The following is a 144,179-nucleotide window of genomic DNA, read 5'->3' as shown; positions in this document are numbered from 1 at the left end:
CAGACCACCAAACAGTAGTAGTGAGGTTGGGGACAGCATCAAACAAGAAATAAGGGATGTGTGCAATAAAGGTACAGCAGTTATCATGGGCAACTTTAATCGACATATTGATTGGGCTAACCAAACTGGTAGCAATGTGGTGGAAGAGGATTTCCTGGAGTGTATTAGGGATGGTTTTCTAGACCCATATGTCGAGGAACCAACTAGCGAGCTGGCCATCCTAGACTGGGTGATGTGTAATGAGAAAGGACTAATTAGCAATCTTGTTGTGCGAGGCTCCTTGGGGAAGAGTGACTATAATATGGTAGAATTCTTTATTAAGATGGAGAGTGACACAGTTAATTCGGAAACTAGAATCCTGAACTTAAGGAAAGGTAACTTCGACGGTATGAGGCGTGAATTGGCTAGAATAGACTAGCAAAGGATACTTAAAGGGTTGACAGTGGATAAGCAATGGCAAACATTTAAAGATCACATGGATGAACTTCAGCAATTGTACATCCCTGTCTGGAGTAAAAATAAAACGTGTATGTACAATTGCTGATTATATATTAATGCTTTGGATGATGGAATTGAGTATAATATCTCCAAGTTTGCAGATGACACTAAACTGTGTGTCAGTGTGAGCTGTGAGGAGGACGCTAAGAGGCTGCAGGGTGATTTGGACAGGTTAGGTGAGTGGGCAAATGCATGGTAGATGCAGTATAATGTGGATAAATGTGAGCTTATCCATTTTGGGGGCAAAAACACGAAGGCAGAATATTATCTGATTGGCTGCAGATTAGGAAAAGGGGAGGTGCAACGAGTCCTGGGTGTCATGGTTCATCAGTCACTGAAAGTTGGCATACAGGTACAGCAGGCGGTGAAGAAGGCAAATGGTTTGTTGGCCTGCATAGCTAGTAGATTTGAATATAGAAGCAGGGATGTCTTACTTCAGTTGTACAGGGCCTTAGTGAGGCCACACCTGGAATATTGTGTTCAGTTTTGGTCTCCTAACCTGAGGAAGGACATTCTTGGTATTGAGGGAGTGCAGCGAAGGTTCACCAGATTGATTCCAGGGATGGCTGGACTGTCATATGAGGAGAGACTGGATCAACTGGGCCTTTATTCACTGGAGTTTAGAAGGATAAGAGGGGATCTCATAGAAACGTATAAGATTCTGATGGGACTGGACAGGTTAGATGCGGGAAAAATGTTCCCGATGTTGGGGAAGTCCAGAATCAGGGGACATAGTCTTAGGATAAGGGGTAGGCCATTTAGGACTGAGATGAGGAGAAACTTCTTCACTCAGAGAGTTGTTAACCTCCTTAACTTCGATGAGGGTGAAGTGGCCTCCCCGCAGCAGAGTGCCCAGGCCAGAGGACCGGCTGTCGCTGCCGCCTGACCAGATGGATGGTCCATCGTGACCTCTGCCGGTAACTGCTGAAGTGCTGAACAGCAGGTCTGCCTTGACCTTGTAGAGGTACCCCAAGGTGGAAACACATCGCGTAGTCGATTTTATGCTGCGCACGTTAATGGATGCAATTTTTAGACCCATTTTTAACTTGGTGATTACAGTCCAAACATTACATTACAAAAAACAGTCCTTGATGTCTGAAACCTGCCCAATGGCCCGTTCCTGCATGCATAGATCAACGTTAAAAAGGTCTACTACACTTGGGCTGGAATACGAGTCGTCCTCTTCATGGGGGTGCTTCGACCAGGGGACGCCAGGAGTATTGACATAAAGTCCGATATGTCATCTGCGCTGTCCTTGCTTGGTGTTGGTGGTTCCCTCTTTTCATTACTCACAACGTTCTGGAGCTGTGGTGCATCGGTCGCTTCTTCGCTCCCGGTATTCCGGAGCTGGTGTGCGCTGGGCACTTCGCTGCTCCCGGTTTCCCAGAGCTGGGCTGCGCTGGTCGCTTCACTGCTGCCGGTCACCTGGGGCTGTGGATTGGCCTTTTGCCTCTTCTTCTGGTGGCGGGAGTGAGGGATTTTGTCTCGCCCTTTGTCATCAGACAAGCTGCTGCCGCTGCTGTCCGTCATGGACGTTAGCCGTCTCCTCCCTTTCGTTTCAGCAGGAGCCCTTGCTTGCCTCTTTTCCTTAGGCTTGCGAGACTTTTTTTTGACGATCTGCCATCCCTCTTCATCTTCTGCTGCCTCCTCTTTCATGGACTCGGTGTGCTGGGGGAGCGCTTCACTGCTGGCCCCTGGTCCTTGGACTCGGTGTGCTGGGGGAGAGCTTCACTGCTGGGTGCTGGTGTCTCACAGCTCACCGTAACAGGGCTCCCTTTTTCCCTGACTTGTTCTGTGTCCACAAGGGTGGTTGCTTCTTTGCACTGCGCCTTGGTGGGGGGGAGGGTCTCCTCTGGGGTGTTGTGTTCCTCAGCTTCCTCCTCATCTCGCGCAATGTTCTTTGCCGCCTCTGCATAGCTGAAGTTGTGTTTGGGGCAGGTCTTGCAAAGATGTCCAGCCTGACCATAAAGGTTGCAGCACTTGCTCTCTTTGCAGTCCTTTGTCTGATGGCCTTCCTTCTTGCAGTTGCGGCAGATGACTGCTTAGCAGCTTGCCGCCATGTGGCCTGCTTTCCCGCAGGTCCGACACACATTGGGCTGTCCGGCATATATCATGTAGCCCTGACTTCCTCCGATGACGAAGCTGGAGGGGGGGGGGTGTAGGATGGTTCCGCTGGCGTCCACTTTCAAGGTGACCTGGATCTGGCGCTTGCTGGTCTAAATCCCGTACAAGTCTTTCAGGTCGATGCTGTTTCCTGCCCCATCGATATACCTGGCGAGGAATGTCAGCACATCAATGACTGGGATGTGGGGGTTGTACATGTGATAGTGTGCTTCCTCTGTGACGGGAGGGTGAACAGTGGTTCTGAAGTCAGCATTGACCGTAGTGGTTCACTCGCCATCTCCTTCAATGCCTTCAGGAATTGCAGGCATTGGCTGATGCTTCTGAAGGTTACATCAAAGTAACCTCTCTTCGGAATGTCCTACAAGGCGAATACATCTGCGATTTTCATGTCACAGATTTCAAGTTGGATTTCCTTCACGAAGAAGACCCGGTCGATCGTCGTCTGTCCTTCCACTTTCTTTGCAGTCACTCGGATGGTGTTTCGGACACCCTGCTCGCCGCTCGGTTGGCTGCCATACGGTTTGCAGATTCGTCCTTTCGGCTTGTGTTTTGGCCGAAGCCTTCAATCTTTTCTGCCGCCAGTCTGGCAGCTTGGTGGACCTCCTGGTTCACCCATTGGTCGGTCGACATGCAGATTTCTTCTTCTCTCCGATTGGTGCTTGGCCCGAGCCAATAGGCCAGACCCAGCCAAACTGGAAAGACGAGTTTCTGCAATTAGGCAATTAGCATATGAATGCCTACTTAACACCTGATGTTAGCCAAAAGGCCGACACAGTCCTGCACAGTTTCTTTTAATTTCAAAATATACATTATTCATAAAAAAATTTGTACAGTACATTCAAAGGCATTTCAGTACATTTAGCTGCGGTCAGTAATCCCATACACTACATTTGGGTGCTGAGGGCAATTCCGTTCGATACATTTCCTTGCTTTCCAGTTCAAGTACAATTCGGTACAATACGGGATACATTGTAGAACATTCAAACAAATTACATTTATGTGTCACTATACAGTACACGGAATGGGTGACGGTACATTTACATTTTTCTTTTCAACATGCATTTCGAAACAGACCTTGCATTGTACATGGCACGACATTGGTGTTTACAGATCATGGTGCTCCATGTACACAAAAAGTAAATTACAAATACAGCCCGAGGGGGGTTTTGTACTGATTCCTGCCCCTGGGTTTTCCGTGGCAGAAGGGCTTTAAACTGTGGCCCTTCCCCACCGTGCCTTTGCGGCGACTGCACCAATTTTAAGTGCGTCCCTCAGCACGTAATCCTGGATCTTGGATTGCGCCAGTCTGCAACACGCAGACGTGGACATCTCCTTGCTCTGGAAGACCAGCAAGTTTCGGCAAGACCAAAGAGCGTCTTTGACCGAGTTGATGGCCCTCCAGCAGCAGATGATGTCTGTCTCGGTGTGTGTCCCTGGGAACAGCCCTTAGAGCAGAGTCCTGTGTTACGGAGCTGCTTGGGATGAACCTCGACAGCAACCACTGCATCTCTTTCCAGACCTGCCTTGCGAAGGCGCAATCCTGAAGGAGATGGGTGACAGTCTCGTCCGCCCCGCAGCCGGCTCGGGGGCACCGTGCCGTGCTGCTGAGACGTCGGCTGTGCATGAACACTCTGACGGGTAGGGCCCTCCTCACCGCCAACCAAGCTACGTCTTGGTGCTTGTGTGAAAGCTCTGGCGATGAGACGTTCTGCCAAACAAGTTCGACAGTCCGCTCAGGGGACCACCCGACAGGGTCCACCCTCTCCTTCTTTCGTAGAGCGTCCAGGACCTTACGTGCTGACCACTGTTTTATGGCCTTGTGGTCAAAGGGGTTTCTTGTGAAAAACTTTTCCACGAAGGACAGGTGGACAGGCATGGTCTAACTGGTGGGGGCGTTTCGCGGCAGCGTGGCCAGACCCATCCTTCTCAACAATGGGGACAAGTAGAACCTCAGCATGTAGTGACACTTGGTGTTTGCGTACCGGGGGTCTGTGCACAGCTTGATACAGCTGCACACAAAGGTGGCCGTCAGGATGAGGGCCACGTTTGGAATGTCCTTTCCTCCACTGTCCAGAGATTTGTACATTGTGTCTCTGCGGACATGGTCCATTTTGGACCTCCAGACAAAGTGGAAGACGGCTCGGGTGACTGCCGCGGCGCAGGAGCGAGAGATGGGCCAGACCTGCACCACGTACAACAACACTGAGAGCACCTCACTCCTGATGACCAGGTTCTTGCCTGTAATGGAAAGGGAGCACAGCTCCCACAATGCCAGTTTTTGTTTGACCTTGGCGATACGCTCATCCCAGTTTTTGGCGCACGCCCCGTCCGCTCCGAACCATATTCCCAACACCTTCAGGAAGTCTGGCTTGACGGTGAAGGGAATGGATGCTCGGTTGGTCCAGTTGCCAAAGAGCATGGCCTCGCTCTTGCTGCGATTGACCTTTGCTCCCGAGGCCAGTTCAAACTGGTCACAGATTGTGAGCAATCTGCGGACCGACTGCGGATCCAAGCAAAAGACGGCGATGGCGTCCATGTACAGGGAGGTCTTGACCTGAGTGCCTCCGCTGCCTGGGATCGTCACCCCTCTAATGCCCGCATCCTTCCTGATGGCCTCGGCAAAGGGCTCGATACAACACACAAACAAGACAGACGAGAGAGGACAGCCTTGCCTGACTCCAGATCTGATTGGAAAGCTTTGAGTTTCCCACCCGTTGATTAAAACTGCACTACTGATGTCTGTGTGGAGCAGTTTGACCCAATTGCAGATGCCCTCCCCAAACCCCATTTTGGAGAGCACGTCCATCAGGTACGTGTGCAATATCCTGTCAAAGGCTTTCTCCTGGTCCAAGCTGATTAAGCAGGTGACCACCCTCCTGTCCCGCACGTAGGCGATCGTGTCCCTGAGTAGCGCGAGGCTATCAGAGATCTTCCTGCCGGGGACAGTGCAGGTCTGGTCCGGGTGAATCACCAGCTCAAGGGCAGACTTGACCCTGTTTGCGATGACCTTTGACGGGATCTTGTAGTCCACATTGAGCAGCGAGATGGGCCGCCAGTTTTTGATTTCCTCCCTCTCCCCCTTCTGCTTGTAGCTGAGGGTGATGGTGCCTTTCCTCATCGATTCTGACATACTGCCGGCCAGAAGCATACCCCCGTACACTTCCAGCAGGTCTGGGCCCATCCAGTCCCACAGAGCCGAGTACAACTCGACCGGTAAGCCGTCGTTGCCGGGAGTTTTATTCGTCTTGATGGACCGGACGGCCTTTGTCAGCTCGTCCAGAGTTAGCGGGTGGTCCAGACTCTCCCGCTTGCTGTCGTCTAAGACCTCCGAAATAGACGACAGGAAAGACTGGGAGGCCGCGCGGTCTGTGTGCTTGACGTCATACAGCCTGGCATAGAAGGATTTGCTGATCCTCTGCATGTCAGGCTGCGAAGACTTCACAGAACCGTCTTCTTCCTTTAGGCTGGTGATCACAGAGCTCCCCCTGTGTACCTTTTGGAAGAAGAAACGCGAACACATCTCATCCTGCTCGACGGAGCGGACTCTGGAGTGGAAGATGATCTTGGAGGACTCTGAGGCAAAGAGCGAGGCTTGCTGGCCCTTCACCTCTTCGAGTTCCTCTGCGACATCGACCCCCATCGACTGCAGCAGGAGCAGGTTTTGCATATTTGTCTGGAGTTGGGACAATTCCCTCTGTCTCCCTCTCGCCTCCTGATGATGATGAAGAACCTCTTGATGTTCATCTTGATTGTTTTCCACCAGTGCATCGGGGAATCGTAGAGTGGTTTTACGGTTCTCCAACCTTTGTAATCTCTCTTGAGTTCCTCAACGTTTTCCAGAGTCAACAGTTTCACGTTCAGCTTCCATATCCCTCTGCCAACTTTCTGGTTTTCCTGTGGGCGACAGTCGGCCAGTAGGAGGCAGTGGTCAGAGAAGAACACCGGCGTGACGTCGGTGGATCTGACCTTGAGCGTGTGGGACACAAACAGAAAGTCTATTCTGAAACAGACGGACCCGTCTGGTCTCGATCAGGTGTATCTGAGCGGTGCTCCGTCTGCAGGGTTGCTGAAGACGTCGCACAGCTTGGCATCTTTTACCGCATCCATCAGGAGTTTGGACGTGGCGTCCAGTTTGCTGTCGGCTCTGCTGGATCGTCCAGCCGCATCGATGATGCAGTTGAAGTTACCGCCCAGAATGACCAGCCTGGACGTCGCCAGCAGCAGTGGGAGCTGCTGGAAGAGGGCCAGTCTCTCGTTCTTGAGAGCTGGGGTGTAAACATTAGTTAACCTGAGAGGGGAAATTTTGTACATTACGTCTGCTATGAGGAGGCGGCCGTACACCACCTCCTTAACTTCGGTGATGGTGAAGTGGCCTCCCTGCAGCAGAATGCCCAGGCCGGAAGACCGGCAGTTATTGCCTCCTGACCATCTGGATGGTCCATGGGCCCACCATCGTGACCACTGCCGGTAACTGCTGAAGTGTGGCAGACCGCACTCCTGCAAGAACAGCAGGCCCGCTTTGACCTTGGCGAGGTACCCCAAGGTGGAAACATATCGCGTAGTAGATTTTACGCTACGCACGTTAATAGTAGCAATTTTTAAATCCATTTTAAAGCTATTTTTTTATAGTTACAAACATTATACTTCAGATAAATCGTCCTTTAAGGCCGAGATCTGCTCAATGGCCAGTTCCAGCATGTGTAAGTTATTACTATGAAAGTCTACTGCACCTGGGCTGGCGTGGTCGTCGTCCTCTGCCGTGGGGGTGTTCCGACCAGGGGACTGCTGCAGTTCTGTCATTAAGTCCGATATGTCCTCTGCACTGTCCTCGCCTGGTGCTGGTGGTTCCCTCTTTTTCTCAGTCGCGGCGGTCTCGAGCTGGTGTGCTCCGATCGCTGCGTCGCTCCCGGTATTCCGGAGGTGGGGTGTGCTGGGCACTTCGCTGCTCCCGTTATCCCGGAGCTGGTCTGCGTTGGTCGCTTCTTCGCTCTCGGTGTTCCGGAGCTCGTGTGCGTTGGGCGCTTCGCTGCTCGCGGGTTCCTGGAGCAGGGCTGCGTTGGTCGCTTCTCTGCTCCCGGTCGCCTGTAGCTGTGGGTTGGCGTATTGCCTCTTGTTTTGGTGTCGGTGGTGAGAGGCTTTTTCTTGCCTTTCCTCATCAGATGAGCTGCCGTCGCTGCTGCCTGTCGAGGTTGTTAGCCGCCTCTTCCCTGTCGTTCCCGCAGGGGCCCTTGCTCGCCTGTTCTCCTTACGCTTGCGGGCCTTTTTCTTGACGGTCTCCCATCCCGCTTCATCTGCTGTCTCCTCGTTGCTGGACTCGGTGCGCTGGGGGAGAGCTTCTCTGCTGGCTGCTGGTGTCTCGCAGCTCGCCGTGGCAGGCTTCTCGTCCTCGCCGACTTGTTCCGAGTCCACGAGGGCGTTGTTCGGGGGGAGGGTGTGGCTCTCCTCTGGAGCGTTGTGTTCCTCAGCTTCCTCCTCCTCTCGTGCAATGTTCTTTGCTGCCTGCGCATAGCTGAAGTTGCGCTTGGGGCAGTTTTTGTAAAGGTGCCCAGCCAGACCACTGAGGTTGCAGCACTTGGTCTCCTTACAGTCCTTTGTCTGGTGGCCTTCGTTCTTACAGTTTCGGCAGATGAGAGTTTTGCAGCTTGCTGCCACATGGCCTGTCTTCCCGCAGGTTCTGGCACATGTTGGGTTGGCCAGCGTACACCATGTAGCCCCGACTTCCTCCGATGGCAAAGCTGGAGGGGGGGTGCAGGATGGTTCCGCTGGCGTCCACCTTCATGATGACCTGAATCTAGCGCTTGCTGGTCCATATCCCATGCAAGTCTTTCAAGTCGCTGCTGTTTCCCGTCCCATCGACGTACCTGGCGAGGAAAGTCAGCACATCAATGACCGGGATATGGGGGTTGTACATCTGCACTGTGATAGTGCGTCTTCTCTGCGACGGGAGGGTGAACAGTGGCTCCCAAGTCAGCACTGAGCGCAGCGGTTCACTGGCCTCCTTCAAACCCTTCAGGAACTTCAGGCAGAGGGTGACGGTTCTGAAGGTCACATCGAACTAACCTCTCTTCGGGAGGTCCTGCAAGGCGAAGATGTTGGCGACTTTCATGCCGCATGTTCCCAGCAGGATTTTCTTCACAAACAGGTCCCGGTTGATCGTTGCCTGGCCTTCCACTTTCTTCACCTTCACTCGGATGGTGTTTCGGACGCCCTGGTTCGCCGCTCGGTTGGCCGCCGTCCGGGTTGCAGATTCCTCCTTTCGATTTGTATTTTGGCTGAAGCCCTCAATCTCTCGTTGTGCCAGGCCCGCCGAATGGTCGGTTGACATGCAGATTTTCCTCTTCTCTCCAATTGGCGCTTGGCCCAAGCCAAAGGCCAGAGCCAGCAAAACTGGAAAAACGAGTTTCTGCAATCAGTCAATTTGCATATGAATGCCCAATCAACAGATACTACACTTGATCTTAGCCAAAAGTCCTGCACAGTTTTTTAAAATTTTTTAAAATTTTTTTATGTTTTATTCGTTGCCAATCGTTCCAATTCTTTGTCAGATCAACTTGTCAGATCATAAACGCCAAAGGTCACCTTGGGCCCATTCAAGGATCACTCTGCGCCAATGTTTTTGCTCTTAGCCAAAAGGCCTAGAGCCAAAGCACCATTCCTGGAAGTACTGCAATACCAGGTTCGTGCCATGGAGGTGGATGGGTCAAGCCCCCCACCCTAAGTCCTGCACAGTTGATTCACATACACTTTACAGCAAGGTAGCAACGAGAAGCAGGAGCAAACCATGACTCTGTTTTTTCCCGTACTCCCCACCTCAAAGGCAATGTGGCCAGTTGTAACTTTCCCTACCACCACCTCAGCTAAGATCAACTAACGCAAGGCAGGAATCAGACCTCGGAACACCTTTTTTTTTTTGTTTAACTTAGTTCCATACCAGCTGATGTATTTACCCATTTAGTTCAAATTCCGGGACACTGTTGTCTATGAATCTCCTCTCCCCACATCTGAACTGCTAAATCCCAGTTCCTTTAGCTTGCTGCAAAAATAATAAACTCACAGAAACTGGGGTTATGCCTCCAGAACACGGGAGTTGGGTTGTGTAATGTATACATCTGTGAGTAGGCTCACTGGTTTGAGAGCTGTTGAGTTGGGAGTACCTTAGCCAGTCACGTGATGTTCACAAGGCTCAATAAAACCCCAGCCAATTGGGTTCGGGGGATCCACGATGAGGCAGGCGGTTGTGAGCCTGATGGATGAACTGGTAATGTGTAGTGTGATTGTTAAACCTTTTGCTAATAAACCAACTAGTTCTTAATATCAATGTGTTGCTATGAATTCTTAAACAAAGAACCCACGAAGCAAATACATTGCAGGTTGAAGTAATGTAATTGCCGAGTGCTGGTTTGCAGATGCCGGTCTCTCAGAATCTGACCGAAACAAGTGTCATTATACTTGCATGGAGTCCGGCTAGAAATGAGCCCAGCAAACAGACTCAAAACTATGGTGTTGATTTAATTCATTCTTGGGATAGTCGTTGGTAAGCCCGGCATTTATTGTCCATTCTTAGTTGCTCTTGAGAAGGTGGCGGTACACCTTCTTCTTGAACCGCTGCAGTCCTGGTGGTGAAGGAATGCCCACAGTGCTGTTAGGGAGGGAGTTCCAGAATTTTGACTCAGTGACGATGAAGGAACAGTGATATATGTCCAAGTCAGGATGCTGTGCGACTTGAAGGGGAACTGGGAGGTGGTGGTGTTCCCATGCGCCAGCTGCCCTTGTCCTTCTAGGTGGTGCTCGCCGACCTTCATTGGTTCCCGGTTGTAAGTGGTCAGTGTTTCCCCGTTCTTGGCCAGGAGTGGGGTGGGGCCTTAGGAGTTTGGACCGTAGGTGGCCTTGACTGCAATAAAGAATCCTCGCATATCGTGGCTGTCGGCCAGTTGTTATATCTCCTGTGCTTTCTCCATCCACCACCTGTTCTTTAGGTCCCAGGTTTTTTGTTGGACCTCAGCTTGAGCCGTCTGTAACATTACTTTGCTGCTCCCAAGTTGGGTTGTTGCTTGAGGCTCAGAAATGCTCTGCGCTTGCGATCTATTAGTTCTCGGATCTCCTGATCATTTTCATCAAACCAGTCCTGGTGTTTTCTGGTTGAGTGACCAAGTGTCTCTTCACAGGCACTGGTTATAGAGGCCTAGAGGGCAAACCAAGCGCTGTGGACATTCAGCATCTCAGGGTTATTAAGGCACACCAGATTAGCTGTGAGGCACTGGCTGTTTAGGGCTCACTTAGCTGGGTCTTTAAGTGCCCCGGCATTGACTTTTTTCATGGCACGGCCCTCAACAATGTGGACCATTTCCCATACCTCGGGAGCCTCTTGTCAACAAAAGCAGACATTGATGCGGAGATTCAACACTGCCTCCAGTGCATCAGTGCAGCCTTTGGCTGCCTGAGGAAAAGAGTGTTCGAAGACCAGGCTCGCAAATCCACCACCAAGCTCATGGTCTACAGGGCTGTAGTAATACCCGCCCTCCTGTATGGATCCGAGGCATGGACGATGTACAGAAAACACCTGGAGATATATCACCAACGATGTCTCCGCAAGATACTGCAAATCCCATAGGAGGACAGGTGCACCAACATTAGTGTCCTCGTCCAGGCTAGCATCCGCAGCATTGAAGCACTGACCACACTCGATCAACTTCGCTGGGCAGGCCACATGCTTCGCATGCCAGACACGAGACTCCCCAAGCAAATACTTTATGCGGAGCTCCTTAACGGCAAACAAGCCAAAGGTGGGCAGCAGAAACGTTACAAGGACACCCTCAAAACCTCCCTGGTAAAGTGCAACATCACCACTGACACCTGGGAGTCCCTGGCCGAAGATCGCCCTCGGTAGAGAAAGTGCATCCGGGAGGGCGTTGAGCTCTTTGAATCTCAACGTCGAGAGCGTGAAGAGGTCAGGCACAGGCAGTGGAAGGAGCGTGCGGCAAATCAGTGCCACCCCGGCTTCCCTCGACAAATATCTGTCCCACCTGTGACAGGGTCTGTTGCTCTTGTGTTGGACTGTTCAGCCACCAAAGAACTCACTTCAGAAGTGGAAGCAAGTCTTCCTCGATTCCGAGGGAATGCCTATGATGATGATGAAGTGGTCAGTCTACAGTTATTTCCCGAGGTTTTCGAGGCCTCGCCGTAGGGTCCAAATACTTAAGGGTTTTTACTTGGCAGTGACCGGTGCCAAATCGGCCCTGCCTTACTTACTGTGCTATGGGGTGGTTTTCAGCAGAGACCTGTGCCAATAGGTCGCTCACAGTTATCCAATCTGCTGTTTATGATTTAACACCCACTTATAGCAAGCACACTAACCCTGTCCTTATGTTCGGGTGAAAAGAGTCTTCCAATGGATTATCTTATAGTGAGACACAGACCAATTCAAAATCACACAAGGTTTATTACAACAGATCAACATTTCCACTCCACTCACCTGATGCTTGTGAAGTAGAACCACACAGTGCAGTAATACCCCTTGGCCTCCCTAAGAGCACCCAGCTCTGACATCACTGGCCGCTGGCAGGCCAGTGTTCAAATTCACATCTGAACAGACCCAGCTTCTCTCACCAGGTTCTGTGGTAGAGATGTGCCCCCCATGTGTTTTGCCCAGCAATAGGTTTCTTAGATAACATAGAACATAAGAACATAAGAATTTGGAACAGGAGTAGGCCATCTAGCCCCTCGAGCCTGCTCCGTCATTCAAAAAGATCATGGCTGATCTGGCCATGGACTCAGCTCCACTTACCCGCCCACTCCCCATAACCCTTAATTCCCTTAATGGTTAAAAATCTATCTATCTGTGACTTGAATACATTCAATGAGCTAGCCTCAACTGCTTCCTTGGGCAGAGAATTCCACAGATTCACAACCCTCTGGGAGAAGAAATTCCTTCTCAACTCGGTTTTAAATTGGCTCCCCTGTATTTTGAGGCTGTGCCCCCTAGTGCTAGTCTCCCCGACCAGTGGAAACAACCTCTCTGCCTCTATCTTGTCTATCCCTTTCATTATTTTAAATGTTTCTATAAGATCACCTCTCATTCTTCTGAACTCCAACGAGTAAAGACCCAGTCTACTCAATCTATCATCATAAGGTAACCCCTCATCTCCGGAATCAGCCTAGTGAATCGTCTCTGTACCCCCTCCAAAGCTAGTATATCCTTCCTTAAGTAAGGTGACCAAAACTGTACGCAGTACTCCAGGTGCGGCCTCACCAATACCTTATACAGTTGCAGAAGGACCTCCCTGCTTTTGTACTCCATCCCTCTCGCAATGAAGGCCAACATTCCATTCTCCTTCCTGATTACCTGCTGCACCTGCAAACTAACTTTTTGGGATTCATGCACAAGGACCCCCAGGTCCCTCTGCACCTCAGCATGTTGTAATTTCTCCCCATTCAAATAATATTCCCTGTTTCCTGTTTTTTTTCCCAAGGTGGATGACCTCACACTTTCCGTCATTGTATTCCATCTGCCAAACATTAGCCCATTCGCTTAACCTATCTAAATCTCTTTGCAGCCTCTCTGTGTCCTCTACACAACCCGCTTTCCCACTAATCTTTGTGTCATCTACAAATTTTGTTACACTACACTCTGTCCCCTCTTCCAGGTCATCTATGTATATTGTAAACAGTTGTGGTCCCAGCACCGATCCCTAATCCAGATCAGCCATCTTGTGTCACAGTATTTCAAAAGTCCTTTTCAGGGTGTACAGCCAACAGGGATATAAACACAACAGTCCAGAGTTGACTTTGTCGACTTACACGGTTAAGCAACGCCTTGAAGGTGGGGGGGTGGGGGTGCCGGGGGTGGGGTGGGTTGGGGGGTTGGGGGATGGGGGGGGTGACGAGAACAAATCAAAGAAGAAAACAAAACTCCAATGATCGCAAAGGTTAATGAGAAAACTGTGCAGTTATTTGCCTCAAGTTATTTCCATGCTATTTAATGATTTACTTGGAGGTTCGCTGCGATAAGGTAATTTACACATCTAGAGGGTGTCAGAATAAATCAAACGACCTACGCTCACAGTAATGTATGACTAAATAATAAGTCATTATAGAATCAGAAAAATATCAACGATTACAAAACAACACAAAGCCCCAGGGAAAATGCACCTGACTTTTCCCCGTGCTGCTGGAACTAGGCTTTTGGGATTCATAGAGGTCCCTAGAGGAAAAAGTAACAAAGTACCGTATGATACGGTTGCCATATAATATTTCTCCCCCGATCTTCTCCTGAAGTTGCAGGTAATTGTTGGGGTACGGCTCCACAGGCACCGACTGTCCTCTGGTATTCTTTACATTTAAGCTCAGAGAGTGAATGGTGACGAGCTATTTAACCATGGGGTCTATCACAACTTAGGCTGGATCCTTTCCTCAATTGTCATCTGTATACACACACACACACACACACACACACACACACACATACACACACTCACACACACACACTCACATGCACACATATTGACACACATTCATTCACACACACACACACACACACACACACACATATTCTCACACACTTATTCTCACACACTCATACTCACACTCACATACTCATATTCACACAATGATACATTCTCACCCACTCATACTCACATATACTCATACTCACACGCGCATACTTTCACACACTCATATGCTCACACACTCATACTCACACACACTCATACTCACACAATGACTCATGCTCACACACCCCGTCCCGTCCCCCCCCCCCGCCACCTGGAGTGACTAAATAGCAATCAAGAGTGGGATTTCTGGTTGATTTTCCCCCCATCCTATTCCAGGGAGATGGAAGCAAACTGTAAATGCAATATTTGCCGTGCAGTTGGGTGCTTAGGGTGTCTATTTGAAATGTCTTTATATGCTATCCAACAGAGACACTAAGCTGTTTAAAATAACAGGTTAACACCTCGTCTAACACAGCAGGCGAAGGAATGCCATCTGAACACTTAAGCACTCTAATACTGAAGAACCCAATTTCAAGTAAACTAGGTCAGATTGTTAATTTCCCTGCTCCGTATGGCTCAATCGCACACCTAGAAGTCCATTAGTGAGCCCGGCACCAGAGCAAGAAACCACAGTCTGACAATGATATAAAATGATTAAAATCAGACTTACCCTGTTCATATGATACTGCATTATCTGTTATTTTAACGTAGGCCTTTGAATGGGTCAATGCCTCCATTAAAATCATCATGATAGGCAGTCCCTCGGAATCAAGGAAGACTTGCTTCCTCTCTTAACATGAGTTATGAGGTGGCTGTACAGTCCAATACGAGAAACACAGTCTCTGTCACAGGTGGAACAGATAGTCATTGAGGGAAAGGGTGGGTGGGACTGGTTTGCCGCACGCTCATTCCGCTGCCTGCGCTTGATTTCTGCTTGCTCCCAACAAGAGCAGGCGTTGATGACGAGATCCAACACCGCCTCCAGTGTGCCTTCGGCCGCCTGAGGAAAAGAGTGTTTGAAGACCAGGCCCTCAAAGCTGTCACCAAGCACATGGTCTACAGGGCTGTAGTAATAGCTGCCCTTCTGTATGGCTCAGAAACATGTTGGTGCGTCTGTCCTCCCAGGGGATTTGTAGGATCTTGCGGAGACATCGTTAGTGGTATTTCTCCAGCGATTTGAGGCGTCTACTGTACATGTTCCATGTTTCTGAGCCATACAGGAGGGCGGCTATTACTACAGCCATGTAGACCATGAGCTTGGTGACAGTTTTGAGGGGCTGGTGTTCAAACACTCTTTTCCTCAGGCGGCCGAAGGCTGCACTGGCACACTGGAGGCGGTGTTGGATCTCGTTGTCAATGCCTGCTCTTGTTGACAGGAGGCTCCCGAGATAAGGGTAAATAGTCCATGTTGTCCAGGTCCGCGCCATGGATCTTGATGACTGGGGGGCAGTGCTGTGCGACGAGGACAGGCTGGTGGAGGACCCTTGTCTTACTGATGTTTAATGTAAGGCCAATGCTTTCGTACGTCTCAGTAAATACGTCGACTATTTCCTGGAGTTCAGCCTCTGTATGTGCGCAGACGCAGGCGTCGTCCGCATACTGTAGCTCAACGACAGAGATTGGGGTGGTCTTGGACCTAGCCTGGAGACGGCAAAGGTTGAACAGGTTCTGTAGTTTAGTTCCACTCCAGCGGGGAGCTTGTCGACTGTGAGGTGGAGCATTGCAGCGAGGAAAGTTGAGAAGAAAGTAGCAGATAAAGGCATGGCATAGGAACACGTTAAGTGTTTGTCCTCTTCGAGTGCAAACATTAATTTCCAAGCTATTGAGTATCTTACAGTCCGAGAGCAATGAAATGGTTAACTGCAGAGAAGAGTTCCGCTAAGCTTTTGATGACACAGTTTAGGGAATGATAGAGACAGCAAGCATTAAATTAGGAAAGTCGTCCGTCTTGCCCGAACAGAAAGATATTAAAACGAGAACGAACGCCCTTTGGTTCAAACACCTTGCCTGCGACAGAATTATCTGTTGGTCCGCCAGATCACTGGCTGGCATATTCGAATAGAATGACATTCTCTGTCACCTGCAGGAAAAATAAGTTATCTTATAATGTCACTTGATATATGACACCCTCGCTCAGCTTCAAATATAACCTTGATCTAATGCGACTTTAGGGACCATGAGATAAGATGCAGTAAAATGCAAGAAAAGTTTGTTCTATTAGTGACATCCAGTAATACGCCACACTCAAGGTGACTCAGCCCTCCAGTCTGAGGAAAGCTTCTGTGAGCTGCAAGAACATTGGAACATCGGAGCAGCCTCACCTAGACAAGGTGAGTCTCATTGATGAATGAGATTTACATCTTGGCAGTATAAATATCTGCTCGAGGCTCTTTCAGGTTAAGTCCCAAGTATGTGTGTCAGCTGTGGCTCAGTGGGTAGCACATTTGCCTCTGCATCAAAAGGCTGTGGGTTCAAATCCCACTCCAGGGACTTGAGCACAGAAATCCATGGCTGACACTCCAGTGCAGTGCTGAGGGAGCGCTGCACTGTCAGTGGTGCTGTCTTTCAGATGAGATATTAAACAGAGGCCTCAGATGGATGTAAAAGATCCCATGGCACTATTTCGAAAAAGAGCAGGGGAGTTATCCCCAGTGACCTGGGGCCAATATTTATCCCTCAATCAACCTAACAAAAACAGATTATCTGGTCGTTATCACATTGCTGTTTGTGGGAGCCTGCTGTGCGCAGATTGGCTGCTGTGTTTCCCACATTACAGCAGTGACTACACTCCAAAAGTACTTCATTGGTTGTAAAGCGCTTTGAGATGTCTGTCCCATTATAATCCAAGCATTATTTTAAATATTTTCCCTTAATTTCCTTCCTTCCTCTGCCCAGAGGTGCTGACACATGCTTTGGTATGGTTTCTTCCATCCAGTACATTGCGCGAGAGCCCACTGTTCACATGTGAGCCTCAACAGTGAATACTGGCAGAGAATTCAACCGGGTGGAGCGTCACAGCTAAGCCCAGTGCTTTTCTCACCTGACATTCACATAAAGGTGGCAATTTTGACTTTGTGCCAAAGTGCAAAACTGCGATCGTGAATCGGCAGCCCACTTTACATCTCTCCATATTTTTCCGATATTTCCATTGAAGAAAGAAAGAGTTTGCATTTGCATAGCGCCTTTCATGACCTCAGGACATCCCAAAGCGCTTTACAGTAAATGTAGCATTTATTTTGAAATGTAGTCACTGTTGTAACGTGGGAAACGCAGTAGTCAAATTGCACACAGCAAGCTCCCACGAACAGCAATGTGATAATGACCAGATATTGGCCTAGAAATTCGTGGCTGCCACAAAAGCTGCCAGTGTCACTGCGGCTGGCAGTTAACAGCTGAAACATTGGCCTGGGGACTAATTGTTATTCGTACTTTACTCACCATGGCCCTCACCAAAATGGCAGCCGCTGAGTCCCACAGCAGAGAAGGGCACTAGAGCGGCAGTCGTCATTTTTTGACCAGATGGCGGCGATAAATTGGTGGGAAGAATAGAAAAACACAATATTTTTTAAATGGTGAGCAACTATTAAATGTTGGTGTTCAGAGAGATTTAGGTGTCTTCGTACAGGAAACACAGAAAGTTAGCATGCAGGTACAGCAAGCAATCATCATAGGCAGTCCCTTGAAATCGAGGAAGACTTGCTTCCACTCTAGAAGTGAGTTCTCAGGTGATTGTACAGTCCAATACGGGAATTACAGTCTCTGTCACAGGTGGGACAGACAGTGGTTGAAGGAAAGGGTGGGTGGGGCTGGTTTGCCGCAAACTCCTTCCACTGCCTGTGCTTGGTTTCTGCATGCTCTCAGCGACGAGACTCAAGGTGCTCAGCGCCCGCCCGGATGCTCTCCCTCCACTTTGAGCGGTCTTGGGCCAGGAATTCCCAGGTGTCGGTGGGGATGTTTCATTTTATCAAGGAGGCTTTGAGGGCGCCCTTGAAACGTTTCATCTGCCCACCTGGGGCTCGCTTGCCGTGTAGGAGTTCTGAGCAGAGCGCTTGCTTTGGGAGTCTTGGGTCTGGCATGCAGACGGAGCAAGCAATTAAGAAGGCAAATGGCATGTTGGCCGTTATGGCAAAGGATTTGGAGTACAAGAGTAAGGACATCTTGCTAAAATTGTACAAGGCTTTGGAGAGAGCACACCTGGTGTACTGTGCACAGTTTTGGTCTCCGTATCTGAGAAAGGCCATGCATGCCTTAGAGACAGCGCAACGAACGTTCACTAGATTGATTCCTGGGATGAGGAAGTTGTCCTATGAGGAGATATTGAGTAGATTGGGCCTATACTATCTGGAGTTTAGAAGAATGAGAGGTGATTTCATTGAAACATATAAGATTCTGAGGGGGATTGTCAGGGTAGATGCTGAGAGGTTGTTTCCCTGACTGGAGAGGGAGCACAGTCTCAGGATAAGGGGTTGGCCATTTAAGACTGAGTTGAGGAGGAATTTCTTCACTGAGGGTTGTGTATCTTTGGAATTCTCTGCCCCAAAGGGCTGTGAATGCTCAGTTGTTGAGTATATTAAAGCTGAGATAGATAGATTTTTGGACTCCAGGGGAATCAAGGGATATGGAGATCAGGCAGGAAAGTAGAGTTGAGATCAAAGATCAGCCATGATCTTATTGAATGTCGGAGCAGGCTCGAAGGGGCGTATGGCCTACTCCTGCTCCTAATCTTTATGTTCTTATGTTCTCAGGACATCTGCTATTTCAGCCAATCTCTCATAAAAGCTATGATGGTACTTAGAAAACAGTGTTTAATTTGAAGCCTCTTGTAATACATAAGGACACACAGCCATCCTCTCCTTGTGTGGATGTCACTGTGCCAAATAATAGCCCCAGAGCTCAGAGTTCTCAAGGATGGGTTTCAGCCAAATCATTGGGTATGTATCAAGGAAGGTGTCAGACTTATCAGACTTTAAAAAAAAATAAAGTAACTGGTAGATTTTCATCTTTACTGTGGGTGGCTCAGTGCTGCATTAAAACATCAGTCTGGGTTATGTGCTCAGGTCTCTGGAGTGGGGCTTGAATCCACAACCTGCTGGTTCTGAGGTTAGAGTGTTGCCACTGAGCCAGGGCTGAGACAGCAACTGGAGGCAGGACCATTAAAAATACAAAGATAACTAAATCAGACGTAATGAGATTGAACTGTACATTGTGCAGTTATTATTTGGGAATGCAGCTTAGTGATTGGACTAGCAGTGTGAATTAATTAGCTGAAAAGAGATGCACACATGTCTCATTCTGAGCAAAACTCCTTTATCGTACCTTAATGAGAAAGGACAGGCTGCAAAATGTTCTCAGTTTAACACAAATTTATTCAGAGAGAGAATAAATCACGTCATCCAGAAGGGAGCTTAACCTCCGTAATGAACTGTTTTATTGATTACTGTAATTGGAAAAAAGAGCAAATTCTATTCAGATAAATACAATGAGTAACAGTAGGCTTCATCAATAGGACAGGACTTGTTGTCTTTCAGTATCATTAGTGACTCCTGACTGGAGGCAATTGGGCAATGGAGTGGATGTTGATATGTTTTCAAAGCACAAAGAGAAAGGATCTATTAACATGGATGTGCAGCCTTGCGTGGAAAGGATGAGCTTGCTGTACCATTTTGAGAAACTGATACAGACATTTCATCATTATTTCCCATCTTTTTCAGATTTCCATTTCTAACAGAAAGGATGGGACAGGCTGGGTTACGGATTTCTTCATATCAACGGGAAGAACAGATAGTTTGCAATGGGTTCTTCTTAATTCCCTTAACCTTGGTCTCCTCCAATGGCTAGTTGACTAATTACACCATGTGACTGAGGTAGAAAACCAGAAAGTCCCAAGTTCAATTCTTGGGCCATACTGACCTTAGCAAGACTTACTTTTGAAGTGAATATTGTTATGCTGGTAAATAGGATAACCCTTTTACATAACAAGAACATCTTGTGTTTATATAGCGCCTTTAATGTAGTGAAACGTCCCAAGGCGCTTCACAGGAGTACTATGAGATTAAAAAAATTGACACCGAGCCACATAAGGCAAAATCAGGGCATGTGACCAAAAGCTTGGTCAAAGAGGTAGGTTTTAAGGGGCGTCTTAAAGGAAGAAAGAGAGGTAGAGAGGCGGAGAGATTTAGGGAGGGAGTTCCAGAGCTTGGGGCCCAGGCAACAGAAGGCACAACCACCAATGGTTGAGTGATTATTATCAAGGATGCTCAAGAGGGCAGAATTAGAGGAGCCCAGACATCTTGGTGGTTATGGGACTGGAGGAGGTTACAGAGGTAGGGAGAGGTGAAGCCTTGGAGGGATTTGAAAATAAGGATGAGAATTTTGAAATCGAGGCGATGCTTAACCGGGAGCCAATGCCAGGTCAGCGAGCACAGGGGTGATGGGTGAACGGGATTTGGTGTAAATCCTATGAGATGAATGTTAATCTAATGTGCTTTTAGTGGTGTTTGTTGAGCGAGGTTTGTTAATCAGGGCACCAGGGGCATTTCCTCCTCTTCTTTGAACATTGCCACAGAATTGCCATGCAAATTATTCGAACAGACAGACTTAAAGTCTCCTCTGAATGATGGCAACTCAGAAAATGCCGCACTCCTCTAAGACTGCACCAGTTGGGATGGAGTTGGGATGTTTCAATTGTCTCAGTGTTCCTGGCTTAGGGATTCCTATTCCTGAAGGCTATGAGTAAGCCCTGTTGGGAAGTGTACATGTTGGGTGACAGCTGGCTCAGGCTCTGCTGTGATGCCTCCCACAGCCAAATAGGCTGAAAATACTCATTCTTACAGACTTGAAAGTTTTAGTGCCAGCTTTTTTCTCAATGATCTAACAGTGGTTTCATTCCTTAGAGCTAGTTTCTTGTAGTCTGGAAACTGTATTCTTTCTATACTCTGTTGTTGTATGCCTGCATAATCATGGCATCAACAATTACCCCATTGGAACAATCTGCTTGCTGAATTTAACATAGGCTTGTGTTACACTACTAAACTCTCTTCCTGCAATGACTGCACTAAAGCAACTAGCATCTTTATTTCAAATCCATAGTAAAATGAAGCATAATAGTTGGCAAATACTGAAAATGGCATCTATGTGAACATATTGTCCCTCCCCATCTCTGTAACCTTCTCCTAAAACCCTCCGAGATTTCTGCGCTTAGCCAATTCTGGCCTCTTGTACATCCATTCCCATGTGCACCAACCCCTCACCACCCCTCGTTGACCCCTTAATGCCTCGTGATGGAAATTGCCCCACGGGCCACGAGCGGATTTCAACAGCAGCTTCGTGGGTCGCAGAGCTGGCGGGCACCCGCTCCCGGGACGCTGTTTAAAGGGGAGACCTATAGTGCCCTGGGCCACCATCTTTGTTGTTCAGCCGACTCTCGTGTTGGCCTGGCCATGGCAGCTCTAGCGTGGACCGGGCCGCCATCGTGCTACCTAGCACTCCGTCTCGGGTGCTGGGCAGTCTCACGTGTCCCTGGTGGCCCAGGGGAGGCCACAAAAGGGCCTGCAGAGTGCACAGCGGGCCTCCCCTAATGGGGCTTTAAAAATGGGCAATTTTGGCCCCAAGAGTCTCTTAAATAAAAATCAAAAGCCAGGCTCATGATGGACTATTAACCCATTATGGTCCCCAGGACCACCCCCAAAGGAATGGCAGAGAAAGCACTCAGCTTCCTTTGAGGGTCATTAGGCCCAATTCCACGTTGGGGCGGGACTCCAGGGCTGGGCGATAAAAGTGCCAGCCCCGGAGGGTTACCTCCCCTGATCGGGACGGGGGGCAATTTCACCCCCTTGAACTCAAGGAGAGCTCTTGTTGTAGCATGGTGAATTCAAGGTGCTTTTCATCGTCTCCTGCTCGAATCTTACACACTCTTTAGGCAGGCGTTATGCTCACAGATCTCTTGCTCAGTTCTAGCAACCATTTTCAAAAGAATGCCTGGGAGATCCTCGAGCTTATATGTTTAACCCTTTAAGTGTCAGAGTTACCAGATCTGCCAATTGCTTGGTGTGGATGATCTTGGATTAACTCCACAATACTTCAATAGTTAGAACTGGAAACCGCATGCCATGAGTAAAATTAGCTCGTAGGGGACAACAATAATTTGCATCTATATGGTGTCTTTAACATCTCAACATATTTGCCACAGGATGGAGCTGGACCGAGAGGGGTTTCAGAGAGTGCTGGGAATACTTGATTTTCCATGAATGAGAAATACAGCTGTTTTTGTGACGAAGTAAAACATTATATTCATCAAATATTCATTTAGAATTCTATCTATGAATAAAAAAATAAGATACAAATGAATTAACTTTTTATCATTTTACCAAATTACTGTTATGGAAAGGCGAAATCCTTAATACTTCCTGGGATAGAAATTGGACCTTTTTGTGCTGGCAGAAGGGACCAATTTCACAGGTCTATGTCCGGCGTAATGAAGCCGCCTAAAATACATCCAACCCCATATTGGGGTCGGCTGGTTTTTTAGCATCCCTCGCAGCCACCTAAAAGAAGGCATTCGGCCTCTTGCATTTGTGAATGAGGGGCCTTACCCCCGGTTTTAGGCGTCCTTCCTGAAATTGGGCTGCCTTGAGGCGAGCAGGTGCTGAAATTGGACCCCTCGACAGGTGATCTGCACAGAGAGGTCTTAAAGAGAGTGGAATTAAACAGAGTGGTTTATTCAGGAATTTGGAAAGTGGGAATTCGGAGAGTAGGGGAAAGATTAAAATCAATTAAAAAAGTAAAAATAGGTAAGTGATATTTCACTAGTTGCTGGGTTGGTCAGTTTGGTCAGTTTTTCTCTCTTTTCTTGGGCATTGGTTTAAATTAAGAGCTGGAATTATAAACTAAACGTTCAAATCTACAAATCTTAACTGATTGAATACATTCGAGATGGCAGGCCAGTTGCATGTGGGAGCTGGTGGATGCCATTAAGGACCACGGCGACCACATCTGCAGCAAGTGTCTGCAGCTCGAGGAACTTTGGCTCCGTGATGATGAGCTGGAGTCCGAGCTGCAGACACTGCGACACATCAGGGAGGGGGAAGAGTTACCTGGACGCTGTGATCCAGGAGCAAGTCACATCAATTAGAGTAATTAATTCAAATTCGATCCGTGGTCAGGGACAGGAGGGTGTGACTACAAGCGAGGTAGGTATGGGGACTCAGGATTGAGTGACAGAGGAGCCTCAGCCCTTGCTCTTGTCAAACAGGTTCGAGGCTCTTACTCCCTGTGTGGACGAGAGCAGGAACTGCAGGGAGGATGAGCAAACTGACCAAAGCACTGTGGTATAGGGAGCCATTCAAGTGGGGGGGGAGTAAAAATAAACGTGGCCGTGGTAGGGGACAGTATCAGTAGTGGGATAGATACTGATCTCTGCAGCCGAGAGCGTGAGTCCCGAAGACTGTGTTGCCTGCACGGTGCCAAGGTTAAGGACAGCTCCTCAGGGCTGGAGAGGAATTTGGAGTGGGAGGGGGAAGATCCAGTTGTCGTGGTCCACGTGGGTACCAGCGACATAGATAGGACAAAGAAAGAGGTTCCGCTGAGGGAGAATGAGCAGCTAGGGGCCAAATTAAAAAGCAGAACCACAAAGGTAATAATCTCTGGATTACTACCTGAGCCACGAGCAAATTTGCATAGGGTCAATAAGATCAGAGAGTTAAACACGTGGCTCAAAGACTGGTGTGGCAGAAATGGGTCTTGGTTCGTGGAACACTGGCACCAGTACTGGGGTAAGAGGGAGCTGGTCCATTCAGACAGGCTCCACTGAAACCGTGCTGGGACTAGGGTCCTGGCGAATCAAATAACTCGGGCTGTAGAGAGGGCTTTAAACTCATTAGTGGGGGGGAGGGTTCAGGTGAGCGAAAATTAAAAAAGTCAAAGAATAAGGAGAAGGCAATAGAGCAGGGTAGCACTGGGGGAAATGAAAATCAGAGCCTGACAGGAAGGGACAGAATGTATAAACATAAAGGTGAATCAGAAAGTGGGGTCAAAGCAGGAAAGAATGGTAAAAAAAACAAATTTAATAGCTCTTTATCTGAATGCACGCAGCATTCGTAACAAAATAGATAAGTTGACGGCACAAATAGATACAAATGGGCATGATCTGATAGCGATTACAGAGTCGTGGTTACAAGGTGACCAAGGCTGGGAACCAAATATTCAGGGGGGGTATTTGACAATTCGGAAGGACAAACAGAAAGGGAAAAGAGGTTAATAAAGGATGAGATCAGTGCGTTAGTGAGAAACGATATTGGCTCAGAAGATCAAGATGTTGAATCAGTTTGGGTGGAGATGAGGAACAATAAGGGGAAAAAGTCGTTGGTGGGTATAGTCTACAGGCCCCCTAACAGTAGGTACACTGTTGGACGGAGTATAAATCAAGAAATAATGGAGGCTTGTAAAAAAGGAACGGCAATAATCATGGGTGATTTTAACCTTCATATTGATTGGACAAAGCAAATTGGCCAGTGTACCCTTGAGGAAGAGTTCATAGACTGTAACCGGGATAGTTTCATAGGGCTAGAACCTCCACATTTGTGCTTATCGCCCAAAAATGGGCGTTATTTCTGGCATGGGCGTTAAAAAAGGGTTTTCAGATCGCCGGCTTCTTGCCCATTCTCAAAACACCTAGTTTACATTTTTGAAAATGAGCGTTAACCGCGAGTGATATCAAATGGGCGGTAGCATTAAATATTTTTGACCTTCTGCCGTAAAGTGTAGCCGTCCTTAGCAACAGCATGGCTACACTCGATTCCCGCGATTCAGAAGGTTAAGGGTCATATGGCATGCGCAGAAGAGGCGACAGAGAGGGAGCTCTGAGGCACTGAAAGCATGAGTGGCTGTGGTGTGTGCTTGTGGGAGGAACAACGGAGATTCACCAGCAGCAAAAAGCCTATTCAGCACCAAGAACATAGTTGGCACCGAATTTTTGTCAACAAATAAGATATAACATGGAAGAGATGGAGGAGGCCCTGGAGCTGGTAGCCAGGAACACTGGTGGCAGAGGGCTCCCAGTGGTCCCGGAGCGCCGCACTGCACCCCAAGGTGACGCACACCCATTACCAACCACACATGAGAGCCAGCAGCAACATCTTGCTTATGGCTCAAAGCACGTTCCCACCTCGGGACTGTCCTCTCCCATATCCGTCCAAGTTGCGCTTCACCTCCATTCCCCCCCCCCCCCCCCAAGTGAAGCATCGCTTGAGGACCTCCTCGGCCAGGTGACTTGGAGTCAGGAGGGGAAGGGGAAGGGATAGAGGTGAGGAGGAGAAGCAGGGAGGGGGGGGGGAGGTTGGGGGGGAAGGGTTGGTTTGTACAGAAATACTGATTTCAGGCTAATATTTGGTTTAAATGTTTTTTATTTAACAAAACCTTGTAGCGCATTGGCTCAGATAGCTCACCATTACACACTGGTGATTCCTTAACATCAAAGGGTATAATCACTTCAATCAACTTCAACTTTAACTGTCACCAAGGTGATGCCCACTATTGATGTATGACCTGCACACCCAACAGTGTGTCAGCCTCGTAAATAACACCAACGTTCTTTCAGGCAAAGCGATCATTGATGAGCTCCTGACGTAAGGCAGCTATCATGCCACCATGGGCCCTTTCATGCGATCTACATGGCTTCAGCATCAGCCTGATTGTCTGGGCCTATGTTAACATCCGCCTCCTCGTCCTTCTCTTCCTCTCTCTGGTGAGGTGAACTGTCAGACTCATCAGGCAATTCTTGTCCCCTCCTGATAGCCAAGTTGTGTAGCATGGAGCACACCACCACGAATTGAGCTACCTGCTCAGGGTGGTATTGGAGCTCGCCTCCTGAGTGGTCCAGACATCTGAAGCGCTGCTTCAGCACTCCAATGGTTTTCTCCACGATATTGCGAGTTGCTCTGTGGCTCTCGTTGTATCGCCACTCGGCCTCAGTGTAGGTGTCACGCAGGGGGTCATCAGCCAAGTGGCGAGGCCATATCCTTTGTCCCCAAGCATCCAGCATTGACCTTGTGGCTCATTGTTAAAAAAGTCAGATACAATGCTCTCACGCAGGATGTTAGCATCATGGATGCTGCCCGGAAATTGAGCATTCACTGCTAGTACAATTTGCTGGTGGTCGACAACCAGCTGGACATTCAGGGAATGGGATCCCTTGCGGTTCATGAAAACCTCAGCATCCTGAAAAGTTGCCCGCATCGTGATGTGCGTACAGTCTATTGCTCCCTGCACCTTGGGGAAGTTTGCACTTCTGGAGAATCCTAGAGCCCTCTCACTCTGTGCCTCCCTGGTCATAGGGAAGCTGATCAGGTCCATCCTGCGTGTGTACAGGGCTTCAGTGACCTGTCGAATGCAGCGATGTGTGGCATGCTGAGAAGGTCCGCAAATGTTGCCAGCTGTGGCCTGAAAAGAACCCGAGGCATAGAACGACAGTGCCGTGGTGACTTTGACCTCGATGGACAGAGCAGTTCTGATGGCGCTGGCAGGCTGCAGATCTGCCCTTATCAGCTGACATACCTCAGTGATAACCTCTTTGTGGAAGCGCAGTCTCCGAAGGCAGGTGATGTCGGGCAAGTTGAGGTAAGAATGCTTCTCCTTGTACTTGCGGGGGGTGTAATGTCTGGTCCTCCTCATCTGTCTGTCACTTCGTACATTGGGCAGATAATGCAGTGCAGCGTCCCTTCGGAGGTGTCACGTCTGCTGCATGTATTTGGTCACCAAGAGAGGGTGAGAAAGGGCAGGCCCCATTGCAGTAGCTCTCTGTTTTCCACCAATTGCACACAAACAAGGAATGTCCCATGTCCCGACGAACACACCTCTTCAATTCCAATCGGTCACAGTGTGGTCAAGATGTTTTCAGAGATGTTCACATCAACTCCAATGACCTGCAGAGTACATCCGAACTCTGCCGAGGTTGAAGCACAGCAGCCTTTTAAAGGACGCGACATGTGATCTGGAACATGGTGTCCATAACACTTTTTTTGGGTGTTTTTTTGAGCGAGTGATATTGTGGGCCATATGTGTGCGAGGTGGTGAAATTGGCGATGGGCGATCTCCATGGCCGCTAGTTTGGTTAAATATGCTCTTTACAACAAAAAACAGTGAGCGGGCATTAATATTGAATCTCAGCGTTAATTCCGTGCGGAAAGTAACGCTGGACAATATTATGGGCGTTGAATTCGTCCATTCTGCTGATTCCGCCCCAAAAAAGTGGGCGGGCGGTAATATTTTTTCTCGGCGTTAAACACATGGGGAAAGGAACGCTCGGCGATAAGTTTCCTAAAAATGCCCGCCAGTTTCCATTTTATGCTAAAATGGGCAATATATGGGCTTTATACGTTATTTCAGTGATAAAATGGGCATTAAGTGGGCATTAAACATGCAAAAAAAGTGGAAGTTCTAACCCATAGAAACATAGAAAATAGGAGCAGTAGTAGGCCATTCGGCCCTTCGAGTCTGCACCGTCATTCAATATGATCATGGCTGATCCTCTATCTCAAGACCATATTCCCGCTTTTTTCCCATTCCCCTTGATGTCTTTTGTTTCCAGAAATCTATCTATCTCCCTCGTAAATATATTCAGTGACTTGGCCTCCACAGCCTTCTGTGGTAGAGAATTCCACAGGTTCACCACCCTCTGAATGAAAACATTTCTGCTCATCTCAGTCCTAAATTTCCTACCCCATATCCTGAGACTGTGACCCCTTGTTCCAGACTTCCAGGACAGGGGAAACATCCTCCCCGCATCCAGTCTATCCAACCCAATCAGAATTTTATACGTTTATTTGAGATCCCCTCTCATTCTTCTAAACTTGCGTGAATACAGGCCTAGTCGACCCAATCTCTCCTCATATGACAGACTTGCCATCCCAGGAATCAGTCTGGTGAACCTTCGCTGCACTCCCTCTATGGCAAGTATATCCTTTCTTAGGTAAGGAGACCAAAACTGCACACAATACTCCAGGAGCGGTCTCACCAAGGCCCTGTATAAGTGTAGTAAGACATCTTTGCTCCTGTACTCAAATCCTTTTGCAATGAAGGCCAACATACCATTTGCCTTCCTAACTGCTTGCTGCACCTGCCTGTTTGCTTTCAATGACTGGTGTACAAGGACACCCAGGGCCCTCTGTACATCGACACTTCCCAAGCCATCACCATTTAAATAATACTTTGTCCTTATGTTTTTCCTACCAAAATGGATAACTTCACATTTATCCACATTATACTGCATCTGCCATGTGTTTGCCCACTCACTCAACCTTTCTAAATCGTCTTGCAGTGTCTTTGCATCCTTCTCACAACTCACCTAGTTTTGTGTCGTCAGCAAACTTGAAAATATTACATTTGGTTCCTTCATCTAAATCATTTATACATATTGTGAATAGCTGGGGCCCAAGCACTGATCCCTGTGGTATCCCACTAATCACTGCAAGCCACCCCGAAATGGACCCGTTTATTCCTACTCTCTGTTTCCTGTCAGTTAACCAATTTTCAATCCATGCCAATACATTACTCCCAATCCTATGTGCTTTAATTTTGCACACTGACCTCTTATGTGGGACTGTATCAAAGGCCTTCTGAAAATCCAAATACACTACATCCACTGGTTCTCCCTTATCTAATCTATCAGTTACATCCTCAAAAAACTCCAGTAGGTTTGTCAAACATGATTTTCCTTTCATAAATCCATGTTGACTTTGTTTAATCCCGTTGATATTATCTAAGTGTGCCATTATCACATCCTTTATAATAGACTAGCATTTTCCCTACTACTGATGTTAGGCTAACCGGTCTATAGTTCCCTGTTTTCTCTCTCCCTCCTTTTTTAAATAGTGGAGTTACAATTTGCCACCCTCCAATCTGCAGGAATTGTTCCCATAATCTATAGAATTTTCGAAGATGACAACCAATGCATCTACTATTTCCATAGCTACCTCTTTTAATACTCTGGGATGTAGATCATCAGGCCCTTGAAAAGTATGTTGCAGAACCAACCAGGGAGCAGGCGATCTTAGATTTGGTACTGTATAATGAGACGGGATTAATATCCTCATAAAGGATCGTCGAGGAATGAGTGGCCATAGCATGGTTGAATTTCAAATTCAGTTGGAGGGTGAGAAAGTTGGATCTCAAACCAGCGTCCGAAGCTTAAATAAAGGAGACTACAAAGGTATGAAGGCAGAGTTGGCTAAAATGGACTGGGAAAATAGATTAAAGAGTTGGTCAGTTGATGAGCAGTGGCAGACATTTAAGGAGATATTTCAAAACTCTCAACAAAAATATATTCCAATGAGAAGGAAAGACTGTAAGAGAAGGGATAACCATCCGTGGCTAACTAAGGAAATAAGGGATGGTATCAAATTGAAAACAAGGGCATACAAAGTGGCCAAGACTAGTGGGAGGCCAGAGGATTGAGAAACTTTTAAAAGCCAGCAAAGAATGACTAAAAAAACAACAAAGAGAAGGAAGATAGATTATGAGAGTAAACTAGCACGAAATATAAAAACAGATAGTAAGAGTTTCTACAGGTACATAAAAAGGAAAATAGTGGCTAAAGTAAATGTTGGTCCCTTAGAGGATGAGCCTGGGGAATTAATAATGGGGAACAGGGAAATGGCAGAGACTTTGAACAAATATTTTGTATCGGTCTTCACAGTAGAAGACACTAAAACATCCCAATAGTGGATAATCAAGGGGCTATAGGAAGGGAGGAACTTAATACAATCACTATCACTAAAGTAGTACTCGGTAAAATAATGGGACGAAAGGCAGACAAGTCCCCTGGACCTGATGGCTTGCATCCTAGGGTCCTAAAAGAAGTGTCTGCAAAGATAGTGGATGCATTGGATGTAATCTACCAAAATTCCCTGGATTCTGGGGAAGTCCCAGCAAATTGGAAAATAACAAATGTACGCCCCTATTTAAAATAGGAGGCAGACAGAAAGCATTAAATTATAGACCAGTTAGCCTAACATCTGTCATTGGAAAAATGCTGGAGTCCATTATTAAGGAAGCAGTAGCAGGACATTTGCAAAAGCCTGAGTCAATCAAGCAGAGTCAACATGGTTTAATGAAAGGGAAATCATGTTTGACAAATTTGCTGGAGGTTCTTTGAGGATGTAACGAGCAAGGTGGATTAGGGGGAACCAATAGATGTGGTGTATTTGGATTTCCAGAAGGCATTCAATAAGGTGCCACATCAAAGGTTACTGCACAAGATAAAAGTTCACGGGGTTAGGGGTAATATATTAGCATGGATACAGGATTGGCTAACTAACAGAAAACAGAGAGTCGGGATAAATGGGTCATTTTCCGATTGGCAAACTGTGACTAGTACGGTGCCGCAGGGATCAGTGCTGGGACCTCAACTATTTACAATCTATATTAATGACTTCAATGAAGGGACCGAGTGTAATGTAGCCAAGTTGACTGATGATACAAAGATGGGTGGGAGAGCAAATTGTGAGGGCACAAGAAATCATCAAAAGGATATAGACAGGCTAAGGGAGTGGGCAAAACTTTGGCAGATGGAGTATAATGTAGGAAAATGTGAGATTATCCACTTTGGTAGAAAAAATAGAAAAGGAAATTATAATTTAAATGGAGAAAAATTGCAAAGTGTTGCAGTACAGAGGGACCTGGGTGTCCTTGTGCATGAAACACAAAAAGTTAGTATGCAGGTACAGCAAGTAATCAGGAAGGTAAATGGAATGTTGATCTTTATTGCAAGGGGGATGGAATATAAAAGCAAAGAAATCTTTCTACCCGCGGACACGATGAGCTGGAATGGCCTCCTTCTGCACTGTAAATTTCTATGTTTCTAACTGTACAGGGTATTGGTGAGGCCACACCTAGAGTACTGTGTACAGTTTTGGTCACCGTATTTAAGGAAGGATATTGACGGCTGTTCACAGAAGGTTCACTAGTTTGATTCCGGACATGATTTATGAAGGTTGAGTAGGTTGGACCTATACTCATTGAAATTCAGAAGAATGAGAAGTGATCTTATTGAAACATATAAGATAATGTGGGGGGCTCGACAAGTGGGTGCAGAGAGGATATTTCCACTCATAGGGGAAACTAAAACTAGGGAACATAGTGTCAGAAGAAGCGGCCGCCTATTTAAAACAGATGAGGAGGAATTTCTTCTCCCAGTGGGTTGTAAATCTATGGAATTCTCTGCCCCAGAGAGCAGTGGAGGCTGAGTCATTGAATATATTTAAGGCGGTGGTAGACAGATTTTTGAGTGATAAGGGAATAAAGGGTTATGGGGAGCAGGCAGGGAAGTAGTGCTGAGTCCATGATCAGATCAGCCATGATCTTATTAAATGGCAGAACAGTCTCGAGGGGCCAAATGGCCTACTCCTGCTTCTATTTCTTATGATTTTATGACATGGGGGAGCTGCCTCTGGAGGTGTGACAGGTGCCGGTGGCTCACCCCAGTTATTCAGATGTGGCCCCCAGTTTTGGTTGTGCCTCGGGGCCTACCTGTTTGGGTTGAGGCCTCATTCCCTGCACTCAATTTGCACTGGCCTAGTGACACAAACACATTTCTAATGTCACCCACCACCCCCCCTCCACAACCCCTCCACCCCAGATTATGGGAGGTGATCTCAGCTTGACTCAGTGGCTAGCGTTCCTGCCTTTGTGTAAAGTTTCTGGTTTTCACCTCTACACCAAGGCTTCAGCTCAAAATTGTAGGTGACTCATTGAAGTGAGGCTCTGTCTGTCTGTTCAGATGGTTGTAATGACATGGCCCTGAAGTTAATAGAAAAGAGATGAAGTAGTCAGAAGAAGCTTCTTGCTCCGAATCTACGTTCTCTTGAAGGGCCTTTGGCAGCTGTATTGAAAATCCTTTAACTGGAGATCGAGATGAAGCTTCGCTGTGACAACCAGTGCCGTATTTCAGAGTGTACATTTTAACAGCCATTGGCAAATCTCTCAAGGACGGCTGTTCGCAGCTGTGTGACCGATTAAAGAAAAGTATTTTTTATATGTGGGGCTTCAACACTCAGATTAGTTTCCCCTCAATGTCCATTAATGGGTTGTGTAACATGGTGGCTGGGCTACAGTTCTATGGCAATCCATATTGTTTTGGGGAATGTTGTGTCTTTCAAGCAACGGATTATCATTGCTGACAATATATGGGATTGCACTTGTGCTCAGTAATAAGTATATGAAAATGATGAAAGCTTGGGTTAGATGCAGAATAATGGTCCTCTACTCTCCCCACAGTGTACCCTAACTACTCCTCCAACCGCAGAATAGCACTTCCCACTCCACCCATATAATATTTCCATTTCCCCACGCCAGCTACCCTTGTGGCCTCTTTGAATGGATTTTATGTAGAATATGGGCATTTTTGTTTGCACTGGGACTGAGGATTGGTAAGACCTGGTCTAGTCTGAGACTGCATCACACACATTACATAGGATTACATCGGATATACAGCACAGAAACAGGCCATTGGGCCCGACCGATCCATGCCCGCGTTTATGCTCCACATGAGCCTCCTCCCATCCTTTCTCATCTAAATCTATCAGCATAACCCTCTATTCCCTTCTCCTTCATATGCTTGTCTAGCCTCCCCTTAAATGCATCGTTACTCTTCGCTGGTAGCGAGTTCCACATTCTCACCACTCTCTGTGTAAAATTGTTGATCAACACAGACCATGGCCCCAACCCTGCAATCTTCCTCATCACAATGGTTCATGGACAGGGACTACCTTTGAAGTGTTGGGAGGCTTTGGTTTCATGAAAGATTTCCGATACCTCACTGCTGTGCAATATCCTACATGTAGCTCAGTGGGTGACCCTCGCACCTCCTGAGTCAGAAGGTTGTGGGTTCAAGCCCCACTCAAGAGACTTGTGCACAAACAATCTAGGCTGACACTTCAGTGCAGTACTGAGGGAGCGCTGCACTGTTGGAGGTGTTGTCTTTCACATGAGATGTTAAACCCTCTCAGGTGGATGTAAAAGATCTCAGGGCACTATTTGAAGAAGAGCAGGGCCGTGCTCCCCGGTGTCCTGATGAATATTTATCCCTCAACCCACATTACTGAAGAAAAACAGATTAACTGGTCATTATCTCAGTGCTGTTTGTGGGACCTTATTGTGCACGAATTGACTGCCATGTTTCTTACATTACAACAGTGACTGCACTTCAAACAGTACTCCATTGGCTGTAAAGTACTTTGGGCCATCATGAGGTCATGAAAGGTGCTATATAAATGCAACTCTTTCTTTCTTTTTACATTGGCACTGTATCTCTGACATTCCATCAATGGTACCGTTTTGTTATATTCTGCAATGAGAGGGATCCTGGTCGGCAGAGTGAACTCTGGGACCTGGGTTTGAATCCAACACTCACTGCTGGGATGCAAGTTTTTTGTGTCAACTATCCATGAGGATTATAAGAATGTAAATGAGGTAGAAGAGCAAGAGGATCTGGGAGTACAAATACACAAAATACTAAAAGTAGCGATGCAGGTTAATAAGGCCATAAAAAAGCAAACCAAGCACTAGGGTTTATTTCCAGAGGGATAGAATTGAAAAGTAGGGAAGTTATGCTAAACCTGTATCAAACCTTGGTCAGACTATGCTTGGAGAACCCCGTGCAGTTCTGGTGGTCATATTATAAAAGGGATCCACAGGCACCGGAGAGGGTGCAAAAAAGATTTACAAGAATGATACCAGAAATGCGAGGTTGTATCTAGTAGGAAAGGATGAACAGGCTGGGTCTCTTTTCTCTTGAAAAGAGAAAGCTGAGAGGTGAACTAATAGAGGTCTTTAAAATGATGAAAGGTTTTGATAGAGTAGACACAGAGGGAATGTATCCACTTGTGGGGAAGAGCAAAACCAAAGGCCATGAATATAAGATAGTCACCAAGAAATTAAATAGGGAATTCAGAAGAAACATTTTTACACAGAGAGTGGTGAGAATGTGGAATTTGGAAATGGTTGAAGCGAATAGTAACGATGCATTTAAGCCGAATGGCCTGTTTCTGTGCCGTATATCCGATGTAATCCTATGAAATATGTGGAGGCAGTCTCAGACTAGACCACTGTCGACCATGCTCACAGGATCAGGAAGGGAGAAAGAAATCAGCTCGGGTTCCTGCTCCTGATCCAGTGGCCATACACATAGGTGGATGTTGGGTGGGCTCAGATGGAGGTGATGCCCTCCATAGCAGCTTGCTATATTGGCACATACTATCGTGAATCATTGGAGCCTGGGTAGAGGGTGAGCTCTGAGAGGGTGTGATGTCCATGGAGCTGGGGGAGGAGGAGGGGAAACTGAAACTGAGTCTTTACTGACTCTATACGAGTAAAAAGGACCCTAATCGTCCAAGGTAAGCCCTTCAGTGATTATATTTTAAACACATGTCTAATTTCTGCTATTAAATGTTGATTCACTGCAGTGATTAATTTCTGCATTATATAAATTAGCCACATTGTTTTCGCCAGCAAAAAACTGTAATTTACGACTTGATAAACTTCCAGTAATGATCTTAGTGCCATTAATCTTTCAGTATGAGATCGTCTCACAGACGACACAAACACGCTGGCAGTACCCGACTTTTGTAACATCTGCACGAAACCTGAATCGAATTCTAACATAAAACATTCAATAAACATGATCAGAAATAATTGTGGTTGCAGCATGATATCAGTTAATCTCAGAGTTTTTATTGACTGTAAGATGGTTTCATATTGATGCTGGGCTACCGTGGCCAATCCTCCTGGATTGTCCAGGGGCCTCCAGGAATTAATCTCCAGCACACCGAGAAAAATCGTCAGGGCATTAAAAAAAAAATGGAGGTTTTTTTTCCCCATTTTCTTTGAAAACTGTCATTTATTAGTTATAACAATATCAGAGATTGAAGAAAAAGGCCATTTAATTGAGAGTCACGAACCATCCTATCAAATAATGGTGCATCCGTTCGCTTTGTGATTGGTGCGGAACGGCAGTGCGCGTGAGGGTGGACATGTCGGGCGGCCAATGACGGGAGTTGGGGGCGAGGTGGTTGGAGGCGGATGGTCATGTGATGAAACCTCCAGGAATACGCCCAACGAGAGTTGGCAATCCCTAGTTGAGGCACATTGAAAACGGCCTTCAAGCACAACGCAGTGACTTGGGAGCGACAGGGTTTTTTATGCCTGCCAATATGCCGCCAGACCCCACAGTGGCCAATTGGAAGGTGGCCTGTGGTTACTGCACCTCTGATGGCTGCTCTCAGGACCATCATCATCATCATCATCATCATCATCATAGGCAGTCCCTCGGAATCGAGAAAGACTTGCTTTCACTCTACAAATGAGTCCTTAGGTGGCTGAATAGTCCAATACGAGAACCACAGTCCCTGTCACAGGTGGGACAGACAGTCGTTGTGGGAAAGGGTGGGTGGGACTGGTTTGCCGCACGCTCTTTCCGCTGCCTGCACTTGATTTCTGCATGCTCTCAGCGATGAGACTCGAGGTGCTCAGCACCCTCCCGGATGCACTTCCTCCACTTCGGGCGGTCTTTGGCCAGGGACTCCCAGGTGTCAGTGGGGATGTTGCACTTTATCAGGGAGGCTTTGAGGGTGTCCTCATAATGTTTCCTCTGCCCACCTTTGGCTCGTTTGCTGTGAAGGAGTTCCGAGCAGAGCGCTTGCTTTGGGAGTCTTGTGTCTAGTATGCGAACAATGTGGCCTGCCCAACAGAGCTGATCAAGTGTGGTCAATGCTTCAATGCTGTGATGTTCGCCTGGTCAAAGACGTTAACATTGGTCCATCTGTCATCCCAGGGGAGCATCAGTATAGTCAGATGCTGATTCCTATTGGAGTGTAGATGTTGCTGTGTGCTGGCAAATTTTGAGTTTTCCTTTGGCTTTTTGGAGGTGAAATTACCAGCGTCAGTTCCTGTGTGCACTCTGTCAATGCATTTGTTAACTCCTTCATTTAAAAATTAAATAACAAATGCTTTGAGTCAATTTTTTTCTGTACTTTTTGCAATAGTAGAACCACTGCCTTATTGCAATACTAGGGGGAGGATGTCCCCATGTCTAAAAAGTACGGGGAAGGGGCAAGGCAATGGGATGGAGTGGCGAGCTCTTTCAGCGAGCCAGCACAGCTGCGATGGGCTGAATAGTTTCCTTCCGTGCTGTAAAATTCTCAGGCTGGGAATTTCCTCAGAACTGCTCCTGCCAGAAATTCCCAGAAATCAAGCAAATCAACAAGGTTCCGCTAGGCTTCCAGCAGCATTACAATGCTGGAGCAGGAACAGCAACAAGGAATCTCCCAGCCTATGATTCTAAGATTGCAAGGATGGACAATGCCTTCATGGTCGACTTCCTGACAAGTGCGCCTGCCGCAGGAAACTCTGCACTGAGAATGCAAATTGACGAAATCTACCCTTAGGTGAACACAGGCTGAGACTGAGAAGTGGCATGGGTGTAAAATGAAAGGTATTGGGTGTTGCACCTAACTCAATACCAAGCTTGACAGTGCTTGATTCTAGCGCTAGATGAAAATTGAGCGTTTTCACAGAACAGTCATCCCTCAATAAGCTCACAAATAATAATCCAAATGAGTTCTGACGAAAGGCCATTGGGCTGAAACAGTGGGCTGGATTTTACCAACCTCGGCAGGTCTGTGGCGGGCGACGTTGGTGGTGGGTCCCTGCCTCCAGCCCGCTGTGTAGAATCATTTTCCCTGATTGGGCTTGTTAAGCCTGCCAACGCATTTGCCGGCCAATTGAAGGAAGCGGTTCTGATGATGTCACTTGATGACGCGCCATCAGCCGGTTTCCTTAAAGGGATCATGCACAAATTTATTTTGACAGTTGTGCTGTCAGTATTCTGCAGCATTGAGGTGCTGCAAACACTGACAAGCACAGAGGTGCACGACTGCACCCAGGCTCCCCCATCACTCCCTCCAGATTCTTATGGAGGGAGTCACAGCATGCAAGGAGGTTCTCTTCCCTTCCAGTGGGCTGAAGGGACCGCCCCAGGAGACCAACACGGCCTGGTTGCACATTGCACAGGGAGGCACAAGCAGGAATGTCGTCAGGAGGACCAGGCTGCAGTGGTGCAAACCTTTCAATGATCTCAGTAGATCATGAAATGTTATTGCAAAGCCACACTCTTCCTCATCCTGCTGTGCCACTCATCACATCCCCATCACTCTGCCTTCCCTACCCTACTCCTGCACATCCTTACTCACACCAACTTACCTTGCACCTCCACCCATCCCTCTCTATCTACATTATCACTATCCCATCTCACTAGCCACACCTCACAGTCACCCTCATCCTAATGCAATCATACAACCTAACAATACACAAGGGGAGGCACTTGGGTGTTTTATGCAATGTTCATGTAGAGTTTCTGTTAATGTGTTATCAAACATTGAAACCTTTATTTTCAAAACTTTGCGTTCTTGGACAGATTTGTGTGCACCTTTGGAAGTGGCTTAGTGAGTTGTAGTGACTGGTGAGACATAACGGTACCCCCCGCAATGGTGATGAGTGTGAAAGGAATGGCTTGGGCATTGTAGGGATGCTTTACGGTGTTGCTGTGCGGTGATGCCAACCTGGCTACGCATGTACCAGCCACATGGCTGTGCTATGTAAAGTTAAGTAAATCTGGCCATGTGAGGCCATCCCTGACCTCACGGGCAGCAATGTGGTCACGTAATGTTGGAATCTGGAGTGACGGCTCCTCCACATCTTCCTCATCCTCGTCTTCCACCTCATGCTGCTCCTCCTCCTCCTCTTCCTCCTCCTCCTCCTCCTCCTCCGATGAGGCTGTGTGCTCTGTGTCTTGTTTCTCATGCAACATTAATCCTAGCTACTGCGCTATGTTGTGCAGTGTGCAGCAGACCATGATGATTCTGGAGAGCCTGGCTGGGGCATACTAAGGGGCTCCTCCAGGCATCCGAAGCACATTTTGAGCAAGCCTATTGTCTGCTCTATGACACTTCTGGTGGAGATGTGGCTTTGATTATAATGCTCCTCTGCCTCATTTCTTAGCTTCCTCAAAGGTGTCATGAGCCATGTTTTCAATGGATAGCCCTTGTCTCCAAGAAGCCAGCTGGTAAGTCTGTTTGGGGTTGCAAAGAGCTAAGGGAGGGTGGACTGGTGCAGGACGAAAGAGTCATGGCAGCTGCCAGGAAATTTGGCGCACACATGCATGATGATCTTCCTATGGTTGCAGACAAGCTGCACATTGAGGGAGTGGAAGCCCCTGCGGTTGTCAAACACGCCTGGGTGATGATGGGGTGCCCTGATGGCCACATGTGTGCAATCGATGATGTCCTGCACCCGTGGGAAACCAGCCAGATCAGCCAAGCCTAGCGCCCGCTCAGTAACACTGGCTTCATCAGTGGCAAAGTTGATATAATTGGCGGGCTTGTCAAATTGGGCATTGGTGACCTGTGTGATGCATCTGTGGGCAGCCGACTGCAAGATGCCGCAAATGTCCACTGCAGATCCCTGGAAGGAGCCTGAGGCGAAGAAGTTGAAGGTAAGAGTGATTTTGACATCTGCTGGTAGGGAGTGCCCACCCATTCCCCTGGGCTGCCGGTCTTGCTCCAGCAAACTGCAAATGTCTGCGATGACCTGGCGCGATAGCCTGAGCCTCAGTTGGCAATGCTGCTCAGTCATGTTGAGGAAGCTCATTCCACGCCTGTATACCCTTTGTGGGGGGTATCACTTCCGGTACGGTGCAGCCTAGCGCTGATGCCCTCTGTCCTATGCAGCATCAGGTGGTTGAGGAGAAGGTTGGCAGTCGTGTTGTTGGTGCTGCTGGTGTGCCTGGTTCTGCTGGTGTTGGGGCTGATCGTGGTGGAATTCCGAGGACCAAGGTGAGAGAGTATAAACTGTACCCATGCTGATGTAATAGATGGCAGGTGAACTTGAGATGGCAGAGACAATCTGTCAGTGGTGAGAGAGGTTGTTCCAATGAGGTGATACTGGATAGAGAGTTTGCTCCAAACAATTGGAAAGCTGCAAAAAGCTCAATCTGACTTCCAACTGCAGTAAGCAGCAGCTTCTGAGTTTGGAAAGTGAACAGCTGTGAGATGGGAACTTTTAAACCACATTTGCAGCTGTCAAGTAATGAGCTGATTCCATGGACATACAACTCCCGACCTCCATACCTGACATGATCCCCAAGCAGCGTGGACTCAATGGGCGACCTGGTAAACTCTGAAGGTGAGCTGGAAACAGTTGTTAATCCTCGGTTAATAAAGTCATAATGTCCTGAATTGCCTCCCCACCGCTGCATGTCGGGACTGCTCAGCGCTGACAGACCCAGCATCTGCGAAAGGCACGTAGCAGCGAGCGGACTGTGGGATCCCAAACCCGCTGTCAAAAAAAAACATTCTCCCACCCGACCCGTCACCAATCGTGCACGCTGACCCCCCAGAAAATTCCCCTCATTAACTCAGTTTCTCTCTCCACAGATGCTGCCTGTCCTGCTGAGTTTTTCCAGCATTTTCTGTTTCTATTTCAGATTTCCAGCATCGGCAGTTTTCTGCTTTTGTATAATCTAAAATATCTTATTTTATATGTAGTTGTTCCGTATAATTTATTTGCACATAAAGGGCACCTTTACAAAGAAGGCTTTCTGCCGAAGTGCAAAAATAGATAATTAGATAAGCTTCTGATTTGTTGCTCCCTGTGTAATTCAAACTGCATTAGCACCAGAACATTGATTTTGGCCCTATTGTATCTCCTTGTTCTCTGCTTCACCTATTCTGTCTAATTTTACACAGCACTATTTCGATTAAGAGATAAAGTGCTGGGAGTCAAGATCAGCTGTAGCATGAAATAACTATAAGGTTACAGGTCTGTTAGTTTTAAGCAATGCTATCAAGGTTATGTTAGGTGGACATCACTGCCTGCAGACAAAGCACTTGATCCAGAACTGATTGTTTTCTGGCTTTCCTTCCTAAATTCTTCCTCCACTTCGAATCTAGTTGGTCTCCAGGACTAGAGAGAAAGAGAGAAAGGAAGGAAGAAAGGAAGGGAGAGAGAAAGGAAAGAAAGAGAGGAAGGAAGGGAGGAAGGAAAGAAGGAAGGAAGAAAGAAACACTTGCATTTATATAGCACCTATCACAACCTCAGGATATCCCAAAGAGCTTTACAAGCAAAGAAATATTTTTGTAGAGCAGTCACAGTTGCAGTGCAGGAAACGCAGCAGCCAATTTGCACACAGCAAGGTCCAACAAACAGCAGTCTGCTAATGACCGTGTTGTCTGCTTTTTCAATTCCTCCCCTGCTCTTCTTCAAAAAAGTGCCGTGGGATCTTTTACATCCACCCGAGAGGGCAGACGTTTCATCCAAAAGGGAGCAACTCTGACAGTGCAGCATTCCCTCAGTGCTGTACTGGAGACTTTGTGCTCAAGTTTCCAGAGTGGGGCTTGAACCCACAACCTTTGGGATCAGACGTAAGAGTGCTATCACTGAGCCAAAGGAACAAGACACCTGGAACCCTCACACCGGTGAAAGGTAGTGCTACCAGACTCTCATTAAACTGCGATGTGACAGCAGATGTCGGCAGAGAATCTTTTATCATTCACAACCGATGACACTATGGTACAGAGCAGCCAGAAATGTTCACCGGTGTTTGTTCCTCCTGCACCCGCCAGTCTGAGATTGTCTCCCATTCAATGTAATAGGAGGAAAACTACAGGTTAATGAGCGCTGATGCGGAAAACCCCCGACCTTTCGATCCTGCACTAATCTTCGATCCTGCACTCCCCATATAATTCAGCTGGTGAGCGCACTAGGGGCAATTTTGACTTTGGATGACGGTGTAAAACGGGCGATAAAACATCTGCCGCCCAATGGAAATGAAAATTGGGAGTGACCACCGATCCTTAAAGGTAGCAGGACAGATCGATAAAGTGGTTAAAAAGTCATACAGAATGCATTACTTTATTAACCGAGGCATAGAATGCAAGAGCAGGGAAGTTATATTAGAACTGTATAAAACACTAGTTAGGCCACAGCTTGAGCACTGTGTGCAGTTCTGGTCACCACGTTACAGGAAAGATGTGATTGCACTAGAGAGGGTGCAGAGGAGATTTGCCAGGACTGGAAAACTTTAGCTAAGAGGAAAGATTGGATAGGCTGGGGTTGTTTTTGTTGGAACAGTGGAGGCTGAGGGGAGATTTAATTGAGGTGTAAAGAAAATGATGAGGGGCCTAGATAGAGTGGATAGGAAAGACCTATTTCCCTTAGCAGAAAGATCAATAACCAGGGGGTATAGACTTAAAGTAGTTGGCAGAAGGATTCGAGGGGAGATGAGGAAACATTTCTTCACCCAGAGGGTGGTGAGGGTCTGGAACTCACTGCCTGAAAGGGTGGTAGAGGCAGAAACCCTCATCACATTTTAAAAGTACTTGGATGTGCACTTGAAGTGCTGTAACCTACAGGGCTACGGACCTAGTGCTGGAAGGTGGGATTAGGCTGGGTGGCTCTTTTTCAATTGGCACGGACATGATGGGCTGAATGGCCTCCTTCTGTATCGTAATTTTTCTATGATTCTTTGATTGCGGCTTATCTGATATCGCCCAATTAACACTATTGCCCTATAGAGACCAGCCAGAGTGGTGGTAGGGTGAGTGGCTACAAAAAGGCCAAGACTCCCCTGGGCTAGGGATTGGGCTGGGCTGCCTATCCTGCATAATTACTTCACATTCACAAGCCCTCAGATGTACAAACATGGCTTTGATCTGTTTTTGCTCCACTGATGGAGCAAAAATGAAATCAACAGTCATCCAATAAAAGGTGTCCACTGCTGCTCTGACTGTTTCAAGTCCTGCCTGCTGTGGTACTGCAATGATTTAACTCGCACGCCGTCGGGACAGTGTCGCTTCGCACTTGTGAAAAGTTGTGGAGCCAGAAAAAGTTAACACTTAGTGATAAAATATTGCACACTACATCACACAGCATGTATGTCTACCCAGTAGCTCTCTTTGTTTCCCCTTCATTTTCCCTTCTCTTCCTGTTCACTCCCTCGGTATTAAGCACCAAGTGCCCCTTTCCAAATAGACAAAACACTCGCCAAAAAACACACAGCAATCACACCTCTATACCGGGGCTGTACCTCTCCCCACTGCCACCTGGATTCAAAAACAACACGTCAAATCCAGTCTGATGGGGTGATAGCTTTTCCTATCCGTTCTGCTCTAAGAGCCCCACAGGTAACAAGTGTGGAGGGTCGGTCTCTGTCTCAGTCCTGTTTCGAGTGGGCGAGGACAAACAACAACAAAACAACTTGTAATATCTCCAAGTTTGCAGATGACACTAAGCTGGGTGGCAGTGCAAGCTGCGAGGAGGATGCTAGGAGGCTGCACGGGGACTTGGACAGGTTAGGTGAATGGGCATATGCAGATAATGTAGATAAATGTGAGGTTATCCACTTTGGTTGCAAAACAGGAAGGCAGATTATTATCTGAATGGTGACATATTAGTAAAAGGGGAAGTGCAACTAGACCTGGGTGTCATGGTAATCAGTCATTGAAGATAGGCATGCAGGTATAGCAGGCAGTAAAGAAGGCAAATGGCATACTGGCCTTCATAGCGAGGGGATTTGAGTATAGGAGCAGGGAGGTCTTACTGCAGTTGTACAGGGCCTTGATGAGACCACACCTTGCGTATTGTGTACAGTTTTGGCCTCCTAACCTGAGGAAGGACATTCTTGCTATTGAGGGAGTGCAGCGAAGGTTCACCAGACTGATTCCCGGAATGGCAGGACTGACAAATGAAGAAAGACTGGATCGACTAGGCTTATATTCACTGGAATTTAGAAGAATAAGAGGGGATCTCATAGAAAGATATAAAATTCTGAAGGGATTGGACAGTTTAGATGCAGGAAGAATGTTCCCGATGTTGGGGAAGTCCAGAACCAGAGGTCACAGTCTAAGGATAAGGGGTAGGCCATTTAGGACCGAGATGAGGAGAAACTTCTTCACTCAGAGAATTGTGAACCTGTGGAATTCTCTACCACAGAAAGTTATTGAGGCTAGTTCGTTAGATATATTCAAAAAGGAGTTAGATGTGGCCCTTACGGCTAAAGGGATCAAGGGGTATGGAGAGAAAGCAGGAATGGGGTACTGAAGTTGCATGATAAACCATGATCATATTGAATGGTGGTGCAGGCTCGAAGGGCCGAATAGCCTACTCCTGCACCTATTTTCTATGTTTCTATGTTTCTATAGCACCTTTAATGTAGTGAACTGTTCCAAGGAGCTTCACGGAAGTATTATGAGATAAAAATTTGACACCGAGCCACTTAAGTAGAAATTAACGCAGGTGGAGGCATGTTTTAAGGAGTGTCTTGAAGGAGGAAAGAGAGGTAGAGAAGTTTAAGCAGGGAGTTCCAGAGCTTGGGGCCCAGGCAACAGAAGGCACGGCCACCAATGGGTTGAGGGATTAGAATCAGGGATGCTCAAGCGGGCAGAATTAGAGGAGCGCAGGCATCTCGAGGGGTTGTGGGGCTGGAGGAGATTACAGAGATAGGGAGGAGCGAGGCCATGGAAGGATTTGAAAATAAGGATGAGAATTTTGAAATCGAGGCTTTGCTTGACTGGAAGCCAATGTAGGTCAGCGAGCACAGGGGTGAGTGGGTCTTGGTGCGAGTTAGGACACGGGCAGCTATGCTCAACACAAACTGTCCCTAAACTAATTTGCAGAGGCCACAGGACAACAGCTGTGGGAAATGGAAAATTCGTCACGCTGATGCAGCAGGCACTTCGGAGTCAATTTTAACCCACCTCACCCAACGAGAATGGTGGTTGGGAGGGGTTACAATCCACTTATGGGCCTGAGACCACACCGTTTCTGCCCAGCGACATCTTAACTTCATCGACTTTGAAGTCGATCGAGGTTCCCACTGCAGGCAGGCGGGGGCCCAATTTTAACCTTAACGTCGCAGCCCGATGATGTCATCTGCACCGCGACAATATTTTAACTTCTGCATTCGGATGTCCTGCAGCGGGCTGGTCCCGAGATCCCCACCATTGTGACAGGCGATGGAGTGGCCGGAAGAGCCCAAGGTAAGTTTGAAAAACTAATTTTTATGTAGAATCCTCTGGGCCAGAAGGAGCAAGAAAACTTGCCCCGGGCCCTGCAAGGAAGCTTTAGGCTTTCCTTGCCCCAGGTTTCTCCCCCACCTCCCCAACTGCGATCCTTCCCAATCCTCCTTCTACTTCTTCACTGAGCTTGCCATAGGGAACATATCCGATGCTCACGGTCAGTGGGCTGACCCCGCCGTCACTTCCCACGATTGCCCGCTGGGTCTGATGCCATTCCCGACGGAAGTCAGGTTCAGGGCAATTCAAGTGAGGCCCGAGAGTTAAAATCTTCCGGGTCTCACACTCCGAAGGATCACAGCCCACTTTAGCACCCTCCACCCCCCCCCCGACATTTCTTGCCCCCAGGTTAAAATTGAAACCATTGTTGTTGCATAGGAATATAAGAATATAAGAAATAGGAGCAGGATTAGGCCATTCGGCCCCTCGAGCCTGCTCCGCCATTCAATCAGATCATGGCCGATCATCGACCTCAACTCCACTTCCCTGCCTGCTCCCCATAACCCTTGACTCCCTTATCAAACAAAAATCTGTCTATCTCCACCTTAAATATATTCAATGACCCAGCCTCCACAACTCTCTGGGGTAGAGAATTCCACAGATTCACAACCCTCTGAGAGAAGAAATTCCTCCTTGTCATGTATCCTACATGGCTACTGTTTGTGCCACCACAAGGTGTGCCACCAGAGGGCACAGCAGTGGGAGACATGTAGGTTACCCGTACAGGTGTGCCTGGCCTAATATAAAAGACAGGCCACCAGGTGTGATCTTCACTTTGGAGTTATCAATAAAGGACTAAAGTCACTACAGTTCAACTACAACACATTGCCTCATAGAGTCATTATCAGAGCACTTAAGGACATAACACTCCTCATCTCCATTTTAAATGGGCGACCCCTTATTCTGAGACTATGCACAGCCGAGCTGCTTCTAACCGTGCTATAAGGGGGGGGGGTGGTCTCTATGAGGGGGTCAGGTTCCCTTCTGACCAACTTGAGCGGTTCAAATTTCTCCTACTCCCTTGGGTTCTGTACTCTGGATTTATTTGGGGGGTATGACAACAGTGCAAAGGACACTGGTTTGATGCAAAGAACTTGGTTTTATTACAGTCAAGGTAATACAGGCTTATTACTCTAGTAAGAAAATACAAGGCCAAACTTACAATCACTCTAATAAAGGACAATACAAGGAAAGGTACAAGGTCAAACTTATAATCACTCTAATAAAGTACCAAACACTACGCATTCAAAGGGGGTTGCAGTAAAATTATACCTCCCACCTCCCAATACTTAATTCTAGCTAGGTTAGACTCCAGGGCAGGCAGGGACTATGCTTACCAAACCTTTTGATAGTTAACGATAGATCGCGGATGTTTTTCCTGTGATACCACGTTGACTATGGTCGGTCGCTGCTGAAATGGTGATAGAAACATAGAAACATAGAAAATAGGTGCAGGAGTAGGCCATTCGGCCCTTCTAGCCTGCACCGCCATTCAATGAGTTCATGGCGGAACATTCAACTTCAGTACCCCATTCCTGCTTTCTCGCCATACTCCTCGATCCCCCTAGTAGTAAGGACCTCATCTAACTCCTTTTTGAATATATTTAGTGAATTGGCCTCAACAACTTTCTGTGGTAGAGAATTCCACAGGTTCACCACTCTCTGGGTGAAGAAGTTCCTCCGCATCTCGGTCCTAAATGGCTTACCCCTTATCCTTAGACTGTAACCTCTGGTTCTGGACTTCCCCAACATTGGGAACATTCTTCCTGCAAGTAACCTGTCTAACCCCGTCAGAATTTTAAATGTTTCTATGAGGTCCCCTCTCATTCTTCTGAACTCCAGTGAATGCAAGCCCAGTTGATCCAGTCTTTCTTGATAGGTCAGTCCCGCCATCCCGGGAATCAGTCTGGTGAACCTTCGCTGCACTCCCTCAATAGCAAGAATGTCCTTCCTCAGGTTAGGAGACCAAAACTGTACACAATACTCCAGGTGTGGCCTCACCAATGCCCTGTACAACTGTAGCAACACCTCCCTGCCCCTGTACTCAAATCCCCTTGCTATGAAGGCCAACATGCCATTTGCTTTCTTAACCGCCTGCTGCACCTGCATGCCAACCTTCAATGACTGATGGTCCATGACACCCAGGTCTCTTTGCACCTCCCCTTTTCCTAATCTGTCACCATTCAGATAATAGTCTGTCTCTCTGTTTTTACCACCAAAATGGATAACCTCACATTTATCCACATTATACTTCATCTGCCATGCATTTGCCCACTCACCTAACCTATCCAAGTCGCTCTGCAGCCTCACAGCATCCTCCTCGCAGCTCACACTGCCACCCAACTTAGTGTCATCTGCAAATTTGGAGATACTACATTTAATCCCCTCATCTAAATCATTAATGTACAGTGTAAACAGCTGGGGCCCCAGCACAGAACCTTGCGGTACCCCACTAGTCACTGCCTGCCATTCTGAAAAGTACCCATTTACTCCTACTCTTTGCTTCCTGTCTGACAACCAGTTCTCAATCCATGTCAGTACACTACCCCCAATCCCATGTGCTCTAACTTTGCACATCAATCTCTTGTGTGGGACCTTGTCGAACGCCTTCTGAAAGTCCAAATATACCACATCAACTGGTTCTCCCTTGTCCACTCTACTGGAAACATCCTCAAAAAATTCCAGAAGATTTGTCAAGCATGATTTCCCTTTCACAAATCCATGCTGACTTGGACCTATCATGTCACCTCTTTCCAAATGCACTGCTATGACATCCTTAATAATTGATTCCATCATTTTACCCACTACCGATGTCAGGCTGACCGGTCTATAATTCCCTGTTTTCTCTCTCCCTCCTTTTTTAAAAAGTGGGGTTACATTGGCTACCCTCCACTCTATAGGAACTGATCCAGAGTCAATGGAATGTTGGAAAATGACTGTCAACGCATCCACTATTTCCAAGGCCACCTCCTTAAGTACTCTGGGATGCAGTCCATCAGGCTCTGGGGATTTATCGGCCTTCAATCCCATCAATTTCCCCAACACAATTTCCCGGCTAATAAGGATTTCCCTCAGTTCCTCCTCCTTACTAGACCCCCCGACCCCTTTTATAACCGGAAGGTTGTTCGTGTCCTCCTTCGTGAATACCGAACCAAAGTACTTGTTCAATTGGTCCGCCATTTCTTTGTTCCCCGTTATGACTTCCCCTGATTCTGACTGCAGGGGACCTACGTTTGTCTTTACTAACCTTTTTCTCTTTACATATCTATAGAAACTTTTGCAATCCGTCTTAATGTTCCCTGCAAGCTTCTTCTCATACTCCATATTCCCTGCCCTAATCAAACCCTTTGTCCTCCTCTGCTGAGTTCTAAATTTCTCCCAGTCCCCGGGTTCGCTGCTATTTCTGGCCAATTTGTATGCCACTTCCTTGGCTTTAATACTATCCCTGATTTCCCTTGATAGCCACGGTTGAGCCACCTTCCCTTTTTTATTTTTATGCCAGACAGGAATGTACAATTGTTGTAATTCATCCTTCCTTCAGGACTTCAGGACTTTGAGGCTGGAGAAGTTAGTTTACAACTGTTGCATTGGTTTCTCTCCTTGTCTTGATGACACAGCGTAGTGTGGTACTAGTCTGTCAGTCAAAATGTCATCTGAGGTGGTAGCAGCCTTATAGCTACCTATCAACCACCTAACCGCTGTTGAAAACAGGGGTCAGTTATACGATTTCAGTGTTCTAATCTTGCCGCCAAATCTGTTCAAAATCCTTTGTACAATTTTGGCGGGCTTGGTTCTTCTTTGTAATATTTTGTTGGGCTTGTTAAAAGTTGATATGTCTTGAGTGGGTTGATGTTCGAAAACTGTTTCCTGATGGAAATATTAGTTTGGTAATTGCAATGTCCTTTTGTGCTTAGTCTTTTGCATACAGGCTGGATTGGGCCTCTTTGTGATGTATATGCTGAAATGGTTGTCCAGACCCATGTTGATGGGTAGCTACCTCTGGGTGATTTTGTGATGTTAATGTCTCTTGTGGGGGAAGGATTTTCGAATATTCATTCTTCCAGTCAGGTTAACTCAGTCCTCACACCCAGGTAGCTTTACTTAATTAGACTGTCTCTTGCTAGTTCTGTAGGTCCACCCACAGCCTTGAGTTTGTCTTTTAAAATCCAAAATTCTATTAAAGTTCGTAGTTTCTTCCATAAGCACTTTAGAGTTCCAAACTTTTCAGTAGATTGTCCCAAATTAAATTTCCTTTCGAATGAGCCCAAACACAGGGGGGGTTTCTTGTGAATTTTGCATTCCTTCATTCCTTACTCGGGTGTACCTGTTTTTGGCACTGAATGTGTTTATTCTCCAGCACGGGCATTCCTCCAACCCACACCAAAATGTTACTAAAAACTCTTTCCACCCAACACACAGCTTCAGAAAGAATGCAGTTCTACCCAATACACATGCAAACCTGAAATCGTCCATGTAAGCAAAATGTTTAGCAATATCTTGGCATTCACCATCAGGTTAAATTAGCGTGCTGTGTCCGTTAATGATCCTACATTAATTCACTGATGGCTGGGGGACAGAATGTGCAGCTCAGGCAAGGTTTTATGTGAAGGACATGACAGATTTATCGTCACACTAACCTATTGGAGGATGCATTTCTTTTAGGAGCTTATTACAACCCAGCTATTTGATTATGATTTAAGGTTTGCAGCCACTCATTTTCTGCTGCGCTTTCTCTGTGCTGGACTGATTGCTGAGCTGGCTGAATCTATTAGACCCAGGCCATAGGCCCATTGATCTCACTAAACGGAACTACATATCACCCCAGGCAGCCCAGTGGGTAAATGCACTGCCCGGTGAAGTACTGAGTACACAGATCAGGAAATGTCTGAGGTTCAATGCCCAGACTTGGCTAAGTTTGTAGATCTTTGCCCAGGTGGTAGTTGGGGGGGCGGGGGCGGGGCTCCAATCTACAACAACAACTTACATTTACATAGCGCCTTTCACATGGTAAAACATCCCAAGGGCGCTTCTCAGGAATCTTTTCAGACAAAATTTGACACAGAGCCACACAGGGAGATATTAGGAGAGATGACCAAAAGCTTGGTCAAAGAGTTAGGTTTTAAGTATGGTCTTAAAGGCTGACACTCCAGTGCATTACCAATCGAGTGCTGCACTGTCAGAGGTGGCGTCATTCACATGAGATGTTAAACTGGGGCCCTGTATGCCCTTGCAGGTGGAAGTAAATGATCACTCTTTTAAAGAAGAGCAGAGGAGTTCTCCCCAATGTCCTTGATTTATCTTTCATCATTAAACAGATTGGGGCCGAAATTCAGGGTCTCAAAGAGACCCGTTAGTGCCCGTTTGTGGCGGCCATTCCGAAAAATCGAACGGTCGCTTTGGGGTCAGCAGGCCGACCCGACCTAAATTCAGGTTGGGGATTTTTCGGCCTGGACCCTATACCGCCCAATTGGTATCACCGCCAATAAAATTAATAAAAAAAATAAAAATACTTGCCCAGCGATTTTCACCTCACTCCGTGGATCCCCCGCCGCGCGGTGCCTCTGACAGATTTCTCTGTCGGTGCACATCTGCAGAGTGACTGCGGCCCAGCAGCTTGGCCGCCCGTAAAGGGGAGGGCCGCAGTGCAAGAATTTTTGCCGGCTGACTTGCCGATCGGCCGGCAAAATATTGGCCCCGGGGTTGGTTGGGCCGCCAACGGGCAGCCTGGCACCCCCTCTTGGGTGCTAGGCTGCTGGCCCGGCCGATACCCTCCCTAGTGGCCCAGTGGCTAAAGTTAAAAAATGGCCAGAACCTCTCCCCTTTAACGGAAGGGAGAGAGCGTGGTGACGCACACGTGCTGTGATGTCACCACACTGATTGACAGCGGCGGGGGAGGGCCGATCGACCCATTTTCAGCCAGTCAGCCTGGCTTTAAGTCTAAGGCCCACCCCCATTATGATCCATTTCCTGCAGGACTTTCAAAATTAATCAATTCACCGGACCAAGAGTTCCAGCGGTAAGTGTATTGCTCATAATAAAGGATGAAACTGAGTACTGTGTAAAATGAGCAAGTGTGACCTTAGCTCTAATGCGACTCCAGAGTACAGGTATCTCGTGGGTGGCCTGCTTATATACCGTGCTCCCAGGGATGCTGGGATCCCTTGGGATTCCAACAGGTAGGCCCTCTGGTGGTAGTGTGATACAGATTACATGGGGTTAACTACATAACATCACTCCCCCGTGACGTTAACAGTACACTTATTTTCAAGGTGAGACGATTTGGGGCTTTTTGCTCCCTTGTCGATCGTCTCGGTACAAATGCGGGTGTGGGTGAGTTGGTTGGTTCTTCACTGGGCTGTTGGGCAGCCGGCTTTGCCGGGCTGCTGGGGATGGTGAGTTCGGCTTCATGGTCAAACGTGATGTCAGTTACCACTTGTGTGTGTGTTGGAGAGTCAAAGTTGGTGTCTTCTTCGGGTTGTTCGTAGCTGTTGGTGAACCACAATCTGATTTGGTCCAAATGTTTTCTGTGCGTTTGTCCATTGGCCAATTTGACCTGAAACACCCTACTCCCCTCTTTGGCTGTGACTGTGCCAGCGAGCCATTTGGGACCATGTCCATAATTGAGCACAAACACAGGATCATTGATCTCAATATCGCGTGACAAATTTGCACCGTCATGGTACACACTTTGTTGATGCCATCTGCCCTCCATGTGATCATGGAGATCAGAGTGAACAAGTGAGAGCCTTGTTTTTAGCGCCCTTTTCATGAGCAGCTTGGCTGGGGGAACTCCGGTGAGTGAGTGGGGTCTGGTACGGTAGCTAAGCAGCACTCAAGACAGCCGGGTCTGCAGGGAGCCTTCGGACACACGTTTCAAGCTTTGCTTCATGGTCTTAACTGCCCGTTCTGCCTGGCCGTTGGATGTGGGCTTGAACGGGGCAGATGTGACGTGTTTGATCCCATTGTGGGTCATGACTTCTTTGAATTCAGCACTGGTGAAGCACGGCCCATTGTCGCTGACGTGGACATCAGGCAAGTCGTGCGTGGCAAACATGGCTCGTAGGCTTTCAATAGTGGCCGTGGACGTGCTTCCAGACATTATTGCACATTCAATCCATTTTGAATAAGCATCCACGACAACCAAAAACATTTTGCTTAGAAATGGGTCCGACTAGTCCACGTGGATCCTTGACCACGGTTTGGAGGGCCACGACCTCACACTTACTCGGTGCATTGTTCAGCTGAGAGCAAGTTGCACAAGCGCATTGATGACTCTAAATCTGAGTCGATGCTGGGCCACCACACATGGGATCTGGCTATGGCTTTCATCATTACAATGCCCGGGTGGGTGCTGTGCTGTTCACAAATGAACGTATCTCTGCCTTTCTTGGGCAAGACCACGCGATTGCCATACAACAGACAGTGTGCCTGCAGGGACATTTCATTTTTGCACCTGTGGAACGGCTTAATCGCCTCATCCATCTCCGCTGGGACACTGAACCAGTTCCCATGGAGGACACAGTTTTTTACCAACGACAGTAAAGAATCCTGACCGGTCCAGGTCCTGATCTGATGGGCCGTAACGGGGGACTTTTCGTTCTCGAATGCCTCCATGACCATGAGCAAGTCCGCTGGCTGTGCCATTTCCATCCTGGTGGTGGGCAATGGCAGCTGACTGAGAACATCTGCGCAGTTCTCTGTGCCCTGTCTGTGGTGGATAACATAGTTGTATGCCGATACCGTGAGCGCCCATCTTTGGATGCGGGCAGAGGCATTGGTGTTAATCCCTTTGCTCTCAGAGAACAACGATATGAGGGGCTTGTGATCAATTTCAAGCTCAAACTTAAGGCCAAATAAGTACTGGTGCATTTTTTTTACTCCGTAAACGCAAGGCAGAGACTCTTTTTCAATCATGCTGTAGGCCCTTTTGGCCTTCGACAAACTCCTGGACACATACGCGACCGGTTGCAAGATCCCCGATTCGTTAGCCTGTTGTAACACACACCCGACCCCGTATGACGACGCATCACAAGCTAACATTAATCTTTTACAAGGGTTATACAGGACAAGCAGTTTGTTTGAACACAACAGATTTCTGGCTTTCTTAAAGGCAACCTCTTGTGAATTGCCCCATACCCAGTCGTCTCCCTTGCGCAGTAGCGCATGTAGGTGTTCTAGCAGGGTGCTTAATCCAGGTAGGAAATTACCAAAATAGTTGAGCAGCCCCAGGAACAATCGCAATTCCGTCGCGTTCTGTGGTCTCGGCGTGTTCTTGATGGCCTCTGTCTTGGTGTCGGTGGGTCTGATGCCGTCTGCTGCGATTCTTCTTCCCAAGAACTCGACCTCCTGCGCCAGGAAAACAGACTACAAGCATTTCAACTTGAGCCCCACAGATCCAACCGACTAAGAACCTCTTCCAGATTCTTCAAGTGCTCAATGGTGTCCCGACCTGTAACCAGTATGTCGTCCTGGAAAACCACGGTGCAAGGAACCGACTTTAGCAGGCTCTCCATGTTACGTTGGAAGATTGCCGAGGCCGACCGAATCCCGAACGGGCACCGGTTATAGATGAACAGAACTTTGTGCGTGTTGATGCAGATGAGGCCTTTTGAAGACTCCTCCAGCTCCTGCGTCATGTAGGCCGAGGTCAGGTCCAGCTTGGTGAATGTCTTCCCTCCAGCCAGGGTCGCAAATAGGTCATCTGCCTTGGGTAGCAGATACTGGTCCTGTAGTGAAAAACGGTTAATCGTTACTTTATAGTCCCCACAAATTCTAACCATGCTGTCCTCTTTAAGTATCGGGACAATTGGACTAGCCCACTCATTGAATTCCACCGGCGCATTGATGCCTTCTTGCTGCAGCCTGTCCAGCTCAATTTCTACTTTCTCACGCATCATGTACGGTACTGCCCGTGCCTTGTGGTGGATGGGTCGCATACCGGGAACCAACTGGATCTGCACTTTCGCCCCAGAGAAGCTTCTAATGCCTGGCTCGAACAACGATGGGAACTTGCTCAGAACCTGGGTACATGAGGCGTCGTCGACGGACAAAAGTGCTCGGATGTCGTCCCAGTTCCAGCGGATTTTTCCCAGCCAGCTTCTGCCAAACAATGTGGAGCCATCTCCTGGCAGAATCCTTAGCGGGAGTTCGTGTACTGTTCCGCCATAGAAGATTTTGACTTCTGCACTGCCAATTACAGGGATTAGTTCCTTGGTGTAAGTCCTTAGTTTGGTGTGAATGGGGCTGAGCTTGGGCCTGTGTGCCTTTTTGCCCCACAGCCTGTCGAAGGCCTTTTTACTCATTATGGACTGACTCGTACCCGTGTTCAGTTCCATAGATACTGGAATTCTGTTCAGTTCAACTTCCAACATTATTGGTGGACATTTTGTAGTGAATGTGTGTACCCCATACAGTTCTGTCCCCTTGGTACGAGTCTCCAGTTCAGCCTGATCCCCAGTGGATCAATTTTCCTCTGCAACGTGGTGGTTTGCCAGGTTTGCAGGGTTTGCAGCTCGCCTGCACATTCGCTGGAGGTGTCCCATTGTCCTGCAACCGTTGCACGCATAGTGTTTGAAGCGGCATTGATGGGGCCGATGATCACCTCCGCAGCGCCAACAAGGTTTTAACTGCCTCGCATTAACGATTGATGGCGGACTCTGAGTCATCTGAGGCCATGCAGCAGCAGCCGGTGTGTACATTCTGCAATGTACATTTCTGCTCGAGACCGACATTACTTGATGCACAGTACTGGCCGAAACTTCTTTATCTGCGAAATCTGTTTGGTGTTGTCGCTGGTGGACATAAATGCCTGGGTTATTGTTATGGCTTTACTTAGATTTGAAGTTTCTACAGTCAACAGTTGGCAAAGGATTGTCTCATGTCCGATGTCCAGTACAAAAAAGTCTCTGAGCATTTGTTCTAGGAATCCCCCAAACTCACAATGTCCTGCAAGGCACCTTAGTTCAGCGACATAGCTCGCCACTTCCTGGCCCTCTGATCGTTGACTCGCGTAGAACCGATATCACACCATCAAAACGCTTTCCTTAGGATTTAGGTGCTCCCAGACCAGCGTACACAATTCTTCGTAGGATTTCTCTGTTGGTTTTGCCAGAGCTAGGAGATTCTTCATGAGGCCATAGGTTGTTGCCCCACAGACAGTTAGGAGGATCGTCCTTCGTTTGGCAGCATTCTCGTCCCCTTCCAGCTTGTTGGCCACAAAGTATTGGTTAAGTCTCTTCACGATGGCCTCCCAATCGTCCCCTTCTGAGAACTTCTCCAGGATACCGACTGTTCTTTTCATTTTTGCGCGGTTGTTCATTACCTCGTTGCCAATTGTTATGCTCATAATAAAGGGTGAGACTGAGTACTGTGTGTAATGAGCAAGTGTGATCTTAGCTCATTTAATGCGACTCCAGAGTGCAGGTACCTGCTGGGATCCCTTGGGACTCCAACAGGTAGGCCCTCTGGTGGGTAGTGTAATACAGGTTACAAGGGGTTAAATACATAAAAGTAAATACCAACTAAAAACTCATAGGTGTGCCAGCTTTCTGGCCCACCTGAATTTCTGCCCCATTATCTGGACATTATCACATTGCTGTCTGTGGGAGCTTGCTGTGAACAATTTGGCTACCGTGTTTCCTACATTATAACAGTGACTACACTTCAAAAGTACTTTATTGGCTGTAAAGCTCTTTGGAATGTCCGGAGGTCATGAAAGGCGCTATATAAATGCATCTTTCCTCTTACAGTTGGCCTCATTGCCCTATTGTTGGAGAATCGGGGGGAATCGGACAGGGTCCGTGGCTTTCCTGTGACCTCTGCTGGAAGCTGCTAATGGGATGAGTTGGCTCAGCTGCTGTAACTTCGACTATCACCCCACCCCCCACGCTCACTGTTTAGGTAAATGGCTCCTCGTCCATAGGCCTGTTACTGTCTGAGGAACCAAGTCCTGTAAAAGTCAGTGACTTCAGGAGACAAGGTGAGAAGATTGGGAAGTGAAAAAGAAAAATACAGATTTGCCTCTGCGATCCTACCCAAATCCTGGATTTCCAACCCCCCACCCCCTCTCTGCTCCCATTGGGATCGCCGCAAAAAAATGGCAGCTGGGATGGTGAGGCACCAGGGAGGATTTTGATCCTATCTGCCTCACTTGCTGCTGCTTCCCTGGGCCACTATATGGATGGTCTCAGGAAGGAGCTGTAAAAGACCCAGTTCCTCCAATAGGGGGAGCAGGCCTTGTGGCAGCCTCATTTCCCCCCCCCACATTAGAGTCCAGCACTTAACTGCTGAAGGCCTCCACCTTGATAGGAACATAAGAACAGGTGTAGGCCATTCAACCCCTTGAGTCTGTTCCATCATTCAATGAGATCATGGCTGATCTGCAATCTAACTTCGCCCCATATCCCTTAATCACCCCTTAACCTTCTAGATTCCAGGGAATACAACCCTAGTTTGTGTAATCTCTTCTCATAATTCAATCCTTGGAGTCCAGGTATTATTCTGGTAAATCTACGCCATGCTTGATGCCACCGTCGGAGTACTTCATAGAAATCATAGAATCATAGAAATTTGCAGCACGGAAGGAGGCCATTTCGATCCATCGTGTCTGCGCCGGCCAACAAAGAGCTATCCAGCCTAATCCCACTTTCCAGCTCTTGGTCCGTAGCCCTGTAGGTTATGGCACTTCGAGTGTACATCCAAGTACTTTTTAAATGTAGTGAGGGTTTCTGCCTCTACCACTCTTTCAGGCAGTGAGTTCCAGACCCCCGCCACCCTCTGGGTGAAGACATTTCCACTCAAATCCTCGCTGAACCTTCGACCAATTACTTTAAAGCTATGCCTCCTGGTTGACCCCTCTGCTAAGGGCAATAGGTCCGTTCTATCCACTTTATCTAGGCCCCTCAAAATTTTATACACCTCAATAAGGTTTCCCCTCAGTCTCCTCTATTCCAAAGAAAACAAATCCAGCCCATCCAATCTTTCTTAATAGCTAAAATTCTCCAGTCCAGGCAACATCCTCATAAAGCTCCTCTGTACCCTCTCTAGTGCAATCACATCATTCCTGTAATGTGGTGATCAGAACTGCACGCAGTACTCCAGCTGTGGCCGAACGAGTGCTTTATGCAATTCAAGCATAACCTCCCTGCTCTTGTATTCTATGCCTTGGCTCATAAAGGCAAGTATTTTGTATGCCTTCTTAACCACCTTATCTACCTGGCCTGCTGCCTTCAGGGATCTGTGGACATGCACTCCAAGGTCCCTTTGTCCCTCTACACTTCTCAGTGTCCTACAATTTATTGTGTATTCCCTTGCCTTGTTAGCCCTCCCCAATTGCATTATCTCACATTTCTCTGGATTGAATTCCATTTGCCACTGTTCTGCCCACCTGACCAGTTCATTGATATCTGCCTGCAGTCTACAGCTTTCTTCTTCACTTTATTAACCACACAGCCGATTTTAGTATCAACTGCAAACCTCTTAATCGTACCTCCTACATTCAAGTCTTTCCTGCCCGTTCTTTACACTGGCGGGATCTGTCGGTGGCAAGAATCTCACTGGGAGCCCACCATGCATCTCCGACCCCCTGCTTCAGGGGCGGACTGAAGACCTGCCCCACCAGAAGTCTGCGTCTCAGAGGAGAATCCTGGCGCACGTCTCAACTATAATCGCAATCTAATTATTGCAGCCGACAAGACCAGCAAGCTGCTTCCACCCTCTGCAACACTGCTCTGAGGTGGTTATTAGCCCAGGGATAAATCTGTTTCCGATTTGCTCTCTCCACCCTTTCCCTTCCACCAGAAGGTATCTAATTCTGCTGGGAGGCTCCTCGCAGCAGCACAGGTGGGAATAGGAACTCACCAGAATGCCAAGAATCAAACATTGTCCACCCAACCCTGAGACATCAAGTGTTGGTACACTAGCACGCTTTGCCTTTATTGGTTGAAAATGTGGTGACAAAATATCAAAGCTAGGGAGAGCTCCAGGCAAAACACTTGAAATTATACATTTGCCAAGAACTTAGGTTCAGCCTCGAAAGTGATGGACAATGTTTGCTACCGGAGTTGTCAGAAACGAATTAATTGAAGTCAATTATTTTCCCCTCATTCTGTCTCCATAACTAAATGTTTATAAATGAATGGATTTGGAACAAAGCAGGATACTCAGGTTGGGGAATGGAACACTTCCTATTCTGCTATCCAGTGACAGTATGAAGTGTCCCAGGTTGGGTAGAGCACAGTTAGATGTACAGTAAAGCTGCTTCGCCAATTGTCCCCAAAGCGTGCCTCAACTCCAGCCTCGGGAGAGCAGCTCCGACTGCATTGTGTGACACATCCATTTCCCGCACAGCTACCTCACAGCCTCTCTGAGTATGTCCGCCAGTTTAGTTCTGAATTACGAGTAGTTTAATGTTGTGGGCTCCTGGCTACTATAAATCTGATTGAGCCTGGCCAATTCGGAGTGGTCTTACATCCAGGAAAGAAAGAAAGACTTGCATTTATATAGCGCCTTTCACGACCACCGGATGGCTCAAAGTGCTTTACAGCCAATTAAGTACTCTTGGAGTGTAGTCACTGTTGTAATGTGGGAAACGCCACAGCTAATTTGCACACAAGCAAGCTCCCACAAACAGCAATGTGATAATGACCAGATAATCTGTTTTACTGATGTTGATTGAGGGATAAATATTGGCCAGGACACCGGGGATAACTCCCCTGCTCTACTTCGAAATCATGCCATGGGGTCCATTATGTCCACCTGAGAGAGCAGACAGAGCCTCTGTTTAACGTCTCATCTGAAAGACGGCACCTCTGACTGTGCAGCATTGGAGCATGCTGCACCTTCCCTGGGCCTCGATCCCATCTCTCCTCGGCCCCAAACTCACTGCTCCTCTGCTGCTCACCGCCTCTCCTCCTGTACCTGGGTCCCGACCCCACCAATGGTCTCACCCATGCTCCAATCAGCAAACTGGATTTTGGTGACGTCAATCCAGTCGCCCTCCTCGATGCGGTCGCCCTCCTAGAACGGCTCGCGCTGCTCCTGCTTTGATCCCCTCCTGCCGCCGATGGTGTTCTCTCGCAGGTCGGGTGGGCGCCATATATTTAATTTCCATAGTCAATAAAAAGCTTTTATTGCCACTGTGGAGACTCTCGAGTGGGCCTTTCCAGTGACAGCAACTTCGGGACGGAGTCTCTGAGTGCTCCCAAGCTACAAACCGTGCGATTTCAGAAAAGCCTGAGGCCTGATCCAGGCCGCTGGGCCCCAGAAATCAAACCACGGGCTAGGATCACAGCTCCCAGGCAGGTGAGCCCGTCCACAGGTTGAGAGTGGCTCGAGGCCGAGAGCCATTGCCAGCGATGGAGCGGAAGGAGCAGCATGGTGGCCTAGCCCAGCCGTCTGTGCAGCCCCCGGCCTGCGAGCAGCATCGGAGCAGGCCGGGGAGTGGAAGGAACAGTGTAGTGGAGCAGCACGTGCTGGAGCAGGAGAGCAACGGAAGCGAAGAGGGACGTCACCAAGGTCCAGATTGGTGATTGGAGCGTGGGCAGGTACAGCAGGAACGGCGAGGTTGGGGCGAGGGAGCGGCGAGAGATTGTAGAGGAATGGGATCGGAGCTCAGGAGAGGCGCAAGTTCGGGGCCCAGAAGAGGTGAGGGCCCAGAGGTAGCACGAGCCAGCCCACACTGCGATATGTGTGCGCACTAGGTCCGTGCAGCAGAGCTGGTCTTCAGTCGTCTTGGTTAATCCTTGCCACTGGACCAAGATCTAGCTCTGTCAAGCCCGTGTGGTGGCTGGTGTACAATGGCCACCACATGTTAAAAAAATTCACGCACAGGCATCTTCCATCCTTCAAGATTTAGTTCGGGATCTGGAATTTTAGGTCCTTCATTGACGTGGAAGCAAGTCATCCTCGAATCGAGGGACTACCTATGATGATGATGGTGCTTTCAATTACACACACTGTTCATCATTACCAACAAAAGTTATTAACGATGATCACCAAATTACTGTCGCGACATTCCCACTTGTGCTGCTAATGAATTACTTCCTTTTACATTTTTCTAACGTGCAGAGCTGTTTCCTGACACCGCTGCTGGGGAAGAAATGCCATCGAAGCAATTTCAAGCTATTAATAACGAGCCCCTGCGCTGGGTTCCAGGTGCAAAAGCTTGACATTTACAGAGCATCTCGAGGGGTGGGGGGGAAGGGGAGGGGGCTGCCTTTCATCCATCTTAATTACAAAAGACCAAGCTCTGCCATCACCACAGGTAGGTTCCTGTTTCATTTGCTTTCAAACGTAGCCATCAATAGTGCGGTGGGAACGATCGGTCCCTTCCGCACGGCAGGAAAGATTTCCTTCAACAGAAACAATGCAGACCTCAGGCAAATAGGATACTTTAACTCTTTGATCAGCTCTGTGTGGAACGTGTATGTGTTTTATGTTCACCCACACCAGCTGCTTCACTTCAAGTTCTTTCCGTTTGTTAGGAGAAGAGCAAGACCAGAGGCCATCAAGGCAAGACAGTCACCAAGAAATCCAACAGGGTATTCAGAAGAAGCTTCTTTACCCAAAGAGAGATGAGAATTTGAAACCCGCTACCACAGAGAGTAGTTGAGGTGAATAGTATCGATGCATTTAAAGGGAAACGAGATAAGCATATGAGGGAGAAGGGAATAGAGGGTTATGCGGATATAGTTAGCTGCTGAAGGATGGGAGGAGACTCGAGTGGAGCATAAGCGCTGGCATGGACTGGTTACACAGACTGGGCTGTTCCTGTGCTGTACATTCGATGTAATTCTATGTTTGGTGGCTGTTTTTCACCATACATTGGCTGAAAGATGCTTTGGGGCATCTCGAAGTTGTGAAAGGTGCTATATACTTACATTTATATAGTGCCAATCATGCCACAAAGCACTTTACAGCCAATGAAGTACCTTTTGAAGTGTAGTCACTGTTGCAATGTAGGAAACGCAGCAGCCAATTTGCACACAGCAAGCTCCCACAAACAGCAATGTGATAACGACCAGATAATCTGTTTTAGTGATGTTGATTGAGCGATAAATATTGACCAGGACACTGGGGATAACTCCCCTGCTCTTCTTCAAAATAGTGCCGTGGGATCTTTGACGTCCACCTGAGAGGGCAGACGGGACCGTGGCTTAACGCCGCACCCAAAAGACAGCACCTCCGACAGTGCAGCGCTCCCTCAGCACTGCACTGGAGTGTCAACGTAGATTTTTGTGCTCAGGTCTCTGGAGTGTGACTGGAACCCACAACCTTATGATGGAGAGATGAGAGAACTATCCACTGAGCCACTGGCTGACACGGCAAGTTATTTTTCTTCTAAGCAACTGCCGGGTGTTTCTGAGAGATGTAGTAAAATGCTAAATACCAACAAGGGCGTTTTTCAAAGAAGTGATTCAATTTGGAGACCCACAACTTGGTACTGGTGATTAATCATATTCGTATCATCAGCCAACTTAAACAGGTCACATATTGGTCCTGTTGGGTCGGGAATGGTGTAACTGTTATAAACTGCCCTCAGGAGCAGGGTTCACATTTTTAATCATGTGAGAGTTTATTGAGCCTTTTAAAATGCTAAGTGTATCACACAGAGCAGCAACTTGTGTTTGATGTTGGAGTGTGTCCCAGAAAAGGCCCTGTGATGCTGTTTTAATGAGGGACCAAAAGGGCACATAGTACCTGTAATTTATGCACATGTGAGGCTGAGCAACCCCCGGCCTGCGAGCACCATCGGAGCAGCGTGGAGGCGTACCACTGCAAGATGCAGCGCGAGCTGGTGCAGGAGAGCAACGGCAGTGAAGAGGGACATCACCAAGAACTAAGTCGGTGATTGGAGCGTGGGCAGGTACAGCAGGAGTGGCGAGGTCAGGGTGAAGGAGCGGCGAGAGATTGTAGAGGGATGTGATTGGGGCCCAGAAGAGGCGCAAGTTCGGAGCCCGGAAGAGGCAAGAGCCCAGGGGCAGCACGGGCCAGCCCACACTGCAATATGTGTGTGCACTAGATCCGTGCAGCAGAGCTGGTCTCCAGTTGTCTTGGTTAACCCTTGCCACTGGACCAAGACCTAGCCCTGTCAAGCCCTTGTGGTGGCTGGTGTGCAATGGCCACCACACGTTAAAAAAATCCATGCACAAGCAACTTCCACCCTTCAAGATTTAGTTCAGTATCTGGAATTTTAGGTCCTTCATTGAAACACCTGTGAATTTTTTGACGTGGAAGTAGGTCGTCCTCGAAGCGAGGGACTGCCTATGATGATGACATGTGAGTATGCTCACAGGTTTGTAGAGCTATTGGCGTTCAGCCCAACTGCCTGCCCCTCTTCCGTGGTTCCGTTCGCGCAAGGGTGTCCCTGGAGATGGAGCACGCGGTGTCCACCAGCACACTCGCGGCCTTCCGCGAGAGGTGGGCACCAGAGGGACTGGAGTACACCATCACCCCCGGGAACAGAATTTTAATTTAATTTGGCCAAGTTGCCAGTGAATTTGTTATTTTGAGGGTTCTAGTGCCCTTACAGAAAGGGGGCACTTGATTTAAAGTTTAGTTTAAAATAGTTGTAGAGCTGTTGAGTTGGGAGCAGCTTAGCCAGTCACGTGATGTTCACAAGACTCAATAAAACCCCAGCCAGTTGGGTTCGAGGGATCCATGATGAGGCAGGTGGTTGTGAGCCTCGTGGATAAACCGGTAACGTGAAGTGTGATTGTTAAACCTTTTGCTAATAAACTAGTTCTTAATGGCAATGTGTTGCTATGAATTCTTAAGCAAAGAACCCATGAAGCAAATACATTACAGTACTGTTCCATCGTGGGGATGCAATCAGCATCTCAAGGAGAAGGGGAAGTCAGGGGGGAGAGAAAGAGGGGGCATATTGGTAACAGAATAAAGATAATTAAAATATAAAGATGAGTCAAACTGAATGTTCAAGTATGAGGAAGATGTGTGCGATAGGAAAAGGGAGATGGTAAGCAAGGTACACAAGCAAAGTACTTTTATTGTGGTCTTACCATGTGGTGGTTAATATGGCTATCAGTTTTTTAAAAGTATATTTATGCTAATTACACTACCCACCCTCCCTGTGGAGTACAGTTCCAGAGCACCAGCAACACTCTCATATCTCACCGAGGTAACCATTCTTTATTTATGAGCTAAGCATTGAGCACCAGGGGGCTATTGCACCATGAGAGTGCCTCACAACCAATGCTCAATCCACTCCTCACACGATACATGTACTTTTACAACGGGATTGGCTCGATAATGGTCGAGGAGGAAGTCTGGCTGACCTTTTTCAGAATGTTTATTTGCATTCTGTTTTTCACTCCCTCTGCGCATGCGCACCCGTTTGGTGCCGTGCGCGTGCACTCGATCCGCTCGCAGTGCCAGATGGTGCAACGGGCTGCGGCCTGCACCGCCAAGCTTTCCTTGGCTCCGCGCGGAAAAGTTCAGGGGATCGGATGTGGTGGGGGCGGAGAGGGGAGGGGAGGGGAGGGGATCAAAGGAGGATGGGTAGCTCGGAGATGGAGGAGCTCGGAGAGGGTGGTGAAGGACAGGAACTCGGGGAGAGAAGGTATGGAACTTGTTAGGGTGGGGGAAAGCACGGTGAGATCGGTGAGGAGGTGGGGCGAATGTGATCCAGGTTTCAAGGAGGGGGTGGGGGGAATGAGAGCAAGAACATGATCTTAATGGGGAAATAGATCTCATTCGCCTGTCCTCGATTAGGTTTGGATCACGTTCTTCCATACCCACCCCTTTTACACCTGCACCATCTCCACTTCTGACGAAGGGTCATAGACCTGAAACATTAACTCTGCTTCCTCTCCACAGATGCTGCCTGACCTGCTGAGATTTTCAGCATTTTCTGTTTCCTTCAAATAACACCTTGATTTTAAAATTCTCATCTTCATGTTAAAATCCCTTCCTGGCCTCACCCGTTCCTATCTGAATTAGGCAGAGTGAGTGCTGTGAGTGCTCCTAACAGTGCTAGCACACTTGCCTCTGGGTCAGAAGATTGTGGGTTCAAAGCCCCACTCCAGAGGCTTGATATGTGTGACAGTTTATAATTTATGTACATTGCCAGAATTATGAAGCTGGCTACTGCGATAATCAACACGGGCACACGCACCAAAAGACGAGGTGCTTTTGGCATCTGTGGTAGCAGCACCACCTTGTGCGAAGCAGCTTGCCAAGAAGCAACCATGCTTTTTGCCCAAAGAGACATGAGCACAAAAATCGAGGCTGACACTCCAGTGCAGTATTGAGGGAGTGCTGCACTGTTGGAGGTGCCGTCTTTCGGATGAGACGTTAAACCGAGACCCCGTTTGCTCTCTCAGGTGGATGTAAAAGATGCTGTGGCACTCTTTCGAAGGAGAGCTGGAATGTTATCCCCGGTGTCCTGACCAAAATTGAGCCCTCAATCCACATCCCTAAAACAGATTATCTGGTCATTATCACATTGCTGTTTGTGGGAGCTTGCTGTGCACAAATTGGCTGCCACATTTTCTACATTACAACAGCGACTACACTTCCAAATGTACTTAATTGGCTTTAAAGCGCATTGGGACATTCGGTGGTCATGAAAAGCGATATATAAATGCAAGTCTAAATGTCTTTAATCCGGGAGGGTGAGCCCAGAGTATTCTCTGAAAGCAGTAGTGTTAGCACTGTGAGCTCTGGAGCCTGGCTGTCACAATGAATGGATCAAATTACGCATTGCAAAGACCTTGATTACTCCAGCAAGCAGGATCAAATTACACATTCCAGGCAAACTGTTGGGTGTGTCTTGTCCTACAAGAGGACCAATCAGAAATTTAGTGTTGTAAATAGACATGACCGATTTTTTACCATCCCTTTCTCAGAAGCCAATTTTTGCTGCCAGTAATAGTAAGCCACGAGGTTACGTTACTGGAAGAGTAATCCAGAGAACATGGGTTCAAATCCTACCATGGCAGTTCAAGAAATTGATTAGAGTTTAAATAAAAAAGCAAAAAATAAAAAGCTGGCATGAGTAAAAGTGACCATGAAGCTGTCAGAGTGTCATAAAACCCCAACTGTTTCAGAAATGCCCTCTAGGAAAGGAAACCTACCGTTCACAACCGCTCTAGCCTAAATGTGACTCCAGTCCCACACCAATGTGGATGGGTTTTAATTGGCCTCCGAAGTGGACGAGCAAGCCACTTAGGTAACCTCAAGTTGTGGTTGTTATCAGATCTTGTACCCCGATTTAGTACTTATCACCAACTGAGACAACGGGGTTAAGAACAGCCTTTTCCAAACTTGAGTCAGAAATTGAGCATCTGGGACCTGAGTGAACAGGGAAAGCAGCAGGAGATCTCCTCAACCAATAAGATTTAAAGATTGGGAAATAAACAGAGAAGGAGGGCGATTTAAAGCGAATAAATTCACTGTCAAATCACGTACAGAAAGAGAAATAAAGAGAGGGAAAGCAAGATTGGATCGAGAGAGATGGAATGGAAAAGTGGGAAAAAAATAATTTAAATGTGACCATTTTAAAATCTCCCCCAAAAATTCAAAACCTGAAGGAATGAGACTCCACATTTTGTAATCGTTAATTTTCAGTGTCTGAGGTTGATTGGCAGCAATTAACACTTATCACATCGTTAAAAAGGTATTTACAATACTAATTACGAGCCCTAAATATCTGCAGCAAGTTTAGTTTGTTTCTACCGTGTAAATGCAGCAACCTCAACAACAAAGTGTATTTATATAGCGCCTTTAACATAGTGAAACTTCCCAAGATGCTTCACAGGACCGTTATGAGATTTTTAAAGATTTGACACTGACCCGCATATAGAATAATTAGCGCAGGTGACCAAAAGCTTGGTCAAAGAGGTAAGTTTTAAGTAGTGTCTTGAAGGAGGAAAGAAAGGTAGAGAAACATAGAAACATAGAAACATAGAAAATAGGTGCAGGAGTAGGCCATTCGGCCCTTCAAGCCTGCACCAGCATTCAATATGATTATGGCTGATCATGCAACTTCAGTACCCCATTCCTGCTTTCTCTCCATACCCCTTGATCCCGTTAGCCGTAAGGGCCACATCTAACTCCCTTTTGAATATATCTAACGAACTGGCCTCAACAACTTTCTGTGGTAGAGAATTCCACAGGTTCACAATTCTCTGAGTGAAGAAGTTTCTCCTCATCTTGGTCCTAAATGGCTTACCCCTTATCCTTAGACTGTGACCCCTGGTTCTGGACTTCCCCAACATCGGAAACATTCTTCCTGCATCTAACCTGTCCAATCCCTTCAGTATTTTATATGTTTCTATGAGATCCCCTCTCATTCTTCTAAACTCCAATGAATACAGGCCCAGTTGATCCAGTCTCTACTTATATGGCAGTCCCGCAATAGCAAGAACGTCCTTCCTCAGATTCAGAGACCAAAACTGAACACAATATTTCAGATGAGGCCTCAGCAAGGCCCTGTATAACTGCATTAAGACCTCGCTGCTCCTATACTCAAATCGCCTATCAAGGCCAACATGCCATTTGCCTTCTTCACCGCCTGCTGTACCTGCATGCCAACTTTCAATGACTGATGTACCATGACACCCAAGTCTCATTGCACCTCCCTTTTTCGTATCTGCCGCTGTTCAGATAATATTCTGCCTTCCTGTTTTTGCCACCAAAGTGGGTAACCTCACATTCATCCACATTATATTGCATCTGCCATGCATTTACCCACTCACCTAACCTGTCCAAGTCACCCTGCAGCCTCTTAGCATCCTCCTCACAGCTCACACTGCCACCCAGCTTAGTGTCATCTACAAACTTCGAGACATTACACTCAATTCCCTCATCTAAATCATTGATGTATATTGTAAATAGCTGGGGTCCCAGCACTGAGCCGTGCGGCACCCCAATATTCACTGCCTGTCATTCTGAGAAGGACCCATTTATCCCGACTCTCTGCTTCCTATCTGCCAACCAGTTCTCTATCCACGTCAATACATTACCCCCAATATCATTGCTTTAATTTTGCACACGAATCTCTTGTGTGGGACCTTGTCAAAAAGCCTTTTGAAAGTCCAAATACACCACATCCACTGGTTCTCTCTTGTCCATTCTACTAGTTACATCCTCAAAAAAATTCGAGAAGATTTGTCAAGTATGATTTCCCTTTCATAAATCCATGCTGACTTGGACCGAACCTGTCACTGCTTTCCAAATGAGCTGCTATTTCATCTTTAATAATTGATTCCAACATTTTCCTCACTACTGATGTCAGGCTAACCGGTCTATAATTCCCCGTGTTCTCTCTCCCTCCTTTTTTAAAAAGTGGTGTTACATTAGCTACACTCCAGTCCATAGGAACTGATCCAGAGTCAAAAGAGTGTTGGAAAATGATCACCAATGCATCCAATATTTCTAGGGCCACTTCCTTAAGTACTCTGGGATGCAGGCTCAGGCCCTGGGGATTTGTCGGCCTTCAATCCCATCAATTTCCCAAACACAATTTCCTGCCTAATAAGATTTCCTTCAGTTCCTCCTTCTCGCTACACCTCGGTTCACTAGTATGTCCGGAAGATTATATGTGTCTTCCTTCATGAAGACAGAACCAAAGTATTTGTTCAATTGGTCTGCCATTTCTTTGTTCCTTATTATAAATTCACCTGATTCTGACTGCAAGTGACCTACGTTTGTCTTCACTAGAGGCGGAGAGGTTTAGGCAGGGCATTCCAGAGCTTAGGGCCTAGGCAACAGAAGGCACGGCCACCAATGGTTGAGCAATTATAATCAGGGATGCTCAGTAGGGCAGAATTAGAAGAGTGCAGACATCTCAGGAGGTTGTGGGGCTGGAGGAGATTACAGAGATAGCGAGGGGAGAGGCTATGGAGGGATTTGAAAACAAGGATAAGAATTTTGAAATCGAGGCATTGCTTAACTGGAAACCAATGTAGGTCAGCGAGCACAGGGGTGATGGATGAACGGGACTTGGTGCGAGTTAGGACACGTGCAGTGGAGTTTACGTAGGGTAGAATGTGGGAGGCCAGCCAGGAGTGCATTGGAATAGTCGAGTCAACTTCATGACATTCAATGCATGTCACTGATAGCGAGCTGCTGTTTTTTCAAAACTAACGGCTGAGTAGCGTATCTCAGATAGCAACTTTTGAATTGTCGCATTTAACCACACATTGCCCCTCGCCTGAAGTTGCAGGACCATTTACCTGTAAATAACGGAGGGCGCCATTAGCCTCACCATCATTTTGACAGTGAAATCGGGCACCATTTGATTATTGTTCCAAAGGGGAGGTGTCCCAGCCAACATTCCTTGTTCAACAAACCACAAAAAAGTAAACTGAACTGGCTATTTATCTCACTGCTGTTTAAGCGTACGTAGCACCTTTCATGACCTCAGGCTATCCCAAAGCTGTTTGCACCCAATGAAGTACTTTTGAAGTATAGTCACTGTATAATGTAGGGAAACGCGGCAGCCAATTTGTGCACAACAAGGTCCCACAAACAGCAATGAGAAAATAACCAGATAAACTGTTTTTGTTATGCTGATTGAAGGATAAATATTGGCCAGGACACTGGGGATAACTCCCCTACTCTTTTTTGAAATGGTGCATTGGGATATTTTACATCTACCTGAGAGAGCAGGCGGGGCCTCGGTTTAACATCTCACTCCAAAACTCATTCATTGTATCAGGCATGATGGAATCAGCCTGATATCGAAGTGCAGGTGCCAGATTGTGATTGTTTCTCAGTTACCATCAATACTCCAGATTCTATCCTACAGCCACGCCCCATTCCTGTCAAAGCATTTTGCAGTATCCGTGCGCTATGAGATGTGGCATTCTATTGGAGACAGCCAACTTCAATACCTTCAAAAATCCTCCTCATTGAGTTTCAGCAGCACCCCTGGGACTTTTCAGCTTTGGGTTCCACATTTCCATAGGTGGCCGTTTTTACGTAAATAAGACCACGCAGAATCAAGAGGCTCGTCATTAAGCGAATGAGCTGCCATTGCCAGCATTCTGTAACATGGTAATGCTTTTAAAACTATGCCCGCACTGCATTCGTGACAGCTCGAACAATGTACGATGGATGACACACAAAGAAAAGCTTTTAGTGTCGACTATTATCACAAAGTGTGAAATATTAATAATGAATTCAATTTCCTTGACTGAGTGCACTGTGCAGATCCCCATTGAATGCCGAAGCTTGACAAACAGCACTTTGGGAGATGCATAGGTAATTTTTTTTGTATATGCGTGTATTCAAGATCAGCAGTGAACTGAATTCAGAAATGGAAAAGTTCAGACCGTTTTTGGATTTCTTTCCTTCCCTTTATATGTCTTCTCTTCTGAAGACACTGACGATTGCAGCAGTCCATCACCTCTCCCACAATGGCATTATGTATCTAGACAGTGAATGTCAGCAGACAATACAACAGTGAACACACTTCGAAAGTACTTTGTTGACTGTATAAGGACCTCTGGACGTGCTGTGGGCATGAAAGAAAGACGTGCACTTAAGTAGCACCTTTCATGACCTCAGGCTATCCCAAAGCTGTTTGCATCCAACGAAGTACTTTTGAAGTATAGTCACTGTATAATGTAGGGAAACGCGGCAGCCAATTTGTGCACAGCAAGGTCCCACAAACAGCAATGAGAAAATGACCAGATAAACTGTTTTAGTGATACTGATTGAGGGATAAATATTGGCCAGGACACCGGGGATAACTCCCTTGCTCTTTTTTGAAATAGTGAATTGGGATATTTTACATCTACCTGAGAGAGCAGGCGGGGCCTCGGTTTAACATCTCACCCAAAATACAGCACCTCCAACAGTGCAGCACCCCCTCAGCACTGCGCCAAAGCATCAGCCTAGATTTTTGTGCTCAAGTTCCTGGAGTGGGACTATGAACCCACAACCTTCTGACTCAGTCGTGAGTGCTACCCACTGAGCCAAGGCTGAAAGGCACGATATAATGCATGTCGTTCTTTAGCTCCCAGGTTAGGTGTAGCACATACAGATGCAGAGTGAAATTCCCTCTGCCCTGTCCCACCAACAGGCCTCAGCCCCAAATCTGGAAGAGCACTCAAAATGCACCAGTGTAACATGCATTCAGTTTCCTATAGCAGTCACTCTGTCAGAGAATGCCCATTAGTGCCCACCACGGCTTTTGGAATTTGCACCAGATATTCTCTCAGGTTTAGCATTCCCATGAATAGACCACACAGCCCCTTCGATTCAGAGTTTACGTTTTTTTGCTCAGTATCTGGTTAAATGACAGTATGACTCAGGGATTGTAATTCTATACTGTTTACTGGCCATTCTGCCATGTGGCTTTTGGTCTCCGGAGTAAAGCACTCTATCGACAGGAGGCTCAGCTTCAGGGCAAAGGCTGGTTTATTGTACCTAAGATACTTGAATGACCAGGATGCAATTTTCACTGCAATTCATTTTCCTATATTCCTCGGTTATGAAAAATAATAAAAATGCAATTTGCTATCTCTGTGAACTTGAGCACTCTTCCTCAGCTAAGTGTTTCAAAATTAATCTGGTTCAAACTTTTGAAACACAAGCAGCTTCTTGCTGCTGTGAACATTCTGATTGCTTTGTGCCTGAAAGGGGAGAGAGAGACAGACAGAGAGAAAGATGGAGAGAGAGAGAGATGGAGAGAGAGAGAAAAACAGAGAGAGAAAGCAAGATCGAGAGCAAGAGAAAAGGAGAGAGAGTGAAAGAAAGAGTGAGAGAGGGGGACAGAGAGAAAGAAAAAGAGAGAGGAAAAAAGAGACTGGAACTGCCCCCCTCTTAAGTCGATAAGATGAGAACTCACATCCACCAAATTGTCAATCACAGTTACTATCGTGAGATAAATACCTAACCTTTGAGAATGGTTTTGTGGTGCAGGACTATTCCCACTCGGAATGGGATTGTCACCCAAGCTCTGGAACCCCCTGACTAAACCTCTCCGCCTCTCTACCTCCCTTTCCTCCTTAACTAAGTGTCAGCTGTGGCTCAGTGGGTAGCACTCCTGCTTCTGGGTCAGAAGGTTATAGATTCAAATCCCACTCCAGGGACTTCAACACCAAAAAAAATCTAGGTTGACACTAGTGCAAGGTTACTAATCTTCAGGAAAAAAAACACAGACCATGAATTAATAAAACTGATACAAGCTGTAGGATTAAACTGGACAATTAAGAACACCCTGTGAACAGGAAAAAAAAACTGACTTCATGCGTAACAACAATGGAATGTTATATGAAGCCCTGAAATCAATTAACCAGGGTGGGGAAAGGGCCTTTGGAGATGTAACAACAAAGGACTCCCTCACAAGATCCAAATTTTTGGGCTAATAGCATTTTAGCATATGGAAGTATCTTTTGCATACAAATTCAACCTCATCACCAAAACAGATCACTGGATCGTTAAATCGAATCTTGTCACAATGGGAAACTTATTCAAACCCTGGATATATACAAGCAAGGAAAACAGGAAGAAAAGAGAGAACACAGCTAAACAGGTGCAGGAGGAAGAGCAGAAGAAACAGCAGAAGCAGGAGGAAGAGCAGAAGGACACAAAAGGAACAGGCACTGCAGAGAACAGGCAGAAGAAGAACTGCAGCCAGAACTGGTGATTGTATGTCTAAAGTCAAATTTCCCTCAGCAGTCTATTCCTGTAGTTTATAGTTGGGTTTTTGTTGTGTAATAAAACTGAACACTGGGTTAAGCCTAAAATTTTGTGGCACGTGTTGTCCTTTCCCACTATAAGTTCTGAGGTCTAAGAATCAGAGTAGAGTGAAAACCAAACACCCTACAATTGCTGAGGGAGTGCTGTACTGTCAGAGGTGCCGTCTTTCGGATGAGACGTTAAACTGAGGACCCGGCTGCTCTCTCAAGTGGACATAAAAAATCCTATGGCACTATTTTGAAGAAGAGCCAAGGAGTTATCCCCGGTGTCCTGGCCAATATTTATCCCTCAATCAACATAACAAAAAAAACTGATAACCTGGTCATTATCACATTGCTGTTTGTGGGAGCTTGCTGTGCGCAAATTGGCTGCCGCGTTTCCCACATTACAACAGTGACTACACTTCAAAAGTACTCCATTGGCTGTAAAGCACTTTGAGACGTCCAGTGGTCATGAAAGGCGCTATATAAATCCAAATCTTTCTTTTTCTTTTAAAAACATACCTCTTTGACCGAGCTTTTGGTCACCTGAGCTACTACCTATTTATGCGGCTCAGTGTCAAATTTTTTATCGCAAAATACTCCTGTGAAGCACCTTGGGACGTTTCACTATATTAAAGATGCTATATGACATAAGTTGTTGTTGTTGTTGAGACTCTCCAAACTCATTTCACAGAGGACCTTTATAGCCAGCAAACAGAGGAGCTGGCGCGGACACAATGGGCCGAAATAGCCTCCTTCTGCGCTGTAAATTTCTATGTTTACCCACCAATCTAGGCTGTATTGAATCCAGGTCCCAGAGATACAAGGTACAGTGTTTAACAATTCGGCTCTCCCCACTACCCCGCCCCCCACCCTCCCCCCCCACTCCTCAAAACAAGGACTTTCTATGTGAAGTGAACTATTCTAATAACACCTTAGAAAGAGAGAACTTGCATTAATAAAGCACTTGATCACAGCCTTAGGATATCCCAAAGTGGTTTACAACTTTTGAAATGGTGTTTTAATTGTTGTTAATGTGGCATCCAAATTGTGCCCAGTAAGGTCCCACAAATAGCAAATGAGATGAATGACCCAATAATCTATTCTCGCTAATGTTGTTTGAAGGGAGGATGTTGGTCAAGACATCAGGAGAACTTCCTACTCTTTGAATGCTGCCATGGGACTTTTAGGCCAAACTTGAGCAGGCACACAGCGCCCCAGTTCAAAGTCTCATCCAAAAGATGGCAGCTCCACCAATATAGCACCACCTCTGTGAAGTGAAGTTAGATTATGTAATCAAACCCAGGGCAGGACTTGAGCTCGCAACCTTCTGACTTCGAGGCAAGATTGCTACCAACGAAACCAAGCTCACATTGCTTGTAAAAAGTCTTGCAACTCTGAGATTGATAGATTTTTTTGCGAGGCAAGGGTATTATAGGTTACGGAAGCAAGACAGATAGAATGAATTAAGATACAGATCAGCCATGATGCGATTGAATGGTGGGACAGGTTCGAGGGGCTGAATGGCTTACTCCTGAGCCTATGCTCATTTGTGCAGGGGAGCATATTTCTGCCACCCAGTGTGGGGGCAACACCCACTGTACATAAACCCCCACCATTGAGTTTGCAGGTCCAATCACCTTATTGCACACCCCATGCTATTTTATGCTGGGTGTAAGTGGGGTGTTTTTGCATTACATTGCCTGCCTGTATGGTCCTTCCTCTGATATTGGAGGTCCGTAGCCGGAGTCACATGTGACTTGGGATTAACCGTGTGTGCCCAAGATTGTGACATGAATATAATAAATGCAGACCACCAGTGGCCTCAACATATGGTGGAAAGCAATTTAAACACAAACATAAAAACTCTCCTTGAAGTGACAGCTTGCAAGCTGACAATGTCCACATATGCCAGATGTTCACATCAACCCTAAATCACTTGTCCCTGCAAAATATGCATGAGCTGTAAATCTGTGCCTCGGCAGACATTTTATCACGAGGATTGTCGCTGTTATCACCTCCTCGTGTTTGCCATCAGCTTATGACCAGCATGGAGATGGTCAGCGCCGTCTGTTCACACCTCTGCGGAGAGTCTCCGCTCTGTTGATAATAATATTGATGCTGCTGGGCTCGTTTTTCTATCGGTGACTGTCAGTTATCAATGTGCAGGTCTCACATGGCCAGCTGCAAGTAAAGGTCAACTTGCCAGGGTTTGCTGAGACAGGCATCTGGGAGGACGAGCAATGCCAGTCTTAGCCAATCACACAAACTTATTCTCGGTTCGAGCATTCTCGCACAATATGAAAGCAATTTATAAGAACTTGCAATGCAAAGAAAGACTTGAAATTCTTGCATTTATATAGCGCCTTTCACGAACACTAGACACACCAAGGCACTTTACAGCCAATGAAGTGCTTTTTGAATTGTAGTCACTGTTGTAATGTAGGCAAAAGTCAATTGCACACAATAAGCTCCCACAAACAGCACTGTGATAATGACCAGTGAATCTGTTTTTGTTTTGTTGATTAAGGGGTAAATGTTGGGCAGGACACTGGGGATAACTCCCCTGCTCTTCTTTGAAATAATGCCACGGGATCTTTTACCTGCTCCCGAGAGAGCAGATTGGGCCTCGGTTTTTAACGTCTCATCCGAAAGACGGCACCTCTGGCAGTGCAGCACTTCCTCAGCACTGCACTGGAGTGTCAGCCTAGATTTTGTCTCTGGAGTGGGATTTGAACCCACAACCTTCTGACTTGATGGGTGCTACCCACTGAGCCACAGCTGACTCTTGTATCAGTATAGAAACATAGAAACATAGAAAATAGGTGCAGGAGTAGGCCATTCGGCCCTTCTAGCCTGCACCGCCATTCAATGAGTCCATGGCTGAACATGCAACTTCAGTACCCCATTCCTGCTTTCTCGCCATACCCCTTGATCCCCCTAGTAGTAAAGACTTCATCTAACTCCTTTTTGAATATATTTAGTGAATTGGCCTCAACAACTTTCTGTGGTAGAGAATTCCACAGGTTCACCACTCTCTGGGTGAAGAAGTTTCTCCTCATCTCAGTCCTAAATGGCTTACCCCTTATCCTTAGACTGTGACCCCTGGTTCTGGACTTCCCCAACATTGGGAACATTCTTCCTGCATCTAACCTGTGTAAACCCATCAGAATTTTAAACGTTTCTATGAGGTCCCCTCTCATTCTTCTGAACTCCAGTGAATACAAGCCCAGTTGATCCAGTCTTTCTTGATAGGTCAGTCCCGCCATATCGGGAATCAGTCTGGTGAACCTTCGCTGCACTCTCTCAATAGCAAGAATGTCCTTCCTCAGGTTAGGAGACCAAAACTGTACACAATACTCCAGGTGCGGCCTCACGAAGGCTCTGTAAAACTGTAGCAACACCTCCCTGCCCCTGTACTCAAATCCCCTCGCTATGAAGGCCAACATGCCATTTGCTTTCTTAACCGCCTGCTGTACCTGCATGCCAACCTTCAATGACTGATGTACCATGACACCCAGGTCTCGTTGCACCTCCCCTTTTCCTAATCTGTCACCATTCAGATAATAGTCTGTCTCTCTGTTTTTATCACCAAAGTGGATAACCTCACATTTATCCACATTATACTTCATCTGCCATGCATTTGTCCACTCACCTAACCTATCCAAGTCACTCTGCAGCCTCATAGCATCCTCCTCGCAGCTCACATTGCCACCCAACTTAGTGTCATCCGCAAATTTAGAGATACTACATTTAATCCCCTCGTCTAAATCATTAATGTATAATGTAAACAGCTGGGGCCCCAGCACAGAACCTTGTGGTACCCCACTAGTCACTGCCTGCCATTCTGAAAAGTCCCCATTTACTCCTACTCTTTGCTTCCTGTCTGACAACCAGTTCTCAATCCATGTCAGCACACTACCCCCAATCCCATGTGCTTTAACTTTGCACATTAATCTCTTGTGTGGGACCTTGTCAAAAGCCTTCCGAAAGTCCAAATATACCACATCAACTGGTTCTCCCTTGTCCACTCTACTGGAAACATCCTCAAAAAATTCCAGAAGATTTGTCAAGCATGATTTCCATTTCACAAATCCATGCTGACTTGGACCTATCATGTCTGTATAATGCTGTATAACTACAATCTGTATAACGCTGACACTTTAGCAAAAGGCCTGCAGTACTGTACACTATCAGTTTAAAATAAACATAAATGTGGTTTCTTAGTATCATAGAAACTTACAGCACAACAGGAGGCTATTCGGCCTGTCGTGCCTGTGCTGGCTCTTTGAAAGAGCAGTCATGCTTAGTCCCACCGCTTGAACCCTAAATCACTTTTCTTGAATTGGCCTCGAGTTCTTTGCTCAGGATTGTGTGGCTGCTGGTGCGTGGCTGGGTGATGATGGGAGTCATGATGCTCAGTTTGGATGATAAAGGATGGGTTCGTGTAGCAGCTGGTCTGTACCTGTCCATCAGTTTTGGATGTTCATATGTTTACTTCATCAACCTTCAGCTGGGATGTGACCAACAGCACATAATGCACCGGAATAACACAGCTTTGTGCCTACATTATTGGAATGTGCATGAAGATTGGAAGTTGGGTGCTTGGAGAACTTGGTGCCCACTGTAAGCAGGGCTACTAAAGCTTTTAAGTCCCCCACAGAAAACAGCAGTACATAGCGAGCACAACGATTCTCATGATTGGTATCCCAAAGCAATTGAACACAATTTTGTCCTCCAAGTTAGAGGTATGGTATTCATAGGTTGAAGGAGTAATGTATTTGTTTCATGGGTTCTTTGCTTAAGAATTCATAGCAACACATTGCTATTAAGAACTAGTTGGTTTATTAACAAAGGTTTAACAATCACACTACATATTACCAGTTCATCCATTAGGCTCACAACTGCATGCCTCATCATGGATAACCTTCACCCAACTGGCTGGGGTTTTATTGAGTCTTGTGGACATCATGTGACTAGCTAAGCCACTCACAATGCAACAGCTTGACAAACCAATGAGCATACTCACAGGTGCATACATTACAGAAGGTTCACTCAAAATCCAGAGAGCAACATTCTCTGTGTAGCAGACTGAGGGGCAGCATTTTCTGTTATTGTGACTGGGTGTATTGGATTGCATGGGCACAAAGCACAGAAGGAAATCAGGCAGGGAGGAATGTGAAGCAATTATGGACCCTGCTCGATTGTTACATCCAATTAACTGTGAACATGCCAGGAGGATTTCCTGGAGTGTATAAGGGATGGTTTTCTAGACCAATATGTCAAGGAACCAACTAGAGAGCTGGCCATCCTAGACTGGGTGATGTGTAATGAGAGAGGACTAATTAGCAATCTTGTTGTGCGAGGCCCCTTGGAGACGAGTGACCATAATATGGTAGAATTCTTCATTCAGATGGAGAGCGACGGTATTAATTCAGAGACTAGGGTCCTGAACTTAAGGAAAGGTAACTTCAATGGTATGAGACGTGAATTGGCTAGAATAGACTGGCGAATGATACTGAAGCGGTTGACGGTAGATAGGCAATGGCAGACATTTAAAGATCACATGGATGAACTTCAACAATTGTACATCCCTGTTTGACGTAAAAATAAAACGGGTAGGTTGGCTCAACTGTGGCTAACAAGGGAAATTAGCCATAGTGTTAAATCCAAGGAAGAGGCATATAAATTGGCCAGAAAAAGCAGCAAACTTGAGGACTGGGAGAAATTTAGAATTCAGCAAAGGAGGACAAAACGTTTAATTAAGAGGGGGAAAATAGAGTATGAGAGTAAGCTTGCAGGGAACATAAAAACTGACTGCAAAAGCTTCTAAAGCTATGTGAAGAGAAAAAGATTAGTGAAGCCAAATGTAGATCCCTTGCAGTCACAATCAGGTGAATTTATAATGGGGAACAATGAAATGACAGACCAATTGAACAAGTACTTTGGTTCTGTCTTCACTAAGGAAGACGCAAATAATCTTCCGGAAATACTAGGGACCGAGGGGGTCTAGCGAGAAGGAGGAGCTGAAGGAAATCCTTATTAGTCAGGAAATTGTGTTAGGGAAATTGATGGGTTTGAAGGCTGATAAATTCCCAGGGCCTGATAGTCTGCATCCCAGAGTACTTAAGGAAGTGGCCCTAGAAATAGTGGATGCATTGGTGGTCATTTTCCAATATTCTATTGACTCTGGATCAGTTCCTATGGATTGGAGGGTAGCTAATGTAACACCACTTTTAAAAAAAGGAGGGAGAGAGAAAACAGGGAATTACAGACCGGTTAGCCTGACATCGGTAGTCAGGAAAATTGGAATCAATTATTAAAGATGTAATAGCAGTGCATTTGGAAAGCAGTGACAGGATTGGTCCAAGTCAGCATGGATTTATGAAAGGGAAATCATGCTTGACAAATCTTCTAGAATTTTTTTGAGGATGTAACTAGTAGAGTAGACAAGGGAGAACCAGTGGATGTGGTGTATTTGGACTTTCAAAAGGCTTTTGACAAGGTCCCATGCAAGAGATTAGTGTGTAAAATTAAAGCACATGGATAGAGAACTGGTTGGCAGACAGGAAGCAAAGAGTAGGAATTATCGGGTCCTTTTCAGAATGGCAGGCAGTGACTAATGGGGTACCGCAAGGTTCAGTGCTGGGACCCCAGCTATTTACAATATACATTAATGATTTAGACAAAGGAATTGAGTGTAATATCTCCAAGTTTGCAGATGACACTAAGCTGGGTGGCAGTGTGAGCTGTGAGGAGGATGCTAAGAGGCTGCAGGGTGACTTGGGCAGGTTCGGTGAGTGGGCAAAAGAATGGCAGATACAGTATAATGTAGATAAATGTAAGGTTATCCACTTTGATGGCAAAAACAGGAAGGCAGAATATTAGCTGAATGGTGACACATTACGAAAAGGGGAGGTGCAACGAGACCTGGGTGTCATGGTACATCAGTCATTGAAAGTTGGCATGCAGGTACAGCAGGTGGTGAAGAAGGCATATGGCATGTTGGCCTTCATAGTGAGGAGATTTGAGTGTAGGAGCATGGAGGTCTTACTGCAGTTGTACAGGGCCTTGCTGAGGCCACACCTTGAATATTGTGTACAGTTTTGGTCTCCTAATCTGAGGAAGGATATTCTTGCTATTGAGGGAGTGCAGCGAAGATTCACTAGACTGATTCCTGGGATGGCAGGACTGACATATGAAGAAAGACTGGATCAACTAGGCTTATATTCACTGGAATTTATAAGAATGAGAGGGGGTCTCATAGAAACATATGAAATTCTGACAGGATTGGACAGGTTAGATGCAGGAAGAATGTTCCCAATGTTGGGGAAGTTCAGAACCAGGGGTCATAGTCTAAGGATAAGGGGTAAGCCAGTTAGGACTGAGATGAGGAGAAACTTCTTCACTCAGAAAATTTTGAACCTGTGGAATTCTCTACCACAGAAAGTTGTTGAGGCCAGTGCGTTAGATATATTCAAAAGGGAGTTAGATGTGGCCCTTACGGCTAAAGGGATCAAGTGGTATGGCGAGAAAGCAGGAATGGGATACAGAAGTTGCATGATCAGCCATGATCATATTGAATGGTGGTGCAGGCTCGAAGGGCCGAATGGCCTGCTCCTGCACCTATTTTCTATGTTTCTTACAGAAAATAAGACAGCCTCTCTTATGATCCTCAACTCACAGTTTCCTCTGCGCCCAGGCGATTCAACATATCCAGGTGCAATAAAAGAGAAATTTGTCCCAGAATGTTTTAAGGCAATTGGTACCACCTTGCTCAGCTCACTTTAAAATCTCAACAGTTGAAAATGGGTTTCTCAATTCTTGCTGTGCATGCACATTCCTATTAACGAGGCATGGTATCCAGCTCAATGCCTTCAAGATTGTATCCTTCCCATGCTGATTCTTCACATTCATGTCAGTGATTGATTCGCTTGGTCATCTCGTGGCTCCACAGGACCTCCTCATAACGTGTTTCAGGGATAAAGAGTTCAAGGTGATACATTTGTCAGAGTTGGCTTCCTTTCATCTCCCTTTATGGTAGGTACATGCCACGTTCATTAATATTAATTACTTACCTTTGTAGATCTCTTTAGGCCTGACATCTTCACTGCAGATATCCTCCCAGCTCCAGTGGCTTCATAACACAATGCTCACTCAGATATTTCACAGCTTGCCTGGCATCCCAGGGGCACATGGGGCAGATGGTGCCCTTCCGCCCCATAAATTATGTCTCAACATCCCACCAAACCCTCAAAGGCCTGGCCATCAAAAACAGCAATCGCTTTCTCGCCCACGCTTCATTCCGTCTCCACAATTGCTCTTGGAACCATTGGATTGTGCTGACTTACGCTTAAAATAAAAATCCCCCAGCGGTAAACTTGTGGGGCAAACAGATGCTGGCTGGGATTATTGACAGCGCAATTTCATCCTCTCCCCGAGTGCGTGATTGTTAAATGACATTCGATCTCACCACAAACCCTTGCCGCTTTATCAATCGGTTTTATTGCCAGGGCAAAAGCGTAAGTTGAGCTGATTTAACACTTTGTTACTGGAGAAAGAGGAATTTCTAGGCTCCAATATCTTTGAAGTCACCTTGTACGGCAGTTCGGCTAATATGAATATCCTACTGATAAACATTTCAGTTGTGAATTTGCACAAAGGCAGACAAAGCAATTTATTGCCTTTTTAAAGATTCAAATCTGAAAATGAAAATGTAAAAAATCACAGAGTTTAATAATCAGTTAAGGTGTTTTGAAGTGCGCTTATATATCTTGTGATCAAGTGCCCCTTTATGGGGATAGTGCAGGAAACTATAGTTGAGGTAGAAGATCAGCCATGATCTTATTGAATAGCGGGGCAGGCTGGAGGGGCCGCATGGCCTACTCCTGCTCCTAATTCTTATGTTCCTATGCCCCTTGTCTCAGGATCATCAGCACTTGTATCACCCCTTTGTGTTCTCAATACCAATTCAGTTCAGTCATCTGACGACAGTTCAGCTCCTGCACACCTTTACTGTTAGATTCACCAAACAAAATACACTTACTTCAAACTTGTCACAGACTGATGGAATGTATGTCTTCTCATCCTGTCAATCTGTCTCTAATCTAAACTTTGCCTGTTTAATCAGGGACACCTATGGCCTATTGCGGAGCCCAGATAGCTACTACCGCCCATGCCACGGTCCTAGAGCCCTGTACTTTGAGAGTGGATGAACGCTTCATCACAATACACACACGAACACACAGGGATGGAAATTGGGCCCGTTGCCGCATCTGTTTGCCACCTGGAGCGATGGTAATGGCGGTGGAAATCATTTCCGAGGGAGCAGCCAGCTTCCAGCGCCTGCTGGGACATTTGCGGAGCAGTAGTGCCAAGGAGAGGTAAGCCAGTGTGTAACACCCCCGGTTGCGACACTGTTTTGAAATTTGTTTTCTGGGGGACCCGTAGAGCCCCGTAGTGCCCCCCAGTGGGACCGTCTGGGAAAGCGGGCAGTCCGAGCTGTTCCGGCAGCAGTGAGGGGAAGGAATGAATACCTGAAGTAAGTATGATTGTTTATAATTTTTTTATTTTTGCGATTTATGTTTATGTGGCGCCAATAAAGTATTGGGAGTGTTTTTGGTGGGTTTTTTGCTGATTGTATCCCCCCTCCCAGGGAAGCCTCCATTCGGGCGCTCCGAGGCCGGCTGTTTAGCTCTGGATTTTCAGTTGCTCAGCTGGCCTAGCGCCCTAAAAGAGGTGTGGAACGCCTCCCTTAGCGCTCCGCCCCACACTCAGGGCCCAGCTGGTGAATTTTGTGGCTGCAGACCCAAACCATTTCCTGGCGCTAAATTTACCGCCCCGCCGCCATTAGCGCCTCAAAATGGGCGGTACCGAATTTCCACCCTACAGAGTCTCAAGTCCGGCAAATAACATAATTTCTTACTTTAATTAAAACCATCAAACTGGTAGAGTAGAAAACCATATGGAATTCTGACCGAAAGGAGCAGCAGGTCCATCAGTATCTGAAAGACAAACGAGGCTTAGAGTTTTGATACTTCAGGAGATCAGGCTGAATAAGCTCCTTTACAGGACTGTTACTTAAAAGACCAAAATGGGGAGTGGTGGACAATAGCTAATGTTCAGATCTATGAACTATGTTCACAAAAAGGACATCCAATAACTTGAATAGCCTATTGGCAGATTCTTAGGATGCTGGAATGAGGTGTATAGCATTGTACATGCACAATGGTCACCTTTGTAGAGTGTACAATATGTGTCCTGGGCCAATATTTATGCTTCAACCAACATCACTGAAATAGATTATCTGGTCATTATCACACTGCTTTTTGCGGGATCTTCCTGTGCGCAAATTGGCTGCCGTGGTTCCCATATTCCGGCTGCGCCAAACCAGTGTATCGGGCCTGTTGGGGGTGGCAACGGAAAATCGGACGGTGCCAGCTGACAGTCGGAGGGGAATCCTACCTGTGGGCAATGGGTGAGAGCTTTTAACGTGGGCTCCAGGAGTCACATTCTTGTTTGAAAAGCTACCTTCGGACTTCAAGTTTTTTTTGAGCGGCCTCCAGTGGCCCCTTTAAATACCATTGGTTAATCCGCTCAACAATGGCCAGGGCCAGTGGAATTTCTTGCAATCGGTCCTCAACCTGTCGCCAGGCCCCTTGTTAACACATTCCAAGGCTGAGACGTAAAACCGAGGCCCCGTCTGCCCTCAGGTGGCGTAAAATATCTCATGGCCACTAAGAGCAGAGGAGTTCTCCCTGGTGTCCTGGCCAATATTTATCCCTCCACCATCATCACTGAAAAACAGATGATCTGGTCATTATCACATTGGGGTTTGTGGGAGCTTGCTGTGCGCAAATTGGCTGCTGCATTTCCTACATTACAACAGTGACTACACTTCAAAAGTACTTCATTGGCTGTAGAGTGCTTTGGGACATCCTGCGGTCGTGAAAGGAGCTATATAAATGCAAGTTATCTCTTTATCTTAAACACAGGTTAAATATATACGTATTTGAAAAACCAAGACTAAAATTATAAAGCCAGACACGGTTCCAAAATAGAAGAGAAAACTACAGGTGCTGATTTCCCCAGATAGCTCAATGAGTTTATCGAGTGAGTACGCAGACAATGAAAGGTCGAGGGTTGATCCCTGGCCTGTGGTGAGATAGCTGATATCAGTCAGCCTGGCAGCAGGGGCAACACAATTGGCCTCAGTACCTCTTTGAGTGAGGATAGGATCAGAATTAGACTCGGCCGTGGTTTCCCCCCTCCTCCCACAACCACGGTCCCCCCGCCCTCACTACCCACATCGCCCTGACTCCCACTGCCAGCCATCGCCCAAACACCTTTCCAACACTTAAGGTTAACGCTCACATATGGACAATGATCATCTGGCCAAAGTACTGTAGCGTGCCATTTGGAACCAGAGGGGTGATTCTGCAACCTGTTGCTCCCAGCGGGGAATGGTGCCCCCGGGATTGGGCTCCGGATTGGGCAATCGCTCTTCATACCTCGAGTTGGAGGAAGAAGAGGGGACAGCATGTAAGAGGAAAGGAAGCTTGAGGGAGGTAAGGGGGTCCTGGGGGGGGAGAATGAATTCGAGGAGATGATGCGCCCAGATCTAATTGCAGTGAAGATGGAGGTAAAGAGAAAAGCAAGCATTGGAGCAGATTTGGAGACTAGGTGGAACAGGATTCGGTGGAGGGTTGACCATAGCAGTACTGGTAAAAGACAAGAAAGGTCGCAACAAAGGTAGAAAGGATTGAAACTAACCATTAAAAGAAGAATTGAATACCCAGCCAACAAGCTTTTTGCCACAAACTATATTAACTAATAAAAGCTCCGTTAGTAAAAGCGACAGAACTTGCAGTCAGAGAGCAACTTTCCCAACCTCAGGATATCCCAAAGACTTTACTGTCAATTAATTATTGAAGAGCAATCATCGTTTTGCAGACAAACACGGCAAGCCATTTGAGCACTGGAAGATCCCACAAACAGCAAAGGAGATAAATGACTGGCTAATCTATTTATGGAAGAGTTAGCTGAATGTTGACTAGGACACTGGGAGAACTCTTCCTAACATTCACCTGGACAGATGATGAAAAAAGAAAAAAGACTTGCATTTATATACCACCTTTCATGACCACAGGACATCCCAAATCACTTCACGGCCAATGAAGTACTTTTGGAGTGTAGTCACTGTAGGAAACTCAGCATCCAATTTGTGCACAGCAAGCTCCCACGAACAGCAATGTGATAATGACCAGATAATCTGTTTCAGTGATGTTGATTGAGGGATAAATATTGACACTGGGATAACTCCCCTGCTCTTCTTCGAAAAATAGTGCCATGGGATGTTTTACTTCCACCTGGGAGAGCAAACGTCTCATCGGAAAGATGGTACCTCCAATAATGCAGCACTGGAGTGTCAGCCAAGATTATGCGCTCAAGTCTTTGGAGTGAGACTTGAACCCACAACCTTCTGATTCTGAGGCAGGGGTGCTACCCACTAAGCCACAGCTGATACTATGGCCCCAAGTTTCCACACGCGGAAAAACAGGCGCCCCTCCGAGCTGGGCGCCCGTTTCTCGCGCCGAAAACGGTGCCTGAAAAAAAACGCGGTATTCTCGAGCGCCTTGCAGCTCGATGTCTGCTTGGCGCGGCGCACAGGGGGCGGAGCCTACCACTTGCGCCGATTTTGTAAGTAGGAGGGGGTGGGTACAATTTAAATTAGTTTTTTTGGTGCCGGCAACCCTGCGCGTGCGCGTTGGAGCTTTCGCGCACGCGCAGTCTGAAGTAAACATTGGCACTCGGCCATTTTAAAAAGTGCTGCAGAAAAAGTGAAAATTTGTTTATTGAACCCTTGCAAAGACTTGCATTTTAATTTTCTTGATATTTCTGTGTGTGAGGGAGTGCATTCTGTAATTAAAGATAGACTGTGATAAACGGGACACATGCACTTGTTTGAGACTATTCAAATTCTTTGTAGCTGTTCAATTTTTAACATTTTTTAATAAAGCCACATTGCCCTTCCATGATCAGCACTGAGGCTTCTTGCAGCTTTCTCCCCCTGCCGTCGGTCGGTCCCGACGGCAAACCGCTGCCTGAAAGGCCTGCCTGAAGCACTTTCACACAGGTAGGAACATGGTTTATTTAATCTTTTCTTTGCTTATAAATTTTTATTCAGGTTGGATTTATTTGTATAATATTTGTATAAGTATAAATAAGGATTTATTGTAGAATTTAATGACTTCCCTTCCCCCCCGTCCCCCCCCCACCTCGTTCCCGACGCCTAATTTGTAACCTGCGCCTGATTTTTTACTGTGTAGACAAGGTTTTTTCAAGCCTACAAAAATCTTCACTTGCTCCATTCTAAGTTAGTTTGGAGTACGTTTTCACTGTGGAAACTTTCAAATCAGGCGTCAGTGGCCGGACACGCCCCCTTTTGAAAAAAAAATTCTGTTCAAAAGTGAAACTATTCTACCTGACTAGAACTGCAGAAAACTTAAATGTGGAGAATTCCGATTTCTAAGATACTCCGTTCTCCACCAGTTGCTCCTAAAAATCGGGAGCAAATCATGTGGAAACTTGGGGCCATATGAGTGCATAAGTGCTAACGTCTTATGGTAAATTAGTGCCTCGTACTAAAAATAAATGAGTTATTGTATGGTATCAGTCTGATGATAACTGGTTATCATCTGCAACGGTTTCTCTTCCAGCTCCCACATCGTTACCTCTGGTGTCACCCAAGGGTATATCCTTGGCCCCCTCACCTTTCTCATCTACAAGTTGTCCCTTGATGGCATCATCCTAAAACACAGCATCAGTTTTGACATGTACGCTGATGACACTCAGCTCTACCTCTCCACTACTTCTCTCGACACCTCCACGGTCTCTAAATTGTCAGACTGCTTGTCTGATATCCAATTCTGGATGACCAGAAATTTTCTCCAATTAAATATTGGGAAGACTGAAGCCATTGTTTTCGATCCCCATCACAAACTCCGTTCCCTAGACACTGACACCATCACTCTCCCCAACTTCTGTCTCAGGCTGAACCACACTGTATGCAACCATGGTGTCATACTTGACCCTCAAATGAGCTTTCGACCACATACCTGCAGCATAATTAACACTGCCTATTTCCACCTCCGTAACATCGCATGTTTCCAACTTGCCTCAGCTCATGCGCTGCTGAAACCCTCATCCGTGCCTTTGTTACCTCTAGACTTAACTATTCCAACGCACTCCTGGCTGGCCTCCCACACTCTACCCTATGTAAACTTGAGGTGATCCAAAACTCAGCAGTCCATGTCCTAGCTCGCACCGAGTCCTGCTCACCCATCGCCCCTGTGCTCGATGACATACATTGGCTCCCAGTTAAGCAATGCCTCGATTTCAAACTTCACATTTGTTGTGAATCTGTAAAGCTTGCACTCCCATGTTCTGCCACCAGGGAGCGCATCCCCTGAAGTCCCAAGGGATCCCAGCATCCCTTGGGAGCACTGTATATAAGCCGACCCCGAAGGCCTGTTCCTCACTCTGGAATGTCTTAATAAAGACGGAGATCACTGTTACTTTAACGTCCCTGTGTTAGGAACACAGTAACACATGGAGGGGCTCTAAGAGGGTGCTTAACCTTGGTAGGAAGTTACCAAAATAGTTGAGGAGTCCCAGGAACGACCGCAGCTCCGTGATGTTCTATGGCCTGGGCGCGTTCCTTATAGCCTCTGTCTTGGCTTCTGTGCGCCGAATGCCGTCCGTCGCGATCTTTCACCCCAAAAACTCCACTTCTGTTGCCATGAAGACGCATTTCGACCTCTTCAGCCGCAGCCCTACGCGATCCAGTCGCTGGAGGACCTCCTCCAGGTTTTGTAGGTGCTCGGCGGTGTCCCGACCTGTGACCAATATGTCGTCCTGAGAGACCACCATGTGTGGTACCGACTTATGTAGGCTCTCCATGTTTCTCTGGAAGATCGCTGCAGCCGAACGAATTACAAACGGGCATCCGTTGTAGGTGAACAGTCCCTTGTGCGTGTTGATGCAGGTGAGGCCCTTCGAAGACTCCTCCAGCTCCTGCGTCATGTAGGCCGAAGTCAGGTCGAACTTGGTTAATGTCTTGCCTCCTGCCAGCGTTGCAAATAGGTCGTCTGCCTTAGTTAGCGGGTATTGGTCCTGTAGCGAGAAACGATTAATAGTTACTTTATAATCGCTGCAAATCCTGACCGTGCCATCACTTTTGAGTACTGGAGCAATCGGGCTGGCCCACTCGCTGAATTCCACTGGGGAGATGATGCCCTCACGTTGCAGGCTGTCCAGCTCAATTTCCACTCTCTCCCGCATCATGTGAGGTACCGCTCGCACCTTGTGGTGAATTGGTCGTGCCTCTGGGACCAAGTGGATCCGCACCTTCACCCCGGAAAAGTTTCCAATGCCTGGCTCAAAAAGGGAAGAAAATTTGTTAAGAACCTGGGTACATGAGGCCTCATCGACATGTGATAGCACTCGGATGCCATCCCAGTTCCAGCGGATTTTGCCCAGCCAGCTCCTTCCAAGCAGTGTGGGGCCATCACCCGGGGTAATCCAGAGTGGCAGTTCATGTACCGTGCCCTCGTAGATGACCTTGACCATGGCGCTGCCCAGGACAGTGATAAGCTCTTTGATGTACGTTCTCAGTTTCTTGTGGATGGGTCTCAGGGCTGGTCTGAGTGCCTTGTTGCACCACAGTCTCTCAAACATCTTTTTACTCATGATGGATTGGCTAGCGCCAGTGTCCAGTTCCATGGCTATGGGTAAGCCATTCAATTTTACATTTAGCATTATAGGTGGATATTTCATCGAAAATGTGTGCACCCTGTGTACTTCAGCATCTGCCTCCTCTCTCTGAAGCTCAAAATTGCTTTGATCCACCATGGACCGATCTTCCTCTGCCACGTGGTGGTTAGCAGGTTTTCCTCTTCTGCAAGCTCATTGGAGGTGCCCCATTGTTCCACAGCTCTTGCAAACATACCCTTTGAAGCAGCATGAATAGGCTGAATGGAAGCCTCCACAACGCCAACAAGATGTGAATTGCCTTGCATTCATCCTTTGTTGGGTTGGGGACTCTGAGTCATCTGGGTCACCTGAGGCCTGCTGGCAGTTGCATACTCGTGGTTTCTGCCCTGTACATTTCTGCTCGCAAACACAGTTCCAGTTAATTTATGAACATTGCTAGCACTTGTGTGCTGAGAGATTTGTTTGGTGTTATCACTGGTGGACATAAACGCAAGTGCTATCGCAATGGCCTTGCTGAGGGTCGGTGTCTCTACAGTCAAAAGTTTTCATAGGATGGTCTCGTGGCCAATGCCCAGTACAAAACGTCTCTGAGCATTTGCTCCAGGTAGCCATCAAACTCACATTGTCCTGCAAGTCGCCTTAGCTCGGCGACATAGCTTGCCACTTCCTGACCTTCAGATCGCTGGCGCATGTAGAACCGATACCTCACCATCAGCACGCTCTCCCTCGGGTTAAGATGCTCCCGAACCAGTGTACACAGCTCCTCATACGACTTATCTGCGGGTTTCACCGGAGCCAGAAGATTCTTCATGAGGCTGTTGGTCGGTGCCCCGCAGACTGTGAGGAGGACCGCTCTCCTTTTTGCAGCGCTTCCTTCTCCGACCAGCTCGTTGGCTACAAAGTACTGGTCTAGCTGTTTGACATAGGCTTCCCAGTCCTCACCCTCTGAGAACTTCTCCAGGATGCCCACAGTTTGCTGCATCTTTGCGTTGAATTCGTATACTCGTCGCCAGTTATTGTGTTCCGAACACAGATGAGACTGCACACAGGGAGGTTAAAGTAACAGTGACCTCAGTCTTTATTAAGACACTCCAGAGTGAGGAACAGGCCTTAGGGGCTGGCTTATATACAGTGCCCCCAAGGGATGCTGGGATCCCTTGGAACTTCAGGGGATGCGCTCCCTTGTGGCGGAACATGGGAGTGCATGGGGGGGAGTGATGCTTTGTATCTGTAAAGCATGAACTCCCATGTTCCGCCACCAGGAAGTGCATCCCCTGAAGTTCCAAGGGATCCCAGCATCCCTTGGGAGCACTGTATATCAGCCGGCCCCAAAGGCCTGTTCCTCACTCTGGAGTGCCTTAATAAAGACTGAGGTCACTGTTACTTTAACCTCCCTGTGTGCAGCCTCATCTGTGTTAGGAACACAATAACATCCTTGATTTCAAATCCCTCCATGGCTTCACCCCTCCCTATCTCTGTAATCTCCTATAGCCCCGCAATCCTAGATGTCTGCGCTGCTCTAATTCTGCCCTCTTGAGCATCTCTGATTATAATCACTCAACCATTGGTGGCTGTGCCTTCAACTGCCTCAGCCCTAAGCTCTGGAATTCCCTGACTAAACCTCTCCACCTCTCTACCTTTCTCACTTCCTTTACGACGCTCCTTAAAACCTACCTCTTTCACCAAGCTTTAAGTCACCTGCGCTAATTTCTCCTTATGTGGCTCGGTGTCAAATTGTTTGTCTCATAATACTCCCCTGAAGCACCTTTGGACATTTTACTACTTTAAAGGCACTATATAAATACAATTTTTTGTTGTTGTTATTACCAGACGTAGCTTAAGAAACCCTCAGATTTGCCCTGTCTACAGTTTGTTTTTTTACGGATATGAAACTCTAATTTACAATTGTATTTAAGTGTGAATCAAAGCAGCTGCTTTTCCTTCCACATAAATGCACAGCACCTCAAGCACATTAAGGATTTTAGGAATTGTAAAATTCACTGAAGGGGTCACAGTCTAAGGATAAGGGGTAAGCCATTTAGGACTGAGATGAGGAGAAACATCTTCACTCAGAGAATTGTGAACCTGTGGAATTCTCTACCAAAGAAAGTTGTTGAGGCCAGTTTGTTAGATGCAGGAGGGGTCAAAACTAAAAATCATGGTTTAAAAACTAGTATTAAAACACTCTACCTAAACGCACGCAGCATTCTAAATAAAGTAAATGAGTTGACGGCACAAATCATTACAAATGGGTATGATTTGGTGGCCATTACAGAAACGTGGTTGCAGGGTGCCAAGACTGGGAATTAAACATACAGGGGTATCTGACAATTCAGAAAGATAGGCAAGAAGGGAAAGGAGGTCAGGTAGCTCTGTTAATAAAGGATGATATCAGGGCAGTTGTGAGAGACGACATTGGCTCTAATGAACAAAATGTTGAATCATTGTGGGTGGAGATTAGAGATAGTAAGGGGAAAAAGTCACTGGTGGGCGTAGTTTATAGGCCCCCAAATAATAACTTCATGGTGGGGCGGGCAATAATCAAGGGAATAATGGAGGCATGTGAAAAAGGAATGGCAGTAATCATGGGGGATTTTAACCTAAATATCGATTGGTCAAATCAAATCGCACCTGGTAGCCTGGAGGAGGAATTCATAGAATGCATACGGGATTGTTTCTTAGAACAGTATGTTACAGAACCTACAAGGGAGCAAGCTATCTTAGATCTGGCCCTGTGTAATGAGACAGGAAAAATAAACGATCTCGTAGTAAAATATCCTCTCGGAATGAGTGATCACAGTATGGTTGAATTTGTAATACAGATTGAGGGTGAGGAAGTAGTGTCTCAAATGAGCGTACTATGCTTAAACAAAGGGGACTACAGTGGGATGAGGGCAGAGTTGGCTAAAGTAGACTGGAAACACAGACTAAACGGTGGCACAATTGAGGAACAGTGGAGGACTTTTAAGGAGCTCTTTCATAGTGCTCAACAAAAATATATTCCAGTGAAAAAGAAGGGCGGTAAGAGAAGGGATAACCAGCTGTGGATAACCAAGGAAATAAAGGAGAGTATCAAATTAAAAACCAATGCGTATAAGATGGCCAAGGTTAGTGGGAAAGAAAAGATTGGGAAAATTTTAAACGACAGCAAAGAATGACTAAGAAAGCAATAAAGAAAGGAAAGATGGATTACGAAGTAAACTTGCGCAAAACATAAAAACGGATAATAAAAGCTTTTACCGATATATAAAACGGAAAAGAGTGACTAAATTAAATGTTGGTCCCTTAGAAGATGAGAAGGCGGATTTAATAATGGGAAATGTGGAAATGGCTGAGACCTTAAACAATTATTTTGCTTCGGTCTTCACAGTGGAAGACACAGAAACCATGCCAGAAATTGCTGGTCACAGGAATGTGGGAAGGGAGGACCTTGAGACAATCACTATCACTAGGGGGGTAGTGCTGGACAGGCTAATGGGACTGAAGGTAGACAAGTCCCCGGTCCTGATGAAATGCATCCCAGGGTATTAAAAGAGATGGCGGAAATTATAGCAGATGCATTTGTTGTAATCTACCAAAATTCTCTGGACTCTGGGGAGGTACCAGCGGATTGGAAAGCAGCTAATGTAATGCCTCTGTTTAAAAAAGGGGCAGACAAAAGGCAGGTAACTATAGGCCGGTTAGTTTAACATCTGTAGTGGGGAAAATGCTTGAAACTATCATTAAGCAAGAAATAGCGGGACATCTAGATAGGAATAGTGCAATCAAGCAGACACAGCATAGATTCATGAAGGGGAAATCATGTTTAACTAATTTACTGGAATTCTTTGAGGATATAATGAGCATGGTGGATAGAGGTGTACCGATGGATGTGGTGTATTTAGATTTCCAAAAGGCATTCGATAAGGTGCCACACAAAAGGTTACTGCAGAAGATAAAGGTACACGGAGTCAGTGGAAATGTATTAGCATGGATAGAGAATTGGCTGGCGTACAGAAAGCAGAGAGTCGGGATAAATGGGTCCTTTTCGGGTTGGAAATCGGTGGTTAGTGGTGTGCCACAGGGATCGGTGCTGGGACACAACTGTTTACAATATACATAGATGACATGGAAGAGGGGACAGAGTGTAATGCAACAAAATTTGCAGATGACACAAAGATTAGTGGGAAAGTGGGTTGTGTAGAGGACACAGAGAGGCTGCAAAGAGATTTAGATAGGTTAAGCGAATGGGCTAAGGTTTGGCAGATGGAATACAATGTCGGAAAGTGTGAGGTCATCCACCTTGGGAAAAAAAACAGTAAAAGGGAATATTATTTGAATGGGGAGAAATTACAACATGCTGCAGTGCAGAGGGACCTGGGGGTCCTTGTGCATGAATCCCAAAAAGTTAGTTTGCAGGTGCAACAGGTAATCAGGAAGGCGAATGGAATGTTGGCCTTCATTGCGAGAGGGATGGAGTACAAAAGCAGGGAGGTCCATCTGCAACTGTACAGGGTATTGGTAAGGCCGCACCTGGAGTACTGCGTGCAGTTTTGGTCACCTTACTTAAGGAAGGATATACTAGCTTTGGAGGGGGTACAGAGACGATTCACTAGGCTGATTCCGGAGATGAGGGGGTTACCTTATGATGATAGATTGAGTAGACTGGGTCTTTACTCGTTGGAGTTCAGAAAGATGAGGGGTGATCTTATAGAAACATTTAAAATAATGAAAGGGATAGACAAGATAGAGGCAGAGAGGTTGTTTCCACTGGTCGGGGAGACTAGAACAAGGGGGCACAGCCTCAAAATACGGGAGAGCCAATTTAAAACCGAGTTGAGAAGGAATTTCTTCTCCCAGAGGGTTGTGAATCTGTGGAATTCTCTGCCCAAGGAATCAGTTCAGGCTAGCTCATTGAATATATTCAAGTCACAGATAGATAGATTTTTAGCCAATAAGGGAATTAAGGGTTATGTGGAGCGGGCGGGTAAGTGGAGCTGAGTCCACGGCCAGATCAGCCATGATCTTGTTGAATGGCGGAACAGGCTCGAGGGGCTACATGGCCTACTCCTGTTCCTAATTCTTATGTTCTTATGTTCTTGTGTTCGTATTCAAAAGGGAGTTAGACGTGGCCCTTACGGCTAAAGGGGTCAAGGGGTATGGAGAGAAAGCAGGAATGGGATACTGAAGTTGCGTGATCAGCCATGATCATATTGAATGGTGGTGCAGGCTCGAAGGACCGAATGGTCTACTCCTGCATCTATTTTCTATGTTTCTATGTTTCTATGAAGCAGCAGAAATAACTCAGCCACCTGCCATGCTTGCCCTTTCGGCAAGAGGCAACAAGAACACCAATGGCTTCATTCCTCCTTTCACTTTGCAAGTGCTGCCCGGGATGTGAAAGAAACTTACCTTTAACGACAGAATGTTTTCCGTCAAGGGAATTGAAATTAATACTGGTTGGGGTGGAAGGAATATTGGTCGACAAGAACGATTACGGAATGCCATCCTCTCTCTGTCAGTCTTCATGGTCCAATTATTCAGTGACCTGCAGGGACAAGCTGCTGCTGAATAACAGTCAGAGCTGTACCGGTGCTGAGATGGTGCAGAGCAATGCTCCACATACCCAGATAGACCCATGGGTGTTTTTGTGCATGTTTGTGGGTGTGTTTATAACGTTAATGAAAATCTTAATTACGTAATTTAAACTGCTCAGAGACTGAGGACATCCAATTTCATTCTGTAGCCTGTAAAGAAGAGGAGCGTTGATGTGTGCTGTAAATTTACCGGACAAGACACATTATAGGTGTTATGTATGTAATAACTCAATAGACTGAATAATGTAAACTTACTCAGGTGCAAACCTGGCTCAACTTTATTCGGGCCCAAAGTGCCCACATTACATGGTGGCTTCCTTTATATATCTGGTCCACACACACGTGCGTACAGCCCAATGACCTCCGACAGTCGAGCCCCCTGGTCACTACTAACCCCAAGCATGCATACATGACAACATCCCCTTCAAGATCTTAGTATCAGTCTTTTTACAAGTTAAGACGGTCAGGGGCTTTCGGTTCACAAATTGATCGTCTCAGTTCAACTCCAGTTCTGGGCGAGTGTTCTGAGTCAATTATGACTGGAGGATGGGTAGCCGATCTGATGGGAGTGGCAATGACCATGTCAGAGATTGAAAGTCCAGATTCATTGATGACGGCGAAGTCCTCTGATGAATCAATATGAGTTGGTTGGTCACTGATCGTATCTTCCTCAACTTGTTCCAGTTCATCCGTGTGCCACAGCTTTATCCGATCAACATCTTTCCTGCATGTTTGCCCATTCTTGAGCCTGACAATAAACACTCTTTAACCCTCCTTGGCTGTAACAGTACCGGTGACCCACTTGGGACCTTGACCATAATTTAGCACATACACAGGATTGTTAACAGAGATGTCGCGTCACACAGCAGCATGATCATGATACCACTGCTGATTTTAATGTCTGTTTTCAATACGATCATTCAAGTCAGGATAGACGAGAGAGAGCTTGGTCTTGGGTCTTCTCGTCATCAATAGTTCAGCAGGGGAGACCCCGGTAAGCGTGTAGGGTCTTGTCCTGTAACTAAGCAATATGCATGACAAGCAAGTCTGCAGTGAACACTGAGTTACACGTTTCATACTCTGCTTGATTGTTTGGACAGCACGCTCTGCTTGACCATTAGAAGCAGGTTTGAATGGTGCTGACTTCACATGTTTAATACCATTGAGTTTCACAAACTCTTGAAACTCCAGATTTGTGAAGCAAGATCCGTTATCGCTCACAACGATGTCACGCAGACCATGAGTAGCAAACATGACACGAAGGCTCTCAATGGTAGCTGTGGATGTACTGGATGACATGATTATACACTCTATCGACTTGGAATATGCATCCACCACAACAAAAAACATCTTACCCAGGAAAGGACCCACAAATTCGATGTGGATCCTCGACCATGGTTTGGATGGCCACGACCACAGACTCAGCGGTGATTCCGCTGGTACTTTGCTTAGCTGCATGCAAGTGTTGCACCGATGCACACATGATTCCAGATCGGAGTCAATTCCAGGCCACCATACTTGAGACCTGGCGATGGCTTTCATCACGAGTGCTATGTGGATCACGTACAAATTTCTCTCTGCCTTTCCTAGGCATAACAACACGATTACCCCACAGTAAACAATTTGACTGAATGGAAAGTTTGTCTTTGCGACGGTTGTAAAGTTTGGTCTCATCACACATTTCCATAGGTATAGCAGACCAATCACCACTAAGGACACAATGTTTTACAACCAATAAAATCAGGTCCTGTCTGGTCCAGGTCCTAACTTGTTGGGCAGTGACAGGGGTTCCTTCACTCTCAAAAGCATCCATAACTAACAGTAGATCTGCAGGTTGTGGCGTCTCCACCTCCGGTGTGGGCAAAGGCAGACAGCTCAGTGCATCGGCAAAATTTTCGGTGTCAGGTCTATGGCGAATGACATAATCATAGGCAGATAATGTCAGCGCCCACCTCTGGATGCTGGAGGATACATTGGTATTGATACCTTTGTTTTCCGAAAACAATGAAATGAGTGGTTTGTGATCCGTTTTGAGTTCAAAATGAAGACCAAACAGATACTGATGCATCTTTTTAACCCCATACATGCAGGCTAAAGCTTCTTTTTCTACCATGCTGTAGGCTCTTTCTGCCTTTGACAAACTTTTTGAAGCATACGTAACAGGTTGTAGTTTACCTGACTCATTAGCTTGTTGGAGCACGCAGCTAACCCCATATGATGAAGCATCGCAGGCCATTACTAGACGCTAACATGGATCATAATGTACCAGAAACTTTTTGGAGCAAAGCAGCTTTGTAGCTTTCTTGAAAGCTCTATCTTGAGACACACCCCAAACCCAGTTGTCGCCTTTTCTGAGCAGCATGTGCAATGGCTCTAATAAAGTGCTCAATCTAGATAAGAAATGACTGAAGTGGTTCATTAGACCAAGGAATGAAAGCAGCTCCGTCACATTCTGGGGGCCTGGATGCATTTTTGACGGCCTTGGTTTTTGAGTCCATAGGCCTGATGCCATCAACAGCAATCTTCTTCCCCAGAAATTTGACTTCCTGTGCCATGAAGACGCACTTTGAACATTTCAGCCTGAGTCGCACTTTGTCCAGACGATGCAGAACCTCTTCAAGGCTGTTCAGGTGTTCGGCAGTGTCATGACCTCCGACCAGAATGTCATCTTGAAACACGCGTTTCTCGGGACAGACTTCAGTACCCTCTCCATGTTCCTCTGAAATATGGCTGCAGCCGAGCGAATTCCAAAAGGACACCTGTTGTAGATAAACAGTCCTTTATGAGTGCTGATGCATGTAAGTTTCTTCGATGTGCCGACAAGCTCCTGTGTAATTATAGGCCGACGTCAGATCCAGTTTATTGAATGACTTCCCATCGGCTAGCGTTGCAAACAGGTCATCGGCCTTTGGTAACGGGTACTGATCCTGTTTTGAAAATTGGTTGATTGTGACCTTGTAGTCTCCACAAATCACTCTTCAACACAGGAACAATGGGACTGGACCATTCATTAAATTCGACCGGTGATATGACCCCTTCACGTTGGAGTCTGTCCAGCTCAATTTCGACCTTCTCCTTCATCATGTACGGAACAGCCTGAGCTTTGTGATGGATGGGTCTTACACCTGAGTCCAGGTGAATCTGCACCTTGGCTCCCGTGAAATTGCTGATGCCCGGTTCAAATAGCGAGGGAAACTTGCTCAGCACCTGAGCACACGAAGTGTCATCCACCGATGACAACGCTTATATATCGTTCCAATTCCATTTGATTTTTTCGAGCCAATTCCTGCTGAAAAGCATTGGACCATTTCCTGGAACGATCTTTAACGGTAGATCATGAACCACACCATCATACGACACCTTGACTACTGCACTGCCAATCACCGGTATGAGTTCTTTGGTGTAAGTACGCAACTTGGAATTGACTGGACTCAACTTAGGCTTCACAGCCTTAGTGTCCCACAGCTTGTCGAATGTCCTTTGGCTCATTATTGACTGGCTCGCACCCGTGTCCAATTCCATCGATACCAACACGCCATTTAGTTTCACAGTCACCATTATCGGTTTGCTCTTTGTCAGGAACGAATACAGTCCATACATTTCCTCCTCGGGTGTCTCGTGTTGCATATCCAGGTCCGCGCTGACTGACAATAGGTTGGACTTTGGTAGGGTCCGTGGCACACCAGATCAGGGATTGCGGGTTGGAATCCAACAGTGGATGAAGTTGAATTTGTTAAGTAGGGTTACTCAACTCATTCCACCCCCTTCCTCGTCCCCAGAATAATCATTGATGCAGCGCGGTACTCTTTAAACTTGTTCTTGTAACCTTCAGATTGGCAAACAGTAACTAGTGGGGTGCTGCAGGGATCAGTGCTGGGGCCCCAACTATTTTCAATCTATATTAATGACTTGGATGAAGGGACCGAGTGTATTGTAGACAAATTTGCTGACGATACAAAGATAGGTGAGAAAGCAAGTTGTGAGCAGGACACAAATAATCTACAAAGGGATATAGATAGATTAAGTGAGTGGGCAAAAATTTGGCAGATGGAGCATAATGCGGGAAAATGTGAGGTTAGCCACTTTGTTAGGAAGAATAGAAAAGCAAAATATTATTTAAATGGAGACAGACTACAGAATGCCAGCGTACAGAGGGATCTGGGTGTCCTCGTATATGAAACACAAAAAGCTAGCATGCAGGTACAGCATGTAATTAGGAAGGCAAATGAAATGTTGGCCTTTATTGCAAGGGGGATGGAGTATAAAAGTAGGGAAGTCTTGCTACAACTATACAGGGCGTTGTTGAGACCACACCTAGAATATTGCGTACAGTTTTGGTCTCCTTATTTAAGGAGGGATATACTTGCATTGGAGGCAGTTCAGAGAAGGTTCACTATACTCATTGGATTTTAGAAGAATGAGAGGTGATCTTATTGCAACATTAGAGCCTGAACTTATTCAATGCCAAGGCACACCGGCAGGGAGATTCCTCCAAAAGATCTGCAAAGACCGCCCGGTGGCAAAAAAATAACTTATACCATGAATCTGGGCAGCAGCGGGCGGGAGCTCCCAATCTTGGCGGCAAATGCAATCCTTGCCAAAGTGCTGCCGAGGAGGGGAGAACACAGAAAAATAAAAATTTGCACGGAAACAAAAATATGCACTGGAATACATTCAGGGCACCCCATCCAGATGAATTGCTGCAAAACAGATAAATAAAAGAAGTTTATTAACCTTTTTTTGCAGGTCTTCGTACTTACTGTCGGGGTTAGACCTGCCTCCAGGCGACGGACCTTCCTCCTGCTGCCGCCAACTCCCACCCAGAGGAATCTGCCAGCTCGGCGGGCGGGTGGTCACTTACACGCCTTGCGCGCTAGCGACCATCAGTGGGCGGTTCCCGGCGGTCCTCCCCTCCCGCCGGCAGGAGGCCAGGTAACTGGCACCGAGGGGAGACCACCGAAAAAACTCGGCGGCAGCTGGCGGCACTGGGCGGTAAGGTCATCAAGTTCGGGCCCATAAGGTTCTGAGGGGGCTTGACAGGGTAGATGCAGAGAAGATGTTTCCCATCGTGGGGGAATCTCGAACTAGGGGTCATAGTTTCAGAATAAGGGGTCGCCTATTGAAGATGGAGGTGAGGAGGAATTTCTTCTCTCAGAGGGTCGTGAATCTTTGGGATTCTTTACCCCAGAGAGCTGTGGAGGCTGCGTCATTGAATATATTCAAGGCGGAGATAGACAGATTCTTGAAGTATAGGGGTGTCATGTATGTATATTCTGTTTGTAACCACCAGATGGCATCATTGTTGGAGGCCACTGAGCAACATGCACATGGTGCTGCTCTGGTATAAAAGGCCAGCCATTTTTAGAATCAGGCACTTTGGGCTTAAATAAAGCAGAGCCAAGGTTGCTTAGTTAAACAGTACTCAGTTTGAACCTTTATTGCATACATAACATTTGGCGATGAGAATACAAGAACCTTTGTTTGCAAAATGAACACGATTGGATTTTTAGAGCGATTCATGGAGGGAGATGATTGGGCAGAATTTGTGAGCCATTTGAACCAGTACTTCATGGCAAACAAAATGAAGGGGGTCGACGATGCAGATCGGCGCTGGATCATGTTCCTCACTGTGTGTGGTTCAAAGGTCTACGGTCTGATAAAGAATCTACTCATGCCTAGTGATCCAACAGAGAAAACATACGAGGAATTGTGTACATTGGTATGGGAGCCCTCAAGCCAGACGACGGCATCATCATCTCGAGATACAGGTTTTATACACATGTTCGATCGGAGGGCCAGAGCGCGGTGGAATTCGTTGCCGACCTGAGACGTCTAGCGGGACCGTGCAAGTTCGGGACGGTGTTGGCAGACATGCTGCGGGACTTCGTTATCGGTATCAACCACGAGGTGATCCTGCGCAAACTTCTGGTGGTGGGGGAGTTGGATTTAAAAGGGCCATCCAGATCGCTCAATCATGTTTGACGACGGACTGGAGTCTAAAGCAAATAGCGGTGAAGAACCGAACCGCGGCAAGTATTGTAAATGCGATCGATTCGGCATTCGGCAGAGCGGCACATGGCAGGGCCTATCCGGCTGTGTTCGCGAAACCTGTGGCTGCCCAAAGTCCGCCAGAGGGAATGTATCCGACTTCTCCGTGTTGGCATTGTGAGGGAAATCGCTGGTGCCGATTGAAGCAATATAGTTGCAAAGGCTGTCTGAGAGTGGGGCATCTCCAGCGCAAATGTCCACAGATGACCAAGCAAGCTGTGACACACCACGTGGAGGATGAGAGTCAGACTAGCGCGGATCCGGATACGCAATCTGAGATGCCAGAGGAGGAAGTGTATGGACTGTACTCCTTCATAACCAAGAGTAAACCAATTTTGATTAACGTGAAGTTTAACGGGATACCAGTATGGATGGAACTGGACACGTGGGTGAGTCAATCGATCATGAAAGAGAGGGCATTTAATAAGCTGTAGGATACTAAGACTGTGAGGCCCAGGCTGAGCCCTGTTAACATCAAGCTGCGCACATACACCAAAGAACTGATAAAGGTGATTGGCAGTGCACAAATTAATTTATCATATAACGGTGCGGTTCACGAGTTACCGCTGTGGATTGTTCCAGGCAATGGCCCAACGCTGCTCGGCAGGAGCTGGTTGGAGAAAATCAGATGCGACTGGAACGACATAAAGGTGTTATAATCAGAGGAAGATACATGTGCCCAAGTATTGAGCAGCTTCCCCTCACTATCGGCAACTTCACGGGAGCCAAGGTGCAGATCCACATGGACTCAGATGCAAGACCAGTCCATCATAAACCTCGGGCAGTGCCGTATATGATGAGGGAGAAGGTCGAAATTGAACTGGACAGACTCCAGCGTGAAGGGATCATATCACCGGTCGAAATGAATGAATGGGCCAGCCCCATTGTTCCTGTGCTGAAAACTGATGGCACAGTCAGAATCTGTGGAGACTACAAGGCTATGATCAACGGGGTTTCAAAACAAGATCAGTACCTGTTACCGAAGGCTGATGACTTGTTTGCGACACTAGCTGGAGGGAAGTCGTTCACAAAACTGAACTTGATGTCGGCCTATATGACACAGGAGTTCGTCGAGACGTCGAAGAGACATACGTGCATTAACGCGCACAGAGGACTGTTTATTTACTACAGATGCCCTTTCGGAATTTGCTCGGCTGCAACAATATTCCAGAGGAATATGGAAAGTCTACCGAAGTCTGTTCCTAGAACCGCCGTGTTCCAAGATGACATCCTGATCATCGGTCGTGACTCCAAGGAACATCTGAACAACCTGGAAGAGGTTCTACTGCGATTGGACAGAGTGGGACTCAGACTGAAATGCTCGAAGTGCATCTTCATGGCATCGGAGGTCGAATTCCTCAGGAGGAAAATCGCCGCTGATGGCATCAGACTTGCTGACGTGAAAACCAAGGCCATCAAGAATGCACCCAAGCCACAGAATGTGACGGAGCTGCGTTCGTTCCTGGGTCTACTCAACTACTTTGGTAGCTTCCTATCTGTAAGGGATAAATTGTAAGGTTGCAAATAAGGGGTCAGAATTATGCTGAAGATAGCGAACTTATAAATTGCCAATGTATGTAACACGTCCTTATATAGGTATAGCACATTTATACACATTAAGCTATAGCTTAACCTTAGTAACATTTAAACAGCCAAAGTCAGCAGTTTTGTTTGAAAGTCCCTGAGGAAGAGATAAGAGTTGACAAATCAATGTAACTTCGCTGATAACAATAGACCTATCGATGATTTTTAGGAGGATAGCTCCTCTCCGAAACCATCCTCAGCGTTGGATAGACTGGGGTAGAGGGCAAAATGGAACAACACAATGACGAGAGATGGACAGTTGCATGTACCACTCAGAGCCCGTCAGATAAGAGTCGACAAATCAATGTAACTTCGCTGATAACAATAGACCTATCGATGATTTTTAGGAGGATAGCTCCTCTCCGAAACCTGTATAAATTATGCTTGAAAACTCTTGTATTTCGGAGGTTTTAGGCTAAACCTTCCCGTGCATTGCTCGTAATAAAACCGGTAAACCTGAGGTTTTGTTTGTTTACTTCCGTGGTCGTTATACAGTGGGAGCTGGGCGAGGTGTCGATTAACTATATCAGTTAGTCCACCTTGAGGGAGAGCAGTCTCCTTTTTAACCTCAGCATTTGGCGTAGTTAGCAGGATGCAGACCCTCTGACCTGGATGATGTGACAGTTGAATGGCAGTAAGTATGTTTTGTACCACCTGCAGCTGTAGCATTGACGGGGAAGGAGGTAATCTGTATAAAGAATTAGAAGGGGTAATCTGTGGAACTAGTTATAGCAAATCACGGAAGGATGAAAACCAAGGGTGGGATAGGTGTATTGCCTGAAAAAGAAGGAATACAACTTTCAGGGGGAGAGGACTCCAGCGATCGGTAGAGGAAAAATAAGGTGTATGTCCCGAAGCGTGACACAGTAATAACACGGAGAAGCCAGTATTGATCGTGCGCAGCGCAAGGAAGAAGGAATACAACCTAAAAAGTGGGGTGGGACCCTAGGATCCTAGGAAAACTGGCCAGTAGAATAAAATGCTAGCTGAGAAAAATGGAAAATGAATAACAGAAAAGAAAAATGCTGGAAAAACTCATTGAATTTACAAAGGACAGCGTGTTTTAATCAAAGATAAAAATGTGACCTTGAAAGTTGCAGCTGCTAGAATGAGAAACAAAGATGTTTAGGAAAATGGAGAAAGGAGATTTAAATTGGCTGTGAAAAAGATATTGGTTTAAATATAAAAACTTACGAGTTAAACCCGACACAGAAGTTTTGTGCTGAGAAAGAGAAACAAAGATGTTTAACTATGGACTAGAGGAAGGTCATCAAAAAAAAATTACATTCGGATTCAAAAGGGTAAAAAAAATCTAAGTTATGCGAAATCAGCAAAGAAAGGAAAAAACTGGGTATCAGAGAAATCTTAAAAAAGATGGAACCGACACGGAAGTTTAGATTTTGTGCCGCGAGAAATAAAACACAAGATTTGTTCAGTGAACGGGACCGTAAAAACAAAATGCCGGAATGTATATAGCTTGTGTGAAAATTGGATTTCAGTAAACAAAATAGCTATTAAAAATGTGTGGTCTCGTTTTAAATTAATGAAAAAATCTTTGGCAAGTATTTGAATTGGAAGTTTAGAGAAGTTGGAGTTTAATCTAAAATGCTGTCTTTCCCGATGAGAAGGTTTTATTATGACAACTTTACAAATGATTTCTGCAAGTTTTGAAAGCACAAAGACTTGGGGAAAAATTTTCGGATGATTACACAAAGTCACGTAATGACGTCAGGCCTTCATACAAACCTGTAAAGGAGTTAACTCTTTCCATTGACAGCTGTTTTATACTGGACATTATTAATTTGGATTTCTTAATAAAAGAAAGAAGACTCACCTGACAGATAGAGGAAATGGTGGGATAGTCAGAATAAAAATAAAACAAAGAAAGCCTATGTAATAATACTTGCCTGCTACAGAGGACAGATAGATACTCAAACATAACAAATTCAAGAGTTAGAAGCTAAGATAAATAAGCTGGAAGAGATAAAGACAGGACCAGACGGATAATGCAGTGCACAGCCATAGCACGATCACCTATGGTAATAGAGCCAATGTACCCCACGGTGGGTAAGTGTAGCCCACAAACCCAATCTAACAGTCAACCAGACAGGGCTAACGAGTGCGGAATAGAGTGGCCCCCAGCACATGATAATGGCTACGTATCAGTGGCATCAATATGCACTACCACCATTCCCTCCAGCGGACGTAGAGTAGCCCACATTACTATACAGGAGGTACCCCTCAGCCCACAGGAGAGACAAATTCTGTTGAATGAGTTACCAACCCCTAAAGCAAATAGTAGGAATACAGGATTCTGGCAAAAGGTGGAAGAACTGCTAGATGCCCATAAGCTAACCTTAGCAGACATTCATAATCTGGTAAAAGCCGATAAATTGCCACAAAACAATGCCAGAGGTACAAGATTGGGAATGGCAAAATAAGCGAAGAGCGAATCTAGCAAAAATGCAAAGATTGGAATTCCTCAAATACGGGATGGAAGGATGCTGGGGACCAATTAGAACCAATTGGAGAAGAATACTGAATGTGATTCAAAAGGCAGGCGAAAGAGTAGGGAAGTACGGGAAATGAAAGTGGATTGAATACAAAAACCACTCTGGGGCTGATGACCCTGACAAAAATGATGCAGCATTCTTGAAAATGTTTAAAGACGCACTAGGAGAGGCACATCAAAAGATAATTAAGTTAGGATTTAAGATAGGAGATGATTACGATGAAACTTTAGAATGGACAGAACATGTAGGAGAGTTAAAGTCAAATCAAAGGGAGAAGATAGCAAAAATAGCAGCAGAGACGAAGGGGGAGGAGGCACACCCCTGCGCAGCTCCCCTGATATGTTTTAGTTGCAATAGTGCAGTAAGGCGAGCCCCACAACAGGCAAAGAAGGAAGGATCCTTTTGCAGTATGTGGATGATATCCTTATTGCCTCCAGCACAGAACAACAACACGTACAAGCTTTAACTACAGCGCTAGGAGCTCAACAGAGCGCAGGATTAAAAATAAAGCCTAGGAAGGTGCAGATGGGAAGGAGCGAAGTACCATATAGATTGGGCTAACCAAACTGGTAGCAATGCAGCGGGGGAGGATTTCCTGGAGTGCATTAGGGATGGTTTTCTAGACCAATATGTCGAGGAACCAACTAGAGAGCTGGCCATCCTAGACTGAGTGATGTGTAATGAGAAGGGACTAATTATCAATCTTGTTGTGCGAAGCCCCTTCGGGAAGAGTGACCATAATATGGTAGAATTCTTTGTTAAGATGGAGAGTGACACAGTTAATTCAGAAACTAGGGTCCTGAACTTAAGGAAAGGTAACTTCGATGGTATGAGGTGTGAATTGGCTAGAATAGACTGGCAAATTATACTTAAAGCGTTGACAGTGGATAGGCAATGGCAAACATTTATAGATCACATGGATGAACTTCAACAATTGTATATCCCTGTCTGGAGTAAAAATAAAACAGGGAAGGTGGCTCAACCGTGGCTAACAAGGGAAATTAAGGATAATGTTAGATCCAAGGAAGAGGCATATAAATTGGCTAGAAAAAGCAGCAAACCTGAGGACTGGGAGAAATTTAGAATTCAGCAGAGGAGGACAAAGGGTTTGATTAGGAGGGGGAAAATAGAGTACGAGGGGAAGCTTGCCAGGAACATAAAAACTGACTGCAAAAGTTTCTATAGATGTGTGAAGAGAAAAAGATTAGTGAAGACAAACATAGGTCCCTTGCAGTCGGACTCAGGTGAATTTATAATGGGGAACAAAGAAATGGCAGACCAATTGAACAAATACTTTGGTTCTTCATGAAGGAAGACACAAATAACCTTCCGGATATACTAGGGGACCAAGGGTCTAGTGAGAAGGAGGAACTGAAGAATATCCTTATTAGGCGGGAAATTGTGTTGGGGAAATTGATGGGATTGAAGGCCGATAAATCCCCGAGGCCTGATTGTCTGCATCCCAGAGTACTTAAGGAAGTGGCCCTAGAAATAGTGGATGCATTGGTGGTCATTTTCTAACAGTCTATCGACTCTGGATCAGTTCCTATGACTGGAGGGTAGCTAATGTAAAACCACTTTTTAAAAAAGGAGGGAGAGAGAAAATGGGTAATTATAGACCGGTTAACCTGACATCAGTAGTGGGGAAAATGTTGGAATCAATTATTAAGGATGAAATAGCAGCGCATTTGGAAAGCAGTGACAGGATCGGTCCAAGTCAGCATGGATTTATGAAGGAGAAATCATGCTTGACAAATCTTCTGGAATTTTTTGAGGATGTAACTAGTAGAGTGGACAAGGGAGAACCAGTGGATGTGGTGTATTTGGACTTTAAAAAGGCCTTTGATAAGGTCCCACATAAGAGATTGGTGTGCAAAATCAAAGCACATGGTATTGGGGGTAATGTACTGGCGTGGATAGAGAATTGATTGGCAGACAGGAAGCAGAGAGTCGGGATAAACGGGTCCTTTTCGGAATGAGAGGCAGTGACTAGTAGAGTGCTGCAGGGCTCAGTGCTGGGACACCAGCTCTTTAGAATATACATTAATGATTTGGATGAAGGAATTGAGTGTAATATCTCCAAGTTTGCAGATGACACTAAACTGGGTGGCGGTGTGAACTGTGAGGAGGACGTTAAGAGGCTGCAGGGTGATTTGGACAGGTTAGATGAGTGGGCAAATGCATGGCAGATGCAGTATAATGTGGATAAATGTGAGGTTATCCACTTTGGTGGCTAAAACAATAAGGCAGAATATTATCTGAATGGCGGCAGATTAGGAAAAGGGGAGGTGCAACGAGACCTGGTGTCATGGTTCATCAGTCATTGAAAGTTGGCATGCAGGTACAGCAGGCGGTGAAGAAGGCAAATGGCATGTTGGTCTTTATAGCTAGGGGATTTGAGTATAAGAGCAGGGAGGTCTTACTGCAGTTGTACAGGGCCTTGGTGAGGCCTCACCTGGAATATTGTGTTCAGTTTTGGTCTCCTAATCTGAGGAAGGACGTTCTTGCTATTGAGGGAGTGCAGCGAAGGTTCACCAGACTGATTCCAGGGATGGCTGGACTGACATATGAGGAGAGACTGGATCAACTGGGCCTTTATACATGGAGTTTAGAAGGATGAGAGGGGATCTCATAGAAACTTATAAGATGCTGACGGGACTCGACAGGTTAGATGCAGGAAGAATGTTCCCGATGTTGGGGAAGTCCAGAGCCAGGGGACACAGTCTTAGGATAAGGGGTAGGCCATTTAGGACTGAGATGAGAAGAAACTTCTTCACTCAGAGAGTTGTTAACCTGTGGAATTCCCTGCCGCAGAGAGTTGTTGATGCCAATTCATTGGATATATTCAAGAGGGAGTTAGATATGGCCCTTACGGCTAATGGGATCAAGAGGTATGGAGAGAAAGCAGGAAAGGGGTACTGAGGGAATGATCAGCCATGATCTTATTGAATGGTGGTGCAGGCTCGAAGGGCCGAATGGCCTACTCCTGCACCTATTTTCTATGTTTCTATGTTTCTATCTAGGATGCATAATATCACAAGGGAAGCGACAGATGCCTAAGGACAGAAAGGAAGCAATTCAATCAATGCCCAGGCCAGGAACCGCGAAAGGTGTCAGGCAGGTACTAGGGCTATTCAACTACCATAGAAATGCCGAGATCAGGAAATTGTGCTTGTAAGGTTAAAACATGCTTTCACAAGTGCTCCATCCCTGGGATTATCCGACCAGAATAGGCCCTTCCACATCTATACCCACCTCAGTAAAGATCATTACATGGGGACAGGCATAGGCCAGTGGCATCGTAATTTCGGGACATATACCCAGCGTACCTAAGTAGAATTACTTAACACAGGAAGGCTAAAAACGGTATCTGACGCATGAAGAGCAAGGTGGGAAGCATGCTATTAACCCCCCCAATGGAACAGTAACAATAAAAGACAACTGTAACAACCCTGCACGATGGATCATTATGCAGGGAAAGGAGCATCAGTGTAGTTCGACCGGAGAAGACGAGGGAAGTAGTCAAGCTGGAGGAGGCAGACATGGATCTATATGTAGATGGATCTCGGCACTATATGGGACACCACGGACAAGCCGTAGTAGATAGCAGCGGACAGGTCAAAAGGGAAGGGCGGTTTGAAGGGGCTCAATCAGCTCAAGTGGCTGAATTAGTGGCTCTCACTAAAGCTCTGAGGCTGGCTAGGAGAAACGGAGTAAACATCTATACAGACAGTCGATATACTTTTGGAGTAGTGCATGAATATATGATAGCCTGGAGCAGACAGGGATACATGACCTCAGGAGGAGGGCCAATTGTTAAACACGTAGTGGAAGCCTCCCTCCTACCCCAAGAGTGTGCGATCAACATCAATAGGGGAATGCATGGGCAGATGAGGCAGCCACGCAGGTGGCGGAGACAGGTACACTGGCCGGGGAAGCCCAAGTTGGAGTATGTACAATCAGGCCTGAGGAAGTAAACATACTTAAGGTACAGGGGGAAGCCACTCCACAAGAAAAGGAAGGGTGGAAGCAAAGAAGGGCCCAACAAGGGACTGACGGGATATGGAAGAAATAATGGGAATATGGTGGCCCTGGAATGCATCCATTTCTAGTATCCCTCTTTTTCCCCGGTGCCGTTTTTTAACCTGACACTCTTTTCACTCTATAGGGAGCCTATTAAATTTATACCACGGGTATGTCCATACAGGCAGAACCAACATGATAAGCTCGATGTCCAGATGATGGTGGTGGAAGGAAATGGGTAGAGATATAGAGGACCACTGTAGAAGGTGTGTGATATGTGCAAAATACAACCCAAGGGGGAAAGTAAAGGTCAGAATGGGACATCAGCCCCGACCGAAAGGACCCTGGGAAAACTTGCAGATAGATTTTACTGGACCGTTACCAGCAACAAAGGGAAGACATACTGCCTAGTTATAATACACCAGTTTACGAAGTGGGTAGAGGCAACTGGTAAGTTATGGTAGTTATAAGGGATATCGGCAAGTGTAAATACTGGACCCAGTTAAAAAAGCATGGTCATTAACTAACCGGTGACGACTGGAAAATATTGTTTTTTTGCAGGACTTTAGTGCTCGTGGAAACAACGTGGGGTAATGCAGCCTCATATCAAGGACAACAGGCTGAGGGGCGGCAAGGCCTGTATTACAGGGACTCAGTCGACACTAGTTTAATGAAGAATCAAAAACACTGATGGCGACGGACGGAGCAACAGTAGACTTAAATAACGGGCATAAAACAACGTAACGAGGAAACGAAACAACATTGGGGATGGGCCAATAATACGGGACCAATAATTAGTGGGAATAAGACTGCGGTGTGTTTTATAATCAGGGGGGACAGAGATACTGTCCCCGGGGGAAGGGGGTGCAGATTTCATTCCACATCTATGAATGGTCGTGGAGGGATATCTCCCGAGATAGACCCACCAACACGGCCCCACCCACTACTTTAGCAACAGTGAGCACTACCAGGGCCTTGACCATCACACCCCCAGTGCCACAAATGTGTCCAACTATGAACGCTGGGGCAAAAGGGGGATTGATAAGGCAGACCAAGGATAAGATATACTTTGGGGTACGTCAGCGAATACTTAATGTGTTCCTAAATTTAAACACTATACCCACTCCCAACTTCTGCGGGTTAAACACTATAAGCATGTATAGAAACCTGACCCTGCGAGCACTTAAAGATCCTGAATCAAAAACCATGAAGTTTAGAGTGAAAAGAGCGTCAGGTTAAAAAACGGCACCGGGGAAAAAGAGGGATACTAGAAATGGTACGCGACGGGATACTGGGCAGGATACGTGGCGGGATACATGGCGGGAATTGTGACGGTAAACACTATAGACCTACACACAATAGATGATCGAGTTAATGCTCTAACAAGATCCTTACAGGGATTGCTGGAAAGGGATGAGGATAATGAAAAGATACAGGCACAACTGGATAATGGCGCAGAAAGGGAATTATTACAAGTGGCCCACACATTGCGAGACCACGCCAGAACTATAAATTCGATGAATAGAGCAGAACGGAACTTAAGTAAAACCATACAGACAGAACTAGTATGTACAGGATATGGAGCATGGTTGCTCAATGGAATACAACATAACCTAGAGCAGCTTTAGAATGGAAAGGTGCTGGATTGGATAACACTTGATGTATTTACCAACTGGACCTTGGACAAAAACATGACTCATGCCTGCGAGGTGTGGAGAAACAGTCATGCTTGGGTCCCAAAGGCCAGATATGTAACTGGATATTTAAATATAATAGGTTTTGTATGATCTATACCACAGTATGATGTGACAAAGGGAGATCCTCTATACCAAACAATGTAGGAGAAATAAGAAATCAAACTCGCGTGCGGTACCATGACAAACCAAAAATGTAACTGAAGAGAACAACAGTACTAAGAGTCTCAGCATAGATGATTGTTATAAAAATATCCAAGTTGCTTTATGTTAAAGATCCACTACGAAAGATCAAAGATGACTGTGGATATAACCAAGTGGACCGGTGCACCTTGAGTATCACCCCCCTAACACAGGGCTACTAAATTATCGCTGTTCCACGAGGATATGGAGATTGATGTGTGAGCACCACGGCAACTGAACTGAAGAAAGGAATACCTCATGCACCATTATGGATATTGACTTCTGCTTTACTTCACTTAACGAGACAGATATAAACGGGTTTATTATAACCCCTAAGCTAAAGGAGGAAAGATCATTGGGACAATGATGGACATTACCTGAGGAGGTTATGCGAAGGCCATCGGGCCACAATGAAAACCAATACTCGAACTGAAAGAGGAACAAACCCAACTGAATTGGACACCATTCGACAACATAGAGGATACTCCAGGGGGGGAAGAAATTTGGCAGAATAGATGACCCCAAGTGGAGGAAAGATAGAAGAAACAGAGGATACCCCAGGTGGGACATAATTCGAACATCGAGAAAATGTTGTCTAAAAAGGACTTATACACGAACTATGCTGGACTCAATGTACTGGTTGTAGTGCAAGGGAACTCATCTTGTTAGTACTATCCTGTAAAAAGGTGTAAACAACATAAGAGGCAGGCCCTAGCCCGTACTACAGTTAAAACATTAAATAAAGGGAAATTGGACAGTCCGGCAGAAAGGACTTACTTAGTATAACCTTGATGGGAAAGCCAACAGGTAGATCCTGCAGCTCGGGAACTAGCGCTATCCAAGCGAAAGGACAACCCTGGAAGCTCACCCGTAATGTATTAATTGGGAAATGGCCTATCTTGGGCATATAGCCAAGGGCCATTAGGGGGAATTGTAAGGGATGAATTGTAAGGTTGCAAATAGGGGGTCAGAATTATGCTGAAGGTAGCGAACTTATAAAGTGCCTATGTATGTAACACTTGCTTATATAGGTATAACACATTTATACACTTTAAACTATAGCTTGACCTTCGTAACACTTAAATAGCCAAAGCCAACAGTTTTGTTTGAAGAGGTAAAGAAGCCAGTACAGCCACACTAGGCATCGGATAGACTGGGGTAGAGGGCAAAATGGAACAACACAATGACGAGAGATGGACAGTTGCATGTACCACTCAGAGCCCGTCGGATAAGAGTCGACAAATCAATGTAACTTCGCTGATAACAATAGACCCATCGATGATTTTTAGGAGGGTGCTCCTCTCCGAAACCTGTATAAATTATACTTGAAAACTCTTGTTTTTCGGAGGTTTTAGGCTAAACCTTCCCATGCATTGCTTGTAATAAAACCAGTAAACCTGAGGTTTCGTTTGTTTACTTTGTGGTCGTTATACAGTGGGAGCTGGGCGAGCTGTCGATTATCTATATCAGTTAGTCCACCTTGAGGGAGAGAAGCCTCCTTTTACCCCAACAGACGGGCAGGTGTCGCTTAACTATATCAGTTAGTCCACCTTGAAGGGGAGAAGCCTCCTTTTTACCCCAACACTACCTAAATTGAGCACCTTACTAGAACCACTGCACATGCTATTGAGAAAAGATGACAACTTGGTGTGGTGCACATCGCAAGACAGAGCTTTCGAGAAAGCCACCAATCTGCTTTGCTCGAACAAGCTGCTGGTACATTATGACCCATGTAAACATTTAGTTTTGGCCTGTGACGCATCGTCATATGGAATTGGTTGCGTACTCCAACAAGCCAATGAGTCAGGGTAACTTCAACTGTCGCGTATGCATCCAAAAGTTTGTCTAAAGCGGAACGAGCCTCCAGCATGGTAGAAAAAGAAGCTTTAGCGTGTGTGTACAGTGTTAAGAAGATGCATCAATACCTGTTCGGTCTGAAGTTCCAATTGGAGACTTAACCCAAGCCGCTCATTTCATTATTTTCCGAGAGCAAAGGTATCAATACCAACACTTCATCCCGCATCCAAAGATGGGCGCTGACATTATCTGCCTATGATTATGTCATTCACCACAGACCTGGCACAGAGAATTGTGCCGATGCTTTGAGCCGGTTGCCGTTGCCCACACCGGAGGTGGAAACGCCACAACCGGCAGATCTAATGTTAATCATGGATGCTTTTGAGAGTGAAGGAACCCCTGTCATGGCTCAACAAGTTAAGACCTGGACCAGCCAGGACCCAATTTTATCAGTGGAAACGGTTGCATCCTCAAAAGGGATTGGTCTGCCATATCTAAGCAAATGTGCGAGGAGGCCAAACTGTACATTCGTCGTGAGGACGAACCGTCTATTCAAGCAGATTGCATATTGTGGGGCAATCGTGTTGTAATGCCCAAGAAAGGGAGAGAGAAGTCCGTACATGAGTTACACAGCACACATCCTGGTATAGTGATGATGAAGGCCATCGCCAGGTCCCAAGTATGGTGGCCAGGAATTGTTTCTGAGCTGGAAGCATGCGTGCATCAGTGCAACACTTGCATGCAGCTTAGCAAAGCACCAGCGGAATCACCGCTGAGTGTGTGGTCATGGCCATCCAAACCTTGGTCCAGGATCCATGTAGATTTTGCAGGTCCCTTCCTGGGCAAGATGTTTTTAGTGGTGATGGATGCTTATTCGAAGTGGATAGAATGCATAATCACGTCATCCAGCCATTTTTAGAGTCAGGCACTTTGGGCCTAAATAAAGCAGAGCCAAGGTTGTACCTTGCTTAGTTAAACAGTTCTCAGTTTGAACCTGTATTGCATATATAACATTGGGGAGTCAAGGGTTATGGGGAACAGGCAGGAAAGTGGAGTTGCGGCCAAGATCAGATCAGCCATGGTCTCATTAAATGGCAGAGCAGGCTCGATGGGCCGTATGGCCTACTCCTGCTTCTATTTCTTCTGTAGCACCAGGAGTCAGGGAGGCAAAGCATCCTGACCAGCCCTAACTCTTATAATTGAAAACTGCCAAGTGAGAGGGACCATGAGCCTGCTGTGGGCAGCAGAGGGAGAATGGGAGCAGTACCAGGCCCCGGGCTGAGGGCAGGAAATGGGGAATGAGAGCAGTACAAGGCCCCGGGCTGAGGGCAACAGAGGTAGAATGAGAGCAGTACCAGGCCCCAGGCTGAGGGCAGGAAATGGGGAACGAGAGCAGTACTAGGTCCCAGGTTGTGGGGTCTTGAGAGATGTCAGAGATTTCCCTGGAATTTTTTGGGATGGGGTGGGGCGGGGGAGAATGATCTGGGGCCTGAAAAATCTTGACTTTTGTTACTTTATCTGATTCATGTTGTGTAATTCCTTCATTTGGTCATTTCATATTTCAGTAAAGTGTGGTTTCCTGGAACCTTATATTGAACCATTGCTTGTTGCTCCTATACTGAGTAGCTTGCTTTTGGAGGAAGCCAGATTATCCTCCAAAGTCTTCCGTGTTCCAGTACTCATGTTGTCGTTGAATGAACCTTCTTGTACACCCACGTTATTTCCGCTCATCTCTTTGCTTTTCTTGAACTTTTTCTGTTTCCCTCGTTGTCCCTCTCACTCTCTCTGTATGCCTCTCAAACCCCCCACTGTCATCCTATGTCTTTGTTGGTCTCTCACTCACTCATTCTTTCTCTCTGCCTCATTCCCTTTATTTTTTGGGTGGCTCTGGGAGGAAGCAAAACCAGTGACAGTATTGGGTTTCTAAGGTTTGGGATCTGAACTTTAGTTAGCTATTGTTACCTTGAAGCCTTGTAATTTTGTTGCTCTTGAATTTAGACATTCTTTCTACAATCAGTGGAGTAAGTTTTGGCGAATTTGCTTTCTTCCCTGATGAAGTAAGTTCTACCCTTTGCCCACATTATAACAGTGACTACAGTCCAAAAGTACTTCATTGGCTATAAAGCGCTTTGAGCCGTCTGGTACTCGTGGAAGGCGCTATATAAATACGAACATACGAACAATGACGGACAGGTAAAGACCATCTGGCCCATTGAGCCTGTCCCACACTATTGTGATACCTTGTGTATCACAACAGATACACTCTACCCCACCCCAAACCATGTGATCACCTGGGCGAGGCAAAAGAACAGATATAAATCGGCAGGCTAATTTGGGGGAAAAAAATCTGGGAAATTCCTCTCCAACCCAGCTAGGTGATTGAAACAAAGCCAGGAGATCACTCTGGCCCTGGATTCCCTGCAGTACCTACCTTCTGTAAGAGGTGATCTCTGTCGCAGCCAGAAACAAATCCAGCTTTCGTTGAAGGAATTCAGTGAGTGCATCCACCACATGAGAGGGCAGCTTGTTCCAGAGGTCTACTATTCTCTGGGAAAAGAACCATCTCCTGTCATCGAACCTTGATCTAGCCTTATACAACTTAAATTTGTGCCCCTTGGTCCTGCCGAACTGATTTAATTGAAATAAATTGTCTACTGTCTTTCTTTTTTTTCTTTTTAAATTAAGTCCTGAGTTCTGGGCTTTGTATCTTGGGGATGTCAAACTTCAGGTACCTTTTCTTACCTGGACAGAACAGTTGATCCAGAGCACAATAGAAGTCACACCTAACTGTTTTTGTGTCAAGCTGGATCACTGCACTCCCGAATTTCTCCTGTCTTTTTCTAGTTGTCTCCAGGATATTGACCAGCTGGTATTTCAGTCTGCCGCGAGACACAGCTGTTCTACTGGTGTGCAAACAGAGCTGCGTCTCACGGTTGACTGTTGTGTTGCGGATCTTCCACACCTCGACAAGGAGCGATCAGGGTTCAGAGGTGAAAGCAAAACGAGGTCGGGACTTCCATGTGCTCGCCTTCTCCGCTGATCTTGGTGCCACCAGCTCCTGGGCTGAGGTCCCTTTAACTTGGAACATTGTCCGCATGCCCGACACGAGACGCCCAGAACAAGCGCTCTATTCGGAACTCCTACACGGCAAGCGAGCCACAGGTGGGCAGAGGAAATGTTTCAAGGACACCCTCAAAGCCTCCTTGATAAAGTGCAACATCCCCACTGACACCTGGACGTCCCTGGCCAAAGACCTCCCAAAGTGAAGAAAGAGCATCTGGGAGGGCGCTGAGCAGCTCGAGTCTTGTCGCCGAGAGCATGCAGAAAACAAGCGCAGGCAGCGGAAGGAGTGTACGGCAAACCAGACTCCCCACCCACCCTTTCCTTCAACCACTGTCTCATTATCATCATCATCATCATCATTATAGGCAGTCCCTCGGAATCAAGGAAGACTTGCTTCCACTCTTAGCATGAGTTCCTAGGTAGCTGAACAGTCCAATACGAGAGCCACAGACTCTGTCACAGGTGGGACAGACAGTCGTTGAGGGAAAGGGCAGGTGAGACTGGTTCGTCATACTCGTTCCGCTGCCTGCGCTTGATTTCTGCATGCTCTCGGCAACGAGACTTGAGGTGCTCAGCGCCCTCCCGGATGCACTTCCTCCACTTAGGGCAGTCTTTGGCCAAGGACTCCCAGGTGTCAGTGGGGATGTTGCACTTTATCAGGGAGGCTTTGAGGGTGTCCTTGTAACACGTCCGCTGCCCACCTTTGGCTCATTTGCCGTGAAGGAGTTCCGAGTAGAGTACTTGCTTTGGGAGTCTCGTGTCTGGCATGCAAACTATGTGGCCTGCCCAGCGGAGCTGATCAAGTGTGGTTAGTGCTTCAATGCTGGGGATGTTGGCCTGGTCGAGGATGCTAATGTTGATGCGTGTGTCTTCCCAGGGGATTTGTAGGATCTTTCAGAGACATTGTTGATGGTATTTCTCCAGTGACTTGAGGTGTCTACTGTACATGGTCCATGTCTCTGAGCCATACAGGGAGGGCAGGTATTACTACAGCCCTGTAAGCCATGAGCTTGGTGGCAATTTTGAGGGCCTGATCTTCAAACACTCTTTTCCTCAGGTGGCCAAAGGCTGTACTGGTGCACTGGAGTCGGTGTTGGATCTCGTCGTCGATGCCTGCTCTTGTTGATAGGAGGCTCCCGAGATATGGGAAGTGGTCCACGTTGTCCAGGGCCGCGCCACTGTCTGTCCCACCTGTGACAGAGACTGTAATTCCCATATTGGACTATTCAGTTACCTGAGAATTCACTTTTGGAGTGGAAGCAAGTCTTCCTCGATTTCGAGGGATTGCCTATGAGATAAACTTGGAAGGTGAAATGCCGGGGGGACAGGCCAGAAAAATACCAGAGGCTGAAAGCTCAGCCTGGCTTGGACCTAACCTTTAACTTAGAGTGCTATCACCAGGGGCTGAGAGGCATTGAGCACACCAAGTGCAGCACAATATCCTAAGCATCTGCTCACTGATTCTACTAAACATAATAACATGCACAGAGCATTAATTACAGCTAATCATATTTGTATTGCATATTAAATAAGATTTAAGATTTATTCGTCATCACACCTAATTGAAGTGTATATATATGTAACAAAATAATTATGTGATGAACATTAAATGTAAAATTGAAAATCTTATTAGATTTAGCTGAAACATTTTATAATTATTTCAACTATTTCAAATCTCCTAAATGAAATACTTTGATACATTACAAAGAATTATCCACATAACACTAATTACACAGTAGATTGAAAGGTACAACCCTTAAATGGAATCCTTATATTTTGTGCAGCATGATCATTATTGCAATTAAAATGGAAGTCGATTCATTTCTATAATAGAAAGATTTGTGTCTGTCGCATAGAGGGCGACAGAAAGGGTGAAAAGCAAATAAAAAAAGACAGGAGGAAATAATTAGGGAGTGCAGGACGAGCGGGCAATTATACAACGAGAGAGAGAGCGAGACAATTGTGTTTAAATTTTCGTCTGTCAGTGGTATCACAGGGGATTGACTCGTGTATGCTGAATACTTGGCTCATGATTCATTAGTCTTGAGTTAGGAAGCTCTGGGGCTGTCATGAAAAATTTGGCACATTCAGGAAACTAAAAGTCACTACTTACACATCATTGATTTCAGTTTGTTTTGGCCTGAAACTGGGATTGATATAATTAGAGGGGTGAGCTTGTAAAATGTATAAATAAGAGACTGAAGGGAAAAAGTACAAGTCCAAAATGAAAACGGAGATTCTGGAAATCCAAGCAGATCCTTCAGCATCCAGAAACAGTAAAGATAACAACTTGCATTTATGCCTTTAATATCGAAAACCCTCCAAAACTGCTTTACAGAAACACGATCGAATAAATGGATGCAGACTCAATGAGGGAGACAATGGAAGGGGTAGCCAAAGGTTTGGCCCACGGGCTGTACAGAGGGTCTTAAGGAAAAGATTAGGGAAGGAATTCTAGAGCGTGGGACCTTAGACAGCTGAAGGCACGGCCGTCAATGGTGGGGCAAAATGGGGTGGATGTATGAGAGGCTGGAGTCAGAGGAATGGAGAGTTGTGGGGGGAGGTGGTTTTAAGGCTTAAAGGAGGTTACAGAGATAAGGAGGGGTGAAACCATGGAGGGATTTAAACATAGGGATGATCATTTTAAATTTGAACTGCTAGGAAACCAGAAACCATTCTAGGTCAGCAAGGCCAGGTGTGATTGGCGAGCAAGAATTGGTGCAGGATAGGATAGGAGTTTTGGATGGCCTTAAGTTGGTGGATAGTAGAGGATGGGAGGATGACCAGGAGAGAGTTGGACTAGTCGAGTCCGGAGGGGACGAAGGCTCAAATGACGGTTTCAGCAGAGAGACTCTGGGAAAGCCTCATCAAAGTTTAATCCTGAAATGTTACGCCATCTTTTCTCAAAATCTAGGCTGACACTCCAGTGCAGCACTGAGGGTGTGCTGCACTGTCAGAGGTGCCGTCTTTTGGATGAGATGTAAACCAAAGCTGCTCTCTCAGGTGGATGTAAAAGCTCCTATGGCACTATTACGAAGACGAGCAGGGGAGTTCTTCCCTGGTGTCCTGCCCAATATTTATCCCTCAACCAGCACCTAAAAACAGATAATCTGGTCATTATCACATTGCTATTTGTGGGAGCTGGCTGTGCACAAATTGGCGACAGTGGCTACACTTCAAAAGTACTTCATTGGCTGTAAAGTGCTTTGGGACGTCCGGAAGTTGTTAAAGGCACAAGTTACTTATTTTCTTTTTTTCTTTCAAAGTTCCACAATGTCATGTATTCTACTGTCATTGTAATCCATGTATAAACTGACCTAAGTTGTACACCGAAAACACTGACCACTAGGTGGTGAACTTGTGGGAGACACTCCGAACCTGGACTTTCAGGTATAAAAGGGGAAGCTCCACCCACCTTCATCACTTCAGTGCTGGCATAAAGGTGACTGGTCACAGAGTGACCTTCTCTCTAGTATGGGCCTCGTGTGCATTTGTACTGTGTAGTAAGGACATATTACACAATGTTTGTTTTTATTACAAAAGCAAATGCAATTTGTCTCTGGCCACCCACAATGCCAATAATTAACAACAAAGACTTTTTTTTAACCCCTCCTGCATCTTATTCCCCCAAAATTGTTCTTGAACTTCTTGATCGAAAGGTGACAGCTTAAGTGCACATCATGAACCAGGCTCATGCAAAGCTCAATTATTACCAGAAGCAGAGCTGGATTGCCTCTGTAAAAGCATTGCTAAAAAATAAGTAGACAAATTATAGTGAGTGTTTCCAAGGGGCTTATTCAGAAGCTCGCAGCAGGAGGCTGAATGAAAGCATGCATTACCAGAAAAATATGCAATTTTATTCTATAAATAATCCCACTTTGCTCTATTTTTACTTTACAACATTAGCAGCTCCCTGAGGGGAGGGCTAATATAATTGGCTCACACTGATTCAGTTATTCAAATTACATATGTTTTACATGTAGATGTAAAATGGTTCCAATGATTAAAGAGACAATGATAAAGCCTAATAATGTAATACAGCATTTCTCTAATTCATGGTCTACTTATGGTCTACAGGGCTGTAGTGATACCCGCCCTCCTATATGGCTCAGAGATATGGACCATATAGGGTAGACACCTCAAATTGCTGAAGAAATACCACCAACGATGTCTCAGTAAGATCCTGTAAATCCACTGGGAGGATAAACGCACTAGTCTCGATCAGGCCAACATTCCCAGCATCGAAGCACTGGTCACATTTGACCAGCTCCATCGGGCAGGCCACATTGTCCGCATGCCCGACACAAGACTCCCAAAGCAAGCACTCTACTCGGAACTCCTACACGGCAGGCGACCCCCAGGTGGGTAGAGGAAATGTTTCAAGGACACCCTCAAAGCCTCCTTGGTAAAGTGCAACATCCCCACTGACACCTGGGAATCCCTGGCCAAAGACCGCCCTAAGTGGAGGAAGAGCATCTGGGAGGGCGCTGAGCACCTCGAGTCTCATCATCGAGAGCATGCAGAAACCAAGCGCAGGTAGCGGAAGGAGCGTGCGGCAAACCAGACTCCCCACCCACCGTTTCCTTCAACGACAGAGACTGCAATTCCCATATTGGACTGTACAGTCACTCGAGAACTTACTTCAAGAGTGGAAGCAAATCTTCCTCAATTTTGAGGGACTGCCTATGATGATGAATTCATGTATTGTACAACTTCTTCAAATTCATCCACTTTCCTATTAAGTGAATGCACCTTATATATCAATGCCCTTACTTAACTTAGGTCTGTGAAAGGTCAATTCAAAGCATCAGTCTGGTCAATATTTATGCCTCAACCAACATCACTAAAACAAATGAACTGGTCATTATCATATTGCTGTATGTGGGAGCTTGCTGTGCATATATTGGCTGCCGCATTTCCCTACATTGCAACAGTGCCTACACTTCAGAACGTACTTCATTGGCCCTAAAGCGCTTTGGGACGCCCTGAGGTTGTGAAAGGCGCTATATAAATGTAAGTTCTTTATTTCCCAACATCTGTCTGACTTTACAGGACCATATTTCAGCCACTTGTCAGACGTCTTAGATGCTGACAATGGAGAGATGGCCAATATTGCAAAAGATGGAGACTTAACTCAAGAGTCAAGAGCAGTTTCCAGCTATTTCCATCTAAACCATGCAAAGACCAACAAGCAGAACAACATCTTCTGGAATGGGCACAGGCTGGATAATGACGCAAACAAAGCCTGTGTAGCTCGGTGTTACACTGGACCGTACCTTGACCATCAAGGAGTGCCTTACCAAGGCCTCACTGAAAATAAAGGCAAGAAAGAACTTGATCAACAGACGAGCTGGTGCAACCTGGGGAGACATTGCACAGGCACGAAGGCCCCGATATTGACAGGAGCGCGTTACATAGGCGGCGGGTGGGTGGGAGGGGGGGGGGGGGCGGGGGCGGTGGCAGAGTTTTGGACGGGAAACTTGCTGTGGAAGTTTAACTCCACAGCGAATGACTTTTCTTCTTGACAGGTTCGCCACCCGGAAGTCAGCCTGATTGACAGTCTTGGTTTCCACTCGGGCAGGGAGGACGGGTCGCCTTGCAGAATCTCTCCTTATGGTGCAAGTCATGCCACATCTACCCTTGTTTAAAGATATATTTAATCCACTGAGCCTGCACCTTAGCTCAAGGCACCCTGTTTGGACAATTCTTCGATGGGTCTGAGACAACACCTCAAAGAACAAGTTTCAACATGGCCAATGACCAATTAGTGACAGATCCACAAATCCTGCCCCCAAGATTTGCCCTTCAACACCATCGGTGGCTGAAGATCAATCATTGCAGAGGTGGAATGTTCAGATGTGCTGCAAATGACTATAGGGTTCTGACGAAGGGTCACAGACCTGAAACGGTAACTCTGTTTCCAACCACAGTTGCTGCCTGACCCGCTGATGTTTGTATTACCATAGTTTGGGCCTTTGTGACATACCCTCTCCACCCCCGCCTTTCCCACTTGCAGGCTACATCCGTCGGCAAGGACACTTGCTTCCCTAATGTCCTTCACTCATTTATCGAACTGTTAGAACATTAGACTTCACTATGTGCATGCAATCACAATAAATAACAGGGACATTACAAACCCATTTACTCGTTGTTTCCATTTACCCGCTCGACGTAACAGAGAGAAGCAGCTCCTGCTTCAGTGCGCTCGGCACAAAATGCCATAAACGGGAACATCACTATCTGGCTGTGACACTCAACCCAAGCGGCCTATTTGTTCATCTTCTTCAAAGGTACTTCTGACACCACCGTGCACTGAAGGAAATCACGGCCTTGTTTTTGTGTTGAGGGTAAGGGAGGGTGGGACTGGTTTGCCGCACGTTCTTTCCGCTGCTTGCACTTGATTTCTGCATGCTTTCGGCGATGAGACTCAAGGTGCTCAGCGCTCTCCCAGATGCACTTAGGGCGGTCTTTGGCCAGTGACTCCCAGATGTCAGTGGGGATGTTGCACTTTATCAGGGAGGCTTCGAGGGTGTCCTTGTAAAGTTTCCGCTGCCCACCTTTGGCTCATTTGCCGTGAAGGAGGTCCGAGTAGAGCGCTTGCTTTAGGAGTCTCGTGTCTGGCATGCGGACAATGTGGCCTGCCCATCGGAGTTGATCGAGTGTGGTCAGTGCTTCAATGCTGGGGATGTTGGCTTGGTCGAGGACGCTAATGTTGGTGCATCTATCCTCCCAGGGGATTTGCAGGATCTTGCGGAGACATCGTTGGTGGTATTTCTCCAGCGACTTGAGGTGTCTACTGTACATGGTCCATGTCTCTGAGCCATACAGGAGGACAGGTATTACTACAGCCCTGTAGACCATAAGCTTGCTAGGATTACTGCAACATACATTTTCTGGCTCAAGGACAAGATCATTAGTCATAGGCCACATTGGCTTGTGGAAAGCTGCATCTACGAGTGCAAGCAAGGTGCTCAGATTCCTGGAGGAGCACCCTGCTGGTGTGAGTGCAGTGGAAAGAACCCCCAGCCCCCCCTCCCCCCCATCCCCCCCCCCCCCCATCCCCACCTACTCGTAGCCCGAAACCCTGTCCCTAAACTCAAGGACAAGATAATTTTAACATAGGCAGGGCAGGCCACTGCACGGCCCTATTATAATTGCCTGATCTGATTTGCCCTTACATGGCAGAGTAGTCCACAGCTGAGGCCCAATGAGACCAAAACAAATGTTTCTATTTTGCCCCCACTCTGACTCTGGGATTTATTACCGTGGTCCATTAGATGTTCAAGGCCTTCGTAAGGCCACAAAGGAACTCGTGCCAGCTCTCAGTTCTCACCTTATGTGAGTTCTCAAGCTTTTCAATGCATAAAGGATGGAATTACTGGGGTAGCCCAGGAATTCACCCCAATACGCCATCTTGATGTGGGGGGGCGGGGGGCTAAAAGGACTCCCTCAACCAACATCGCTAAAGCAGATTACCTGGTCATTTATCTCATTGCTGTTTGTGGGAGCTTGCTGTGCATAAATTGGCTGCTGTGTTTCCTTCATTACAGCAGTGGCTACACTCCAAAACTCCGCAATTGGTTGTTAAGCGCTTTATGACGACCTACGGTCATGAAATGTGCTATAGAAATGCAGGTTCGTTGTTGTTTTCTTGTTAGTAAAAAGAAAGAAAGACTTGCATTTATATAGTGCCTTTCACGATCGCCAGATGTCCCAAAGCACTTTACAGCCAATGAAGTACTTTTCAAAGTTTAGTCACTGGTGTAATGTGGGAAACACAGCAGCCAGTTTGTGCACAGCAAGCTCCCACAAACAGCTATGGGATAAACTGTTTCAGTGGTGTTGATTGATCAGGACAGCAGGAATAACTCCCCTGCTCAGTTTAACGTCTCATCCGAAAGAAAGCACCCCTGACAGTGCAGCACTCCATCAGTACTGCACTGCAGTGTCAGCCTGGATTTCTGTGCTCACGACTCTGTTGTCCTTACAGCAGAGAAGGTGAAGGGGAGATTTAATCAAGGTGTTCAAAATTCTGAGTGGTTTTAATAGAATGGATAGGGTGTAACTGTTTCCAGTGGCAGGAGGGTCAGTAACCAGAGGACACAGATTTAAGGTAATTTTCAAAAGAGCAAGAGGATAGATGAGGAGAAATTTGAATGTAGTATGATCAGGAATGCAGTGCCTGAAAGGTATGTGGAAGCAAATTCAATAGTAAGCTTTTGATTCATACTTGAAAAGGAAGAATTTGCAGAGCTTTGGAGAAAGGACGGGGGCAAAGAATTGGCGCAGGCATGATGGATCGAATTGATTCCTTCTATGCTGTATGATTCTATGATTCTATGGAGAGAGTCGGGAGGTGTGTGGAGAGGCGTGCTTGTGCAGCTACAGGGAGAACGCAAAAAAGAAGTAGGAAGAAATCGAAAGGTGACGTCACAGCCAAGGGGGTAAGTGATAGGCTGGTGATTGGTAAGTAGTTTTTCTTTTTTCTCCTATATCAGTGAGTAACTTGTAGCACTGTTGTTGTCAATTTAAGTTAATCTAAGGGTTAAGTCATGGCAGGAGAGCTCGGACACGTGTTATGCTTCTCCTGTTCTATGTGGGAAATCAGGGACGCCTCCGGAATTGGAGCTGACTGAAGGTAGATTCGCTCTGGAGCATCCACGATGCTGAGAATGATGTGAATAGCACATTTAGTGAGTTGGTCTTACCGCAGGTGAAGGGTCCACAGCCAGCTAGGGAATGGAAGACCAACAGGAAGAGCAGTGCAAGGAAGGTAGTGCAGGGATCCCCTGCAGTCATCTCCCTGCAAAACAGATACACTGCTTTGAGTACTGTTGAGGGGATGACTCATCAGGGGAGGACAGCAGCAGCCAAGTTCATGGCACCGTGGCTGACTCTGCTGCACAGGAGGGCAGGAAAAAGAGTGGGAGAGCGATAGTGATGGGGATTCAATTGTAAGGGGAATAGATAGGCGTTTCTGCGGCCGCAACCGAGACTCCAGGATGGTATGTTGCCTCCCTGGTGCAAGGGTCAAGGATGTCTCGGAGCAGGTGCGGGACATTCTGAAAATGAAGGGTGAACAGCCAGTTGTCGTGGTGCACATTGGTACCAACGATATAGGTAAAAAATGGGATGAGGTCCTACGAAACGAATTTAAGGAGCTAGGAGCTAAATTAAAAAGTAGGACCTCAAAAGTAGTAATCTTGGGATTGCTACCAGTGCCACGTGCTAGTCAGAGTAGGAATCGCAGGATAGCTCAGATAAATATGTGGCTTGAGCAGTGGTGCAGCAGGGAAGGATTCAAATTCCTGGGGCATTGGAACCAGTTCTGGGGGAGGTGGGACCAGTACAAACCGGACGGTCTTCACCTAGGCAGGACCAGAACCAATGTCCTAGGAGGAGTGTTTGCTAGTGCTGTTGGGGAGGAGTTAAACTAATATGGCAGTGGGATGGGAACCAATGCAGGGAGACAGAGGGAAACAAAATTGAGACAGAAACAAAAGACAGAAAGGAGATGAGTAAAAGTGGAGGGCAGAGAAACCCAAGGCAAAAAACAAAAAGAGCCACTTTGCAGCAAAATTCTAAAGGATCGAAGTGCGTTAAAAAGGCAAGCCTGAAGGCTCTAAGCCTCAATGCGAGGAGTATTCGGAATAAGGTGGACGAATTAACTGCGCAGATAGCAGTTAACGGATACGATGTGGTTGGCATCACGGAGATATGGCTCCAGGGTGATCAGGGCTGGGAACTCAACATCCAAGGGTATTCAACATTTAGGAAGGATAGACAGAAAGGAAAAGGAGGCGGGGTGGCGTTGCTGGTTAAAGAGGAAATTAATGCAATTGGAAGGAAAGACATGAGCTTGGATGATGTGGAATTGGTATGAGTGGAGCTACAGAATACCAAGGGGCAGAAAACGCTAGTGGGAGTTGTGTACAGACCTCCAAACAGTAGTAGTGATGTTGGGGAGGGCATCAAACAGGAAATTAGGTGTGCATGCGATAAAGGTGCAGCAGTTATCATGGGTGACTTTGATATGCATATAGATTGGGCTAACCAAACTGGAAACAATACGGTGGAGGAGGATTTCCTGGAGTGAATAAGGGATGGTTTTCTAGACCAATATGTCGGGGAACCAACTAGGGGGGAGGCCATCTTAGACTGGGTGTTGTGTAATGAGAGAGGATTAATTAGCAATCTTGTTGTGCGAGGCCCCTTGGGGAAAAGTGACCATAATATGGTGGAATTCTAAATTAGGATGGAGAATGAAACAGTTAATTCAGGGACCATGGTCCAGAACTTAAAGAAGGGTAACTTTGAAGGTATGAGACGTGAAGTGGCTAGGATAGATTGGCAAATGATACTTAAGGGGTTGACAGTGGATGGGCAATGGCAGACATTTAGAGACCGCATGGATGAACTACAACAAATGTACATTCCTGTCTGGCGTAAAAATAAAAAAGGGAAGGTGACTCAACCGTGGCTTTCAAGGGAAATCAGGGATAGTATTAAAGCCAAGGAAGTGGCATACAAATTGGCCAAAAATAGCAGCGAACCCGGGGACTGGGAGAAATTTAGAACTCAGCAGAGGAGGACAAAGGGTTTGATTAGGCAGGGAAAATAGAGTACGAGAGGAAGCTTGCAGGGAACATTAAGATGGACTGCAAAAGTTTCCACAGATATGTAAAGAGAAAAAGGTTAGTAAAGACAAACGTAAGTCCCCTGCAGTCAGAATCAGGGGAAGTCATAACTGGGAACAAAGAAATGGCAGCCAATTGAACAAGTACTTTGGTTCGGTATTCCCTGAGGAGGACACAAACAACCTTCTGGATATAAAATGGGTCAGAGGGTCTAGTAAGAAGGAGGAACTGAGGGAAATCCTTATAACTTGGGAAATTGTGTTGGGGAAATTGATGGGATTGAAGACCGATAAATCGCCAGGGCCTGATGGACTGCATCCCAGAGTACTTAAGGTGGTGGCCTTGGAAATAGCGGATGCATTGACAGTATTTTCCAACATTCCATAGACTCTGGATCAGTTCCTATGGAGTGGAGGATAGCCAATGTAACCCCACTTTTTAAAAAAGGAGGGAGAGAGAAAACAGGGAATTATAGACCGGTCAGCCTGACATCGGTAGTGGGTAAAATGATGGAATCAATTATTAAGGATGCCATAGCAGCGCATTTGGAAAGAGGTGACATGATAGGTCCAAGTCAGCATGGATTTGTGAAAGGGAAATCATGCTTGACAAATCTTCTGGAATTTTTTGAGGATGTTTCCAGTAGAGTGGACAAGGTGGAACCAGTTGATGTGGTGTATTTGGACTTTCAGAAGGCTTTTGACAAGGTCCCACACAAGAGATTAATGTGCAAAGTTAAAGCACATGGGATTAGGGGTCGTGTGCTGACGTGGATTGAGAACTGGTTGTCAGACAGGAAGCAAAGAGCAGGAGTAAATGGGTAATTTTCAGAATGGCAGGCAGTGACTAGTGGGGTACCGCAAGGTTCTGTGCTGGGGCCCCAGCTGTTTACATTGTACATTAATGATTTGGACGAGGGGATTAAATGTAGTATCTCCAAATTTGCGGATGACACTAAGTTGGGTGGCATTGTGAGCTGCGAGGAGGATGCTCTGAGGCTGCAGAGTGACTTGGATAGGTTAGGTGAGTGGGCAAATGCATGGCAGATGAAGTATAATGTGGATAAATGTGAGGTTATCCACTTTGGTGGTAAAAACAGAGAGACAGACTATTATCTGAATGGTGACTGATTAGGTAAAGGGGAGGTGCAACGAGACCTGGGTGCCATGGTACATCAGTCATTGAAGGTTGGCATGCAGGTACAGCAGGCGGTTAAGAAAGCAAATGGCATGTTGGCCTTCATGGCGAGGGGATTTGAGTACAGGGGCGGAAGGTGTTGCTACAGTTGTACAGGGCCTTGGTGAGGCCACACCTGGAGTATTGTGTACAGTTTTGTTCATCTAACTTGAGGAAGGACATTCTTGCTATTGAGGGAGTGCAGCGAAGGTTCACCAGACTGACTCCTGGGATGGCGGGACTGACATATCAAGAAAGACTGGATCAACTGGGCTTGTATTCACTGGAGTTCAGAAGAATGAGAGGAGATCTCATAGAATCGTTTAAAATTCTGACAGGTTTAGACAGGTTAGATGCAGGAAGAATATTCCCAATGTTGGGAAAGTCCAGAACTAGGGGTCACAGTCTAAGGATAAGGGGTAAGCTATTTAAGACCGAGATGAGGAGAAACTTCTTCACCCAGAGAGTGGTGAACCTGTGAATTCTCTACCACAGAAAGTTGTTGAGGCCAATTCACTAAATATATTCAAAAAGGAGTTAGATGTGGTCCTTACTACTAGGGGGATCAAGGGGTATGGCGAGAAAGCAGGAATGGAGTACTGAAGTTGCATGTTCAGCCATGAACTCATTGAATGGCGGTGCAGGCTCGAAGGGCCGAATGGCCTACTCCTGCACCTTTTTTCCTAGTTTCTATATCTATAGCTAAGCTAAAATATTGTTAAAACTTCTTATGTTGCTTCATTCCATGGAATGACACAGCACCCTTGTCACAACACTGTTGGGGGGATTGCGGGTTATTTTGCCAATTAGTGAATTTAGTTCTCAGGAACACGAGACCACACAGTATCAGACAGCAGTTGACGGTATAGCAGTTATAGCTGACTGTTACTTGTTATCACCAGGGCAGAGCAGATCTCCAGTCGTCCTGGTTGTCATGTTTGTAACCTTCACATAACTGTAACCAATATGTAACAACACTGTACACTGTACACAACTGTGAAATACACACCTTGACCACAGGGGTGAACTTGTGGGAGACACTCCTTACCTGGTCAGCCAGGTACTTAAAGGGAGGTTCCACGCATGCTCAGCACTCCTTGGTCCGGGGAATAAAGGTACAGGAAAAGGGGAGGTGCAACGAGACCTGGGTGTCATGGTACATCAGTCATTGAAGGTTGGCATGCAGGTACAGCAGGCGGTTAAGAAAGCAAATGGCATGTTGGCCTTCATAGCGAGGGGATTTGAGTACAGGGGCAGGGAAGTGTTACTACAGTTGTACAGGGCCTTGGTGAGGCCACACCTGGAGTATTGTGTACAGTTTTGGTCTCCTAACTTGAGGAAGGACATTCTTGCGATGGAGGGAGTGCAGTGAAGATTCACCAGACTGATTCCCGGGATGCTGGGACTGACCTATCAAGAAAGACTGGATCAACTGGGTTTGTAAGTTCACAGATGCCTGCAGGGGGGAGATGTTAAGGGATTTTTTCATTGAGGGCATTAGTCATGCCGGTATTTTCAGGAAGCTTATTGAGGACAAGGACTTGACTTTGGAAAGGGCAGTTTTGATAGCTCAGTCCTTCTTGGTGGGGGAAGAGGAGACCAAGATAATTTACGCAAGCAGCCTGGTTTTAACGTTGCGATGAACCAGGGAGTTAATGTTATAAAAATGATACAGAACCCCGCAGGCAGGCAAGGGCAATTCGACACCGCCCAGGCAGGCAGGCAAGGGCAATTCGACACCGCCCAGGCAGGCAGGCAAGGGCAATTCGACACCACCCAGGCAAAGGCAATTCGACACCGCCCAGGCAGCAACAGGCTCTAGGGTGGGACAGCAACAGAGGCAATGGCAGGAGGATCAGTAGTATACGCCATCAAGAGGAACAATGCGTCCCGTGATGGGACAATTGACGCCCACCACCAGAGTGCTTAGAAACAACCAAGGGGACAATCAGAGAGGAATGCTTGGTAACAGCCCCTTTGGGAACAACAATCTCAGCCAATGCTGGAGGTGCGGGGGTAGACATACTGCTAAAAGCTGCAAGTTCCAGCAGTTCGCCTGCAGGAATTGTAATGCCAGAGGACATTTGGCTAGAATGTGCAAAAAGGCTGCAGCAAGGCTCATCTGTGAAACAGAGGAATCAGACGAGGGGTCTGCAATGCAGGATGATGCCTGGGGCCAAGCCATGGATGCTGAGGTTCAGAGGGTTCATGTGGCTGACGTCCGCAGCTCATACAATAAAACGCCACCCATGATGATGAAAGTTTTATTGAATGGCATCCCGGTGTGCATGGAGCTGGATACGGGAGTCAGCCAGTCCCTTATGAGCGTCCAACAATTTGAGAGATTATGGCCACACAGAGCTAGCAGGCCCAAACTGGAACGCATTGACACGCAGCTACGCATGTACACCAAAGAAATCATCCCAGTGCTGGGCAGTGCAAACCTGGTGGTAACACACAATGGATCACAGAACCGCCTGCCACTCTGGATTATTCCAGGAAATGGCCCTTTGGGAAGGAGCTGGCTAGCCGAGTTGAACTGGAAATGGGGAGATGTGCATGCCATTTCATCTGTGGAGCGAAGTTCATGCTCGCAAGTCCTACAAAAATTCAGATCACTTGTTTCAACCCGGTGTCGGAACGTTCAAGGGCACCAAAGTAGTGATGCACATTACCCCGGATGCCAGACCAGTGCACCACAAAGCCAGAGTGGTGCCATATGTGATGCGTGAGAAATTTGAGAGTGAATTGGACAGGCTGCTCAGAGAGGGCATAATTTTGCCCGTTGAATTCAGTGACTGGGCAAGTCCCATCGTTCCTGTCCTTAAAGCGGATGGCTCGTTCAGGATCTGCGGCGACTACAAAGCCACCATCAACCGAGTGTCACTGCAGGACCAATACCCGCTCCCGAGAGCGGAGGACCTTTTTGCCACGTTGGCAGGTGGCAAGCTGTTCACCAAGTTGGACCTCACTTCGGCCTACATGACTCAGGAACTGGCTGAAGAATCCAAGCTTCCACGATGCCCAAGGGACTATTCATCTACAACAAGTGTCCGTTTGGCATTCGTTCAGCGGCCGCAATCTTCCAGAGGAACATGGAAAGCTTGCTCAAATCCATTTCCGGCACAATCGTATTCCAAGACGACATCCTAATAACGGGTCGAGACACCGAAGAACACCTCCACAACCTGGAGGAGGTGCTACGCTGACTGGATCTGCAGCTGAAAAAGGCCAAGTGTGTGTTTTTGGCCCCAGAGGTCGAGTTTTTGGGCAGGAGGGTTGCTGCAGACGGGATCCAGCCTACCGAATCCAAAACGGAGGCGATCCGTCGTGCGCCCCGGCCCGGCAACACATCGGAGTTGCGATCGTTCCTGGGACTTTTGAACTATTTCGGGAACTTCCTGCCTAACTTAAGCACATTGTTGGAGCCGTTACATGTGCTCCTGCGTAAAGGTTGTGACTGGTTCTGGGGGGACTGTCAGGAACGGGCTTTCAACAGGGCGTGGAACCTGCTTTCTTCTAACAAACTGTTGACTTTGTATGACCCCTGTAAAAAAACTAGTTTTAACATGCGATGCATCATCATACGGGGTTGGGTGTGTGTTGCAGCAGGGTAATGACGACGGCCGACTACAACCGGTGGCTTATGCCTCCAGGTCGCTCTCCCAGGCAGAGCGTGGGTACGGCATGGTCGAAAAGGAAGCACTCGCTTGCATTTACGGTGAGAAAAAGATGCACCAGTATCTTTTCGGCAGAGCGTTCGAGTTAGAAATGGATCACAAGCCATTAACATCCCTGTTGTCCGACAGCAAGGCTGCCAATGCCAATGCATCAGCTCGTATACAGCGATGGGCTCTCACGCTGGCTGTGTATGACTACACCATACGACACCGGCCAGGCACTGAAAATTGCGCTGACACGCTCAGCAGGCTCCGAGGGGGCAGCGGAGCAAAGCGCTGAGATGGTCATGGCCGTTGAGGCTTTTGACATCGCAGGCTCCCCCATCACAGCCCGCCAGATCAAACTCTGGACCAACAGGGACCCCCTCTTATCCATGATAAAGAAATGTGTCCTGACTGGGGATTGGCTGCCCGCACACAGGGCGTGCCCCGAGGAGGTCAGACTGTTTCAGAGACGGATGGATGAGCTCTCCATCCAAGCCGACTGCCTACTATGGGGCAGTCGGGTGGTCATGCCCCAGAAAGGAAGGGAAGCATTCATCAGGGAACTCCACAGCGAGCACCCTGGCATTGTGCTAATGAAGGCCATTGCCCGGTCACATGTATGGTGGCCGGGGATTGACTCAGACCTGGAACACTGGGTTCGCATGTTGGTTGAAGGAAAGGCTGGGTGGGGAGCCTGGTTTGCTGCATGCTCCTTCCGCTGTCTGCATGCTCTTGGCGACGAGACCCAAAGTGCTCAGCGCCCTCCCAGATACTCTTCCTCCACTTTGGGCGGTCTTGGGCCAGGGACTCCCAGGTGCCAGTGGGGATGTTGCACTTTATCAAGGAGGCTTTGAGAGTGTCCTTGAAATGTTTCCTCTGCCCACCTGGGGCTCGCTTGCCGTGTCGGAGTTCTGAGTAGAGCACTTGCTTTGGGAGTCTCGTGTCGGGCATGTGGACGATGTGGCCCGCCCAACAGAGCTGATCGAGTGTGGTCAGTGCTTCAATGCTGGGAATGTTGGTCTTAGCAAGAACACTGACTTGATGTGTCTATCCTCCCAGTGGATTTGCAGGATCTTGTGGAGGCAGCCCTGGTGGTACTTCTCCAGTGCTTTGAGATGTCTGCTATATACAGTCCATGGGCTAGAATCTCCATTTTTGCGATTATTGCCCAAAAATGGGCGATATTTCCGGTGTGGGCGTTAAAAAAGGGTTTTCAGATTGCTGGCTTCTCGCCCATTTTCAAAGCACCCAGTCTCCACTTTTGAAAATGGGCGTTACCGCGAGTGATATAAACTGGGCGGCAACATTAATTTTTTTGACCTTCTGCCATAAAATGTGGCCGTCCTTAGCAACAGCATGGCAATGCTCGATTCCCGCGATTCTGGAGGTCAAGGGTCATCATGACATGCACAGAAGAAGAGACAGAGCTAGAGGGAGCTCAGAGGGACTGAAGGCGTGGCTGGGTGTGGTGTGGCTGCTTTGGGAGGAAGGAGGGAGACTTTAGAGCTTCACAGCAAGTAAGCAAGCAAAAAGTAGCTGTTACCAGCCACATATTTGACCGAATTTGGCCTATAATGGAGAGAGAGGCGGAGGAATCACAGCACGCTGTGGAGACTGACGCTGGAGAGAGCAGTGAGGTGGGAGAAGAGCACATTGGAGGGCGCAAAAGAACCAAGAGGTTCTCGGACGAGGCAAATGCCTCCCTCCTGCAGGAGGTCGAGTTATGCTGGGGTGATTTGACAAAGGGAGGGAATGGGAAGCCCACCCCAAAGGCATACCAGAAGATATGGACCGAGCTAGCAGAGGTTGTCTCGTCGGAGACCAACGAGGTGCGTGAGGGCAACCAATGCCGCAAATGATGGAACGACCTTGTGGGATCCACAAGAGTAAATATTACATTGATTTACATGTACTTATGTATTTAGATAATTTGATTTGTAACAGTCATGAGTGACTATCATCAGATGTGAGGTCTTTCACTTTTACCGGGAATGTTTTACTCAAAGTCTGCGATCACGATGCACATCTTTAGGTAAAGAAGGATAATTTTCATAATAATGATGATTACATCTGTTGGTTATGTGTTGTATCAGTCTATGTGACAGTACCTAGCAATGATATCACGCAATTTGTGTTTTTCAGCTCAGCCAGCAGCATGTCCCAAGGCAAGACCACAGAGGCCAGAAGGGCTCAAGTCGACAGACGATCCTATATCTGATGCTGAGGAGCTCCGATTCTTGCCCGTCAATCCACTGGGTCTGTTCTCCGTGGATGAGAGTGCAGATTTCGAGGAACCAAAGTCGCCATGCACCAGAAGCCATTCCACCCCAAGGCCATCTAGTGGTCCTCCGGTCATTCCCGCCTCCACTCTGGAGGTACCGGCCCAAAGCACCTCGCCACAGGGCACCCCATTTGTCCCCAGGATGCCACCGATCCCGCAGAGGTCCCGTGGACGCGGCAGATCTGTTCCATGAGCGCCACATGACAGCGGAGAGATGGTACAGTTGTCAAGGAGGACTGTAGGCATTGGTGACCAGCTCATCGAAGCATTGGGGGGCATATCCCGACAGCTGGCCACCGTGACCAGTATATTCCACGGATGACGGAGGCCCTGGATGCGATAGCCAGGAACACTGCTGCCACATGCATCCCAGTGGTCCTCGAACACGGCACTCCACCCTAGGCTCTGCACCACCACTGCGAACGACAGATGAGAGCAAGGACCAAGATCCTGCTTCTGCATCAGTGAATGTTGCCCCCTCAGCACCCCCCTGCTTCTGTACCCATCCAACGACTGCATCTGCCTTCACCCCCCCCCAATGAGGCACCGTCTGAGGAGCTCCTCGGCCAGTCATCATGGAGCAAGGAGGGGAATGGGTAGAGGTGGGGAGAAGAAGGGGAGGGGGGAAGGAAAGTGAGGTGTATGTCCGCAGGTGATGGTGGTGTTATGTCTTCATCTGGGTCTATGCAATTTGTTGCAATGTATGAGGGCTGGGGCCACGCTTCTGCTTTGCCTTTGTATACTGTGTTGCTGGACATGTTGAACATGTGATTGATGTCAATGGTGGGAAAAGTGGGGTGTGGGCAGGGGTTGGGTGTTATTGCCTGTGATACTTATGATTTCTGCTCTGAGTGTGGGAAGGGATTCATTCGGTCATCCCATCTGCTGAAAGACCAGCGAGTTCACACTGGGGAGATATCGTTCACCTGCTCGAGGTGTGGGAAGGGATTCAGAGTCATCCGACCTGCTAAAACACCAGCGAGTTCACACTGTGGAGAGACCGTTCACCTGCTCAGTGTGTAGGAAGGGATTCACTCAGTCATCCGCCCTGCTGATACACCAGCGAGTTCACAAGTGATTGCAGGGGTTGGATTCTGTTGTTATTACTGCTGTTATTCACATCCGACTGAATCGTGTTTACTCTGTTAGTTGCCGTTTGTTTCTGCTGATAACCCTTCAACTAGGCTGGAGTTTAATATTTTGATATTTAAAATAATAGTGTGTCGATATTTGATGTCTCCAAGATAAGAGGAGACTATTTGATGTCCTGTTACTGACTATTCCATTTTTGATCAGGGCGGAGGAGCGGTGAGAGATTGGGGCCCAGGAGAGGCGAGGGCCCAGGGGCAGCACGGGCCAACCCACACTGCGATCTATGGATAGTAGGAGCATGTGTGCGCAGTAAGTCCACGCAGCAGAGCTTGGTCTCCAGTCGTCTTGGTTAACCCTTGCCACTGGATCAAGACCTAGCTCTGTCAAGCCCATATGGTGGTATGGTGGCCACCACACGTTAAAAGAATCCACGAATAGGCATCTTCCACCCTTCAATATGGAGTTCAGGACCTGGAATGTCAGGTGCTTCATTGAAACACTTGTGAACTCATCCCTTTTTGATGTGGAAGCGGGTCATCCTCGATACGAGGGACTGCCTAATACTATACTATACGATACTTATTGTTATGTATGAATAAAGAGTCTGACCAGATACTGTGAGCTCAAAGTAAAGTGTGACCTTAGTCTTTTATTGCAGGTCTCCAGAGTGCCTCTCCAGTTTGTGAGGCCTCCTTAAGTACAGGTGCTCCCAAGGGATTGTGGGATCCCTTGGGACTCCAAGGGATGAGCACTCTGGAGGTTAAACAAGGTATTTACAGGTTTACATATATAAAAACAACCTCCCACCCCCTCCAAAGTCAATAGTGTAACTATTTACAAAGTGAGTCGATCTGGGGCCTTTCTTTCCCTGGTTGATCGTCTCGGTGCAAATGCTGGTTTTGGTGAGTCGTTTGTTGGACCCTCGCTGGGCTGCCGTGAAGCTAGCCTTGCTGGGCTGCCTGGTGTGGTGAGTCCTGCTGGGCTGCTGCGGGTGATGGGTTCTGCTTCGTGGTCAACCGCTGTGTCTGTTGCCACTGGTGTGTGTGTTGGGGGGGTCAAAAAGGGTAGGGTCTAATGTGGGTTGCTTTGGATAGTCCGTGAATCTGAGTTTGGTTTGGTCCAAGTGTTTCCTGTAGATGAGTCCATTTGAAAGTTTGACCCCAAACACCCTACTCCCTCTTTGGCCACAACAGTGCCGGGAAGCCACTTGGGACCTTGTCTTTTCAACACAAATACAGGATCATTAATTTCAATTTCGCGTGACACATTTACGCTATCATAGTATGTACTTTGTTGAAGCCGCCTGCTCTCTACCTGTTCATGTAAATCAGGGTGGACTAACAAGAGCCTTGTCTTAAGTGCCCTTTTCATGAGCAATTCAGCGGGTGGAATCCCAGTGAGCGAGTGGGGTCTTGTGCGGTAACTAAGCAAGACTTGGGATAGGCGAGTCTGCAGTGAGCCTTCAGTTACCCTCTTCAAGCTCTGTTTAATTGTTTGCACTGCTCTCTCTGTCTGACCATTGGATGCTGGTTTGAACGGGGCAGATGTAACATGTTTGATCCCATTGCAGGTCATGAACTCTTTGAACTCGGCATTGGTGAAACATGGGCCGTTGTCGCTCACAAGGACATTAGGCAGGCCGTGCGTGGCAAACATGGTCTGCAGGCTTTCAGTGGTGGCAGCGGATGTGCTTGCCGACATTATCTCACATTCAATCCATTTGGAGTACGCATCTACGACTGAAGGGTTGCAAAATTCGAGGGAAAACCTCCCCCAGTGTTTGGACTCATTGGAAAGGAAATTTAATGTGGAACAATCTACCAGAAAATTTGAGCTCCTAAAGTACACATGGAAGAAACTATGAACTTTAATCGAATTTGGGATTTTACAAAGCAGATTGAGTCTGTGTGGGCAGGGCTAAGAGCTAAAGGAACTATCCTTCAAAGAAGCCAGTTTGAGTATAGAAACATAGAAACATAGAAAATAGGTGCAGGAGCAGGCCATTCAGCCCTTCTAGCCTGCACCGCCATTCAATGAGTTCATGGCTGAACATGAAACTTCAGTACCCCCTTCCTGCTTTCACGCCATATCCCTTGATCCCCCGAGTAGTAAGGACTTCATCTAACTCCCTTTTGAATATATTTAGTGAATTGGCCTCAACTACTTTCTGTGGTAGAGAATTCCACAGGTTCACCACTCTCTGGGTGAAGAAGTTTCTCCTTATCTCGGTCCTAAATGGCTTACCCCTTATCCTTAGACTGTGACCCCTGGTTCTGGACTTCCCCAACATTGGAAACATTCTTCCTGCATCCAACCTGTCCAAACCCGTCAGAATTTTAAACGTTTCTATGAGGTCCCCTCTCACTCTTCTGAACTCCAGTGAATACAAACCCAGTTGATCCAGTCTTTCTTGATAGGTCAGTCCCAGCATCCCGGGAATCAGTCTGGTGAATCTTCGCTGCACTCCCTCAATAGCAAGAATGTCCTTCCTCAAGTTAGGAGACCAAAACTGTACACAATACTCCAGGTATGGCCTCACCAAGGCCCTGTACAACTGTAGCAACACCTCCCTGTCCCTGTACTCAAATCCCCTTGCTATGAAGGCCAACATGCCATTTGCTTTCTTAACCGCCTGCTGTACCTGCATGCCAACCTTCAATGACTGATGTACCATGACACCCAGGTCTCGTTGCACCTCCCCTTTACCTAATCTGTCACCATTCAGATAATAGTCTGTCTCTCTGTTTTTACCACCAAAGTGGATAACCTCACATTTATCCACATTATACTTCACCTGCCACGCATTTGCCCACTCACCTAACCTAGCCAAGTCACTCTGCAGCCTCATAGCATCCTCCTCGCAGCTCACACTGCCACCCAACTTAGTGTCATCCGCAAATTTGGAGATACTACATTTAATCCCCTCGTCTAAATCATTAATGTACAATGTAAACAGCTGGGGCCCCAGCACAGAACCCTGCGGTACCCCACTAGTCACTGCCTGCCATTCCGAAAAGTACCCATTTACTCCTACTCTTTGCTTCCTGTCTGACAACCAGTTCTCAATCCACGTCAGCACACTACCCCCAATCCCATGTGCTTTAACTTTGCACATTAATCTCCTGTGTGGGACCTTGTCGAAAGCCTTCTGAAAGTCCAAATATACCACATCAACTGGTACTCCTTTGTCCACTTTATTGGAAACATCCTCAAAAAATTCCAGAAGATTTGTCAAGCATGATCTCCCTTTCACAAATCCATGCTGACTTGGACCTATCATGTCACCACTTTCCAAATGCGCTGCTATGACATCCTTAATAATTGATTCCATCATTTTACCCACTACTGAGGTCAGGCTGACCGGTCTATAGTTCCCTGTTTTCTCTCTCCCTCCTTTTTTAAAAAGTGGGGTTACATTGGCTACCCTCCACTCGATAGGAACTGATCCAGAGTCAATGGAATGTTGGAAAATGACTGTCAATGCATCCGCTATTTCCAAGGCCACCTCCTTAAGTACTCTGGGATGCAGTCCATCAGGCCCTGGGGATTTATCGGCCTTCAATCCCATCAATTTCCCCAACACAATTTCCCGACTAATAAAGATTTCCCTCAGTTCCTCCTCCTTACTAGACCCTCTGACCCCTTTTATATCCGGAAGGTTGTTTGTGTCCTCCTTAGTGAATACTGAACCAAAGTACTTGTTCAATTGGTCTGCCATTTCTTTGTTCCCCGTTATGACGTCCCCTGATTCTGACTGCAGGGGACCGACGTTTGTCTTTACTAACCTTTTTCTCTTTACATACCTATAGAAACCTTTGCAATCCGCCTGAATGTTCCCTGCTAGCTTCTTCTCGTACTCCATTTTCCCTGCCCTAATCAAACCCTTTGTCCTCCTCTGCTCAGTTCTAAATTTCTCCCAGTCCCCAGGTTCGCTGCTATTTCTGGCCAATTTGTATGCCATTTCCTTGGCTTTAATACTATCCTTGATTTCCCTAGATAGCCACGGTTGAGCCACCTTCCCTTTTTTATTTTTACGCCAGACAGGAATGTACAATTGTTGTAATTCATCCATGCGGTCTCTAAATGTCTGCCATTGCCCATCCACAGTCAACCCCTTAAGTATCATTAGCCAATCTATTTTAGCCAATTCATGCCTCATACCTTCAAAGTTACCCTTCTTTAAGTTCTGGACCATGGTCTCTGAATTAACTGTTTCATTCTCCATCCTAATGCAGAATTCCACCATATTATGGTCACTCTTCCCCAAGGGGCCTCGCACAATGAGATTGCTAATTAATCCTCTCTCATTACACAACACCCAGTCTAAGATGGCCTCCCCCCTAGTTGGTTCCTCGACATATTGGTCTAGAAAACCATTCCTTATGCACTCCAGGAAATCCTCCTCCACCGTATTGCTTCCAGTTTGGCTAGCCCAATCTATGTGCATATTAAAGTCACCCATTATAACTGCTGCACCTTTATTGCATGCACTCCTAATTTCCTGTTTGATGCCCTCCCCAACATCACTACTACTGTTTGGAGGTCTGTACACAACTCCCACTAACGATTTTTGCCCTTTAGTGTTCTGCAGCTCTACCCATATAGATTCCACATCATCCAAGCTAATGTCTTTCCTAACTATTGCATTCATCTCCTCTTTAACCAGCAATGCTACCCCACCTCCTATTCCTTTTATTCTATCCTTCCTGAATGTTGAATATCCCTGGATGTTGAGTTCCCAGCCCTGATCATCCTGGAGCCACGTCTCCGTAATCCCAATCACATCATATTTGTTAACATCTATTTGCACAGTTAATTCATCCACCTTATTGCGGATACTCCTTGCATTAAGACACAAAGCCTTCAGGCTTGCTTTTTTAACACCCTTTGTCCTTTTAGAATTTTGCTGTACAGTGGCCCTTTTTGTTCTTTGCCTTGGGTTTCTCTGCCCTACACTTTTCCTCATCTCCTTTCTGTCTTTTGCTTTTGCCTCATTTTTGTCTCCCTCTGTCTCCCTGCATAGGTTCCCATCCCCCTGCAATATTAGTTTAACTCCTCCCCAACAGCACTAGCAAACACTCCCCCTAGGACATTGGTTCCGGTCCTGCCCAGGTGCAGACCGTCCGGTTTGTACTAGTCCCACCTCCCCCAGAACCGGTTCCAATGCCCCAAGAATTTGAATCCCTCCCTGCTGCACCACTGCTCAAGCCATGTATTCATCTGCGCTATCCTGCGATTCCTACTCTGACTAGCACGTGGCACTGGTAGCAATTCCGAGATTACTACTTTTGAGGTCCTACTTTTTAATTTAGCTCCTAGCTCCTTAAATTCTTTTCGTAGGACCTCATCCCTTTTTTTATCTATGTCGTTGGTACCAATGTGCACCACGACAACTGGCTGTTCTCCCTCCCATTTCAGAATGTCCTGCACCCGCTCCGAGACATCCTTGACCCTTGCACCAGGGAGGCAACATACCATCCTGGAGTCTTGGTTGCGTCCGGAGAAACGCCTATCTATTCCCCTCACCATTGAATCCCCTATCACTATCACGCTCCCAATCTTTTTCCTGCCCTCCTTTGCAGCAGAGCCACCTACGGTGCCATGAACTTGGCTGCTGCTGCCCTCCCCTGATGAGTCATCCTCCCCAACAGTACTCAAAGCAGTGTATCTGTTTTGCAGGGGGATGACCACAGGGGACCCCTGCACTATCTTTCTTGCACTGCTCTTCCTGCTGGTCTTCCATTCCCTATCTGGATGTGGACCCTTCTCCTGCGGTAAGACCAACTCACTACACGTGATACTCACGTCATTCTCAGCATCGTGGATGCTCCAGAGTTAATCCACCCTCAGCTCCAATTCCGCAACGCGGACCGTCAAGAGCTCGAGGCGGATGCACTTCCCACACACTTCAGTATTGAAGCTGTCTGGGGTATTGAAGCTAAAGCAAGTTGTCTGGAGAATTATGGATACTCAAAAACTCTTCTCCCCAGGAGACATTAACATAGCAACAATTAACCCAGAGATAGCTAACCATCATCCTGATCTGGAAAACCATTCTAGCACATACATAATAACAATGGCACATCCAGCCCACGTGAAAAACCCAAGTACAGACAGATACTGCAAATACCAGAGCTAATATTTCCATCAAGACAACAGATATAAAAGATCGACACATCCGAGACATGTTAACATTTAATGGGCCCGCCAAAATATAACAAAGAAATATCAAGCACGCCAAAATGAAACAAAGAATCCGGGCTGATTTGGCGCAAAGATTAGAACAGCTCCAAAGGTATAACTGGGCCCTGCTTTAACAAAGGGTATTGCTTATGCCAGGCAATGCTATGCTATGCATCAGATCAAGAAGGGAGAAAGATCACCGCAGCAGTTTTAACTAGCTTCTCCAACCTCGACGTCTTGAAATTGGAAAAGGAAGGAAGAAGATCACCATCGTGGCAGCAACCGACCACAGCCAACGTGGTACCACCAAAAGCACCGCGATCGACCAACTTCTAAATAAAACCCCGCAAGGAAGAAACCGAAGAATCAAAAGTTTCCATTCTACAACCTAGGCCTGACTACCAACAGGTGAAAACATTATCTAAAGAGACTTTGAACCTATTTCTAATGAAAGAAAGTGGGTACTTACCCCATAAATCCAAAACGCGCCCTACCGCATCAGCGGACATCACCCAACTGAAGATTGCGCAGTAAGAAATCATCTACGACGTTCAGGGTACGGCAAGCAGAACCTACAGAATCCAGTGAACCCCGAAATCGCAAACCACTGCTAACTACCAGTAAAGGATCGATGAGCATAATCCCTGTTTGCCCTGGAGTTTAACCTAGTCAGTGTTAGGCATTGGGAGGTGGGAGGTGAATTATTCACTGTAACTCATTTGAATGTGTGATGTACTGTTCTTTACTTGAGTGATTATAAGTTTGACATTGTATTTGCTTGCCTTTAATAAAATTGAAGTTCTTTTGCACCAAACCAGTTGTCTTTTGCACTTTATCACATCCCCCAAATAAATCTAGAGTCGAGAACCCAGGGAGTGGGAGCGATTCGAACCACTCAGAAGGTCAGAAGTGAACCTGACCCCACACACCACCCCGCACAGGAACATTTTACCCAAGAACGGGCCTGCATAGTCGATATGGATCCTAGACCACGGTTTGGAGGGCCAGGGCCATAAACTTAGTGGCGCCTCCTTGGGTGCATTGCTTAACTGTGAACACGTGTTACATTTGTGCACGCAGGACTCTAAGTCCGCATCGATACCTGGGTCACCACATGTGAGATCTGGCTATCGCTTTCATTATTACAATGCCTGGGTGGGTACTGTGGAGATCACTAATGAAAGTGTTCCTGCCCTACCCAATTACCCCACAGAAAGCAGTCTGCCTGAAAGCAGTCTGCCTGTATCGCTGGTACGGCTTTAACTCTTCCTGCATTTCCAATGGGACACTGGACCAGCTCTCTTGAAGCGCACAGTTTTTTACTCAGGACAGTAAGGGGTCCTGGCTTATCCAGGGTCTAATCTGTCGGGCGGTAACGGGTGATTGCTCACTCACGAATGCTTCCATTACCACAACTAGATCTGCGGGCTGCGCCATTTCCACCCCCGTGGTGGGCAATGGCAGCCTACTGAGAGCATCAGCACAGTTTTCTGTGCCTGGCCTGTGGCGGATGGCATAGTTGTATGCGGACAACGTGAGCGTCCATATCTGGATGCGGGCCGATGCATTAATATTTATCCCCTTACTTTCAGAAAAGAGGGATATCAGTGGCATATGGTCAGTTTCTAATTCAAATTTGAGCCCAAACAGATATTGATGCATTTTCTTTACCCCATAAACACACGCTAACGCTTCTTTTTCAATCATGCTGTCAGCCCTCTCAGTCTTAGACAGACTTCTGGATGCATAAGCAACCGGTTGCAATTTCCGGGATTCATTAGCTTGTTGCAATACACACCCAACACCGTATGACGACGCAACACATGCTAGTACCATACGCTTACATGGATCATACAACACAAGTAATTTGTTTGAGCATAACAATTTTCTAGCTTTCATAAAGGCATTTTCTTGGCTTTTACCCCAAACCCATTCATCTCCTTTATGCAGTAAGGGGAGCAGTGGTTCCAACAGTGTACTGAGACCCGGTAACAAGTTACCAAAGTAGTTCAGGAGTCCTAGAAATGACCGCAGCTCTGTCACGTTCTGTGGTCTCGGTGCGTTCTCGATTGCCTCCGTCTCGAATCGGTGGGCCTGATGCCGTCCGCCACGATTCTTCTCCCCAGGAACTCCACTTCAGGTGCCAGGAAAACGCACTTTGAGCGTTTTAACCTGAGCTCCACGCGGTTAAGCCGACTAAGACCCTCCTCCAGGTTCTGCAGATGCTCGACTGTGTCCCGACCTGTAACCAAGATGTCGTCCTGGAAGACCACGGTGCGCGGGACCGACTTCAGTAAACTTTCCATGTTTCTCTGGAATATCGCTGCGGCTGATCGAATCCCAAACGGGCATCTGTTGTAAAAGAAGAGACCTTTGTGCGTGTTGATGCAGGTGAGGCCCTTCGATGATTTCTCCAGCTCCTACGCCATGTAGGCCGAGGTCAATTCCAGCTTCATGAACGTCTTTCCTCCCGCCTGCGTTGCAAAAACTGCCTTTGACAGGGGTATTGATCCTGCAGGGAGAAACGATTGATTGTTACTTTGTAATCACTACAGATTCTGATGGTGCCGTCTCACTTGAGGACTAGAACAATCGGACTGGCCCACTTGTTGAATTCAATTGGCGAAATGATGCCCTCTCGTTGCAGCCGGTCCAGCTCGATCTCCACTCTCTTTCTCATCATGTACAATACCGCTCTCGCCTTGTGCTGGATGGGTCGTGCCCCCGGAATTAGGTGGATCTGCACTTTTGCTCCTTGGAACTTCCCGAACAGCGAGGGGAACTTGTTTAAGACCTGGGCACACGAAGTGTCATCAACGGACGAGATGTCATCCCAGTTCCAACGTATCTTCCCCAGCCAGCTCCTGCCGAGCAGCGTGGGGCCATCGCCCGGTACCACCCAGAGTGGTAGCTTGTGCATCGCTCCATCGTAGAAGACCTTTACAGTAGCACAGCCGATCACGGGAATCAGTTCCTTTGTGTAAGTTCTCAGTTTAGTGCGAATGGGAGTCAGGACTGCCCTTGAAGCCTTGCTGCACCACAATTTATCGAAAGTATTTTTGCCCATGATGGACTGGCTCACGCCCGTGTCCAGCTCCATTGACACTGGGAGTCCATTTAATTCAACTTTCAGCATTTTCGGGGGACACTTAATGGTAAATGTGTGCACCCCATATACCTCTGCCTCCTCGGCCTGAGGCTCTGGTTCACCGTGATCTGCTGTGGATCTGTCCTCCTCTGCAACATGGTGGTTTGCAGGATTAGTAGGGTTTGCAGCTCAGCTGCACATACGTTGGAGGTGTCCCATTGTTCCACAGCCCTTGCAAACGTATCCTTTGAAGCGACATGAATGGAAATGATGATCATCCCCGCAGTGCCAACAAGGTGTTAATGGCCTAGCACTCATCACCCTTGATGGTGGACTCTGAGACATCTGCGGACATGCAGATGCAGACATGTGAGGCCTGCCCTGTATGTTGTGATCCGAAAACAACATTACTTTGTTCACAGTATAGTAGCATCATTTCTGTGCTGAGAGATTTGCTTGGTATTGTCACTGGTGGCAATGAACGCCTGGGCTATCACTATGGCTTTACTCAAGGTTGGGGTCTCTACAGTCAAAAATTTATGAAGTATCACTTCATGGCCAATGCCAAGTACAAAGAAGTCCCTGAGCATGTGCTCCAAATGTCCTTCAAATTCACAATGCCCTGCAAGGCGTCTTAGCTCAGCGACATAACACGTCACTTCCTGGCCTTCAGACCTTTTGTACGTGTCGAACCGGTACCTCGCCATCAGAACGCTATCCTTCGGGTTAAGATGCTCCCGGATCAGTGTGCACAAATCATCATACATAGAAACATAGAAACATAGAAACATAGAAAATAGGTGCAGGAGTAGGCCATTCGGCCCCTCCAGCCTGCACCGCCATTCAATGAGTTCATGGCTGAACATGCAACTTCAGTACCCCATTCCTGCTTTCTCACCACACCCCTTGATTCCCCTAGTAGTAAGGACTTCATCTAACTCCTTTTTGAATATATTTAGTGAATTGGCCTCAACAACTTTCTGTGGTAGAGAATTTCACAGGTTCACCACTCTCTGGGTGAAGAAATTCCTCCTCATCTCGGTCCTAAATGGCTTCCCCCTTATCCTTAGACTGTGTCCCCTGGTTCTGGACTGCCCCAACATTGGGAACATTCTTCCTGCATCTAACCTGTCCAACCCAGTCAGAATTTTAAACGTTTCTATGAGGTCCCCTCTCATTCTTCTGAACTCCAGTGAATATAAGCCCAGTTGATCCAGTCTTTCTTGATAGGTCAGTCCCGCCATCCCGGGAATCAGTCTGGTGAACCTTCGCTGCACTCCCTCAATAGCAAGAATGTACTTCCTCAGGTTAGGAGACCAAAACTGTACACAATACTCCAGGTGTGGCCTCACCAAGGCCCTGTACAATTGTAGCAACATGTCCCTGCCCCTGTACTCAAATCCCCTCGCTATGAAGGCCAACATGCCATTTGCTTTCTTAACCGCCTGCTGTACCTGCATGCCAACCTTCAATGACTGATGTACCATGACACCCAGATCTCTTTGCACTTCCCCTTTTCCTAATCTGTCACCATTCAGATAATAGTCTGTCTCTCTGTTTTTACCACCAAAGTGGATAACCTCACATTTATCCACATTATACTTCATCTGCCATGCATTTGCCCACTCACCTAACCTATCCAAGTCGCTCTGCAGCCTCATAGCATCCTCCTCGCAGCTCGCACTGCCACCCAACTTAGTGTCATCCGCAAATTTGGAGATACTACATTTAATCCCCTCGTCTAAATCATTAATGTACAGTGTAAACATCTGGGGCCCCAGCACTGAACCTTGCGGTACCCCACTAGTCACTGCCTGCCATTCTGAAAAGTCCCCATTTACTTCTACTCTTTGCTTCCTGTCTGACAACCAATTCTCAATCCATGTCAGCACACTACCCCCAATCCCATGTGCTTTAACTTTGCACATTAATCTCTTGTGTGGGACCTTGTCGAAAGCCTTCTGAAAGTCCAAATATACCACATCAACTGGTTCTCCCTTGTCCACTCTACTGGAAACATCCTCAAAAAATTCCAGAAGATTTGTCAAGCATGATTTCCCTTTCACAAATCCATGCTGACTAGGACCTATCATATTACCTCTTTCCAAATGCACTGCTATGACATCCTTAATAATTGATTCCATCATTTTACCCACTACCGATGTCAGGCTGACCGGTCTATAATTCCCTGTTTTCTCGCTCCCTCCTTTTTTAAAAAGTGGGGTTACATTGGCTACCCTCCACTCCATAGGAACTGATCCAGAGTCAATGGAATGTTGGAAAATGACTGTCAATGCATCCACTATTTCCAAGGCCACCTCCTTAAGTACTCTGGGATGCAGTCCATCAGGCCCTGGGGATTTATCGGTCTTCAATCCCATCAATTTCCCCAACACAATTTCCCGACTAATAAGGATTTCCCTCAGTTCCTCCTCCTTACTAGACCCTCCGACCCCTTTTATATCCGGAAGGTTGTTTGTGTCCTCCTCAGTGAATACCGAACCAAAGTACTTGTTCAATTGGTCCGCCATTTCTTTGTTCCCCGTTATGACTTCCCCTCATTCTGACTGCAGGGGACCTACATTTGTCTTTACTAACCTTTTTCTCTTTACATATCTATAGAAACTTTTGCAATCCGTCTTAATGTTCCCTGCAAGCTTCTTCTCGTACTCCATTTTCCCTGCCCTAATCAAACCCTTTGTCCTCCTCTGCTGAGTTCTAAATTTCTCCCAGTCCCCGGGTTCGCTGCTATTTCTGGCCAATTTGTATGCCACTTCCTTGGCTTTAATACTATCCCTGATTTCCCTTGATAGTCACGGTTGAGCCACCTTCCCTTTTTTATTTTTACGCCAGACAGGAATGTACAATTGTTGTAGTTCATCCATGCAATCCCTAAATGTCTGCCATTGCCCATCCACAGTCAA

This window comes from Pristiophorus japonicus, chromosome 18, assembly GCF_044704955.1.
Source record: "Pristiophorus japonicus isolate sPriJap1 chromosome 18, sPriJap1.hap1, whole genome shotgun sequence".
NCBI classification, from domain to species: Eukaryota; Metazoa; Chordata; class Chondrichthyes; family Pristiophoridae; genus Pristiophorus; species Pristiophorus japonicus.
Note: the sequence above shows the minus strand (reverse complement) of the source record.